Source organism: Mus caroli, unplaced genomic scaffold, assembly GCF_978045245.1.
Source record: "Mus caroli unplaced genomic scaffold, Mus_caroli_1 scaffold_1, whole genome shotgun sequence".
NCBI classification, from domain to species: domain Eukaryota; kingdom Metazoa; phylum Chordata; class Mammalia; order Rodentia; family Muridae; genus Mus; species Mus caroli.
This window is the reverse complement of record NW_028227256.1, coordinates 85548327-85690131: the sequence shown is the minus strand read 5'-3', so window position 1 is coordinate 85690131 and position 141805 is coordinate 85548327. Positions and strand designations below refer to the sequence as shown.

The following is a 141805-nucleotide window of genomic DNA, read 5'->3' as shown; positions in this document are numbered from 1 at the left end:
TTATGATAGTCATTGTGGCTTTTGGCTGTTTTGCTAAGTCTGAGAGCATTCTAGAGCATCCCAGAGCAGCCTACAACATCCAGAGCATCCCAGACCATCCAGACCATCCCACAGCATCCAGAGCATCCCAGCCAACATTTTCTCACACACTTTCCTGTCCACCTCCCCACATAGTCCATTTGTTGGAGCTTTGTCTGTATGTTCACTGGATTGCTCAGTCCTGATCACTAGCTCACTAAAACAGTTCCCCCCTCTTGGTCTCCATTTGGGTCATTCCTCTCTATCTTTAAGCTCATTAATCTTCCCTGGCATCTACTCAGACTGTCTGCTTCAAGCATTGTATTTTCTAGCTCTCACAGTCCCACTGGGTTTTTTTCTGTTTTAATTCTAATTTTAAAATCCATTTCTCATTATGTTATTGTTCTCCATGGAATATGTTTTAAAAACATTTATTTATGTATTTATAGGTGGTGTGTGTGTGTGTGTGTGTGTCCGTCCCGTGTGATTACAGTGCCAACCAGAAGAGGTTAGAAGAGGGAGTTTTATCCTCTGGAACTGTGAGTTGGGAATATAGGTGCTGAGAATCTAACTCAGGTTCTCTAGAACAAGTGCTCTTAACAACCGAACCATCTCTTCAGCCTCATAACAGCTGTTTTAAAAAGTCTTTTTCTGCTAAATACACTTGCTCCATCATTTACTTCTTTCCTGGGTATATGTGATGCTTAGTGTTCTCATTTTGACAGAATCTAGAATCACCTGGGAGTCAGGCCTCAGGGAACGTCTGTAAGGAATCATCTTAATCACATTGACGTGGGAAGACCTGCCCACTGTGGGCGGCACCACCATTCCCTAGGCTTGAGATCCTAGACTGTATATAGTAGAGAAACAAAGTTGAACACCAGCAAGCACATGTTGCTCTCTTCTAATAGTTGATGTGATCTGTTGCTTCAAGCCCTTGCCACCTTGACCTCTCCCAAACTCCATTCAAATTGGGAAACAACACAAACCCTTCCTTAAATTGCTTTGACTGGTCCTTTTACCATAGCAACCAGACTAGCAAAGAAAGCAGTCTGCTCTTGTAACTGTGTATCACCGTCTCTCTCTCTCCTTCTCAGGCTGGATACTGGCTGGGTGTAGTGAATCCTACATTGCTGAGGGTCTACATTCCGTTGGCTTCCTTTAGGAAGTGACTCAGCATTTGTGGCTGGCGTTACATTATTTTCTAATTAGGCTGATCTAGTTGAGACTTGCTTTGGCTTTGCCATGGTTCTTGCCTATGACTAAAGTATAACCTTTTGAACTGTTTCCTAGATGCCTTGCCTGATTGGTGTAGTCTTCTACCTGTCTGTTCAGAACCATGTATCCTAGGAACTACCCAACAGACTGGCTGCCATCTTTCTTCCCTCCCCAGGCAGATCTTGGGCTATTCAGCACAGTGACTGTGTGGCCCAAGTACCTGTGGGTCCACAAAGCCCTTCACTTTGACAAAGCTGGGCCATAAAGCTGCAGCTAATGATGTTAGGCTCCTGCAATTTTCCAGACCAGGACAGACATTTAGAGTTGGGGTTATGAGATATATATATATATATATATATATATATATATATATATATATATATATATAATTTTTGTCCCTTTAAGCAGCCCTGAACACAGCTAAAGAAGCCATTTTAAGGACTATTAATAAGGTAAGCGGAGGGTGGAAGAGACAGCTTAACAGTTAAGAGCACTGGCTGTTCTTCCAGGCTCAGGTCTCACTTGGCAGCCCAAAACCATCTCTCACTCCAGCCCCAGGAACTCAGGCGCCCTCTTCTGGCCTCTGCAGACACTGCACACATGTGGTCCAGACATATATGCAGGCAAAATACCCATACGCATAAACAATTTAAAATGATGGAAGAGGTGAAGAGGCAGCACGGGGCTGGCTAAATTCTCTGGAGAAAGAAACTCTGGCCAGCCAGCACTGGCTGTGGCCAGCCCTATGCATAAGATCAGTGGTTCTCAACCTGTGGATCATGACCCTTGGAAGGGTCTAGGGTCCCTTCTGTTCACTCTAAGAACAAATTAAGAGCAGATATCTACACTATGATAAAATTACAGCTGTGAAGTAGCAGCAGAAATAATCTGATGGTTGGGGTCACCACAACCTAAGGAACTGTATCAAAGGGTCTCAGCATTAGGAAGGTGGAGAACCTGGGCATTAGAATATAACCATCAGAATTAGCCCTGTGCTCAGCTTCTGTTTAGAGGCTCTGCCATGTGTCCCTCACATCATCTTCCCCTTCCCTCCCCCCACAAGTTCCCTTTCTGTCTATTCATGCCCTGCCTAATGCCATGTTTAGTGTGCCCATCCCTGCCCGCTTCCACTGGTCATCAGGGACGTGAGGTATAGCAGAGCCAGACAGAGCCCCACCCCAAGTCTCCTGGGAAACAATTTAAGGCAACAGTCCTCGTGAGGGAGGCAAAATCAGAAAGTATCATCACACATCCCACGGAACTAGGAGGGTTCTTTTAGCAGAACTTAAGCAAAGCCGGGGCCAGGGAGGTACTCTAGGATGCTGTTGGGGATGTCACCCACAGGAGGGGTGGGAGTAGATATAAGGAAAAGATTCATCTTCATGGAAGGGCCTGCCACTTTGTGCTCTCAGAGTGGGGTCCGAGGGCTTAGCTTCTTCAGCTGTCAACTGTGACCTTGTGAACTCACACAGTTTCTGCATCAAGCCAACAGACTTGCCTTCCATTCCTGAGTTGTTTGATAACAGTTTCTGGCCACTTGCTGACTGGCTGGAGTTGTACTGGTCATTATACAGGATTGTAGGCCAACTTCCACGGAGATGCTAGGATCCCTGACACAGCCCACGGAGTGAGTGCCTAACTCATGATGCAGCCCTAGACACTTTAAAATTCACAAGTCATTGGAAGAAAGCCTAAGGTATTCTAAGGACTCTCACTATGTGAAATACACTTCCTTTAAGATAGGTTAGAGTAACGATAAACAAAGAAGATTTATGGAAAAGAGACCGGGATTCTGATTCACCCTCAGAGCTTTAATGAAAGGGCTGACAAGCCCCAGAATTACAGCTTCTCAGAAGTGCACAGCCTATTCCCTTGGGTGTGTAGAAAACGTAGATCAAAGGTACTTTGGGTGATTTAAAAAATACCATCTTGCGCAGTCATGAAAGGGAGGTTGGGTCTGAAACTATTCTCTAATAATTCCTAATAAAGACTAAGCCAAGAGTCGAGTATTTTAAGTTTCTTCTTTCAGAGATGAAGGGAATTTTTCTCTTTTTCTTAGACCGTAGTTTTTTAAAGATAGGCTCAGTAAGTCTTCCCTTATACATCATAGCCCAGCAAGATGATCTCCAGTCTGCTCAAGACAGCCATTATATCATAATACGGGGACATCAGAAGGCTGCAGTTTCCAGCTATATCTCTTTAAGATTAAAGATTTTCCAATTAGGACCCCATAGTTAATGTAATGAACAAGGAAGGGAGGTGAGGGAGAATGCTTTTAAGTTTATGTTTTAAATAGTTTAGCTGAGCCTGCTGGCACATGACTGTAATCCCAGCCCTCGGGAGGCTGAGGCAGAAGGATAGCTGTGAGTTCAAGGATACCTGGCACTATAAAAATAGAAAATCAGATTTCTGTTGAATTGTCTATCAGTTAATGAGTTCTAGGTCTTTGGAAAATTGTCACATAGAACAAATTTCACTGGGGGGGGGGGGGGGGAAATCCCTAAAACCTTCTCCAAGGAGTGGCCCAGCCTAGAAGTTCGCTGGCAGTTTAATGGGTGCAGTGGGACCCTGGGCTGTTTGTGTCTGAGGTGACATGAGTTCCATGACCTTGAGAGGCTGGCTGCTGTCAGAGAGGGAGGCCTGCAATGGAGATCAGGGAACATCCCGGGAGGACAGGAGGTCAGTCTACCTCACGGACTTGAACTCTGTGTTAAAGGAGAGGGTTGCCCTGGAAGTCCTGTATGTCTTGGCCACCTCTTTGGTCACGTGAAGACTCTCTTCCTCTGGGTTCTGGTGTCTCCTGCTGCCCTCCACCTGCCTCAGTGCTGGTGAGCGGGATCCTTCCCCTCTTGAGTGGAGATAATGCAGCATGTGTTCTCAGACCCTCAGGGTACCCAGCAAAGAGAGACCTCCCAGCTCTCCTGGGCGTGAGAACGTGAGCAGAGCGCAGTCTGCCCACAAGGCCTACTGAGCTAGTTACTGATAACAAAGGCAGACAAAGACGGGCTGCGCCCAAAACTGGGACTTTGCCTGTGCCTACAGCGGAATGAAGCACATTTGGTTATTTTATATATTCTTTTCTTCTCTCGTGGGTTTGGTTTTGTTGTTTTTGTTTTGTTTTGTTTTGTTTTGTTTTTTCTAAGGCAGGATTCTGTAGACAAGGCTGGCCTCGAACTCAGAGATTGGCCTGCTTCTGCCTCCTGAGTGCTAGGATTAAAGGTGTGCACCATTACTGTCCAGTGTTTGTTTTTTTTTTTTTTCTTTTAATACATTTTGGGGCTGATAAGATGACAAGTAAAGGTACTTGACACCAGACCTGATGACCTGGGTTTGATCTCTGCAATCCATGTGCTGGAAGGAGAGACTAAACTCCTGAGAACTGCTTTCTGGTCTCCTCGTGTGCCATGTGGCATAAGCCCTCTAAGTTAATAAATACATTTAAAAATGTAAAAAAAAAAAATCCACTCATAGGAGGTCTTTTTATCCACTTGGGTATTAGGCAGGGTGGAGGTTACCTACAGTTACAGCTCTCAGAGAAGCTGAGACAGGAGGATTGCTTTAGCCCACAAGATGGAGACCAGCCTGGGTAACACAGCGATATCCTATCTGAAATAAATAAATAAAAGAATAAACAAGCAAGCAAGTAAGCAGAGAATAAAAGACACACATTTTGCTTTCACTGGGAATCCTTCGGGATGCCCCACATGTGTCTCTCCCTTTTCTGTTATCTGGACCGTAACTGTTAGAAGTCATATATTGTTCTCAGCCATCATGAGTGAAACGGGGAGTTCTGACCTCTGGCCACACTTAGATGTTAATTTTCAGGTCTAGTTCTGGTTTATGTTTCCCAAGCTTGTGAACTCCATGCTCTCCTGCTTGGCCAGGGAAGCCAGTTTGTCCTGTGCCCCCACTCCCCACCCCTGCTTGGCCAGGGAAGCCAGTTTGTCCTGCACCCCCACTCCCCACCCCTGATTGGCCAGGGAAGCCAGTTTGTCCTGCACCCCCACTCCCCACCCCTGATTGGCCAGGGAAGCCAGTTTGTCCTGCACCCCCACTCCCCACCCCTGATTGGCCAGGGAAGCCAGTTTGTCTGCTGCCCCCCTGGGCCTTCCCTTCCATACGTGCAGAATCCCTGGTGATCTGTGGTAACATTCTGAAACTACGGCCCTGTCTGAGAAATTCTGATAACCCCAGCTGTCCGCTGCGTAGCCCTGCCAGCTGAGATGCCACAGGGCCTTGGCAGAGCCTCTGTGGCAGAGTCCTTGCTTCCTTGGTAAGCACAGATGGGGCTCCTGTCTGGAGGTGCCCAGGCACCTCCACCACGGAGGAAAGCCATACTCTGTGGGTGGATGCACATTCAGGGAGAAACAGGAGGTTGTCCCTCTAATGCAGCCCATTCACCCACAGGGAGAACCAGTTAGTTGAGAGAGGAAAAAAAAAAAAGAGTCCTTTCATTCACACAGCTGCCCTGGGTACCAGTGCCATCCTGGCAGCTGGTAGATGATGCTCTTCATGGTCAGGGAGCACAGATGTGTTGCTGGCAAGATGGAGGTGCAGGTGGGCTCAGCCAGCATGAACCCCAGACACTTCAGCTGCTTCAGACTTCCATTTACAGGCTCCTTTCTGGCTGGTAAGACTGGGGAGACTGTAGGCTTTCTCCCAACATGTCCTCTCTTCCCCAGTCCTAGGCTAGAAGTTAAATTGTTGCGGATAGTAAATCTGTTTAAGGGTCTCTAAAAAAGCTGTGGGTCTCCACAGAAGACAGAGACCAATTTAACACAAAATGTATGCACCATTGGAGGGTTTCACAGACCCTTAAAAGCCACGCATGGGCCCTGGGTGGGAGAATAAATAATCTTGTTCTAGGTGTATACACTTAATTTTGATTATCTGCGGATACATGCCCACTCTGTTGATTAATAGCATGCAAATTAGATACTCTGATTTTTTTTAATTTTGCAAATTGGGGTGTTCATTCTATTTTTTGGGTACTTACAGCCAATTCCAAATTGCTGTCATTTCATAAATTACTGCCTGTACTAGCTGGAGGATTGGGAAACTAGCATTGGCTCAGGGAAACAAACTAGATAGCACGAAGGAGGTATCGCTGAAGCAGGCTCCCCTCAAATGCCAGTCTCCCACCAGGACCAAGTACCTCAGGGGTCTAGGCCCAAATGTGTTCCTTTTAGTGAAGAGTGAGTTCCATCCTTACAGGTAGACTTGTGCCTCGACTGTAGCTTGGAGAGAAGGGACCCTCAGTTGAGGAAATGCCTCCGTGATTTCCAGCTGTAAGGCATTTTCTCAATTAGTGATGGATGAGGGAGGGCCCCTTGTGGGTGGTGCCATCCCTGGGCTGGTAGTCCTGGGTTCTATAAGAGAGCAGGCTGAGCAAGCCAGGGGAAGCAAGTCAGTAAGCAGCATCCCAACATTGGACGGTTAGTGTTTGATTTTGCTTTTGACTGACTGTGCCCTGATATTTTCCCCTCGTGAAGTAAGAAAGTACTTTAATGGAGCCCACAGTTAAGAGACTTTGAATTGTAAAAGACTTCCAATTTCAAAAGAGATTGGATATTTTAAAGGGATTGAAATTTTAATATGTTTGAATTTGTAAAGCCTATGGGACATTTAAAGTTATTTAGATCTTGGGGATGAATGAGAAAGTAGTGTTTGGGGCTTAATAGTGATGTGTTTGTGTGTCAAGTTGACAATGGGTCAGTTGTACTGGCTGGGTTTATGTGTCAACTTGACACAGGCTGGAGTTATCACAGAGAAAGGCGCTTCAGTTGGGGAAACGCCTCCTCCATGAATCCAGCTGTAAGGCATTTTCTCAATTTGTGATCAAGGAGGAAGGGCCCATTGTGGGTGGTGCCATCCCTGGGCTGGTAGTCCTGGATTTTATAAGAAAGCAAGCTGAGCAAGCCAGGGGGAAGCAAGCCAGTAAGCAGCATTCCTCCATGACCTCTGCATCATATCCTGCCTCCAGTTTTTTTCCCTGTATGAGTTCCTGTCCTGACTTCCTTTGGTGATGAACAGCAATGTGGAAGTGTAAACTGAATAAACCCTTTCCTCCCCAACTTGCTTCTTGGTCATAATGTTTTATGCAGCAATAGAAACCCTAAGGCATGTGTCTATGTTTGTCTGTGTGTGTCTGTCTGTCTCTGTGTGTATCTGTCTGTGTGTCTGTCTGTCTGTGTGTCTGTGTCTGCTTCCATGTATGTGTGTCTTGTGTCTGTCTGTGTGTCTGTATCTGTGCTTCCGTGTGTGTGTGTGTGTGTGTGTGTGTGTGTGTGTATGTGTGTTGAGGCTGGTGTCAGGTCCTGCCCTCCTTCCACCCTCCGGATGGTCTTTCAGGGCTGTTTCAGCAAGCTGACTCGCTCCAGGCGCTCCCTATCTCCACATCCTTCCGAGTGAGACAGCAGGTGGGCAGCTATGTCCTCCAGCTTTTGACATGAGTTCTGGAGAGCCAAGTCTTCCTGCTTGTGTGGCAAGCACTTTGCTCAGTGGGGACTCTCTTCAAGCCAGGGGTTTCTGAGTCACAGTAACCAGTACCTGAGCATGCTGGGTATGGGAATTCAAATAGGAACGACCTGCATAGGCTCATAGCTTTGAATGCTCAGTCACCAGGGAGTGGAACTGTTTGAAAGGATTAGAAGGAGGTGTGGCTTTGTTTGAGAAAGCTGACCTGGTGTCAAAAGCTAGGTTCAGTCTCTCTCTCTCTCTCTCTCTCTCTCTCTCTCTCTCTCTCTCTCTCTCTCTGCCTACAGGTCAGGATGTAGAACTCTCAGCTACTACTCCAACACCATGTCTCTGTGCCACCATGCTCCCTACCATGGTGATAATGGACTAACCTATAAGCAAGACCACAGTTGAATGCTTTCTTTTGTAAGAGTTGCCTTGGTCATAGTGTCTCTTCACAGCAATAGAACAGTGATGAAGACACTGAGAAAGGAACATCACATGCCATGAGAGACTGGCTGTCCTCATGCGAAGTTCAGTGCCATAGCTCTGTGAGTTTGGGAAAATTGCTTAGCCTCTCTCTGTTTCCTGTTGTTGGTAATATTTGATCCCAATCCGGGAGTTTCTTCCATGCCTTTGACCAGTTAATGTCTGAATAAAAGACACATATAACCTTTATATTTATAATAAGCCTTAATCCTCACGAGAGCCAGGCAGATGTTAGGAATTGGTTCTAATGTTTTGTCTTAATTCAGCCCCAAGAATTGGGAATCTGCGTGTCTAAATGCTGAATGTCCCTGTCCCCAACTGGTTTTTGACTGATCAATAAAGAGCCAATGGTTGATTAGGATGGAAGAGGCAGGACTTCTAGGTTCCCAGGGAGGAGGAAGAAAGGGCAGCCAGAAGAAGGGGTAGGACAGACCATTCTGGGAAGGAACAGGAAGGAACAATGGCTGAAATGTAGGCACAAGAAGGAAAGCAGCCTCCAGAAGGGCTGCCCAGAAGTGACTTGGGCAGCAAAGGTAGGGGTCAGCCCAGAAAGAGACAGAGAAGGGAAGATAAAATATGGATTTAGAAGATGTTAAGCCAGGAATACCAGAGGAGAGGGTTTGCTGGCTGCAAGGATTTGGCCCAGGCATTGTGTTAGTCAAGGCATATCAAAATTAAGCTGGTATGTGTGTGGTGTGTGTGTGTGTGTGTGTGTGTCTTTCATTAGTGAGTCCAGAGGGCTCTGGTGGGTGGCTGGAAGCATGACCCCCCCCCCCCAGGAGCATAGAGAAGATTAACTAATTCGCCACTACAGGCAGTATCTACCCTGTATGTTATTAAAATCTATTTTCCATCAATAACCCCAAATTATTACTTACTCTTCACTCCAATTGGCCAACCTTCAGGACTCCTAACCCATGGCGTCTTATCCCTCTCTCTGCCACCTTCTTCTGCCCAGCTGTCTTTATTCATCAATCAGAAATAACCTGGGGCAAGGTCACATAGCATCACTTGGGTCTATCTGCAGATTATTTTGTCTCTGGGGCAATCAGACCTTAAGGGCCTGCACTTAGCATTACAATACATAGCAACAGACCAGACCTCAACAATTTCCCTTCTTGTCTATGAAACATGGGCAATAACTGTGCCTACTACATAAGACACTGCCAGGATCTACTAAGCTACTGTCTCTGAAGTGCCACCCTAATGGATGGATACCAAGTAAGCCCTAAGCAGGAATCTGAGGGTTTCATTAGTCTGGGTGCCTGTGAAGGACCCTGGGAGCAGACCGGGGTGAATATAGGAGAAAATTCAGGCATAGCCTGGCAGCCAGCCTACCTGGCACACTGTGCTTCTACATAAGAAGAAGCATGGTACAGCATGCCCTGGAAGTCAGAACACTGAATTCTGAAGCAGTGTAAGAAGCAGGTAGCTGGCCTGCCGATGAGTCTGCAGTTCCTACGTCTCCCTCGAGGTGCACCTTCCACATGGTGACCCTGGTGGTCTGAGTGTTCCCTATCCAGGTAATGTGTTAACCAATCACAGTCGACAGGCTCCCACCGTGTAAGTGGTTGCTCATGTGCAATAAAGCAGATGCTAGTCCCTGTAACTGTTTCAGAGTGATTTATCTTCTTGCTCTTTACTGGCCCATGGGCATTGCTTCTTGTTGGGGGATGTCCGAGCATAGACAGCAGGGGGACTCCTCCTGAAGCAGGTGTAGGGCCCACAGTAAGGAGTCAGATTGCTGTGATACATCCTGTAGAAAAACACACAGAGCACTTCTTCCCTGAGGCTGAAGGCCTGCTGAGCCTGCCCTGCTGTGGGAAAGCCCTTTTGCAAAGTCCCAAGTGTAGACTGCTCCACTTCGATTTCGAGACCCGTGCAGCTGCCCGTGTTGCAAGTCTACTGAGAGGCCACTGTTCCCCAAAATAGCCTGTCAGTCAGTCCTGTGTTCACACCCTGAGGTGGCTTCTCTCCTCCCCTGGGAGTTCACTGTGCTGCTGGAAGTCGCCAGCCAAGGCTATAAAGGTCCCCGTTGCTAAACCGTGGGACCGTCTCTCTCTCATGTGGGGGCAGCTGGGGTCAGTTGTGTAGTTTATATTAGAGAAAACTCCCAGAAAACAATGGTCTGGCTTTAATTAAAGCTCAGAGGGCAGTGGCTGCAAGTGGGCCAGGGATCGCGGCAGGCAGGGGATGTCACTGAAACAGGAATCACATCAGAAGCATCCCAGCCCCCACCCAGCTTCACACTCTACAGCCTGCTTTCCAGCCCGGTGTCTTAGCACTGAGTTAAAACCAAAGTTGTCCTCACACCTCAGTGCCCCTGAGAATGTGATGGAAGGTTTGCCAAAGGCAGATCCACAGCCTCCTGCCCCCCAACCCAACTCCATTGCTTTTCTTGTGTACCTTCTGTTGGGTCTAATGTTGATCCATGACCTGCACTGCTCCATTAAAAAGGGGGAAACATGGACTTGGTGGAAGTCTCTCTGTCTTCCCCAGGCTACCAGGCTGGTGCTCAAGTCTGACTCCTCCTACATCTGGGAGAAGAAAACATCATAGTTATATCTAATATTTAACTCAAAATCAGTTGTCATACGAATGTTTTGCAAAGTAAGATCAGATATTGTAAATAGTTTTCACTAGCTTTGTTGTTGTTGGTGGTGGTGGTGCTGGTTTGGTTGATTTTGACACAGATTATCTTGTTGAGGCCCTGGTTGTTCCGGAACTCAGTCTAAGCAACCCTTGAACTCTCAGATATCCCCCTGCCTCTGCCTTCCAGCGTGCTGGGATTAAACACTTGTGTCACCATTCCTAGTCTTTTATAGAATTTAAATAATGCAAAGAGAGGTACTGAATACATCTTGAAAATAATCCTATCAATAAGGACAGAGAAAAACTGCCTGTTTGAAGTACCATATGATTGCAAGGCAGAGCTCACCTCTGAGGGAGGGGAAACTATATTCCGGAATACAGTCATGCGTGACAAAACCAAGCTCCTTTCATTTGAATGTCAATTTCTGTTTTGGAAGTGGAGACCTTTTTTATGTGCAGTATTCATTCTCAACAGGCTCCTCCAAGTGCTAAGGGGACACCTCTTCAGGAGACCCTCCCTCCATCCAGCTGTGGGTTCCCTGTCAACTACATGCTCTTGATTTTCTTGGGAAACATTGAAACTCAAAGAGCAACTGCACACATATGTGGTCTTTGTTAGCATTCCTTCTAGGTTCCACCCCACAGTTACCTGGCAACAGCCAGGTATGCCTGATTCACTATAAAAGGGGCTGTGTGCCCTCTCCTCACTCTCTTCCTCTCTTCCCTCTTGGCCCCTTCTCTCTTCCTCCCCCTTCCCCATCTCTCTTCACATTTTCATGGTCGGCCTCTACTCCTCTGTCTGTCTGCCTGTCTGTCTGTCACTCTGTCTCTGCTTTTCTGTCTTTACTCCCTCCTCAACTTCCCTCCACATGCCCTAAATAAACTCTATTGCATACTATATCCGTCGTATGGCTGGTACCTCAGGGGGAAAGGATGTCTTAGCATCGGCCTGCAGAAGCACTCCTTCTACCTCAGCATACAGCACCTCTACCAAACATATCCCTGGCTCTGTCTGTCTTTCTTTTTTATAAAGCACAAGTCTTTGGTTTCCATTGTTCCTGCCCTGACTTCCCTCAGTGGTGAATTCTTACCTGGAAGTGTAAGCGAATAAACCCCTCCCTCCCCAAGTGGCCCTTGGTCATGTTGTTTCATCACAGCATCAGGAACCCTAACTAAGACAACTAAAGGGGAGAAGAAAACAAAGGGGCAGGACTCGGTTCAGCAAGAGATGCTAGAGGAGCAAGAGATGCTCCTGCAAAGCACATTTACTCTTCAGTAAATTACTCTTCAGTAGCGTGGCGACATTAGCCATCAGAACATCTCTATGTATTTTGTACAAATCTAATATTTGAAAATGATAGTGTCTCCCACGTCATAGGAACTGTACATAAATCCCCAGGTCTGGGTGAATTATTTCTAACTAGGTCAAGTTCTCCAGGTCTCTAGCACACATTCATCACCTCTTCTGCCTTCAATTTCTCAACTCATCTGTCACACAGAGGATGTGATAATTAGGGTTATATACAGGTGCCGTGCGAATGCCTCAGAGAAGGGTAATCCAATCTTCTGAAGTTTTTAATGCATAATTACATTCCTAGGCATTTGCTGGCTGCATAAGGAATCTGCCTCTATCACATGCTTTGACTCTCGTGCACAGGGGGATCCTGTTACAAGCTGCTGTGAGAGTGGACACAACACAAATCCGTTCCGTATTTATTTTTCCATCTAGGCTGGGAGTCAAACAGGAAAGGGACTAAATTCTCCAGCTCCCCTTTTCTTGTAGATGGGAAGCCGAGCAGCCACGTGCCAGGCAACCACCTGCACCCCCCTCAGCTCCCCACCCCCATCTCCCAGTTATTTGGGCCAATACTCAGAAAGGGTTTGGCTACTCAAAGACGACCTCAGTTGCTGGTGCTCCCCAGTGCACATCTGCTGTTCACACCCACGAAGGATGATCTTGCACCCTGGGTGTGAGCTGATTTTGCACTTAGGAGTGCAGAAAAACATGTGGGTGTGTGAAAACTAAAGCAAGCACTGGTTCTCCCAATGTGCGAATCTCAGCTGGGCTGAACAGATGCAATATTACAGCGGAAAGACCAGGGAACCAAGACAAGCGGATACAGAACTTTCTAGAAACAGCTTAGAAAGTTCCACTCCCCTCCCCCCCAAAAAAACCATATATCTGTTTAACAGAGTAAAAAAGTACAGCCAGGTGCACCCAGAGACCACTGGGCATGAATACCTGGCCTCCTTTTCCCCAGAGCACTTGCCTGCCGTGGCTGTTCAGTTGGCCACAAACTGACGATGTGTGTTTGGGTATTCTGGCTGCCCCACTCACAGTGTGGGTCACACCAAGTTGCTGCAAAATAAGAACAGATGGCAGTGGAGAGCAAAGAAAGGAACTTTAGCATCTTAAAGGAATATGCCCTAAGCGGAGTCTGACCAACAAAGCTGAAACTGGAGGAGGCCAACAATCCACAGACAGATGCTTAGGTACCAGCAACCCAATGGCAAGGGCTGACTGGCCCTGGAGCTCCTGAAGGGATGCCCTTCATTCAGTGTTAAACAGACAGAAAATATCTAGAACTGTCTCCATGAGGAACATTCTGCAGTAGCAGGTCTGCCAAAGCACTAGGGAAGCTGTAAACTGTCACAGTCTCCTGTGACCTCATGGGATCATCTCACCCCTGTTGGAAAGCTGGAGACTTCTCCCAATCCATTTGCCTGCTCGCTGGTTTCCAAACCAGAGCTCCGCATGGCAGAAGCTGGTCACGAGTATATATTTAGCTGCAAGGGGAGCTGAGAATCTGTGCTTTGAGGGTTCCAGATATAGCAAGAGTGTCTGCAAGATGCAATACATACAGAAGGCACAATCCAGACCATCGAGAGCTGCATGGCTCAGGGAGCCATGAAGAGTCAGCTGTGTTCCACATCTCTCCTTAAATCCAGAGTTCAAGCCTTGAAAGATGTGTGGTGCCTGCCCCCAGCCAGCCTTCCACACTGTCAAGTAAGGCATTTAGAACAACTGCCATCACTGGCACCCATTGTCAACCAATGTCAGTCCCCAGATAAAAGGCATTTCGCCACCCAAAAGAAACATTTTAGGATTAGGGTCAATTTGCCAAAATGTGTTTCAGTGACAATTACAGGGTGATGTCCAAACTCATTTTATGTGTGTAGGTAGACGTCATACTGGGTCCTCAACACCCTGAAAGGTGGCACAGATGCCTCCGCTGGAGACAAGGGGAGAGGCCAAGAAGTAGATTAAGCAGAGAGGATCACAGGTTAATTTTCACAAGGACCATTCTGTCAGAGGATGAGCTGAGGGGGACAAGACTCGAGTAACAGTCACAAGGAAGCTGAGAAGGAGCAGAAAGATAGGTAGTTGATTTTTAAAGGCTAATGTCCACTGTGATCAATGTAATAAGAGAGTCCTGTATCTTACTTCCTACTCCTTGGCTTTCCTTTAGGTCTAGTCTTTAGTTCTGTCCTCAGTCTTTCATCGTGGAGCTGAAGTTCTGATACATGGCACCCTTCTTATTTACACCTTAGTCTGATTATCTCCCCAGACACGGCATCTGACCTTATTGCCCCCACTTCCCAGGAAAGCTCTGTATGAATGCATCCCCTCTCACCCCCACAGTCTGGGGACCTTGTCACTCTTTCTGAGGTCCACAGCAGCCTGCCTAATTGAACACAGATGGAATGGATTCTCCGCCGGCCTCCCACAACCTCTGTGACTCTACTCTTCCTGAGCCTCTGAGTCTGAGGTGGGAGACTGTTCCCTGACTTAGATTGCTCATCTGGCTCACTCTCTGGGGAACTGCTATGACAAAATACTGAAGACTTCCTCCCAATTCTGGAGAGTGGAAGCTGACCAGTAAGGAGAAGAACCATTCTCTTCTTCCAGGATGAAGCCACAAGCATTGCATCCTGCAGAGATGAACACTGTGTCTTCCTTCACAGGACGAGGGCAGGGGAGCAAGTGAGAGGAATGCTATGGAGGAGCCCTCAGTAATCCCATCACTCCTTAAAGGCGATTAATACCACTACAATGGCCATTATATATCACATCTAATTTTTAAAATGTATTATTTTTAATCACGCATATATATGTGTGTCTGTGTGTGAGTATGTGCATGTGAGTACAGTGCCCATGGAGTACTAAAGATGATGTCAGCTCCCCTGGAACGGAAGTTATAGGTGGCTGTAAGCTGTGGATGTGGGTACTGAGAACTGATCTTGGGTCCTCTTTAAAAGCAAGATGTACTCCTAACCAGTGAGCCAACTCTTCAGCTCTGCACCCGAATTTTAAATACATACATACATACATACATACATACAAACATACATACGTCTGAGATGGGGTTTCATTATGTTGCCCACAGCCTCAGATCCATAGTTCTCCTGCCTCGCCTTTCAGAACACCCAAATCATGGCCATGCACGATAGCACTTGCCTTAATAACTGAACATTTGAGTGGTGCCTTCCAAACCAAAGCACATACACCCTGTCTTCACTTTGCCATTTACTTCTTTATTTTTGCATATGTGTAATGTGTATACATGTATGTGCATGTGTGTGAATCTGGGCATGTGACTGCTACAGAACGGAAGGCAAAGAACAGTCTCAGGATGTCTTTGCTCTGTGGGGAAAGGGTTTGCTGTATCAGCATGGCAACCCAAGTGAAGCCACTTAAAGTGGGCTGTTACGGCATGCACCTGTCACCCTGAACTGGGGGTCAGGAGACAGGTAAATCTGGGAGCTTGTTTGCCATTCAGTCTATGCAAAAACAGTGAGCTCCAGGGCCATTAAGAGACCTTGTTTCAAAAAAAAAAAATTAAATGAATGAATGAATGAATGAATGAGGTGAGGTATTGTATTACTAAGGATTCTCTAGAGTCACAGAACTTATGGAATATCTCTCTATATTGAGGGAATTTATTGTGACGACTTGCAGTCTACAGTCCAACTAACGCAACAATGGTCAGCTGTGAATGGAAGTCCAAGGATCTAGTAGTTGCTCAGTTCCATGATGCTAGTTGTTTCTGCTGGTCTTCAGTAGCAGTAAATCCCAACAGATCTGCTGGCAAGTAAATGCAAGCAGGCAAAGAAGAGCGAATCTTCCTTGTTCCAATGTCCTTATGTAGGTCTCCAGCAGAAGGTGTGGCCCAGATTAAAGATGTGAACCACCACGCCTGGATCTGAGACTTGCTTTATCCCAGGCTGACCTTGAACTCAGAGATCTCCTTGCCTCAGTCTCCTAGGATTAAAGGCGTGTACTACCTTGCCAGGGTCTAAGCTTTTCAGGGCCACTATACCTCTAGATCTCCATGTCAAGATCCAGGTCAGAAACTTGCGTCTTCCAGCCCCAAGATCTGGCTCACAGGTGAGCCCTCCAATCCTGGATTGTAGTTCATTCCAGATATAGTCAAGTTGACAACCAGGAATAGCCATTACAGGTATGATAGAGAGCGAGAGACTCTAGACTTGAGGACTCCACTTGCAGGCAAAGGTGAATACACCCTGGAAACACATGTGCACATCCGTGCCTAAAGTAACACTCATACATACACATACATATATATGTTTACATATACAAACATATATGCACAAACATATACACATATACACATGTGTATTATTCTTGGAGCCACACATGGAATGGAGAATTCCTGTCTCACAGGAGCTAAGGGCTGAGAAGTGGGTGCTTCATGATCTGTTGGGTGGGGGCTGCCTGTACATAGCACCAGTGACCTACGCATTTCAAGCAGCTGGAAGGACTTGGAGAATTTTCACCACAACGTACTTTCCTTGAGAGCTGGCAGTGCACACCGGCAACCCCAGCACCTGAGAGACAGAGGCAGGAGGATCAGGTGTTCCTAAGCACCCCTGGCTATATGTTGAGTTTGAGGCCAGCCTGGGGGTACGCAAGAGTCTGTCTCAAAAGAAGAAAAATGTTTGAGATAAGCACTTAACTGGATTTGACCATAATACAGTGTAAACATTTGTCAAAACTACATGATGATTTTTTTTAATTTTTAAAATTAATTAGAATTAATAATACATGTATAATAAGTAAAATTATTAAAATTGATACATTTTATCAGGCATGCCTGTGTATGTGGGCTTATCTAGAACCAACTGCCGTCACTGATCTTCACACAGTACTTTCCCAAAGATGCCCCCCAACACTACCCACTCTATTCTTGCCCTGGGTTGGAATCCTTCTCTTCAGCTCTGGGTTCTTCCTGACCTAACCTTGGATATTGGTCTGGCAGACTGCTGGCTCCTATCAGCTTGTTGGCTCCCTGGGGACAGCACACCCCTTGGGTCTAGGGCAGTGGCTAGCAAGTAGCAAAAGTTCCTCAAGTGCTCACCAGTAAAGCACCTCTTCCTTTAAAAGCATCCAGGACAGCTCTCTGCCTTGCATCTCCACCATGGCCTCTCCCCACCCCTAGTCTTAGTAGAGGTACAGGTACCTACCTTATGGGTGTCATTCTTCTGCCTGTCTCCCCGCAGCTGTTCTTCACGCTCTAGAGGCTCTCTCAATGAGCCCCTCCCCTCCTTCTGCCTTCCTTATCCACTCCACCGAGCATGCCAGCCCTCCTTGAACTTCGGCTGTTCCCTCCTGTGTAAGACCTTCCCCAAAAGAACTGATGGGACACCGTTGAACCCCATATTGGTGGTAGCCACTGTTCAACATGTATAGGCTCCACCTAACTACAGCTCACAGGATGGTATGATGCACTCTGAGAAGTCTTTGGTTACCCTCTGTGATGAAAAATACACTCAGCAATATATATATATGTGTGTGTGTATATATATATATACATATATATGAATGTATAATATATTACCTATGAATATATATTATATATTTATGTATGTATATACTGATATTTCTAAGGCAAACCAATTAAAATGGAAAAATTAAGAAAAATGACTTTAGATACTTAAAATGTCACCTCACACACCAATTAATTTCTTCAGGTCTTACCCTCTCTCCCATCAGGCAGAATATTAAATTAGAGAATCAAAAAATTTAAAACACCACCCTTCCTAGCTTGGAGCAAAAATACTAATACAAGAGATTTTTAGAACAATGTGGATAGTTAATGTGTGGGAGAGTGACTTCCTCAGAATCATTTTTTTTTAAATGAAGGGAAAATTGCCTTTTTATTTTTATTATCTTCTGGGCATTAACATTTCTGTCAAAAGTTTCTGTAGGCAAGGAACTAATGTTATAGACACTCCAGAGAATTCTTAGACCTCTATGCCTGTGAACGTTTTTGTAGATGTCTAAATGTTTATCATTGTGTTGAAAGTCTGGTGGGATAAAAACTCCATTATTTTGTGTCTGATTGGATAGTCAATGTGTCTATCCAATGTGGTGAGTGTCTAGCGTGGATGAGACCTTCCATTACTATCTCTGAATGCCTGGTTGGATGAAACCTCCATCAGTGTGCGGCTTGTCTGGTGCTGACCAGACTTCAGTCTTTGTTTGTAATGGTCGAGTAAGACCAACCATTGTGTGCTCTGTGGAGTGTGGTGCCCAGACCTTCAATCACTGTGTTTAGTGTATGGTGCAGATGAGCGCCTTCACTAGATGGTGTTATTAATGTAGCACACTTAAAATCTGTAATCATAAGCTTTGCTACATATATGGAGAGAGTGCCTTTCTTTGCCCTCCCAGGTCATATTTTAAGCATTTATAGAATTCTGAGGTGTCTCTCGCCTTCATTAAATCATCAAGGGGTCCATGGCACAAAGAGCTGATTTCCTTTCAAGCTAGTTTACAAAACATCAAAATTTGTGACAGCGTCAGGTACCTAATAAAAAGGCTTCCTTGGCGCACCTGCTCTTGGGATACGGTTTGCTGAGTTCGTTCCTGCAATGTTCTTCACCCTCTTCGAATCTGAGCCAGTTTTTGATGCATTCATTATTCAAGTTTCCACTTGCTTTTGTGCTGGTAGTACGCCCAGCACAAAGGCTGTTATCCACTCCAATAGCTACAGCCATCTCAGTTTAAAATCTATTATACATAGGAACAACACCCCTTTCGACAAACATCTTGGGGTTTAGACACAGACAGGCTTCTTCCGTTGGAGAGCTCTGTGTGTCACCCAGCCAGGAGGAAGGGAAGGGAACACCCCGGGTAACAAGGCCTTCTGGAGCCAGGCCTGGAATTCCAGCTACTTGTAAGCTGAGGCAGAGGGATGCAGCAAGTGCAAGGTCTTGTGTCCAGAGGAAATTTAAGGATCAACTGGGCAAGTTATCGTGACCCTATCTTAAAACACCAAAAGCTGAGATGTTAGCCCAACGGTAGAATGCTTGCCTGGAATAGGTGAGGGTCTAGGCCTGACTCCCAGTGATTCATTCCCTCAAAGAAGACTTCTGCGTCCCATGGGGGAGAACAGAGACAGTAGAGTGTACCGGAAACAGGACTTGGAGCATTTGGGCAAGGGGTTGGCAATGGTGAGCAAAGATCTCACTTCCAGCCTCACTGCTTGGCTGGTAAGCTCTGGTAAGAACTGATCAGGAAGGTTCTATGACAAGTTTGAATTTGAGCGTTATGGCCAGGTGATAAATTCTCAAGGGAAGAATTACAAAAGTATGACGAAGTACACACCAAGGGTGGAGGTCAAAGCAAAAACTTAGCACGGGTAAAACCCATCTTGTTTTCTTGGAAATCAAAACCTATTTTCTTTAAAGCTTTATTATTTGTAATTACGTATGTGGGTATGTCCGTGTGAAAGCAAGAGCCTGTAGAGGCAAGTTGGGTTAGAGACTCCGGAGCTGGAGTTAAAGGTAGTTGTGAGCTGTCCAGTACAGGCACTGGGAACTGAACTCTGGTCCCCTGCAAGAGCAGTACAGGCTTTTAACCACCAAGCCACCTCTCCAGCAACCCATACACACACTGCTTTTGTTTGCTGTGTGTTTTTACTTTTTTGAGACAGGGTCTTACCATGCAGACCAGGCTGGCCGTGAACTCAAGAGATTTGCCTGTTGTAATTAAAGGTGTATGCGACCAAGCCCCATACCTAATTTTTACTTCGTTAGTATTTGGTCCCAAAGGACACCTATACATTCCCAAGCTCTGAGATGCTTGTAAGTACCAATAGTATCCATGTCAACAGCAGAATTAAAACACTGCTTTTCACTGAGTGGCTTGGAAGGAGAGAGACAGCATACTGTATTGCATGGTATCCAAAAGCCACAGTGAGTCTAAATCTGCTACCTGTGAGTCATTTGGATTAGACTGTGTAACTGAAACCACATTAGGTTATGCTAGGACCTAGATCTGGCTCTTGGTGTCCTAATAATGAAGGAATGAACTGGTTAGGTCATCTGATACCTTCATTTTAGACTTCTGGCCTCCGCAACGATGAGAGGATGCTGTTTTCAGGTTCATAGCTTGTTATGGCTGCTCTGGGGTAAAAGCCTTGTTTCTGGCCTGGGGGGTGGGGAGAGCAGTGGTATGGCTTTGTGGCACAGCACTTGCCCAACCTAATTAAGGCTCCAGTAGTTTCCATGCTTATCGCTTGGAGAAAAATCCATTTTCCTATTAGCCCCGTGTAACATGTAAGTTATGGGGCCATATGGGATTATGTCTTCAAGTACAAAATAGGTGAAAATTCAGAAAATCATTCTAAAATGAGAACAGGTGTATCTGGACTCACAAATCAGGAGTTGATGTCAAGGACTGACTGGTTCTGCTGTTATGGAGCCTTTGAAAACACACACAGTAGGAACTACATGGCCAGGTTTAAATAAAACAACAAAAGAAAAGGAGGTCTGTCTCCCAACTCCTATCAAGGGCACATTTCCAGTATCCTGGCCTCCTCACACCAGTCCCTACCTTTTAAAGGTTCTACTCCCCACCCCCAACAGTGACCTGCCAAGGACCAAGCCTTTAACTCCAGGGGTTGTGGGGGACTCTCAAGATCCAAGATGGAGTAGCCAGAATGGACATAGATGTAGAAAGTGGAGGGGCTGAGCTCACAGGGCTCTGAGCTAGTTACCATGCTCAGGCTGCTGTTCAGAGACTTAGCTTCTCAATGCTGCCCACACTAGACAGAGTTCCCAGGACTGGCCTGTTTTCAGTCCAGCTGGGACTTTATCTTTAACTACAAAATAGGTGAAAACTCATCAAATCACCCTAAAATGAGAACAGGGTTATCTAGACTAAATCAGGGGTTGCTGTCCAGGACTGATTGGTCTATCCTGGGCTATCCAATTGAAGATACCCTCAAGCAGGCTCTTGATGAGCACAGCTCCTCCTACCACCTCTAGCTGGGGTTGATCCCATGGACCAGTGCCTACACTCCTTGTTCCAGTTTCCCTGACAACGGGAAGTGCACACCCACCTGGGCAAGGCCTCCATTGCTTGCTGCAATCAGCAGGCCCAGGGAATGCCAGGCCCACTAAGAAATGGCTGGGTCTGAACTCCATGATGGGGGTTGGTGGTACTAGTTCCAGGTGGTAGAGACCAGGAACAAGGAGAGACCTCTGCCTCCTTTGTTTGGGGGCCCCAGGTAACACTGACTCCCACTTGGTTGTAATGAATGAGCAATTAACAGTAAGAGAAAACAACCCCATACCAACTGCCACACTGTCAGAGTGACTGACAGGAACCTAGTCATTGACTTTATGCTGGCTTTTATTTAAAGTCTGGCTGGGCACAGACAGACAGACAGACAGACACACACACACACACACACACACACACACACACACACACGCGCGCGCTAACCAGTTGAAATGTCCAAATAAAATTTACTGCAACTTTTGTAGAATTTAATTTGTGCTACAAGTCTTGTTGCATAGGAAACTATTCAAAGCCCCTGAGGAAAATATCCACGGTTTAAGGTGAGACTGGTTTTGTTTCTTCTTTGGGGAAAAAAGGCAAGAAAGAGATGCTCTCTGGGCAAAATGAAGGTGCAGAGTAACGGGCATTACTGTGGTGACCTGGGAGTCCTGTGACTTGGTTCCTACAGCATTAATACCTACTGTTTACTTCTAAGTCTGTTGGTCTGTGAGTTCTGATTCGGAAGCTATAGACATTTCAGCTCAATGTGGAAGTTGGACACTGGTCATCAGCCTGTGCCTGCAAAGCAGAGGGAGGCTCTGGAACTGCCCTGTAAACAGACAGCCCGAGTCTTTCCCATTACCAGGGTCACTTAACTGCTGATTTTTCTACTTCCCGTTTCCTCCCCAAATGCCACAGATACTGTGTGACCCTGGAAGTCATCGTGGACCACATGACCCGCCACCTCAGTACAATCCTCTGCAAGCTCCCAACCTTCCAGAGAGCATCACTCAGGGAAAATGTTCCTCGTGCTAATATTTACACTGCTGGATAACTACGTTATCCCCTTAGGAGATGTGGGCGCACCAGGAAGGAGGTGTTTAACGTGGAGATGAAGTGCGGAGTTTGGCAATGGCAGATGGCACCTCTACACGCCAGCATGTGATGTCACCTGAAAAGTCACCAGGTGACCATGGTGGACATAAGAAGAACCAGGGGCCACCAGGTTCTGGCTGGGTGCAAGGGTGTTCCTCCCACCTATAGCAGAGGTGGATCTGCCCTCAGGGAGACAGCATTCAATGACCTAGAGTGGCAGGGACCACCTTGTTTTTCAGAATGGTTACTGCAAATAACCAAATACACAGGTGACAGGGACCCCCGCCCCGGCCCCTAACTCCAGCTGATTCCTTATTTGTTGGAAGAATCTCAAATGTACTAAGCTACCATGTGGGGACTTTGCAGCTCACTGAAGCACACAGACCAACATGTTATGTGGATGGCCACTGAGGACAGCAAGGTAGAAGGAAGGAGGGGTGGGCAGCCTCAAGGCCACGTACAACAAGTCACCAGGCCCACGGGCTCGTCTTCCCACAGGTGACAAGTGGAAAATGTCTGCCCAGAGCCAACTCCTTTCCCATTCTGCGTGTCAAAATACAAGGTATGTCTGGGACTCAGAAACACCTGTGGCCTTACAATAGCTACATACCCCTAGAACAGAATTTGAAAAGGCCTTTAAAGAACATAAAAACCTCAATAGCATTTGCCTTTACTAAGGTGAAAAAATTTTTTAAATAACCTTTACAGTCCATTAAAAAATTAGATACCACCTTTCTTACGTCCTTTCTAAGTCTTCTGTTAAAAAAAGTGATTTTAAATTTAAACGTACATTTTCAACAAATAGAAAGCAACACAATTGGCAACTGGAAGTAGAAAGCCCCTGGGACCTGCCCCTGGATAGAGGGGAGGGGAAGAGGGTCCAAAGTCCTCAGTCCCTCCTGGGCGTGGCTGGCAGGTAGGCCTCGCCCTGAGCAGCCATCCCTCCCACTGTGGAGAGATGATGGGCCAAGTCCCAGCCCTGGTGGGCGGAGTCCCAGGTCTGGTGGGCGGAGTCCCAAGCTCTGGTGGGTGGAGTCACAAGCTCTGGTGGGCGGAGTCCCAACTCCAGTGAGTAGTAGGGCAGGGATCCCACTCAGATCACAAAGTCATCATGGTCCGCAGGACTGAAGGCAGCTGCCCTCAGGATGTCCAGTGAGTTCACCAGGATCAATGTCCCTGTGAGGTGCTTCCAGCGCCTGGTGATGGGGTTCTTCATCTTGTCCAGGCCTATGTGCAACTCCTGGATGACATCTCGGTAGCTGTCCCCAATCTGATGGCTCCAGGTGAGTAAGAAGTCATAGGCAGGTTTCCACATGGCCTGGGTGATGCAGTGAACAGAAACATCAAAAACAAAACAAAACAAAAAAACAGAGAGAGAAAGGTCAGGACGGTGAGGTCCCTCAGTTAGTCACTCCTGTGACACTCACAGCAGCAGGTGGAGCCATTAGTGCGACCTGGCCTACACTGGGGAAAGGGTGGTGTCCTCCTGTATCTGAGTCATGAGATGGATCTCTCCCGCCTTACAGCACCCACTTTCACCCGTGCCATGCCGTGTCTCAGAAACTGCCCATGCATAGAGTGCACCCTCCCTCTTGGGACTTCCTGCTTCCCTGCCTCGTGAGACTGAATCAGCTTTCCAGGGTCACCTCCACAAAAAGGCAGTGTCTGGGCAGGACTCCAGCACACCCAACCTTTGTCGAAGTTAGGTAACATAGCAGGAATTCAGCCAATATAGCGGACCCCCCGGGGCTCTGTTAATATACTCATTGATACTGCAGGAGGTAATTTAAAAGTAAAATTAGCAAGGGAGGATGGTGCTCTGCCCAGACTGTGGCACAGCAGCCCTGATCCCTCTACGGCCAGGTTCTGAAGACAGGATCCGGAGAACAGGCTGATGCCTCCCACCTAGCCAGGGTATACTTTGTATTGGGCAACCTCACTTCACCTTAGCCTACCCTGCTAGAGTGCTATGAAGCAGATCGATTTATTATTGGACCCCAAGGGCCCTAGGGAACTGAGGGCAACGAAAGTAACCAAGGGGCTGGAGCCCCACTCACCTCACTGTCTACTACCCCATTCCTGTCTCGGTGAGGAGACTCATAGGCATCCATCTGTTGCTTGGAGACCTTGGCTAGCTTCTCAGCCAGTTCCCTCCATCGCTGGGCCACTTCGACAGCTGTGGTCAGGAGCACAAAGTCCTGGATGAGTCTCACCACCAGGCCCTGACAGTCCATTTTCAGCAAAGCCTGGGAAGATGAAATGCAGCATGAGGCCAGTGTAGGCTTGGCTTCAGGGGACGGTCAACCTGTAGATGATGCTCTTTGTCCTAAGAGTTCTAAGGTCCCCAGCCTGGCACCACGCGTGTGCAAGAGGATACAGATGCCTTAAGGGCTTTTGGGATTAGAACATGAAAAATGTAAGACCACAGGGTGCAGGCCACCATGGCTAATGCCCTTATAAGAGCCACCCACCTATGAACCAGGGCTGGACTGATACTCCTTCCAGAGGCAGTAGAGGGAAGGTGAGAGGCACTCCCAGTCACGGGAAGGCCTGACTCAGGCTGGCCAAGCACATCTGCTGTGCTGGTAATAGCACATACTGGCAGACACTGAGCAGCTAAGTCCAGAGCCCCTCAGAAAGAGAGAGAGAGAGAGACCAGAGGCAGAAGCAGGACTCAGTTTTTTGAGGTTTTCTCCATGATGCTGGCACATCGAGAGCTGACCTATCCCAACGACAGGGTGAAAGGGTTAAACCTTATGTCAACTACTTATGTATTTCTGAAAGTGATCATCGTTTGGATTTTGGTATCTGAAAAGAAATCATTTTTAATAAAACTAAATATGTGTTTATACTCCAGAAAAAAAAGTATGATCATGTGTATAGCCATGTGTCTCGGAGCGGATGTGTGGTGTGCCGGTGGTCAAGAGTTAGGTTTAAGTACTACAGAGCAATTGTGATAAAAACTGCATGGTACTGGTATAACGACAGACAAGTAGACCAATGGAACAGAATTGAAGACCCTGAGATCAACCCACATACCTATGGTCACTTGATCTTTGACAAGGGAGCAAAAACCATCCAGTGGAAAAAAGACAGCATTTTCAACAAATGGTGCTGGCACAACTGGCGGTTATCATGTAGAAGAATGCGAATTGATCCATTCCTATCTCCTTGTACCAAGGTCAAATCTAAGTGGATTAAGGAACTCCACATAAAACCAGAGACACTGAAACTTATAGAGGAGAAAGTAGGAAAAAGCCTCGAAGATATGGTTACAGGGGAAAAATTCCTGAATAGAACAGCAAAGGCTTGTGCTGTAAGATCGAGAATCGATAAATGGGACCTCATAAAGTTGCAAAGCTTCTGCAAGGCAAAAGACACCGTCAATAAGACAAAAAGACCACCAACAGATTGGGAAAGGATTTTTAACTATCCTAAATCAGATAGGGGACTAATATCCAATATATATAAGGAACTCAAGAAGGTGGACTCCAGAAAATCAAATAACCCCGTTAAAAAATGGGGCTCAGAACTGAACAAAGAATTCTCACCTGAGGAATACCGAATGGCAGAGAAGCACCTGAAAAAATGTTCAACATCCTTAATCATCAGGGAAATGCAACTCAAAACAACCCTGAGATTCCACCTCACACCAGTCAGAATGGCTAAGATCAAAAATTCAGGTGACAGCAGATGCTGGCGAGGATGTGGAGAAAGAGGAACACTCCTTCATTGTTGGTGGGATTGCAAGCTGGTACAACCACTCTGGAAATCAGTTTGGTGGTTCCTCAGAAAATTGGACATAATACTACCAGAGGATCCAGCAATACCTCTCCTGGGCATATATCCTGAAGATGTTCCAACCGGTAAGAAGGACACATGCTCCACTATGTTCATAGCAGCCTTATTTATAATAGCCAGAAGCTGGAAAGAACCCAGATGCCCCTCAACAGAGGAATGGATACAGAAAATGTGGTACATTTACACAATGGAGTACTACTCAGCTATTAAAAGGAATGAATTTATGAAATTCCTAGGCAAATGGATGGATCTGGAGGGCATCATCCTGAGTGAGGTAACATATTCACAAAGGAACTCACACAATATGTACTCACTGATAAGTGGATATTAGCCCCAAAACTTAGGATACCCAAGATATAAGATACAATTTGTTAAACGCATGAAACTCAAGAAGAACGAAGACCAAAGTGTGGACACTGTGCCCCTTCTTGGAATTGGGAACAAAACACCCATGGAAAGAGTTACAGAGATAAAGTTTGGAGCTGTGAAGAAAGGATGGACCATCTAAAGACTGCCATATCCAGAGATCCATCCCATAATCAGCTTCTAAACGCTGACACCATTGCATACACTAGCAAGATTTGGCTGAAAGGACCCAGATATAGCTGTCTCTTGTGAGACAATGCCGGGGCCTAGCAAACACAGAAGTGGATGCTCACAGTCAGCTATTGGATGGATCACAGGGCCCCCAATGGAGGAGCTAGAGAAAGTACCCAAGGAGCTAAAGGGAACTGCAACCCCATAGGTGGATCATTATTATGAACTAACCAGTACCCCAGAGCTCTTGACTCTAGCTGCATTTGTATCAAAAGATGGCCTAGTCGGCCATCACTGGAAAGAGAGGCCCATTGGACTTGCCAACTTTATATGCCCCAGTACAGGGGAATGCCAGGGCCAAGGGGGGTGGGTGGGTGGGTGGGGGACTGGGGGGGGGAGTGTATTGGGGACTTTTTGGATAGCATTGGAAATGTAATTGAGGAAAATACCTAATTAAAAAAAAAAAGAGTTAGGTTTAAGCTTTGTTTGATGGGCTGTGAGTTTAGGGATAGACTGGGGCAGGAAAGGTCACCTCAGCTCTATGTGTCATCCTGGGAGAGGATGCAAATGAAGAGGGCTTGACAATAAGTCACTTAATCACATCAAACAAGCTGTGGTGTCTATGCACTTGGGTGCCTGGCTCTGGAGGTGGCCTTATGTCCTAGGTGACAGAGTGCGTCAAAATCACCTGCTTCGATTCAAGTCAACTCTTGGCAGGAGCCAGTAAACCCGCTCTCTCCCCTGGGGCTCTGGGCACAGAATACAAAGGTCCTGAGAAATTTAGGCCATTGGTTAGGAGAGCACATGGCCAGGTCCAGGGTAGCTAAGGCTCCATTTCTGGGAGTAGCCGTTAGTGACTAGGCTAGTGCTTTTGACATCAGCAATGAGGGCATCTCACCTCTCCTGCACTCGACTGAACTCTTCTCACTCCACTTTTTCTGAGCCCAGCACTAGCTCTGCCTGTTACCAGCTGCTCATACCACCCAGTGTGTTTGAGTGCATCCTCCAAACAGGTGAGCTTTGGATACACGTTAAGTACTAGCAATGGGAAGTGTGCCTCAGAATTCCAGCTCTGGGGAATCCTACCGATCCCACGGCTCACTCAAGTATACAAAGGCATGCTGGAAAATACCAAAGGAAATAAAACACAATACTCATTTCAGATAGAATTTTGCTAATATGAGCGAAGGGGCAGATTGAAATTGTGGCTTGTAGGCCACATGGTTTCTGTCCCAGCATTCCACGGGGCAGAAAGATGTTGCCTGACAGCAGCTCTTCTAGTTTTATTTCTGTTGCTGTAAGAAACATCTTAAAGCAACATGGGAGGAAGGGGTTATCTGACTTACATTTTCAGGTTATAGTTCATCACTGAGGGGCAGTCAAGGCAGGGATTCATCTGGCCAGTCATATCATACTCACAGTCAAGAGCAGAGAGAAACAAATACACCCATCCTGTCTGCTTCTTGCTTTCAGTTTTATACAGTTTCAGGGCCCCATGCCTAGGGAATGGCACTGCCCACAGTGGGCTTGGTCTTCATACATCAATCATCAATCAAGACAATTCCCCATAGACATGACCACAGGACAACCTGACCTAAATAATTCTTCAATTGAAACTCTTTTTGCAAGCAATTTTAGGTTGTGATAAGGTGACTTTAAAATTCATCACAAGTTGAACTGCAGACAGCTGGGAGGTCAAGGGACACGCTGCATCTCTGTAAGATATTATGTACAGTAACAGTTGGGCACAGGCTATGTGGATGCTAACTTGTTCTACAAGCTCTTAGGAAAATAGGTAAGCTAGTACTTGGGCTCGTGTTAGTGTGTTTGCTCCTGAGATGCTCCAGTCTGGATGGAAAAGCTCTCCTGCATGATACAAGATGGACCTACGTCTTCACCCAGTTAACTATACAGCCAGCAGCTTAGTTTCTGTGACCTCCTGGTCTGCAGGATAAGGTGGGTTTTCCTTCATGATCCATCCTGAGTCTCTTTGCCACTTCTGTTCTCTTGATAGCCACCCTCCTTGGTATCCTGGGCAGCTCGATCATCTTCCCTGCTGGAGACTACTGCCTTCTTGATTTGTGCCTTACAGTCTCACCCCTTCCTTCTCAGACACATTCCTGCAAAGGGCCCACTGTAGCCCTTTTTCAATATGTCCCCATGCTGTGATTCAATGGACTACTGGAGACTTGTCCTTAGCGGTAGCTCCAGGATCAGGTTGGGGAGGGGGTGGGGGAGGGTTTAATGATATCACCATGGGTTGTTCTACTTAAATTTCTTTCCCTCTAATTTCCAGCCAACATTTTCTCCTTCCCACCGCCCCCCCTCCCCCCCCCAAAAAAAAAAACCAACAGAGACCACAGGGCCTATTCAAGATGGTGTCCTTAAAATAGAAAACATTGTTTTACACCAAAGGCATGCTGCCTGGGACTAGAGAGATAGCTTAGTTGGCGACACCATTTGCTGCTCTGTCATGAAGACCAGAGTTCAGATCTCAACACATACATCAGGTAGCTCACAAATATCTGTCACTCCAGTGCCAATGGATCTGATGTTCCCCTTTGGCCTCCAAGGGTACATGTTTATACAGACAGACAGACAGACAGACAGACACACACACACACACACACACACACACGCACGCATGCTCGCGCATGCACACACACACACACACATACTCAGAGACATATGTACATACATACATACAAAATAAAAACTAAATATGTATTTTTAAGTGTATTGGTGTATTGCCTTAAACTAAAAAGCATATTACTGGATACAACCCATCACAGTCCCTCAAGAGTTGGTTCTTTGGGAGTCCTGCCTATGACCCTTTTTGCCTCAGGCCACTTCAAACTTGTGCTGGCAAGATGATGTAACTCAGATCTACAAGGTGCACACACGCCTGCAGTCAGACTATTTTCTTCCCTCAGTGTATTCACAGAATATACACACACGAGCATGTGTTCCCACTGGCTTCCAAACACACTCAGAAAACCCTCTTCCCAAGGCCCACACAGTACAACCGAAGATGCACCAGGATTCCAACACCTAAAGACCAGAACATTTTGCAGTTTTCCCCTTCAGGAAACAACCCCAGACCCCCCAACTTCAGGCTACAGAACCAAGTCTCCTTCCCCTGCCATGGTCTGGGCAGTAACTTCAGGGATGGGGCTTCTCAGAATTTTCAAAGCATCTCCTGTCACTCTCAGCCAGCTGACTCCAAAGTGACACTGGCTATATATGTACCCAACAGTGTTCCCTGGAAAGAGCCTGTGACTTAGAATTATAACACACAGGCTTCCCAGAGGGTCTTGAACTTCAATGGTCATCAAAACCACCAGTGCCTCCCATCAAATATGCCAAGGTACCAGAGAGCAGGCAGCCCCAGAAAAGTCAACTGTGGAACACCCACCACAAATTGTAGCCATTGTCAAGGTCAATGGAGGCCTTGAGTGATTTAAGTTGATAGCTCTTGCTACACACAGGGCGTGAATTACAGAAGAGAAAGGAAGCACGGTGGGACCCGAAAGAACACAGAAGGCTCAGATGCCTCTTAGCTGAAGCCACTACTCACGCAGTCACTCCCTCCCTTTCTCTCCCTCCCTCCCTCTTCATGGATTTTCTCTGTGCCTATTCTCCATAGAGTTCAGGTCTAATGGAGGGCAGCAATGAGAAACAAATACACAGCCATCTTGACTTGAGCAAGCACTATGAAGACCCAGGAACACAAGCTTGCTCCATCAGGGGCTAGAAGGGACATTGGAATGGACATCCGAGAGAATTCATCATCAGGAGCTCCAGGCAAGGACGACACCAGCTTCTGGAGCTCCCAGAAAGAGGACAGCTGCTGCATGCAGAACACAGAGAAAAAGGCCACAGGCAGAGAGAGGTATGGGCAGCCACTGGCCCGAGGTGCAGGGGAGGAGCCTGGTGGCCATGGTGAGGAGCCTCTGGCCCCTAGTGAGACCATGTATGTACTTCCACTATGTACAGTGGATACCTCAAACCTTCAACTTCCTACTTACTCTAGCTATAGCTGCCAAAGCAGAGGTGCTGGTGATGCTAAGGCAGTTTACAAGAAGAGGGCACTGGCCTAGCTGTGACCTGCTGTCTGCAGCCAGGTCTATAGAAAACCTGACTGACCCTCCGTCATGAATCCATGAGGAAACAAGCAGGCAAACGAGGTTGGGGTTAGCCAGCAGTGAGTGTTTGACGTTTGGCCAGCTATTAAAATTTCACTGCTTGGGAGGCAATGCCCAAGATAGATGGGGAGAAGAAAACAGAGGAACCTGGATTCTTTATTATAAAACTGCCCTTTCCCCAGGGCCAAGTTCCAGCCAAGGCTGAGTTGCATCTACTACAGTTAGGAGGGCAAAGGGGCCTCAGTGGCGCACCCCTCCCACAGACCAAAGAGACCCAAATCCTCTCCAAACTTGCCATACCAAGTAAGAGCCAGACCATGGAAGTATTAAGGAAATGGGCATAGAGCCCCCATTCCTGAAGTCTGCCCACAGAGGAAGAAACTGGGTCTCTTCCAGGGAAATTTCTTCAGCTGTGGGAGGGACAATAGGTGCTGCTTACGTTCCATGGAAGCACCTATTCTGCTGGCAATGAAGGATGCTCCCAGGGAATACATGAACACATGCTACTGCCCTGGGGAGCTCCAGCCACCCAAGGCGGCCAGGGCAAGAGAGGCTCTCCACGACCTTCTGGAAATCCACTTCAGATGGCAATATAGCTGAAAGAGACCTGTTTGACCCCTGTAGGAAATCTACATGCAAAGACCATGGCTGTCCCCATTCACTTCTGGCTTCTTTCCCAGTGAAACTGCTGCCACCAAGATCCTCTGGGACCTAACTGTCAAGGGCCCCTCCTAACCACAATCCACACTGCCTTCCTGGGGATCAGGCTTGTTTGTCCCATGTTACCACGGGCCATATTCAAAGGGTCACATGCCCTGCTCTACCTCTGAGGGTCATCAGTATTGATTCAGAGAGGCTTGATGATGTCATACAAAGGGGCAAGTGGAGAAAGGACATGGAGTAGGAGAGCGGCCCAAAAAGCTGGGGACAGTGGAAGCAGGAAGGATCAAGAGGAGCTCACCAAGTGTTTGTACTGTTAATGGTGATCGTCAGAAACATACAACAGGGGTGGGCAGCCTGTGGGAAAAAACAGGGCTGTTCCACTATCTTATGCTCCAAAGCCCAGGTTGCTGCAAGACCTGGGAAGGTCTCTGACAACATCCCTAGCCAGCCTGAGGTCAGTGTGTCTCAGTCAGAATCTCTCCTTTCTAAAGCATTCCTTAGAATGCCAATTTGTTTTATACCAGCCAAGAGTCTGGCCCCCATGGACTCAAATGAGCAAGAAGACATCCCAGTAGAGACAGATGTTGTAGGCACCAGGCAACATAAGGCCAGAACTCACATTGAAGTGAGGCCAGACGTTGGGGCAAAAAGGCTTTAACTACTATGTCTGCTGGGGACCTAATGATACAAGAGATACCCTTCAAAGACCCAGGTAGAAGCCTCTGGATCATGCCCTTTTCCCATGGTGTCCGACTTTGCTTTTTATTGCTGTGATAATCATTGTGACCAAAAGGAACCCAGGGTTGAAGAAAAGATGTATGTGGCTGACACATCCTGATCTCAGTGGATCTCCAAAGAAAGCCAGGGCAGGAACTCAAGCAGGAGCAGAGTATGAACCATGGAGCTTATGGGCTCGCTGCCCAGGGCTCTCTCAGTCTGCTTTTCTATACAAGCCAGGATGAGCAGACAGGGACAGCACACCCCACGGTGGGCTGGGCCGGGCCCTCCCACATCATTCATTAAGAAAATGCTCCACAGACTTGCCCTTAAGTCAATCTGATGGGGGCAATTTCTTAATGTAGGTTCCCAGTTTACAGAGACTCTCTAGTTTGTGTCAAGTTGTCAAAAACTAACCAGTGGATTCAAGACCACAGGAAACCATAGAGGATTGGAACTGTAACAGAAGAGAGAAGAGACACCTTTCTTTGGGTCCCGTGACACTTCCAACAGCGTCCCCGTGACTCAGCCCAGTGTGACCCATGCCTGTCTACCTCAGGAAGCTCATCCGAGTTTTGGACACCTGCCCTAGCACTCACCATCACCAGCTCCTTCTGGAAGGACTTCCGGTCCTTGTTGTCAGGGTTGTTACAGTCTTCCTTGAGCTTTTCCAGAACGGAAGCCACCCGTTCCGGCTCGCTGTCCAGCTCTGCCCGGCAGAAGAAGGTGAGCGGCAGGTTGCCGTAACCCAGGGCATCAGCAAAGGCCCGCCAGCTGCTGATGTTCTCCATGAGTAAGGTCCGCACAGAGGCATAGATGTAGGTGAGGAACTTGCAGGGCCGCAGGATCTGCTCCAGCAGCACTGAGGTGCTCAGCTCGGGCCCCGAGAACAGGCTGGGCCGGGCCTTGCCGACGACCAGCACATTCTTGGTGTGCACCAGGCCCACCTTGCCCTGGTAGTAGCCAATGTACCACTCCTTAGTCCACAGCTGTCCCTTGAGCCGGATGCGCTCCTCGCTGAGCAGAGCCACGACGTCCCCCTTCTTGTACTCTAGCAGGTAGTGACTCTTGTTCTGCCGCACCACTGTCTTTAGAAGCTTGCCAAACTTGAGGCTAGACACGGGGCGGTCCTGAAACGTCGGATACTTGGTTGTAACGACAAAAGGGGACAAGATGATCTTCCCAACCTCGTTCTTCTTAAGAAACCTCCTCTGCCCGGACGGTTTAATGGCGCTTTTAGGGGGCGGCTGCGGAGTCTGGACACAAAACTGCGTGAGGATCGTGTCCTGATCATCCTTGACCTGGACCCTCAGGGTGAAGTCGGACAGCTCGTTGGGGTTCTGGGAGATGACGGAGAAGATCAGACGGCTCACCTTGCCCAGCTTCATCTGAAACCCTCTCACTACTCGGGCTTGCTCGTTGGCCTTGACCTCATAGTTAGTCATATTGGAAAACATGCACACTCTCAGATCCTGGGGCCTGGACAGAACGAACTGATGTTTGCCCCACAGCTGGAGGGCCACGGGGGCAGGACTGGGAGCCTGCCGAGTCACCTCACTCACCAGGAGGGTCTTGGGGGCACAATCATGTCCAAAAATGGTCACTACTGTCTTGAAGGATGGATGGATGTGCTTGGGACCATAGAGACCCACGGTGACCCTCTTATTGATGAAATCCCACACGGTGGAAGGGTAGAGGATGTTGGGGCCCTGGGCAACGATGGCTAGGTACATGCAGGGTTCCAGGTTGTCCAGCTGTACCTGTATGGTGTCCCCATAGCTGTAGGCGAGAGGGATGGGCACATAAGGCCCCTCCTTTGAGTCACTTCTCAGGCACTGCAGGACCACCGTGCTTTTGCTAAAGATGTCGCCCTTCACCTCGGCGGAGACCTTCATCTCCAAGATGATGAAGGTACTCACCTCTAGGTTACTCAGCTTCACCTCCACCACAGGGCTTACGCTGGTGGATCTGTCACTGTTAAGGTCCAGTGGAGGGTCCAGCAGGGCTTTCATGGAAATCTGCTGTGTCTCCCCAGGAGCTACATGGCCCTCTGGCACATGGATACTGATGTTGGTGTCAGGAAGCTGCACGGAGCCCCCAGAGCTATCCAGCTTGCACACAATATTTGTCTCCACTGCTTGGGTCTGGCCCCAACCTGGGCTTTGGCCGAGCAGATCCAAGTCATGGCAGGAACGGGCCAGCTTCCGGTGATTGAGCCAGGCGGTTCGGAAGTCTTCTCGGCTTTGAAACTGTTCCGGGGCAGGCGACTTCAAGCCTGTGAAGAAGCTGGACGTTGGGGGAGCATCCGATTTGGCTTGCAGGACGGAGAGTTCCGAAAGGCTGTAGGAACGCTTGCTTCTGAAGAAGGGGTTGTCCCGCTTGACAGGCTGCTCCACCTGGAGTCCATTGGTGGCTGGGAGCTCATCAAAGATGTTGCCGGTGCTGTTGGTGGTTGCCGAGCTGGACTCAGTGAAGGAAGATGTGCCCGTGTCAAACAGGAGCAAATCCACCGTACTCTTGGGGTTTAGCTCATCCGTACTGGGCTGTGCATTCCCATTCAGAAAGGGGTTCGTTCGGACTCCATTCCAGAAAGGGTTGTTACTATAGGGCCTGCCAGATTCTTTCTGGTCATCGGTCCAGCCACCCCCTAGCAGATCTAGCTCCTTGGCAACTTCTTCTGGGCTGTCTGGAAGATTGTCGATCATGCCACTGTCACTCAGGGTAGAATTCCGGTAGTTTAATGGCTGCACGTAGGAGGAAGGGATGTAGCCCATCTCGGTGGTGTTGTGAGCGTACCACCACTCCCCACCAGACGTGTCCAAGACGTAGAGGTGGTCGCCCTTGGAGAACTTCAGGGTGGTGAAGTTGTTTGGGCAATAGTCTTTGATGGCAATCACTTCCTTTGCGTTTCCAAAAGGCGTGGGGTTGTCTACGAGCAAGGCACTGGGGGAAGGCACTGCATAAGAACAAAGAGACAGTGTGAGGTTAGGCCCACAGGTACAGGAGATACTTCCAAGTTAGGGGGGGGTGGAAGAGGGTGGGATGGGCTAGAAACAGATGATGCGGTCACCAACCCGGTCAGGATAACAACAGAAACCAGCCAGGGTGAAGATCCACTTAGCCACTTTCCAAGTCAACCTTCTAAGTGAGGCAAAGGACTCAGAGGAATGAATGTTCCTTAGCCACCTTAGAAAGACAAACTACATGACAGTAGTGGACATGCTCACTTGTGCTGAGCAGCTCATTTTGATAATGTTTTTACCTAGTTTCTGACCAGGACTGTTACCATGATGAAAGAAAGGACAGATGTGAAATGCTAGAGAGCACACTGATGCCCTGGGCTAGGCAGGGGCCCAGTGATGCCCTGGGCTAGGCAGTGGCTCGCCGCACGTACAGATTGGGAATGACAAGAGTCCTCAGATTCCAGCCAGGATCACTGAGTCCTTGTTCTTCTTTGGTATGGAAGATGGAAAAGGAGAGGAACAAGTCCCTGACAAGCAGGATGAGCTAAGTTACAAAGTGCCACCCATCCCTCACCTTTCTTCACAAGTGATTTTTGAGTTTGTTTGGGAGTCTATCCCCACTCTGCCTCCTCAGACTTTCTTTGTGTCCTTGAATTAGCTCTGTAGACCAGGTTGGCCTCTTACTCAGAGATCCACCTGCCTCTGCCTCTCAAGTGCTAGGATTAAAGGCATGCACCACCACCACCTGGCTAGATTTTTATTTTTGGGTTTTTTAAATGATTATTTAAAGTATGGGGGTCCCCCTCCCCTACGCCTTGACAATCAGAGGTCTAGCCATGCATTTGTGTTACTACCCAATAACTACCTTTACTTAAACGATGCCCAAGAAACCATCACTTTCAAAACAACCCAGGGTAATGCATGGCTCGTCTCCAACACACCATGCCTGTGAATACCACAGACAACACCCAGAACAGACGAAATAAGTCATCTACACAGGGTATGTACTTGGAAAAATAATGTGTGCCAGGTCCAGGTGAGATGCTTTTCAGGGGACAGAGAAAATGCTTTCTGATGTTGAACAGACAGGGGAACCCCCACTCCACCCCACCCCCCGCAGAGCAAGTCCTGTGCCATGGCCCGATGTAGACATCGGGTCTCTGTAGCTGTTCTTTCCTTTTAAAAAGAAACTAAGTTGTTTGTCTACACATACATGCACATGGCAAGGGTGTGTGAAACAGAGGGTAACTTCCAGGACTAGATTCTCTTTTTCCACCGTGGGATCCAGGAACTGATATCAGGTCTTCAGGCTTAAGCAACAAGCACTCTTATCCACTAAGTCATCTTGCTGGCTCAAACAAAGTATCTCCTAAAGCCAACTGTGTATACAGAAACAGGCAAAAGGACACAATTCTCAGCTAAATCAACTTAACAGCTGCTTGATACAGGATGAAGTCCGTGGCCATTAGGGCTTCATCTGTCGAACTGGCTGCCCAGACACCATTACCTGCCAGGCTCCTTTTTCTTCGAAAGGAGACAACAAACTCAACTCTGTCTTCCCAGCCAAGCTTGGGAAGCAGGCAAGGAATCTCTTAGCTGGCAGAGGTGCATCCGGCTTATCTGGACCCTGGAACCTCCCCTCTCACTTTTAAAAGGATGCAAGAACGGAGAATGCCTGGGTGCTGCCGGCTCACCAGACCTGAGATGAGTCACCTTTTGGATCCCCTGTTCTCCTGATGGAGAAAAGGCATCTTTCTCAGCAGGCTGTGATGAGGCCCGAGGTTGCTCAGCTTGAAGATGGGATCATACATAAGTCATCTGAAACCCATTCACTCCCTGCTAATTTCACTTTTTCTTCACAGCACTTACTAAGGTAAGGGGGATTTCTCCTTTACCCTCAGAGTTCAGTGGAATAAACAAACCAAGATCAAATTGAAGAGAAGGTTAAAAAAATTCCTTAGTGTGCAAAAGAGGGAGTCAAGGGACTAGCATTCTCTGCCTTTCTAAAGGGAAGGGGGAACACGGAGGCAGAAACGTTTGGGGAAAATACTGCACGACTTTAAGGGGAAATCACATTTCTGGAAACATTGCCATACACTGCCACGCTCTCTTTCAGATGGAAGCCGAAGCCAAGGAGGTTGACAAAGTCTTTTCAAGTGTGTGAGTTTGCAATGTAAACCAGGGAAGGGAGGAGGCAGTTTGCCTGGGTCTGGAGTTCTAGCAGAAGGAATCTCTCCTTGTATCTACACCACCGCCCCACCCCACCCCGATCACCACACTGCAGACTTGATGAGATGTAGCAATCACCAGCTCACAAAAGCGCCTGGAGTTCTGGAGTCCTTGGGAAGGTAAGCAGCATTGGGTGCAGAGTCCCAGGAGGCACCCTCCTTGTACCTCAGGCAAATGTGGCCCCAGACATGGGTCACACAGCTCTGCTACTGAACATTTACCTCTCACCTTGCTGTCCTGTCCTTTTCCTGAGACTCCTCACACATCAAACCTGCCTAGAAACTTTCAAGGTTAGGCTCCAATTAGGGCATCTTCACTTCCCTCTAAAGGTTCCCATGTCTTGCTAGCATACATGTGAATGTCTGTATGCATTACGTTTGTCAGTCTCTTTGTTAAAGAGACCATATCTGAAAGGGTGGGAGTCTTCATCTCTCTGAAGGATGTAAGCTCCAAGAGATCCCGGCACACAGTAGGTGGGCAGGGAATATCCATGAGCTGACAGTCACATGTTAGGACCAGAATGTTTGAGTCATGGTGCTGGCAGACAAGCAAGTCAGAATTCTCCTGATTCTCTGCCACCAAGTCACAGCAGTGACAAACTGTATTAGTTCCCTTTTCCTATTGCTGTGACAAAATACCTGGCCAGGGCAAGGACTCCCAGAAAGGCTTAGTTTTGGCTCATGTTTGAGAGTACCATGGTTAGCAGGGTGTGAGGCAGCTGGTCCGCAATTAGGAAGCAGGGAGCAATGAATGCTGGCACTCAGCTGCCTTCCTCATTTTCTCCTTTTCTATCTAGTCCATGGGATGGAGCCGCCCACATTGAGGCTGGGTCTTCAGCCTAATTAACCTTAGTTATTAACTCAGCCTAGGAACTCCCTCACTGGCTAAATTTGTCTCTTAGATCATTTTCAATTCCGTCAAGCTGAAAATAGGAGACATCATACAGATCCTGCCCCTGAAAGGTTGGGAGGAAATAAAGAGCCCAAAGGGACAGTCCAGCTTCCTCTCTGGAGTGTGCTAATGTGAGCGGCAGCACAGGTAACAGTCAAGGGGCAGGGGAACCCGAGGGAAGCTCAGACAGTCCACGAGAAGATGTGAAATCAGCTGAAGAGGGACCTGATGACTGACAACCCTAGAGGGCCAAGTAGGGAGATGCGGCTGCACGAGGAGGGTGCGAGCCGTGGGAAAGGCAGAGGATGCATTACCCCTAAGCAAGGCCTGTCTGCTCCCATCTCTCTTAACTTCCGGCTCTGTCACTTCTCCATGAGATGTGGGGCCGGGCTCCTCTGGAATAAGCATCTTAATCTCTCACATCTGACGAAGATCAGAGACTTGGGAAGGGTAGGTGAGGCTGTGGGCCTTCCTCCTGGCTTGTCTGGGAGGAATTCTTTCTTTGGTATGGCAAGAAGGGGTAGAGACTGGAGGGCTGATCACACGGTGTTTCTGAGGCCTTCAACCTCAGCCTCAAGAGACTCTGTAGGAAACGTGGGAATAGGAAAGCGACTTGGGCAGGACTGGAGGTCCCAGAAGCGCTTCTCTCCCACACTGTGTGGCCGGTCGTGCCCTCTAGTAACAGGACACATTTTCTTCCCTGATGCACATACGAGAAATAAAAGACAAAACAAAACAAACAAACCCCACAGGTGAAAATTAAATAGCGCACGGCAGCCATTAAGACCTTGTCAGAATCCCTCCAAAGTTATATCCTGTTGTGTTCTCTTCCAGTAATTAATTCTCTTACAGCCAAGGTTTTCAAAATTAAAAAAAGAAACAAAAGTCAAAACACCAAAGCATGCTTTGTACACAGTCTGAAATACATCAATACAAATTATCGTCTTCGCTTCACCAGACTCAAGAGTAAGGATGGTTTTTACTTAAAATTCTGAGCACTCTCCCTCTAGGGCACAGGAGAATACATCTCACTCAGAGATCTGTCTCTCCCATCCCTGGGGGAATGACCATGGTGGACCGTGTCCTTCATTCCCTTTTGGAGGACATCTACGCATCATCTCCATCAATGGCCGACAACACGTGGGAACAGGAGGACACGGGGACAGAGATTTTATTCCTCCAAATCCTCATCGAATCCCATCTTAATGAGATATGGGGCGAACGGCCTAGATCGGTCGTTTTATAATACATAAAACCTCCCTGGATGTTTTGCAACTTTGGGGTCCTGAATAACACGTTTTCTATCCCCTGACATAAGTGTTTCGTAGGCAAAACATGTATGAGGGAAGACACTGTCCGCAGCAGGTGCTGTGGCAGGAGCTGCTTGCCTTTTGATGCGCACACCAGGTAAATGGAAGTGACACAGCCAGGAGGGACAGGCCAGCATGGAGTTCGAGGGATCTCCCGTGCAGACCAAGGCTCTTCAGTCCTGAGCAACTCAGACTCTCAGACGCCCTCCCTGCAGTACAGTGGCTCTGCACACTTGGTCAAGGCTGTTTGCTTTTGGATCACTGCTGTTATCTTTAAATACTCTGCTCTCTCCTCTATGTTTTGAGCAAAAACCTTCCGTGTTCCACTCACCTTTGCTAGCCCCTCTCCCGCCCTGCCCCCTAAAGCTTGAAGTAAGAACACGTTGCCCATTACCCAACTGCTAAAAAAAAAAAATAAAAAAAAAACCTCTAAAAACAAATGTTCTATTATTTATAGCAACACCCACTAACTCTGTTGCTATAACACCTTCCAGTTTGTTCTCCTTCTTTCAAAGAACACTTGCAGTGGGGCTCAATACTGCACGCCTATGCCAGGGCAGAGGAACAGGAAACCAGTGCAAAGCCTCGGGGGCCGTGGCTTCAGTCCAGGATCACTTAGTGCTGAGTTTGCCAAGGGAGAAGGAACAGAGATAAAGTTCTGAGTGTTCAGTGTGAGAAAGAAGACAAGGAGTGACTTCAGAGTGAGCCGTCAATGTTATCTGGCCCTCTTCAAGGAGGACGTGTGTGTGTGTGTGTGTGTGTGTGTGTGTGTGTGTGTGTGTGTATCAGTAATAAACTGTTGATGCTGTAGGAAGGCTAAGTACAGTAACAAGGGACCAGGATGCTACCAATACATCCCAAGGAACAAGCCAATATGTGGTGCAGCAAGGTCAAAGTAGACTTTTGGGAATCAAATGACACCTCGGGTGGGATCCAAGCGTGTAGCTGAAAGGTTTGCCCAACAGCCCAATTCTGAAAGCCGGCTAGCCAGACTGGTACACTCCATAATAAGTTCCAGGTTCAGGAGGATCCTGCCTCAAACACCAAGGCGGGTGGCATCTGTGTGACATCTGGCCTCCAAGTGAACTTGCATCCACGTGTGCCCCAACCCATGTGCATTTCTGCACACATAAGTTAGTAAGAGCATGCGTGCGCACACAACCTCCCTACACATCCAGAGATAAATGGCACTGTTTTCAGGGAGGAATGAATAGCAGGAAGGTTAGAGAGCTGACGGTAAAACTGGCTGCCTGTAAATCCATGAGCCATCAATATCCCCATATCCCCCTCAGGCAGGGGTTGGCTAGGAACTTACCTTTGACATCATTAAAGCTTGTCTCTGAGAAGCCCTCACTCAGGTCGATCAGAGTCCCCTCCGACTTGCACCGAGGGAGGCCGCTGGCGTTGGCTGCCCGGATACGCTGGGCTGCCATGGTGAGCCTCTTGGGTGAGTGAGGTACTATGGTCTCATGTCTCCTCCCCTAGTTCCAGCAGGGACAGCAGCTGCTGTCTCATAAAGTCACGCTGCACGGCAGGGTCAACTTGGCAGTGTGCTTCTTCCTGAAGGGAGAGGAGAAATAATTTCCTCTGAACAAGTGAAGCATGGCTTCGAGGGTAATCTTATGGGAGGAGGGAGTCCTGTTTCTTCCAGACCATTCCAGTGAAGAGAGACCCAATTCATTGCGCTGGCCCGGGAGCAGAAGCGGCAAGCTGCACAGACCCTGTGCCCAGTGGGCACGTAGAGATGCTCTTCCTAGGGCACAATGGGGTCTAGGAAATGTGTCCCAGCACCTGGATGGCCATTCAGTGCAGTCAAAGAGGGCAGCCTCAGACTGTGCAGTACATTGCCACTTCCAGGACTCAGGAAGAAAACAGCCTCTGTCTGTCCAGAGTGGCGGGTCCTGTTGGAGGAGTGGCCGTGGGAGGCTTGGCACAAGGAACAGAGAGCCAGTGACACCATTTGCTCTTGAAGCCTTGCCATGGTGGCTTGGGGGTGGGGGTAGGGGTGGGAGGCTGCTCCCTGCCTGTGTGTACCCCCAGTCCCCACTAGAACCGAATGGACATCATACGCACAGTCCTTGGGGGCTACCAGGTTTATGACGTGCAGCTAATTAATACATGTGAAATTGGGCACACTATCAAACTGCTATTCCTAGGCTGCTGGTGGACATAAGTATGAGTATGGTTGGTTCTTAGTAGGATGAGGTAGACCAGGCTTAAGCATTTGTGGCGGGGTCTTTCGTTGGCTTGGAGCAGACCCTAAACCAGGACTGATGACGGGCAAGAAATAGCAGCAAGAGCGGATTTCAACGGGTGAAATTTGCAGCTTCTCTACCAGAAACCAATGCATACCTTCTCAGCCTCAAACAATGGGGCGCTCAATACTCCACCTAGAACATGGCTGGAAATGGGGCCTCTGACGCAGGTGTGGCACCGTCACACAGCTCTCTATGACAAAGTAAGCTCACCAGCCCCAGGCACTACATCCCCAGCTCAAAGGACCCATGTAGAGAATGTGCAGGCTCAGCACCCACCTCCTGCTGCTGCTAACAATACAAAACCTGAATCCTATCCAGCCCATTAACTACACTTGCTGTATTTCTTAAGAAATACACACGATGGAATGATACACAATGTGAGGCAAGGTCTCAATGAACACCAATTACTACTACCAAGCATCAGGGGCCAGTCTTGGCTCCAGGGACCAGTGGGCAGAGATCCAAGAAAGGCTTCCGACTTCCCGCCCACCTTAAGATTCCAGAAGATCACAGCTTGCAAGCTCTCTATGCCAGAGACTCCATGCCATTTATGGACACTTGGAAACTCATGACAGAGGAAAGAGGTTGGAGAGTAGGAGGGGGAACGTCACTTCAGGAATGGGCTGGAGCCCATACACAGCCTGGGCTGTCAACTTTCCAGCTGCACAAGTGTCCCCTGCGACGCTAAAGGCCGGGGTGTCTAAGGAGAGGCAGTAGACTGTGCTGCCAATACAGAAGGGAAGGTGAGGGCAGGAGATGCCTACTGGCTGTGGCAGCTGGTGGCAGGCTTGTCCTGAGGACACTGGTGAAGCTCAGAGCTGCTGAGAACCCGTGAGTAAGAGGAGTGTGTTTTGGTTCTTCATCTGCTCTAGGGACACGGGTGTTTACTACCTGTGCTTGCTCTCCTCTTGTGTCTAACAAGTCCTTCCATCAGAAATGAGCTGGTCATCTCTGCCATCCCAGTCCAGGCCACAAGACTGGTTTTCCGGAGGGTTAAAGAACCCGAGTCCGAATGGCACAAAGAAGGGGCACTAATGACGAGCTTCAAGGCAACCTCCTGACTTTAGAACCCTAGGGGCAGAATCTTGCCTTGGCTCCCATGTAAACAGCCTTGGATGTGCTGGGCCACAGGACACGGAGTCAGAGTAGCCTTGCCTAAAGGCACCTGAGCCTGGGACTGGAACTGGGGTGAGCCCTGGAGTGACTCGGCAAGTGAGTGAGGACCAGGGCTGCATGGGTCACAGCTCACCTTTCCCCCGAGGACTTCTGGAAGCCACTGAAGGTGTGGTGGTTTGAATGAGACACGTCTCCCATAGGCTCCAATGTTTGGTCCCCAGTTGGTGACCCTAGTTGGGGAGTTTTGAGTGGTGCAGCTTTGCTGGAAGAAGTACATCAGGAAGGGTGGGTTGTTTTTTTTTTTTTTTTTTTTTGCGATTAAAAGGTCCACGCTGTTCATTCACTCCCTGCTTTTGTGCCTGCGGGTCAGTGTGTGAGCCCTCAGCTTCCTGCGTCTTCTACTAAGCTTGCTGCCATGCCTGCCTGCCTGCCTGCCAGCCATGGTGAACTCTTATCCCTCTGGAACCGTATGTCAAAATAAGTCCTCTCTTCCACATGTTACGTTGTGGTTGTGGTGCTTCATCATAACCACAGGAGAGTAACTACCACTCCTGGCTGGGAACATGATGTAGTTGAGAAAAACCCACTGTTTCCTTTGGGAATGGTTACTTCTGGTCTAGGGAAGCTGAATGCTGTTGGTCAGGTGCAGGCATAGAACACAGCACTGAGGCATCAGCTCTGCAGCCTCGCCTCCCTCCAAGTCTAGAACAGAAGAAGGCCATGGCACACAGAGGTACTGGGAGATTCCTGAGCGAGCAGCTTTATGGGGCAGGCTGGGGTGGATCCAGGTTCATCAAATCTGTGAGGCTGAGGCTCACCATCACCACAAAGGACTCAGAGGTCAGTGGAAAACACAAATGATCAATATAGAAAAGTAGAGCAGGGCCCTCTCATGACCATAAGCCCTGGGGTCAGATCCGGGCCTCAGGAGAGGACAGAGTTGTAAGAAGATGAATCACGGTTGTCTCTTACAGAGGGGACATAGCTAGTGCCCTGTACCAGGGGAGGGACAAAAGGGGTTCCTCCTACTGCAGTTACACAGTGACCAATAGGATATATAAAAAAATTGACACCTTCCAAGGAGACATTCGAGGAGGGACAGACAGGTTGCAACCTGATAGAGAAGCCAAGCTCTCAAGTGTGACCACCAGTACCCTGACATACCTTGTGTTTAAGCTGGCACCAATGCACTTGCTCATACACAGCTGGGTACCAGCTTGCTCACTCACACACACACACACACACACACACACACACACACACACACACACACACACACACACACACACCCTATTCCCCTCATGGAGTAAAGGACTTTTGTCTCATGGTATAAAAAAAAAAATCCCGAGAGCGATAGTTTTTTCTCCTCCAGTGGCAGCCGGTCCTTGAATTGGATCCTGGTACTGTCAATACCACACTGAGTGTAAACAGGGACACTAACTGCCCCATCCTTTGGGGACATTTTCTTGAAGGAAAGAGACCAGACAGTTCATCCCTCCAGACTGTCTGGGGGCTCCCTCCTGTCTCCTCATAATATAGTCCAGGCAGGTGGAACGTGAAGCCCCTCTACCAACTCCATCTTTTTGTGCCCTGCATACAGAAAGTATGGCAGCTACCGGCACCTGGAGTTGCCCTGTCCTCTGTATCCATCACCCACAAGACAGGTCCTTGTCCCCATCACCACCCAGGTGAAGACACTTATGTCCCCTTACTTGGGCCTCTCACTGGTCTGACCCTCCAACTGAGCTGACAAGACATGGACACCAACCCTCAGTCTCTCACTCACCTTGCAGAAGCAATTGATCCCAGGAAGCCTTGTGACAGCCTCGAGGCTGGCAAGAGGGCCAGGTGGCCCCGTAGCCAAGGAGCAGTCCCATTCCCTTAGAGGCTATGGCTCTCTGCTGCCTGGCTGGCCTCTTCTTCCACGCCCTCACAGTGGTGCTAAGGACTTCCTGATTCTTCCATCATCTGTCCTTGTAGGAGCCTTGTTTTCTCCAAGGTTAGGCCATCTTGTTCCCTCAAATCTCTAGGGACTATGTCCTGTCCCGAAGGAAGCAAGTCAGCAGCCCAGCCCAGCCTGCCGTGCCCTCGTGTGGCTTAGTTTCACCTTCATTTCCAGCATTGTGGAGCTGCACACCCCTCCTGACTACATCTGAACCTGCTGTGTCTCAGGCCTGCCTAACAGCTGCCTTTGCATTTTCCATTCAGTGCCCAAGTAAAAACCAGGATGGCTTTACCTGGGCTTCCAGGAAGCCCTGCTTCTCTGCATCCCCCCTCCCTCCTGGCTCCACCCACTTCCCCCGGGGCTCTGCAAGTTCTAGGTGACTCATAGGCACTAGCTCTCATCAGACCAACTCAGTCAACCAGTGTCCCCAGGGCTCTCATCCAAGTTCACCCCGTTCCTCACTGTTTATTGATCTTTGGGCCCTTCAAGGCTCAGAGAGATGGCCAGGCTCCCATTCACATCCACCAAACAGCCAGAGGACCCTCCCCCATCCCCTTAAGTTACACACATGTACCCCTCCACTGTCAGAGAGTAACCTCCACCTGACCCTTCCCAGCACCAGCATACCACCTTAGCTCAGCTCAATTACAGTAATTGGCTCCTTCCCACCAGGCTGCCTGCATCCTGCAGTCCACACCTCAATCAGCAGTCGTAGGCTGCCAGGCCTCTCCACCCACCCACCCTTCTTTGCTCTCAGGAGTGCTAAAAGCACCTCCAGGTCCTCCCTGCGCTGCCCACCCTGCTGTCTCTTGGGTTAGTTTCCTTACAGGTCTTGCCTTCCTCCCACCTGTCTCCACAGTCTTACAAAATTCACTTCCCACAACAGGATCCCAGCACATGCTGGTTTGGAGGTCTGGAAGGTTTCCCCCAGGAATTCACTAGACTCTATCACCTACCCAACCACCCATTCACTCATCCATCCATCCATCCATCCACCTATCCATCCATCCATTCACCCACTCATTCCCATATAGCATCTGATTGGTAGAAAGAGGAACGCCTTCACCCCACACTCTTTCTGTATTTGTCTCATCACCACTAAAGTCCTGCTCTTCCTTAGCAAGACACCCCTAGAACATGAGCTCACCCAGTCTCTGTTCCCACTGTGCTGTGTAGGCTCAAAGGCAGGGAGTTAGGAATTCCTACTATACAACCATGATGATGGGTCTGAGATATTTCATAGGCACCTTGAATGATCTTTTTTTTTTTTTTTTTCCGAGACAGGGTTTCTCTGTGTAGTCGTGACTGTTCTGGAACTCACTCTGTAGCCCAGGCTGGCCTCGAACTCAGAAATCCGCCTGCCTCTGCCTCCCGAGTGCTGGGATTAAAGGCGTGCGCCACCACGCCCGGCTTTGAATGATCTTTTATGGAACCAGGAGGTTGGTGTGACTTGATGACACCCAGCACACTGAACTTGGGAAACCCACCCTGTTGATTCTCACTGACAGACTGCCTGGGTGAGCATCTCAGAAATACCCAGACATCCAGCTGAGCGAAAGAAGATTGCCACATTTCTCCAAAAGGACGATTCCACTTCTCAGTCTCCAGCCATCCTTTCTCCAGAGTGGGCTGCCTACCCTTTAGGTCACTCTCACTGACAGGGGCAGGCAATAAATAGCTCCACTCCAATGTTCCAGATGGTGCCTGGGTATGGAAGCATCCCTCTGTGGGTCCAGAAGGCTGCTGTGGGTTTTACTCCTCTAACTACTGAGTTTTCCTTTTCTGAGTGTCAGGGCTGACTTGTTTAGAGACAAGACCCCAAGAGTTAGGAGGCTGGCAAGCACTCTACACAGACAGACCTGCTGACAGATCCTGCTGGCTGCCTCAGGCGCTCTGCGCCCTCCCTGCTGCTGCCAGCTTGTTCTCTCTGCACCTCCCAGTCACGGGATCTGCATGCGGTGGCCTTTCTGCCAACACCCTGGCTTCAGGAACAATGAAACTACCCAATCCAGGAAAGGCACCAAGATGGGGTGTGTCTTGGGGTAGTAGGGCCGTGTGTGACTTGGGCAGAAACCAGGAGTCTGAGAGGGAGAGCCAAAGTTGGCGAAGAACAGGGCATGAACGCTCCCAGAGCCTCCTCACCGATTCTGGTTGTAGTAACATGACTCACTCACCCTTTGCATGTACTTGCAGCCTGCGGAGCACTGGGTCAATCTCAACAGATTTCTTCCAGTAAACAACAATAAAAGTATGAGTTTTGACCTGCCCTGTGATTCGCACCTCCAGACTCTGTATAAAAATCTCAGTATTTGTCCTCTTTCTGGCTCCCTAAGAAACAGCTGTGCAAGAAGGAGTTTGGCTTCATTCCGAGACTAGAAGACTTCCTCAGTCTTAATACTTCAACACCAGAACTCACAAGGACGGCAAAGCCACGGGAATTTGCCTCTGAGCCTCCACTGGTCTGGTGTAAGCACTATTCCACGTGGGGACAGCATGGCTCTAAGCATGGCCGCCTAGAGAAGCAAGTGAGGAGAGCATGCTCAGATGGGGGGGTCAGCTCTGCCCACTGAGATGGGAATCCCGCCCATGGGGATGGGAGCCCCGCCCACAGCCTGGCGGATGGGCCTCCATTCCCTCCAGCCACCTGTAGATAAAGCACAGTGCTACCCTGTGGCTTCCAAAGACTCCCCTGCTGGCGCCTGTGTGGAGTGTTTCAGGAACATGTGAGACCACAGAGTAGAAGCAGCCGTGGTTTGGAGCTGCAGGAAGTCCCGTGCTCTGCCACTGAGGGAGTCAGGGACAGATGAAAGTGTGAACCATGAATGCCTAAAGACTCTGTGTCCTGCTCTAAAGATGGGATGTTCTTCTCATGTCCACTGCAACCACAGCATAAAGTCAGAGCCGACTCGGCTGAGGTTCCATATCCTGTGGGGGAAAGGTAGTAAGTAGCCTGCCCACTTTTATGAACTATCCTGCAGTGTATAGCACCTACCAGCCACTTGAAGGGGAGCCCAAGAGCCTGGGGCAGCAGGGAAGCATTGCTGCCTTGAAACAATGGAGACCAAGCAGGCTAGAATGGTCTGGGTCAGTAACAAAACACAGAAAATTGAGTTGGGAGAGCACAGGGTTGTGGTGGGGATCAAGAGAGCTTTCTGGTCACGCTGTTCAGGCCATAGTAGACAAAGCAAGCCCTGTGCCCCATGCTGCTGAAAACCTCAGAGTCTGGAGGCCAGCCAATGAGAGTGCGGCAATGCCTGTCTCCTAGGACCTCAGAGCTGCTCATCACAACCACGTCTGTGGTCTGTTCCGCTGAGCCATGTGGGAAACCAAGCCAGCGTGTGGTGTAGCTGACGGCAGACGAGGCATGAGGAAGATCTTGTGATCAGCCCAGACAGCACATACTTGTAAGCTCTGATCTCCATTCAGTGACCCTGAAGAAAGGGCACAATTATCTCTCCAGTGTGGTCACAGCAGCGAGAAACAGAGAGGTTCATTCATCTAACTTGAGTCTAGACTCCATCTGCCACGTTACTCAAGACTGCAAGCCAGCAGATGTGAGTTCCAACACCAGTCACTGATTTCCATAGTGGAAAACACAAAGCTAACAAACCATCCAACCAACCAACCAAACTACCAGCCAGCCAAACAAACAAACAAACAAACAAACAAACAAACAAACAAACAAACAAACACAGCTAGATGCGGTGACACATGCTTTTACAACCCAAGCATTGAGTCAGGATTCCAAGTTCAAGGCCAACCTGGACTACATAGTGAGACCCTGTCTTAGAACAAAGTTCAGACACCCCGCTACATATGTATAACTTACCAGTGCTCTTTAAAATGGATTAATCCACTTGGGCTAGAGGAGAGGTTCAGTTGTTAGGCGTACCTGCTGCTCTTGCAGAGGACCCAGGACTCAGTTCCCACATCTGAACTGAATGGCTGACAAGCACCTGCAATGCCAGCTTCAGCCTTTGCAGGCAACCACACACATGTGGCATTCACTTGCAGACCATACACATACATACACATACATAAATATAGAACTAAAAATAAATAAACCCACTTGACAGCTGCCTTTGCTTTAAGGATGCTTTTTTTCAAAAGTCTACCCAGGCAGGAAGGGAAACATCTTTCCCATTGATCACAGGATTCTTGCAATGGTCTTAGGTATTACTCTGGGAAGCTCAGGAACAGCCACGCTGCTCACTTTAGAAGTGAGGGAGAATCCAGGCCATACTGGAAGGGGTCTCCCTGAGGCTAAGGGGGAGGCAGCTCCGACAACCCACACAGATCCATGGCAGCCCATGACAGTCTTTGCCAAAAGCCAGGGTATAGGACAGAGCTGTGCCCATCAAATGGAGCATGAGAACAAAACCCAACATAGCCCACACTGCCCAGCGTCTGACAGCATGCGCAGAGGCACTGCACAGGCAAGGTGAGGATGGGGTGCCCAAGGGCTCTCTCTCAGCCTTAGTCATTAGTAGATAGGTGCCTGCCTCCCAGCCAGAAGGTAGGGAGCCAAGATGGAAGGGGGCAGTCTCAATGTCACCTATCAGCTTTATGAAGTAGATAAATGGAGCTAGGTCTATGTAGTATATGTCTATATTCACACTGCTAGGGAGGCAGAGGCAGGAGAATTGCCTCAAATGTAGAGGTCAGCTCGAGGTGCGCATTTAGCATAGTAAGGAATTGGGAAAATTCCTGGGATGAAAGCGCATTTCTTTCCTGGAGAGCAACTGCCCACGAGTCACTGACCAGATATCTAGAGCGATGAACTCGACCTTTGCCAAGGCTTATTTGGGGAAATGGAAGAGGACCCTCTCCCTATCCTACTGCCCCTCAGCCTGCTGGTCCTTAGGAAGTTACGGGTGGTGAAAGAGTGTCCACGGTGCCGTGGATATGGAATGTCCTAAGCACCCTGCGTGAGCTGGAGGGTGGCAGAGCTCTTTAAAGGCAACCTTAACACAGGATAGCTCCAAGAACAGAGAATGCATACAACCTAGTACAGAAATAAACTAATTCAGTAGATTTAACGGTGAATGCTTAATCTACCTCATTTCCAGAGGTGTACATTTGACAGAAAAGGACAGTGTTGACCTTTGAAGGAAGGAAGGGATTTTTTCCTTTTACAACGCTGAACTTCCCTGCTTTCTGATTCTGCATCTCTAACTGATGAAGAGAGGATTTCCTTCCGAGTCCTATTACCAGCCCCTGCGTCAAGCCTTGGCTCCCCGCAGGTCCTCCGCGGTGTGGCCACTTTCTCAGCTTAGAGGCATGTTGTCTGACAGTAAATGGCTCCCCCAACATTTCAAACTTTCCCATGACATTTGTGGAGGAAACTGACCCCAGGTGGATAGAACCTGAGGTACCCCGTCCTGGTGCTGTGGCTGGTGTGAGTCGGTAGGACATTGCTCATTCTTCCTTCCCCTTGCGATCCCACTCCTAAGATGACGGGGCTCCCTGAGAGAAGAGGGCAAACCTCGTGTGTTCAGGTCTGCAGAGGCCCTGCACCTTCAGCTCAGCTCATTCTGATAACCGATCTTACTGCATTTTGACTGATTTTCTTCCCTTCTTCCTTTTCTGCTTGGGGATGGGGTGAGGGGTGGGGTCTCCTCTGTAGCCCAGGCTGGCCCAACACACGGCAGTCCTTCTGCTTCTACTTCCCAACTGCTGGGCTCACAACCCTGTGCTTCCACACTTGGCTTTTATTTATTATTATTATTTTTTTTTTTCGAGACAGGGTTTCTTTATATAGCCCTGGGCTGTCCTGGAACTCACTTTGTAGACCAGGCTGGCCTCGAACTCAGAAATCCGCCTGCCTCTGCTGGGATTAAAGGTGTGCACCAGCACCGCCCGGTCACACTTGGCTTTTAAATAACTTTGTTAGGACAATTTTCTAAATGAGAACAAGAAAGCCTTGCCAAACGCTCTGCTGGAAGGTTCTGGAAATCCAGCCTCTCACAGCCGTGGGAGTTAATTTCCTACCCTTTGTAGACAGCTGAGGGAAAGCTCTGCTAATCTGCTAAGTAGGAGCAGGCATTCAAGTTTGAGTCCCTGTCCTTCCCCACCACCCAGAACTCAGTGTCCTGTGAGACAGCCAGCAACTGACCAACAGAACAGTGGCTCTGAGAGAGCAGTACTTGGTGACACGGTAATAACAGGTTTCTGTCTGAACAGTGACAAGATGGCTGCATGCTATGTGTCTCAGAGCACACCTTGTCACCTTGTCTTTCTTTCAGCTTTTTCTTTTTAGAAAAAGAAAAAATATTTATGTGTGTGTTTGCCTGTATGTATGTATGTATATATATTTGTATGAATGAATGAATGAATGTGCACCAAATGCATGTAGTACCCAAGGAGTCCAGAAGAGGGCACCCGATCCCAGAATTGAAATTACAGTTATTTATGAGCTGCCTGCCATATGGGTGCTGGGAACTGAACCCAGGTCCTCTGTAAGAGCCAGTGCTCTTATAAGTGTGAGATAAGAGCCTGTGTCTATCTGTCTGGCCCTGCTTCCCACCCAGAGGACTCTCACAAGGAGTCAGCTGCCAGTGTCTTTCCCACCCTGCTGTTTGAGCTTACCCACTGGCTGGCTTGAAGTCTGAATTATGCACTCCTATCAATCTTTCCCGTCTGGCTTTCCCTGGATGCACAGCATGGCTTCTCTTAATGAAAAATCTGATGAGCATTCCCATCTATTTCCTTTACTTAAAAAATTGGTTTGTGTGCTGACATTAATGTACAAAGAATTTATTTGGTTTCTCAGTGAGGACTGTCACAAAATTAATTAGCAAAGAGCTGAGTAATTACTTTTGCATGGCGTTCCCGAGCAACATGTCCCCTCCAGACTAGTTCAATGTCACCACCAAACAGTTTAATACATAGAGACATGAGGGTCTGCATGGGGGCCATTCTGTGCCAGCAGCCTGACAATGTCTGTGGTAATACCCTCTTATGGAGCTGTGACAGTATTTCCACTGGCAAAATCCTATCTTAGTTTTTTTTACACCTATTTTCTTCCTTCCATGAACTTTTGAATAATTTTATTTAAAATGTTTCCTCACCACTTAATTCCCTTAAAGAGTGACCCCACTAGATTTTCTTGATGCTACATCAATGAGCATTGACATCTTTATGCTAGTATCTTTTTGTCTAAAGGTGTGGTAGGTCTCCATTTATTAAATTTTCTGAAAAGGGACAGAGATAAACAGAACTTCGGGGAACCAGATGTCTGTTACAAAGACTGTTCTTTTAGTCCAAAATGAATCACAAACGATATGAAGCAATATGAAGTGACTATGCTCCAATAAAGTATTATTGATAAAGCATCAATGGTGGGCCACCGTTTGCTTACTTCCCCACCCCACCCCCAGAGTCAAGCTTAAGAACATGCGGTTCAGAGTCCAGTACTCACCAAACCTTAATCTTAAGCTGCATGAGTTAGGAATATATAAGTAGCCAGAAATCAAGGCTAGCCTGGGCTACACGAGACCTGTTTCACATAGCCAACTCACTTCCTGTCCAGAAAGCATCCCAGAAACATTTAAAGCTGGGCTTCAATGCAGTTGCCACCATGAGCATCTTTTTTTTCCCCCTCTTATATTTTCAGGGGAGTATTTCTGGAAGAGGGAAATCACTTACTGCTGTATCTACCCAACTTAAATTCAGCAGCCAAGAACCTTGCTTTAGAGCAGTTCTCAGCCTGTGGATCATGACCTCCACAGGGGTCACAGATCAAGAGATCCTGCATATCAGATATTTACATTATGATTCACAGCAGTGGCAAAATTACAGTTATGAAGTAGCAATAAAAATAGTTTTTATGGCTGGGGGTCATGACAACATGAGGCGTGGTATTAAGGGTCCCAGCATTAGGAAGGTGGCGAGGCACCGCTTTACAGATACTGACAAGTGGTATCGACTTGTGTAGCCCAGGGCTCGGTGCCCTGGCCTGCCAGTCTGCCTGGCGTGGCCACACTTCCCTTACTTCCTTGTCTGGCACAAACCACCCTCTTCCTGGCACCCTGACCCACCCTAGCTTCTCTCACAGCCTAGTTAATAACTGATTTAAAATATTACATTTGAGGCTGGGTATGGCAACTCATGAACGTAACCCTAGCCCTTGGGCGGGGCTGAAGCAGGATGAGTTTAACAGCGGCTGGGGTTACACAGTGAGTCCTAGTCACCCTGATATATAGTGAAGACCCTGTCTCAAAACCCAAACCAACCAAACAAAATAAACACCAATGTGTGTATATCACGTTCAACATTTCTAAACATCAATTTTAACCTGTCATTCTTTCTTTTAAACATTCTGCTCTTGGGGCTGGAGATATGACTGAAAGTGAAGACAGTCTCGTGTGGTGGTGACCCCCAACCTTGAAATTATTTTCCTTGCTACTTCATGACTGTAAATTTGGCTACTGTTATGAACTGCAGTGTAAACGCAGGGTGTCTGATATGCCGGGTATATACAGGGATATACAATCCCTGTAGGAGCTCACAACCCACACGCTCTTCCAGAGGACCTGGGATTGGGTATCGTTTGGTTCCCAGCACCCACATGACAGTTCACAAGCACCCGTGACTTAAGTTTCAAGGGATATGCTGCCCTCTCTGGCCTCCATGCACACATACAATGCACATGTTCTCAAACAGGCCCATGCATACATATTAAAACAAACCCAAAAGCTTTGAAATGCTACTCTTAGGCTAGTGAGACATCTCAGTGCACAACCGGAGACTGATCCTGGAGTTCATATGGCGAAGGTCAGGACCAACTCCTATACCTTTTATTCTGACCCCCACATGAGTAGCACATTGATGAGCGAGCGGAGGTGGGGACAGGGCTGTGCTCTTTAAAACATAAATTGGTAGAATCCCTAAAGAGAATAAATGTGACCTGTGGACTCGATCCCCATCCTGTCACAATACCCCACGCTCTCCTACTGCAGTGTAACTTATTTGACTGGCAGTTCTCTCTGGCAGGCAAGCTCCGCCCCACGGAACTGCACTTGCCTCCGTTTCTCTGATTGACCCTCCATTCAGTGTCCATTTTGAAGATGCCTCAGCCTCTCAACTGCAGTCATCCTACTTTGGGGGTTCCTTTCTAGCCCCCGTCTTTGCTTCCATCTCCTTCTTTGGGTCTGTTCTGTTCCTCAGCTTCCTCAGAGCACTTGAAGCAACCCTGCCCCTGATGACTCTGCCTCTTGGCACAGGGTTGGAAGTTGCTCAGCCACAAGAAAATAAGCTAAAAGTTAGAGCAGAGAGTGGAGGATTGGCACCGCAAAGCCCCGTGCCCTCCCTATTTTAGTGGAGAACAAGCTATAGCCTCCCAGGTTCCCCATCTGAAGATAGCACTCTACCCTCCACCTGGGGACTCCAACTCCAGAGCCTCAGCAGCCTCCTGGTACTCTGTGGTGGACTTAAAAGACTTAAAAGGCACCCGAGCCACTCCCATTAAAAGCATGGCTCACAAACCTCAATGGTGTTTCCTTGCCAAGACCAAGAGAGGCTGGAGGAGGAAATTCCTGTCGGGTGACGGTTCAGGGCAGGCAGCGGGGCTCTGGAAGTGTACCTGCCAGCCCAGAGGAAAAACCTGGGAGGTTGGTTACAACTTGCCCTCCACTAAAATCCAGAGGGCGCAGCAGGATGCCTGCTGTCAATTCTCTGCTCCCCACCCTCACCTGTACGAAGATGCAGGCAGCCTTAGGCCCATGACCCAGAGCTCTCTCCTGTTCGGTGGATGACAGAAGGGCTGAGGACAGGGTGGGCTCAGCCCCACTCTGTCTGCAGAACTCCTGGAACTTTGGGGAGCAAGCTGCTCTCACTCCTAACACAAAAACTATTTTCCCCTTATAGAATGACCTTGCCTTCTAAACCATGAAGCAACATACAGGGCACTTCTTATTTCCAACTCTCAAGACATGTCAGGACATGTGGGATCCTCCTTACCCCCTTCCTTCCAGCCCTGCTACCTCTAGGATCCAGGCTGCGCAGCCTTGACACTACCCATACATTTGGGAATCAGGCAATTCTGTGCTAGGGGCTGGCCTCAGCTTCCAGGAAGAGCTGCTACACCTTTCTTCTCCACCCTCTAGATGCTGGCCAGCGACCTCCTCCCCTCCCATCGTGGTTCAATGACTCCAATGTTGCAGGAGTAAACTCCAATGGAGCCTCAAGTGTATCCCCCAGCCCTGGCAAGTGTCTTCCATGTGACTATGACTGATACTCAACAGCAGCAGAAGCCCATGAAGCAGCCCACCTGCATCTCCCATAGCCCTGAGTTGTGCCTGAACAATACCACCATGTATGCTGAGCATGGCCTCCTGGAAGCACCAGGGGGTTGCCTGGACTCAGGGACTTAAAGGGGCTCATGGAAAATTCTGCAGCTTGAGATAGGCTTCAAGCTACTCTTGTATCCCACAGAGTACCCTAGCGAGGACCCCCAGAATACATCAAGTTTATACCTACATACTCTGGCCAAGTTCTCAAGCCATTAGCTCTATGGCTTGAGAAGCAGGGAGACCCTAGCCTGTCTCATCCAAGCCAAGGTGGACCAAGAAAAGACAGGGTGTAAAACCTAGAAATGCAGCCTTGTGTTAGGAACTCAGACCAAGGCAAGGAACCTCTGAGGATGGCCTCTGCTGTCCAGCATGTCGGGACTCATGGAGGGGCCGCGTGCTTTCCCCCACCCCCAGGTACTGTGGGCTGTTTTATAGGGCTCTGCTACCTCCCAATGGCCCCACCCCATTGTGGTTTGAACACAAAGGGTTTCTGGGTGCTTCATGAAACAGGCAGGCTGACTTTATAAAGCATTAGTCACTTTCTAAGCATGACCTCCTTTGGCCTTTCTGACACGTGGGCTATGTGCACTGAAGATAAAGACTCTCGTGTGCCCGCCTCTCCGTTGCTTGAGATGTTCAAGAACGGGCCGAGAGCTCGTTCAACAGGAGCGCAGCATGACAGTGTGAACAGTGGCTCTGGCTAAAATCTTAAATTTCAGAGAAGATGTGGAAGGGCTGGCTCCTGCACGCTCTTCTGAGGCCCAACGCAATCTTCCTTGTGGGTGACCAAGTGACAATGTCATCAGGGTGGCCCTAATCCAGTATGATGGGCAATCCTTGTTTATAAAAAGAGACAGTCGTGGACAGAGACATAGAGGAAGAGAGAAAATCCTGAGAGTCAGGAAACCTCTCTGCCCCAGTGATGCCAAGACTCCAGAGCTGGGACCTATGGGAACGCTCCCCTCCATGGCTGTCACGGAAGCAACTCCGCAGGCACTCGGGTTTGAACTTCTATTCTCTGGTAGTCACAGAACATGCTTGTGTTGGTTAAGCCACCATGTGCTAAGGCTGCAAATCCTACAGAACTTCCAGGTCCACGAAGGACTGCACGTGTAATGGTGGTCTCCTAAGAGCATACTACTGATACACAGACGGCCTAACTTACATACACACATTCTACAACGTTCACACAAGATGTCACACTTCTGAGAACTACCTTCCTTGTTTAGCAACACACGGCTGTGCCTGCTTGTGCCCTGTCCAGCCCAGGGAGCCTGCACAGTTGCTCAGGGGCTAAAACTATAATTTGGCTGCAGAACTACACTCGACTTGGTGGAACGGCCTGGGTGGCCCCGCTCTCCAGCAAGCCTCTGTCTATCTGAGCATCTCTCAGACACAATTCCTCACACAGAGGGTAAAACTTCCTTGCCCCTCGCTTTCTGGGTGAACTTTTCAAAACCACCAGCCACTGCCTGGTCCTGCTTGGCAAATTCCTGAGGGATGAGTCCGATGCTGGCAAGCATCCAGTAATTACACTTCGAGCCCCGGAGTGGGATTTAAAATATCTAAGTTACTTCAAGAGTCATAGAGAGGCACTGGAGGGGAGGCAAGTAACTTTGAAAATGGCTATGGGAAGATGCTGTCTGAACACTGTGATTCACTAGGAACTCCCCACCCAACCAGATACGGGGATGGGGGTAACAGAACCAGAGAATGAAGTCCCCAAAGCCATGCAGGCAGAGCTAAAGGATGCTTTTATGAGAAGTTCTGTTGGGCCCTGGCAACTGTAGCAGAACAGACATCAGTCAACAAAGCCATACAAAGGGACACCCACATAGTTACTGCACTACAGCATGCACAGATCCATAAAGGGGACCAATGGCCTAGGTTGGAGAGAAAGCCACATGGACAAGGAGCCTCCAAAAACGCATCTCTTACCACATTGGCTAGACATGTCCTGCAGTGGACCTTCAAGATCTTAAAACAGGTCTTCTGGTAGAAATTGAATCGTGCCACTGTTCAAGGAGACAGCAATCCTGGGAGAGACCAGCAAACATACCCCAGTCTCCTTGTAATAGGCTGACTGTCCCTGAAGCCTGTGCGGTAAGCAGACTATGTTATCACCACTCTAAAAGAGAAAGGCCAGACACTAAACACTCAGGTCAGCCCTCAGCACCAAGACCCAGACCTAGCAGGGTCCACTGTCCCGAGGCTAGCATGGTCTTCTTGTGTGATCCCTGGCTTCTCCACCTGATCCTCAATGGAATATTAAACAGGTCTATAGCGGGGACTGAGCTTGGGAGGTGGCATGGCAAGAAAAAAAAAAACCGTGGGACTCGAGGTTGGATTGAGTGTGAACACATTCATGTGAGACAGGGGTAGGAGAAGGAGGCTGGCAAGAGCAAGGTCTGTGGACCAGCAGGTCCTCCCTCATCATGCTCAGGGATATGGGCCCCTCTCACACACCATGGGCTCTCCCAGGATTTCTTTACTAGACACAAGTGCATGAGAAAACAAGGACAAAGAGAGAAGCAACAGGTGGCCCTGCTCCCACTCAGAGCACTTCAAGGAACGGCTGGTTATCCTTGCACTTCCCCACTGTGTGTGTGGAGCTTGATTAGTGACTGTCTATCACTGACCAATGTTCAACGTAAGAGGAGCCCTGGGAACCTGTCCAAGAAGGTCTGGGGCCATTCATATCTCCTGTCAGCCAGCTGTCCCCAGGGCACTCTGAGTAGCAGTCAGCACCCTGTGACACTTTCACTGCAGACGAGGGTTCACAGAACATCTTTAAAGCTGCTCTGGGTTGACACGGAAGTTGTGGTCATCTGCCCCAGGGGCCTGTGCTTTACTATAAAAGGACCTCACTGGAACTGCTGGTCCCACTCCACATCTCTCTGGCCACAGCAGGAGCTATGTCTGTCCTTCGGTCTCCAGCACACAACACAGCACCTGAGACCCATCATTAGTCACCCAGCAAACAGCACACATAGCTCTCTGGTGCTCACTCCAAATCAGGAGTGCTTCTGTGCACCACTGACTGGTGCCTGCATAGTACAGGCTCCTGCTCTGAAGATGTAAAGGCCGTGGAAGCGGAGGCTCCCTGAAGTCACAGCTGTTGGCATGGGCATCTACCAGAAACAGAGAGAAAAGCCAGACCGGCCGTGACTGCTCCCCTACTTGGTGGAAGCCACAATACAGATGGCACCAAGGAATAGAGCCACAACTGTAAGCTATTTGCCAATAGATCCATAGGTCTAAGTCCTCACTCTGTGGGCTGCACATGTAAGAGCTTACTGGGAAACAGGGTCTTGCAGATGTGGTCAAGTTTGGTTGAGCAAGCTCACAGTGGGTTAGGGTGGGCCTTCCATCCACTCATTGGTTTAGATGCAGAGAGAGAAAGGAGCGGGCCATGTGAGGATGGGGACGGCAAAGAGGGGGATGCAGCCACAAGCCCTGGGAAGCCACTTGGAGCCATCACCTGCCATCACCAAAAGCTAAGAAGAGGCAAAAGTACAGAGGCTCCCCGGAATTACTGAAGGAGAGGGGCCCTGTCAGATTTCCAGAGTAAACTTGTAGCCACCAGGTTATGAAAGAATGCACTTCTGCCATGGTTTCCACTTCCGTTAGAATCTGAGGGAACTGCTCGCTTCCAGGGCCCGGCAGACACTCGAGCCTTCTATATAAACGGGTGTGATGTTTACAGATAACCTAGACATACCCTCCAGTACCCTTTAAACATTGTTATGTTGTTAATATTCAGGGAGAAAAATGACCAGCATATAAAACTCTGTACAGTATATTTTTTTCCCCTAGATTATTTACTCTGAGGTTGGCTGGATCTACAGAACCAGGAAAAACTAGCAGGGTGTAATTTTTTTCAGAACTAGAGAGAAGACGTAGCAGCTCACACATACTAGCTCACGCACCCTACAACTGAGCTGCACCCCAACTACAACTAGCTGCTGGAGTACCACCTGCCGGGTGGGGATGGACTGGACTCTACGCCATGTGCTTCTGCATGCTGATTTGCATAAACGCCGTGGCCACCCTCTGCTAGAGACTCGTGCATCCACTTCCACAAACGAGGAAACAAAGGTGAAGAACCAGGCCACCTGGTCAAGGTCTGCCAGCCTCAGCGAGGCATGGGTGAGCCACTAAAGGACCTCGTTCCACCATTCTATACACACACAAGCAGGCCAAGCTGAGTAATACAGGTGGGGCAGGGAGCCTGGCTAGGTTGCCTGCAGAAGCGTTCCCTGTGTGGCTGAAGGGTCAGAGAACCCTGCAGAGGTACGTTCCAGGCCCCAACGCCTCAAGCAACAGGCCTTAAAGCTCTCTGAAGATTGGTATATTATAAAGGAACTGGGTTTTTTTTTTATTCAAACAAATCCAGCGTCGAAAGGTCATTTGTGAAGACTTGAGCTCTCAGCTAGGGAACACAACCTCATGCAAGTCAGCTGGCTTCCAGTCCTGGAAGATAAATTCAAGCTGGTCCCTCCAACAGTCCCTGCTCCCTTGAATGTAACTCACTGGGTTGAAGGACCTGTGGTGACCAGGACTTGGTGCCCAGTTGGTGCTGATGTGGTCATCAGCACTAACAGGACACTTGGTAGAGAGATGGGCACCTTCCTGGCTTTATCTTCTCCCCTTGGAGTCATGGCACAAAGGGATCCCTGTGAGAACTTGCCGGCTATTCAGGGGAGCCTCTGCCACCGGCTGGAACCAGCAGAGGTAGGTGATGGGCAACCTATCAGACAGGTTTTCATGGGACAATGGGCCCAGCTAGGCCTGGAGCCTTCTGGCAATCCAGGCTTGTTTTCTTACAACTCTTATGGAAAGAACAAGGGGAGAGGTTCTTGGCACTAAGGCCAGGGTGACCTAGAACCAGAGGGCACAGGGCAGTTTCTCAAAGATTCTCTGTCTACAGCTTTAAAGTGCCTAAGGAACAGGGCTATACACAGCAGGGGTGGATTGGGTCCAGCCAGTAAAGAAGCAACACTTACAAGTGGCTTGGCCTCTGCCAGGTGCTTGCTTCTCTGTCCTCCACTGCTTTATGGCCGCATGGTCCTTTCAGGCCCCTCACTGACGGCTTCTGACCCTTCTTTTGGGCCCTTGAAGGAGCTGGAAGCCTGTCAGCTCCCACAGTGACAGGGCCTCTCCCTCCCACTGGCCAGCTAGCCCAGCCATGCAGTCTTTGAGACTGACTGAAAATCTCCTTCCTTTAGGCTCACAAACATCCTCTTTCCTGCCTTTCTGGACCAAGCACCCACCTCAGGCCTCATGAGACCAGAGAAGAGTGTCAGGAACCATTCAAGGATATCTTCTCAAAGCCCCTTTCTAGGGCCCAGAGCTCTTTCTGTCTTCCCCTCCCCTCCCCTTCTCTCCCCTCCTAGCCACACAGTGGTCGGTCTCCTTCTGCTCTGTCTTGTTGACTGAGGGTTCATCTCACCCTTGCTGGGGGACTCCTCATCTTTCTTTGATCACTTCCTTCTCCAGCTTGCCTTCAAGAATTCAAAGTCCTGTGTTCATCCTGGTCCTGCCTGTCTTCCTCACTGGGTCACACAGTCGGGAAGCAAGCAGTCCTAAGATGTCCTGGGTACAGCCACTTGCACTGCAGGAGATGAGGCAGAACATCAGGCGGCTCCCCAACTGTCTGCCCTAGGCCCCCTTTTTCTCCTCTACACCATGAACAAGATTGGATGGTGGTAACACATGCTCTGGGCACAAGCGCAACACTACACTCAGCTTCCCAAGTCACCAGTCTGCCCAGCAGACTACCAGGACCAGGACAGGTGGCTACAGCCAGGATTAGCAATGGAGCCAGGAGGACTGGAGCTGACAGCTGCAGGAGCTAAAGCCTGCTTCTCCCCCACCAGAGGCGCCTCTATGGCCAGGAGCATAGACTGGACAGACAGTGGGATCCAGACAATGGAAGCTGTCAGGTGCCTAGCATGAGAGGACCCAGTCAGGCATGCCCTATGTTGGCTGTGTCAGAGACGGGCTCATCATTTTCCTTATAACACACTTGCCTTCTATTCTCCCTCTCTGTAAGAACGTGTGTATCAACCTTTGATTTTCAAACCTTAGGCAGAAGGCTAGCCTAGCCTGCTGTGGAACCCAGGGTGGCATAAAGACTCAGAATATAGGCTCCCTCTCTCAGAGGACTTCACCCAGCAAAGACAAGAACAGCCATTACTCAAGGCCCAACAGGAAAGGAACTTTTCCTTTTTCAAGTTGTGGGTAGAGTGGTGATAGGGGGCAAGGAGAAGGGGAAGTGGCTACAGGAGACAAGAATCCTTCAGGAGGGGAACCTGGGTAGCCCTAGGTGTGGCTGTAAAGATTCTTTCTACTGCCTCACATCTTGCCCTACCCACTAAGCCGAGAGGCCCAGCAGCCTGGGATGCAGTCTTTTCAAATGGACCCACAGATGGAGCAGTGAGGTGACCAGGGCAGACGCAGGTGCTGCAGCTCAGAGGATGTCCAGGAAGCCGTTTCCTCACAAAGCTTCCTGTGATTCACCCCTGGACTGCACACCTGGCCTCGGGCTGTCCTGAAACATCTGGAGCTTACTAGGTCATGGATGCTGGACACTACTGTGATGTACACACCACACTGGGGACAACAGCGAAGAATGTGTGACTGATCCACATGGGTCACAACTGGAATTCCAGAGCAAACCAAGCCTTAGGGTGTAGGGATTCCTGGTAGACTGGGGCCAGGCGTGGTGGAGGGATTGGGGTCATCGGCTGACGATCTCAGAGGACTTGGACATGAGAAGTCAGCTCTTCAATGGTAAAATGAAGCAACTCTATTCCACACCATTCACAACCGCCAGGAGGTGAAAACGACCCCATGACCCCTGAAGGATGATGAACAGACCAACAAGACAGAATTATTATACAGCCGTAGAAAGGAACGGAAAACGCTCGTGCACACCACAGTATAACTGAATCTTTAAAAGTCATGCTAAGTGGGAGACTCCACTCACTGAAAGCCGCAGGCTGTTGCAGAGCACTCTCCAATGTTCTTTGACTTAGGTTGTCCTGAAACATGTGCAAGCCATCCTAAAACTCTATAAACTTAACAGCTCACGATGGAGTGGGTCTGGACAAGCAGACCACGGAGCTGAGAAATCCTAAATCAAACAACTCGAGATGGGGGTCATCAGACAATGCATCCGAACAGAGTGCCTACGGCACCACCTTCAGGAGTGTACGTAGGACATGTTGGAGGAGGTTCCTTTGTGACTGTGCTGACCTCTACTTTTAACAAAGTCACTCTCAGGAAGTGCAGTGCCCCCTGGACTGTGATGGGTTAGTGACACGCCTAACTGAAGATTGCCAGTCCATGAATTTACCCACATGATGAACCACCATCTGAGAAGTTGCTTGTACCGAGAACTGTGTACAGTGAGAAGATGCTCTGCTCTCAGGATCAGGGCACAGATGGGCAAAAAGAAAACCTGTGTCCAGAGGCAGAGGCAAACCAGGGAGGTCTCAGCAAGCTTTCCCCAGGGTGTCACCAGCAAACAGCAGCTGGTTCCAGGTATCTGGTGTTGTCCCCGGAGCAACACACCATGAACAGGGACAGATTCCTGCAGCTTTTGTGCATGCTTTCCAGGATCCTTGAAACCCAACTCAAACTGGCTGAGCAAACCCTGACCCTAGCTGAGAGAAGGGTGGGAGTCTAGCCCTAGAACTACCTAGATACAGACATTTAAGAGGGGCAGCCTCTGGCATTTTGTCACCCACTGTGGGTTCAATGTCTTTATACTCGAAGTATATCTCACCGGGTATGGGTCCACTAAGAGCTGAGTTTCTCCTGTTTCCTAGAGGAACAAAGTAAGGCATGCAAGCTCAGCCAGAGGCAAGGTGTGAGTTCACATACAGGCTTCAGCCCAACAGTCACTTGGGAAGTGGGGGAAAGGGTCCCATAAAATAGTTGTGGTGAGTGGGGTTGGAAGGGAGAGGTCTTTCTTGGCAGGTAAGAGTACATACAGCTGCTCGTCTTTGAGCCATGGGCCCTGCTGCCCCGGTGGGGATGCCACCCCATCTACTGAGCAGTACTCTGACTTATACAGCTTGAGCCTGTAGAATCTCAGGCCCTGAAAGCCCCAGCCTGAGCACAGTTCTGCTGGACAGCTGGCCTTAGCCATTGGGTGCTCCCTGGACCACCTCCCAGTCTGCTCTGAAGGAAACCGAAGACAGAGCAGGTTCACATGGCAGGGATGGGCTGACCGTGGGGAGGTGGGTGTCATGTCCAAAAGACCCCTGGGGTACTCAGTTTGAAAACCACTCAAGTGTAATAAATACCTAAAGAACTTCCAGGGGTCAAGGCCAACTTATACAATCCCTTGAAACTCAGCACCCAGGTTGGGTCAAGGACTTTATAGTGACTTGTCTGCAGATTATCCTGCAGAGGATGCCAAACTCTCCTGGAACCAAGAGATGAAAGCCACACAGGAGGCAGGGTGCTCAGCATTCCACCAGAGCCTGTGGCTCACTAACAGCCTCTCTGCATTCTGCTACAGCCAGACAATTTCTTCTCGTGCTGGTCCACTCTAGAACCTTCTCTGGTTGTGCAACATCTGAGCTCATAAATATTTGGGGGGATCCTGGCTACTGGTGCTAAGCTCAGATGACCCAGTGTGGGGTGATCTCTCCCAGCAGCTGGTCTTGATTTCAAAATGTTCAACTTGGAGCTGCACAAGTTCCTCATCTGTAAAAGTGCAGCTTGAATGAATGTTTAGGCCAAGGCAGAGAGGCGAATCAACTGGAGCTTTGCACACCACTAAACACGGTGCAAGCTTAATCACAAACCAACGCAGAGGACTTTACCGATGCTGAGAAAAACCTACGCTATCTTTCCACATTCCCCTTGTCAAGATCAAAGAGAACATCACTTGAAACCCATCTCCTAGGGACACTGGTGGTGTCCACCTTTAATCTCAGCATTGGGGAGACCAAGGCAGGCCAATCCCTGAGTTTGAGGGTCTATAGAGGGAGTTCCAGGACTGTCAGGAAACCCTGTCTACACAGAGAAACCCTGTCTCAGAAAAACAAAACAAAAAACTCTTTTTCCCAAGTCTCCTCACAAGTCCACCCCAGCCCCTCAGCACAAAGTGTGCAATCTGCTGAGGAGTGCCCTCTGTCCGTAGCCTGACCAGGAACCACCTTCTAGTAAATCGCAGGGACCTGCTTGCTCCCCGGGCTTGCGTGAGTACCTCCACATTCTGATTTCAACCAAGCTCAACAGCATCCATCGGGATTTCACAAGGCAGGGGGTTCCAAAAGCAAGCACACTAACATATGCCCTTTCTATCAAGGACACAGGTTTGACAACGGCTTCGGGTGGTGGCTTCTGGGAGACATTCAATCCCTTTGTGAGGACTGGCTTATGGTTAGTTACGTTCCACAGGCCTTAAGGCCTTCTTCCACGGTCAGGCTGTCAGCCACTTTTATAGGCAATCCTTCAAGAATCTGGTAAAGGTGGCTGATGGCTCAGTAGTTAAGAGCTCTTCCAGAGGACTCAAGTTTAGTTTGTTTCCAGCACCATACAGCAGCTCATAACCATCTGTAACTCCTATACAAAAGGATCTGTCTGACATCTTCTTTTGGCCACCAGGGGACTGCACAGACACACATGCAGGCAAAACACACACACACACACACACACATATACACACACACAATCTAAACTATTTTTTAAAAAATCTAGTAAAGGTGTGTAGGAAACCAAAGTACTGTGAGTGAAGGTTTGCAGGAACAACAGGTGTTCTGAACCCTTTGTGAACCACACTAGGGGTTCCTGAGCCCAGTACACACTGAATGTTCTCTTTGTGTGGCCTAAGTATGGGCCGTGTCAGGGGGGAAGGAAAGGACCCAAGATGTGTTCACTGAGGGCACAGTCCAGGGCTGCTGGAGACCCTGGCAGGGCACTGGACAGGGACAAGATAGGTGGCTCATTAATGAGGCTTCGGACAAGCCACCAACCTTCACCCAGCTCCTTCCATGGGTCAGTGCAGTGTGGTCCTATGGCCTTTTCAGCACACCACACACCAGGCTCCAGGATCTGTCTCTGCCCAGGGGAAAATGAGCCTCACAGCTGTCTGCCATACACCAAAACAACAGACCACACTGCAGGAGCACAAGGTCCTTACCCATAACCCTAGCATCTTCCTCGGTGAGCTAAGAAATCCCAAGTGGCCAGGGCCGTGTCCCACAGAAAACTGCTTGCTATTCAAGGGCTGGCAGCCATCCCTGGGTCAGGTGCTCCTAGAGTGAGAAGCAGAGACCTGGTGACAGGGCAGGATGCACAGACAAGGGCGACCATGTGATTCTGTAAATCCTGAAGGGCAGCCTCAGTTCCCAAGGTCTGGCTCCCAGGCCCTGCTGTGATACGACTCTGGATCCTTCCAACTGCCTAGACCCTTCCTTGGCCATCAAGTCTGAGCACACATTTGATTCCCTTGTAGTCCACAAGACTTTGGATTCCTGTTTACTGATGGGGAAAGGAATATCCAAGGAAACTAGTCTATGCAAATATTAAATTAATCTATGTAAATCCACACTAATTTATGCAAATTCCACTGTAGCTTGAATCAAAGAAAAATTGCCTGCACTTACGAGGACAATTGTTTGTTTTGTTTTTGAGAGAGTATTACTATGTGTGCATACAGGTACCCTACCTGGCCTGAACTTGCAGAGATCCTCCTGCCTCTGTCTACCAAGGGCTGAGATTACTGGGTATGGGCCATCATATCTAACTTTGAGAAGAGCAGCTATACATTCTTTGCATAGATAACTGTAATAATTCAAGAATGAAATACAGGGCTAAATATGTAGCTCTGGTGGGAGAGTATTTGCCCAGCGTGCACAAAGCTCTGGGATCAATCATTAGTCTCTAGTTCTGCATAACTGTCATGGTACCCATGCCTGTAAACCCAGCCCTCTGGAGACGAAGTGATGAGAATCAGGAGCCCAAAGTCATCCTTGGCTACATAGCCAATCAGAGCTAACCTGGACTATCTGAGGCCTTATCTAAACAAATAAATACAACCCAGTCTCCTTACTAGAGCTCTTTCATCCAGGAATCCAAACAACCACAGGTAAACCTATCTAGCCGAGAAACAGTATCCAGGTCAGGGGGTTTTGAGAGGAATTCAGAGACTCATGGCTGCTCAACATGCTAAGAATAACTGATTATGATAACTTAGCCATGGATGAGGAATTTATATCAGTCTTCCCCCAGACTTGGGGATCATCAGGGACAGGAGGGTCAGAAAGAGCGTAAGGAACGTAGGAAGGTGTGGGGGGATGATGCGCAATGCTGTCCTCTGGCATCACTTACACTTGCGTATGTGCACACGCAAGTGGAGGCTACCTCTCCTGGTAGGGGAACATGCCTCAGGGGCTGGTCTCAAACCGGTGTGCAGAGAATGAACTGGACTCAGTAGGTTACAAAAAAGGAAGAGGCCATGAAGTTGGAAAGAGGATGTGGTAGTGGTGGCCCAAGGGGAACTGGATGGAGCAGATGCAATCAAAATACACTGCAGACACACATGACGTTCTCAGAGAATGAGAATGTCAGTTAAAGTTATGTCAGGGGTTAGACAGTGCATAGGAACCTGTAAGACCCAAGCTTAGTTCCCAACACACAGGCTGGGCAGCTCATAATCTCTTGTAGCTTCAGCTCCATGGGGGACCCAACACCCTCCTCTGTAATCCAAGGACACCTTTCTGTACTCAGGCTTGTACATATCCAAACATATGTAAAAGTGAAACAAATCTTAAAAAAAAAAGAAAACAGACAAGCATTCGCCCTGGGTGGGGTACTGGGAGTCACACAGGGCTGCAGTGGAGTACACTGGAGGATGTAGGTTATAGTCAATGCGGCACAGAGGTTCACACTGGATAGTCTGAAGGGGTCCCGGGTCTCATCCCCCACCCCGTGGCTCCCAGGTGAGCTGTGCATACCATCCTATCCATGTGCTGCTCCTAAGTGCCAGTCTGCTCCGTCTGCTCTAAACACTGAGCAGACAGGGAACTCTGGGCACAGGGCCTGGGAATGAAGTGTCTCTCAATGGACTGGAAGGGTCTCCCATGTCCAAGTATATTTCATCAAGACATTCTAAGGCCCTTAATATAAACAACACTGGAATTTTTCTTCCTCTACAGCCCAACAGCCACCCCCCAGAGCCTCAAGTATGATTAGAATGTCTTCCCTGTCCCCAGGGCACACCTGCTTGAAAAGGCTGTCACATGGGCGGCCTCTTATAAACAGTAAGTAGGCTTAGGTTCCTTTCCTGTCTCCCCCCACCCCAGTCCCCCACTCCACCCCCACTGATCTTGCCCACCTTCAGATGAAGTCCTTTACTGACTGAAGATGCACAGATTTTGTGGCTGTCTCAAGGCAGAGGTTTTGGAAGACACCAAGAACAACCTCCCGTAGCCACTGCTGGCCTCGGGCCTCCTTGATCACCTGCCAGAAACTGTGAGGTCACACCTGACCCCCAGAGAGGCCCACAGGCACCCAAGGGAGAGACTCGGCACTTGAATGTCAGATGGAGATGGTCTGAGCCGGCTGAGGGTTTCATGCTGTGGGCATTAGTTATTATGACTCTGTCTGGGAGCCACTATCTCCTGCTTTATGTCCTGATCCTAACCCACAGCTCAAGAGTGAGCCCATGACTTCGTCCCATAATGCCACACCTCCTAAGGGTCCTATCACCCCTCAGTGCTACCCCAAGTTGATAGTCAAGCCTTCAACACATGGGCCTCTAAGGGGCATTCAAGATACAAAGTACATAACACAAGCTCAAAATTTGTTAGTGACTCTCCACGATGCATAGACTGGTTTCAGCTGGCCCCCTAAAGAAAAAGTTGACAGGCAAGCCACCATACATTGATAGAACCCTCCTTTTAGACCATTTAGTTTCTTAATTGTATATTTGACATTTAAAGACATTGACCATCCCAATATTAACTTCATCTGTTCATTTCTACTCTGTGGTTCCTTTGTGGTTCTCCAAACAGGTCCGTGAAGGGATCAGGGATGTGGCACATGCCCAGTGACTCCTGTGGCCTCCCAGGTACAGACTAAGAAGTGAGTTAAGGTACCTTGGAGGGCACACAAACCCGGTGGAATTCTAGGCCTGGGCTTTTCTATTTCACACTACCCCCTGAGCTAAGCCGGAATGAGGCCCTCTCAGAGGCCTATTTTCTCATCTGTAAAATGGGCAGGGAACACAGAGAGCCCCAGGGCCTAAGAAAATTCAAAAGGAACAGTTGATCATCAAAGCCGCATAGGACTCTGAGCCACATGCTGGTGTGGACCTTAGAGGGGGATGATGCAGTGGGAGAGGACAGGACACACCGGACAGACAGAGAGCTCGGCTCTCTATGACCTCAGGCTCCCTACTTGTTCTTACCTGCTGGGCTGAGCTCTGTCTGAACTGTCTCAGGTGAGAGAGCACGACTTAGACTCCCTGGTAGACAGACTAGAGGGAGGGGGAGCACATGGCTAGGTAATAAAGGTGTCGAATTTCAAGAGGAGGGTTCCTCACCTCCCCACCCCAGACTTGAGACAAAAGCCTGATAGCCTAAAATAAATGTCCTGGAGGCTTTTGTCTCCCTTCCCTGCTGCCAGTCCTCCTCAGCAAATTCAAGGCTAGGTCAGGACAGGTCACATAACAGTTGTGGGCCCTCCAACCTTCATCATACCTGTCTTCAAACTAACTAACCCTAGATTAGGGGAGAGAAAACTTCAGACACACACACACACACACACACACACACACACACAAGCCCTAAAGAGACCGATGTCCCTTTGCAGACATAAAGACATGTGGCTTTACAGACAGAGGGCCTATTCTCTGTGTGCCTGCAGCATGCCTGTGTTTCTAACTCCATAAAACCCTTCTCTCTGCTCCTGTTTGCAGTGTTTCTACAATGTTACCTGCGGCGCTTAAGACTTTTCCCGCCTTTTAACAAACCTATCAGGCAAGCCCCCTAGACTCTATCCCAGGTACACGGACTGGTCACACTGGCCTCAAAGATGACTTGAACACTGCCCCCATCACTTTGGGCAGCAATATTCATGGTCATAGGGCAAAAGATTTTCAACTGGAACAAACGGGGGTCAGGAGCAGGCTAAGCTTTTGCACCTTATATAGCAGGTGTTCTAGGTAAACAACAGAAATGGCAGCACTTTGGGCATCGAAACGCTGGGCAGCTCTCTATCACAATGACCTCTGAGCCAATCACGCTATGAATATAAACACTGAGAACATGGGACAGTTGTTTTCCTGGGACAAAAATCACAGGAACTGACCACTATGTATCACAGCCACCAAGTGTTGGGCTTTCTGAGTGCTGTGATGACTGACGGGTAGTCCCTGAACTGCACCCAAAGATATATCATCTCGGGGTAAGCACCCTTTGCCTGCCTCAGGGCACTGGGTTCCCAGGTAGGAGACACCAAGGCCCACTGGCTCGCCTGAGATGACAGAGCCACTCCAGGGCACCTCCTATTTCCTCTCCCCTAACATCTCGCTGGCCCTGTGCGTCTGGCAGAGTGCCAGAAAAAGCAAATCACACAAATATCACCCAGGAAAGTGCTGGGGCCAAAGAGCAGTCGCACCCTTTAGTCTCCTCCAACACAGATCAGAATGGTGCCTGCTTAACCAGCCTCTACCCGCATAACCAAGACCAGTAAGGCTGAAGGGGGAGAGCAGAAGCAGCCCCCTGCCCCATTTCCTGCTGCACAACCCTCTGGAAACCACTGTGTTCATCCACAGAGAATCAAGCTACAGCCACCCATAGTAAATTCAGAGCCCTTCCCCCCCAAACCCCCAATGCCAGGCCAAAAGAATGTGTGGAATGTGGATGGCTCTCAGCTTGTTTCCACAACCCAAACACATCACCATCCACAGGGCAGGGAACTGCACTTATAAGGAAAAGGCCTGCTGCTGGCCACTTCCTGGGCATTAAACCCTCAGACCTCAGGAGCCTGAACACTGACCCCAGGGCTGACAGCTCCTGCATACTTTGTGGTATCCCAGGACACCCAGGCACTCTCCCTACCCTAGTGCACATGTGGACTCGAACACAGACAAGACAAAAAAGATCGGCAGAGACACAGAAACAAATACCAAGCAGCTTTCTTGGCTTCACAGAGGGCACTGTGGATTTAAAGAAAATGCCTGAACAACTCTTGTAGCCAGCAGTGGGCTTTATGTAAGTGCATATATGTTCCAGAATGGAAGATGACATGACCCAGCAGCTGGTCCTCAAACTGCTTTTGCAGCCTCCAGAGCAGGAGCTCTGCACTCAGAGGTAGCCAGAAAGACACAAGGTGCCGCCATATCATGTGGAAATTCCTTCCCCACTGACTTTACTGGGGACAGTGACAGTCCTACCAGCAGTGAGATGGTAAAGGTCAGAAACAAATCCAAGAACACAACACTACATACCCACTAATCCTCTGCTTCAGCCCCTCCTCCCGACACGCCTGGAATGGGTGTGTGTGTGTGTGCGCAAGTGTGTGTGTGTGTGTGTGTGATCTATAACCTCAGGGCCAATGGAACCAACTGCTCATCACTGGACTTGAGAAACTCATGTTAGAATAACAGCTCCTTTGTGCAAAGGCAGGACAGGCCACTGGCCCTGCCCCATGCTGTCACCAGAGACAGCAAGCTGCTGGGCTGGTTTGTCCATAGGACATGAATGGGAATTCTCAGAAAGTAAACAGGACCGTGGCCATCCCGGAAACACACAGGTGCCAGCCTCAGGCAACTGACCTTTGCCGGCAGGGCACACTGCACTGGAGAAGATGAAGAGAAAGAGGTGGTGGTGGTGGTGGTGGTGGTGGGGTAATAAGGGAGGTGTTGGTGATACCTGTGAAAGGACACATCACCGGAAACTTCTGAAAGTTATTTCCCCTTGCTTCTGTGAATCTCTGTGTGCTGGAAGCCCTCCTCCTCTCTAACCCTGACATACATTCACTGGTCTGTGCATCTCAGGCACCAAATGCTGCCCTACTGGGTAGAGGTTAAAGGGATCAACCTTATCAAGGGCCTGCTTACCTGCTGAGGGATGCTGGCCTCCTGATGTCAGAGGAAGAACTCCAAGACTCGACCTTCCATCCACGAGAAGAGGGATGCCCTAGGAGACAGAAAGGGCAAGCGTGAGAAGATTCTGAGAGTCGACTCTGTTGTAAGTCTTTGCAGAGGTGGGGGTAGAGATAGACAGTTAGGCAGCAGATCCGTCACTGCAGGCCTTCCAGGCCTGCGCTGCTGGAAGGACACAGCAACCCTCTCTGGGCTACCTCTGCTCCAGCCACTGGTTATTATTAGAGCAGCATCCAAACCCAGGCAGATTCCAGCCCAATGGAGCAGGTGTGACACACCTCAGGTATCTCTGTGACACAGTGAGACAGCCACAGAATGACCACCAGCAAGGGCAGAGTTCATCACCATACACCATGTAAGATATGGTGGGGCTAAAGGCTTGAGTTCCCGACGCCATCTACCAAACGTCAACTTTCAAGAACTGGGGTGGTTGTACGGCTGTGCACATTTATAGGAAAGCTGTTCTGGGCAGCGTAGAAGGAGAAGGGTCCATTCTGAGCACCTCCCTACCTCAAATGCCACTCTACACGCAACAGCTATCACACACGCAGACCCATATCCGTGCCCCATACCTTCACAAACCAGCCTCTGTGTCCCTGTCCCTGCATCTATGTCACACACACCCACAGGGCTTCACCTCTGGTTCGATGGAAATACAAATCCCAGATGTACCGAAAGGTGGAAAGCAAAGAAAGCGGTCCTACCAAAGCACCCCAGCAAAGGCCACTTGAGGAAACAAATGGCATAACAAATGTGTAAACACAGAGGCAGAGTTTGGCATCGTGGGCACCAGCAAAACATCACTCAGCTTGACGTATGTCACCCGAGAGGCTAGGACAACGTAAGGAGAAATGTTCATGAACAAGACAGACCTCAATCCCAAAGGACACCAAGGGTACTATGGTCTGTTCAGCTGTTTGGCTTGTTGGAGAAGGGCCAACTTTCTGAAGTCAAAAGACTCCGAAGTATTGGGTAAGCCCTGTCAGAGCACTTATGGGACTTTACAGTCAGAAAGCTCATGTCCAAACGGGATAAGAGACCCTGAGCACAGAAAACCAGGCTGACGCCGAGGTGTCCCACTAACCACCTGCCATCCCAGTCCTGGAGAATGGGAGGGAGAGGTGGCTGGGGGTTACTGTGCTGGGATACCCTGCACACAAGAACAGTGGGCATTGTTCATGTCTATTCCTCCTGCTCTAACTTCTGGAAACCCAAGGTCTCTGCACAATGAAAGAAAGGGTATGACTAGGGAGCCAAGCTCCATCAGCTGTCACAACATCAAAGTTAACCATACGAATGAATGTGGGGCAGACCAAGTCACTGTAAAGTCCGGTGCCTACATCTCGACATTTGCTTCAAAAAACACCAATGCCAGCAGTGGAAAGAATCTGGGTAACCCCCTCCAAACCCCAACACCAAGTGGACAATATTGATGTGTTTTCAGGAGTCTCACAGCGCCATCTTCTCCCACTGCCCAAAAAGGTGTTCGTGTCACTCTGGTCATCTCTCATGGTCCTGGAGGACATGAAATTTCAGAGCTTGACCCTAGCTGAGTGCCGAGCAAAGAAGGTTTGTGGCCGTCATCCCACCAAATTCAGGCAGTAAACTACAGAGAGACACAACTGTCCACACCCCACTCCAGAATGGCCAGCAAGTCCCTGTTTCCACGTTCTTAGACGACCTCCCCACAGGCCGCAGTATCTCAGAATGTGACTCCATCTGCAGCGAGACTCTCTCAGGAGGCAAAATGAGATTAAGGCCCTAACGCATTATGACAAGGTGATTTGCTGAAATGGAAAATGTGGAGAGGCCCTGCATTCATAGCAACAAATGGACGTGATGCTGGCAATGGCCAACGGCTTCCAGCTGCCATAGGCTGTCCCAGGCCCCACCCCTTACAGTGGGCCCCCGAGGGAGCCTACGCTGCCTCCACGCACATGCTGGACTCTAGGAAAACTAATTTCTGTTGTTTGTGCTACCCAGTGCCTTGTGGTTCCCTGTTAAAACTGTCTATCAAATAATCCACCACACCCCGTATTCTCATCTGCAAAACATGAAAAGAGGGTCACAGGGTCCTGCCTTTCTGGATACTGCTGAGGGAGAGACTTGAGACAGCTAATATTCTCACACCCACCTCGCTTGCTACGTCTCCATGAAGGGTCTTGCCTGACTCTCTGATCCAGCCAATAACTCAAGTGCTATTCACTCTCTGTCTCAGCACCCCAAGATGAGGCTCCAGCAGATGTCTATGGATCCAAACCTGCTACCTGCATACCCAGCCCTCCCATGGGCAAGTGGTAAGGTTCCACAAGAAATACAGAAGACAGAAATAGGTGAATCTTTACATCAGAGGCAAACCATGGCCTGGGGGCTGAACCCAACATGGTCATCTGCCCCTGTTAGGCCCACAAAAAGCGGATGCGTAACAGTTGGGGGATGGGATGGAATGAATCAAAAGTATCTCATGAGGTGGGCATTCTATGACATTCACATTGAAGTCTCCTTACACTGATGTCTCACTGGATAAACCAACATGTCAGCTCTGAGGCTTCCGTGCTATAACCATGGGGGCAGCTTCAGAGACCTTCTGGCCCACAAAGCTGAAAGACCTGTTTCCTGGCTTTCCAGAGATGTTTACAAGCCCCTGTTCCATGCCAGGCTACTTACGCAACAGGCACAGGGCCAGGCGGCTACAGGCTCAAGCCAGAGGCAAGTGGGCCCCCACCCACAGGTGCGGGCTGGGGGCCAGGAGTGATGCCAAGAGCAGCCAGCACGGTGAGGGCACGGGAAGAGCAAAGGCGAGGACGTGGGCACGGAGGAAAGCAAGGGCCAACCCCACACAACTTCAAAGTTAGTATCTTGAGCTGGTTCCAACCTGGAAGGGAGGAAAAAAAAACACCCCAGAGTCCTTCACTAAGGAGGGGTGCAGTCTTGATCCCTTTGGTGACATGTTGCTTCCCAAAGCCTCCAAGTGCAGGTCAGCTCCACCAGCCCCTGTGAGGTCCAGGAATGCCCTGAAATTCCAGAATTCCAGGGCCCGGCTGTGTATTTAACCCCCAGCTTCCCACGGTTTGGTAGTCTGACTTGCGTGAAACTGCTCATGAGAGTCAGTGGTAGCTCTTTTGGAAAAGAGCCTGTGGCACAGGCTTGAGATGTGAACTTGACCCCCTAGCACCACTCTTGGGGAAGACCTGCCTGTGCTACAAGTGGGTGTGGACTACCAGCTTTCATCATTTCTTGAAAAGCTATTTGTCCAGGTTTTAGCTGCCTCCTCCATCTCAGTCAGTCCCTCAGAGTCCTCAGTCTGACCCACCTCATACTCTGGCCTCTACTAGCAGAAGAGTTTTTATTTCCCTTCGGTTTCTTGCGACGAGGTCTCAGGTAGCCCAGGTTGGTCTATATGCTATACAGCCAAGGATATATCAAGGATACTCCCCGATCTCTCTGCCTTCCCCTGCGGCTGAAGACTTCCACCAGCCATGTCTGTGACTACTATCTAAAGGCTACTGAAGAAGCAAGCTACTTCCCCAGGCAGAGTGCAGCCTGTGCTCCTCTGGCAAATTTCCTGGGGAACCAGTGATGAAGGACACCCCTGGGGACTGTGGGGATGAGCAGTTCCTTTGCAGGACTCACTCACTGTGCGTGTGAGGAAACCACCTGGAAGAGGGGACTGGTGACTGTCAGTCACGTGTGTGTGTGTGTGTGTGTGTGTGTGTGTGTGTGTGTGTGTGTGTTTCAGAAGAGCCCGATGGGTCTGGTATCACATTTTCTGGACCTCCATACCCGCTATCTGTTAAAACAAGGCTCTCCATAGCAAGTGAGAAATTCCTATGTGAACATATCTTCTCCCGCCCTCTTTTCAACAAGCCCACGGACCACTTGGGAGAATAGTGGATCTTGTCTTTTAGTTCTTCGAAATAAAACAGAAGCTACGCAACACGCAACACCAAGAACACAGAAACGTCTCAGAATGCTTACAACTCCACTTCTTACATCTGAGTAAGGCTGGGGTTCCCAAACACTGGCACGTATCAGAGAACTGTTTGCCCCAGACCAACCAACCTTTATCCTCACCCTGCCCAGGTTCCTGATGCTGAAGCCTGAGAATGTATATGACTTAGAGGACCCCAGCTGACACTTTGAGAATCATTGGCATAGTGACCCTGAACTGTGCTTTTCCATCTGTCCTCTCTGCTCCAGTTACCATCCTTGGCAAGCCCCACCCCCACCCCCAAGCACACTGACTGACCCCCAGGAAAGGCTTCAATGGCTTGCAGAGGATGGAAAATGCAGAGCTGGGTCTGTGAACCAATGCAGTACAGCACCGACATCTGCAGCCTCTATAATTAGAGGATGAAATACAAAGAGAAGAATCCTTCACAAAGCAGGCCACAGGGACCGGATGTCTGTAAGCAGCGACAGAATTCGGTCCTATGCTGTACTTCCTTCCTTTTCCTTCCTTTACAGGTGACAAAACCTCCCAGGTCTAAAAGTTGGATAAAGTTAAATATCCTGCCTAAGGCAGATGAAGGCAGCTGTGGCCGGGCCTCCACGGAACATGGAAAGGGCTGCAAAGTCCGGGCAAAGGTGAGTTCGTGAAACCTTGGGTTATCCGTGAGTGTGACTGGCGACTCAAACCCCAGCCCTGCCCTGAAATACAGTGAAATCCTCCCTCCTGGATGCTGGGCCGGGTGATAAGACAACAGCACTTATGGACCATGAACTTGCTGGTTTTTACAGAGCACTGGCTCCAGCCTCCACAAGTCCTCTGTCCTCCCCTCCAGCAGCACCAAGGACCACCAGGACTCAGGCTGTCAGCTGGCCTCTTCAGAACTCCTTCCTACAGGTCAAATCTTGGCCCTGGCAACCTCTCACCTTGACAACAGTGTAAGGGGCAAAAGAGAAAGAAATGCAGCCAGAGGCTTTTCAATGAGACCCAAATTCTTTCCATGCCTGACTCATTGTGGACCAAGAGCCTTCCTTCCTTCTCCAGCTTTGCAGTGGGGTGGGGGTGGGGGAAGATGAGCTGGGGGCTGGGGTGACAGTCACAGTTAAGAAGGCCCCTGCCAGACATCTGAGCAAAGTGGGAAGGGGGTGGGGATGCTATTTTCTAAAGACTTGTGGTTGACTAATCTGATAGGTTATCTCCCAGCCATTCCTTTCAAATCCACCACACCCCCACAGGTGGAATCAGAAAGGAAAACCCCTGGGAGTTATAAGACCATGAAGAGACCTGTCTGTATCTTAAACTTTTCTCCTAAATGAAGCTTCGGTGTCTAAATCCCTCGGAGATGACGGTAGCATTACCCAGAACACAAAGCAACTCCCCCATCTCCATAAATACCTTTCATTTATTTGTTACTTAATGCACCGTGTGTATGTGCACATACATGCACGTGGAAGCCAAGACCAACCTCAGGCGTTAACCACAGGAGGGCCCTTGCTTTCTGAGATAGGGTTTCACACTGGGACCTAAGGCCACCAATGAGGCCAGGCCACCAGGTCAGGGAGCCCCAGAGACCTGCCACCTCCCAAGGACTGGGATGCGCATACCACACACCACACTCACTGTTTATATGTGGGTGCTGAGGACTGAACTGGGGTTCTTAGGCTTACTTTGTTACTATGGACTGGGAGAGACCTTTTGGATCTGAGATACAGGGCTGAGTGACCCACCCAACCTATCAGCTAGCTCCATTCCCCTGGATTCCGCAGCCTCCGGGCTTTGGTAAGGCTGAAGCAAACAGAAACACTGTTTCCAGGGATCCAGGACACACCTGCCTGAGCTATCCTCTGACTGTTCTACACATCTCTTTATTCCCGATTTTCTTCTTCACAAGCCCCATTAATTAGGCACGAAAGGTTAGCCCGCTATAACGAGGTTCCCACCCCTCACAGCTAGGGCTCATTTGGCTCCCAGGGATGTGAAGTTACAGAGGGCCATCGCTGTGTCACCTCAGGGTCCTCATCAGCTCCCTTTCCTCCTTGCCTCTGTGAACAGCAATTTGGCAAGATTAGCCAAGTGTGCTGGGAACCAGGGGGGAGGGGGACAGGTTGAACATGAAAGTTGCCTGCATGCGTTAGCATGAGACAAAAAAACAAAATCAAAACCCGGCAACCCCATCCTGGAATGACAAGGACTGTGAGCCAGCAGGGAGGACAGGCTCCTCTGAGCTGCTGCAAACTTTTCCTCTCTCTGTTCTTCTCAGTGTTGTCACAGCAATGGCTTGGAGTCACCTGTCCCCAAGCCCACGGAATGGAGAAGGGATACTCCCTGTGAGGGCTGTGCTTGGTTGTCAATTTGATGTCATCTGCAGTTAACTACAATCCCGCACACCTGTGAGGGATTTTTCGGGATTGAATTATTTGAAGTGGGGAGAACTACCTTAAATCTGGGACACACTTTCTAGTGACTAGAGATCTAGTCCTATACAGGGGACCGGGAAGAAGGAAGCGCTCTCTTTGCTTGCTCTCACTCTGGACAGCATTTCATTCCTTCACTGGCATTAGAGCCTTCGTCTTTGGGACTCCAGTGTACTTTTAAGATATGTGCTCATGCAATTAAAAAAAAAATTACTGGCTTCTTGGACTTTCCATTGGGAAACAGCCATTTTTGGACTATAACCTGTAAGCCACTATAATAAATCCCATATATACTCATTCTATCCATTCTGTTTCTCTAGAGAACCCTGAAAAATACATTTCCTTTCCTTACAACCCTCGGGGGTCAGGAAGAAAGCCTAATAGAAGTCCATACAGCAAGAGGCACCATAGCATAATGGGTATCACACCACAGTAACACACAGATTTCTTTTAGGGGGCAACCAGGTTAAGTGCACATGGTGGATGCTCCCTCCCTATGGAGGGAGGGTGCTCCCCAAAGCAGCACACCAGGCCTCAGTAAACACCCCAAAGAAACCCTAGGATTCATGCTCCCTCCCTCCAGGAACAACTCCCAGGCATGGTCTCACAGCTCCTCAAGAAGGTCCCAGCCCCGTGCAGTCTCGGTGTCCACAAGGTCATTCGTTCAGCAGTTCACCTCTTGCTGTTTTCCTCTCTCACCTCATCTTCCTGGTGCCCCAAACCCTGTTCCTGAGAGAAGTCACCATCCAAAATACCAGGCTCTGCCTCTGGGGGTGGGGGCGGGGTGGGGGTCACAGTCTGGAACAGATGGGAAATGTACAGCTGGCTCTAGGTCACTGGTTTGGCTTTTTGCCAAGACACAAACACAAGGCTGATACACACACACAAAACAGCACTCCTGGCTGGTTCTAGTCAATGCTGGAGGGTGACTCTGTATTGTTGGTACACACACACACACACACACACACACACACACACACAGACCAATTTAAAAAGCCATGCAAATATTTTGTTCCATTAATACAACACATTTACACCCCTGCTAAATCGGAGGTAAGAGAGCAAGCGTCACCTGTACTCCAACAGATGTTTTTTCGTCAATAATATACACAATCACCATGGATCACTCCCAGGTTAAAGATCACCAGAGGTGATGGGATTGGGGCTGTCAGCTAGGTCTGGATACTAATGCAGGAGCCTTGATCCTAGGCTAATCCGCAGGGAAGCGCACAGTATGGAAGGGCTAGAAAGCTGAACCCAGTCTTATGGGGTAAAGCCAAGGAGATAGCCAAGGAGACAGGGTGAGCAGGGAGGGTTAGATCTACAAATCCTTCCTCTGCCCTTTTTAGCTTCTAGCGTTTACCAATCTCCCTGCCTCCGGTACCCAAAGCACACTCGTTTAGTCTGTATCTGTCATCAGTTCCTGTGGTTGAAGCTCCCTCCGCCACCTCTTACAAAGACACATGTGTTTGCATGTCGGGCAGAAGTAGGAACCATGCATGGTAGGGCCTGGACATGGTCTGAATGCTGAAACCTTAAGTCTCCCAGACTGGAGGTGTTAAGAAAAGGTAAATTCTCTAAGAGGTGGGGCCTAGCAGAAGGTAATCGGTGGTAGGGTCGCCCCTACAAGGAATTCATCTAGCCACCCTGCTAGATGAAAAGAACAGTCTTGCCCTATCCTAGACTCTCTGGTTTTCTGTCTCTCCCAGGGATCTCAGCACCCAATGAAGCTGGCGGGAGGCTCTTGAATCTCTTCTTAATCAGTTCTTTATTAATGAAAACACCAAGAAATCCTGACACCCCAGGCTCCTCCCATCTGCAAAGGCCCTTTTGCTCTAATAGGTAACGGTCACAGACACCAGGGCCTGGGTATCTTTCGGGATGCACACTCTAGCAAACACTGCATAGTTTACTGCCCAACCCCCGCCCAGCCTCACTTGCCTCTCCTTCTTGCACAAATGCACCTCCCCCTTGTCCCTGTATCTCCAGGAAAAGTGTTCTCTGAGACAAGACCTTTGTCCTGATCTCTTGTGCACGAGGAAGCCTCTGGATTCTAGCAGGCACTATTGCAAAGATGATGGCTGGGTGTTCACAGTATGGACACAGACTTAGGTTCTCATACCCTAGGTGCAGACAAGTTGCTGATCCTAGAGGATTCTGGTTGAACAAGTACATTAGGGATGATCCCCCCAACCCACCCCCCAGAGTAGGTAGAAAGTGGAGGCCAAAGGTCATTTAAAAAGAGAGGCAGTCTGCTGTACTCACTCCCCTTTGCACCTGCCTTCTAGAAAGAAACGAGTAAAATTAAATTTTTCTTGTGAACTATCAAAAGGAGTTGTTTGACAGCATTTTTCCATTCCAGTATCATTGTGCAGGGACTCAAAAGCTGGGTGACGCCCACAACAAAGGTCGCCATGGAAACCGCTCACCTCCCTCCTGAAAATCATGACTTCAACCTCTCCATCCTCCCAAACCCACTCCAGATTGTTACCGAAGAACCTTTGTGCAAACAAACACCAGCGACTGCCTGAATGGCAGGAAATGTGGCAGCTTTTTTTCTAATTTTAACTTTGCTCCAGGAATGTGTGTGTGTGTGTGTGTGTGTGTGTGTGTGTGTGTGTGTGTGTGTTTGGGGGCCCACATTCCTTTGCAGCCACCTCCAGGGAGCCCAGAGAAAAAGCAGATCTCAGGCAGGCCTTCTCAAAGGAGGATGCACCACAAATGTCACTACTCCAGCCAGAGTGGAGTCCAGGGCCTGAGCACTCAGGTCATGGCCAGGAAAACCTGGAAAACAATCCTGCCAAGCATCCCCTGGGACAGAAGGGTTCCAAGGAGTCTCATTCTGTTTTAAAGCCTTGCATGGTGGAGTGCCCCCACCCCCACCCCCGCAGTGAAAGAACACTTTAAGAACCAGCGTTTGCCTAGTTCTAGTAAATTCGAAGACTTTGTAGGATCCAGTAAGAAAAGTGAACCGAAACCATGTAAAAAATCTGGTTGGAACAAAGGAGAATAATAAACATGAGTTTGGGGGAGGGGAGGCAGATGTACCTGCATTGAAAGTCTATCAGATACACATCACCCGGGGCAGACCAGCTCCAATATCACAAGGTGGTCAGTGTGGAGCTTGATGCAGAGGAATAGCTGGGGGGTGGGGGGAGGTGTGTGCAGAGGATCCGATTTCCACTGGCAGTGTGCATGCTGGGGCAGACAAAGCGCTTCCCTGTCACACTCTACCATCCTACAGGAGAAGCAGGGACAAGTCCCTGCTTCAAAAATCCCCACAGCGAAGGTGGGGGAAATTCACACAGGTGTACCCAAGGACAGCCTGGTGGGTCAAAAGAAACCCAGCGCTGAACAGCAAATGACCGCAGACAACAGAGGTTGGACATTTCTCCATTTCAGTGGCTCAGGAAGCAGGGTTGGTTTAGCTGAGCGAAGACACCATCTTCTGGGGTCTAAGCCTCTCTCTCAAACAAGGTCAGGGTCTCTCATCAAGGTTCAACCTGATCACCTGGTTGGAGCTAATAATGGTTTGTGGCTTCCTTGCTGTGCTGGTGCGAGACCACCCTCGTCCCACCTCAGGGGAGTTTGTGAACAAAGCCAACGAGTTATTAAGCAAACACTCACCTTTTGTTGTGTTTTGTTTTGACTTGACACAGAGATTCATGTAGCCCAGGCTGGCCTCAATCTCCCTAAATAGCTTAGGATGGCCTTGAACTTCTGCTCCTCCTGCTTTCAACTTGTGCATGCTAGGCAAGCTCTACAGACCAGCAGAGATCCAGTCTGAAACATTATCTTCAGAGGAACTAATCTTATAAGAGGCAACCAGAGACAGGAGAGACCATCAGAGTGAACTCTGTGTGGTACAAATGTAAACAAGCAGAGGATGGTCGACAACACAACAAGGTTAGGAATAGCTCTCTGCCTTACTTAAGATCCACCAGATAAAAGGACTGACTGAGCTCAATTGATGCCTCAGCGCTTGGTGCAGTTTCAGAGGACCAGGGTTCGATTCCCAGCAACTACATGGCAGCTCACAACCATCTGTAGTTCTCACTGCAGGGAATCTGATGCCCTCCTTTGGCCTCCATCAACACCAGGCACACTCATGCAGGCAAAAAAAAAAAAAAATACTCATAGGCAAATTTAAAATATTTTAGAAAAACACTACATCTGAAACAGGGGGATAGGGAGGACAGGCTGAAGTCGGTCTGTGCTAGCAGTGGCTGTGTAAGTCTGGAAGACAGCTCTCTGTGACTCTTCAATGACCACACTGCTGTCCTGCATTCTGTCTATATGTTTAGGGGTCACCTTCCTTGGTCCCTTGCATGGTAGTGACAATAGACACTGAGAGCCTCCGAAAATTCAGCTTGTTCCTGCTGGGCATTCCTCATTCCTGTTTATCTTGCTCAGAAAGAGAACCAGGCCAGCTCAAGCCCACACCACTGCCCGGAAATCCTCTTTGCCCTCCTTGCCAAACCTCAACAGCGGCCTTGGCCTCGGATTCTTCTCTGAGGCGAGGTTGCTCCTCCCAGGTGGGGTGAGTGTGCTCAAGGATCGCCCCACCTGTCTTAACTACAGGCGCCACAGCTATAAGACTCGCTTCTTTCATTGGGTCAGGGCTCCACTCCAGGACACTGAAGCATCTTCTTGTTGGGGTGTCTGTGCATCTCTGGCAACTGAAAACACCAGTTGACTGTCGGAAGCTAGGAGTCACACAAAGCTGTGTGTAAGAGTGACCAATCAAACACTCCCAAAACGAGGACAGACACCAGTCTGCAATGAGGAAGGAGCTAGGAGGGTTCACCAGGGAATGTCGTATGAACCGGATGACTTGAGCCTCTGTGAAAGGGCCCGGGGTCTGGTGAGGGGCTCAGAGGGGCATTTGTGTCTGCCCCTCACACCTCAGATACTAGCTGAGCCAACAAACAGGTGAATGTGGTCCTTGTGGTTTTTCACAAAGGAAGGCGCATCAAAGCACCTGCTAAGTCAGATGGGGTTAGTCAGCATACAGAGCGAGCCCAGGTCTTGGGAGTTAAACATTTGTGTGTGCGTTGAAGAAGGGTGTGTACAAACAGAAGAATCAGAGGAGGAACTGCTACGGGTTAGCTGGGACACTACATGTCTGTGACCACAGTGCATGGCAGCCCAGGGAGTGAAACTCCTTCAAGTCTCCACCACAATACTCAGGCCTTCTTTTTGTTTGTTTGTTTGTTTGTTTGTTTTAAAGTGCTCCACAAACCTCCAGGTTCTTCCTAGGGCGCATACCATGTAAGTGACGTGTGAGTGTGGGGGGCTGTGCTTAACAGATAAGACCTCAAATGCACACTTCAGTAAGCTCAGAGAGCTGTGTGTTGGCATGAGGAAGAAAACAGAAAATGTGATGTCGGGACTCTGGAGGAAGCCTGCAGGGGTGGGAGTGGGGTGAATATGAAGTTAGGGTACAGCCAGGACAAAACAGCATGATCCGAGGAGAACAGTGCTTAGGAAAGAAGGTGGGCCAGGGCTTGACAAATCTGGCTGTCTATCAATTTCGGTGCCTCTGAGGACCACAAGCACTGAACAGCACCCAGTGTATACCAAGAAAGTCACAGGAAGGCCTTCAGGGTGTCTACCCACTCACCAGCAACTGTAAAATCCCAGAGGCCCAAGAGAGGTGGCTAGCTACCCTGACTAGTCCTCATCCAGCAAAGATACCACCGTGAATGTGGAAGCTATAGGCTGTCTGCCGCCTGTTCTCCGAGAAGCTTTCAGATGCAGAAGTCGGAACAGACGGACCAGGATCGGAACCCAGTACCACAGCTTCCTACAGAGCCTCCCACAAGCCACAGGTCTGCTCACCCTCAATTCTTCAGCTATGTCACCACCTCAGAAGGTTACTGTGGATAGGGAACACCTGAGAGGTATCAGGAACTCTGCACAAACCAAAGTCAGTGCCTGCAGCTGTTCCCCCATCCCAGACCTGCTGGGCTAAAGGATGCAATCTTACATCATCACTAGGTCGGTTCTGGGCAGGCAAGCAAGCTCTGAGAAGTGATGGGCTGGGGGGATCCAGCATGTGTAAGCTGGGCCCAGGAAGAAAGCCCTCTTCCTAAAACTGGAAACTTAAGTACAAGGTCCTCTCCTCTCTTCCTCCCTCCCTCCCCTCCCCTCCCCCCCAGACACATATACACACACACACACACACAGACACACGGGGGAGGGTACACATAAATGCTTACTCCCAAGACCTGGGATCACTCTGTACACTGACTAAGCCCATCTGATTGAACAGGTGCCTTGATGTGACTCAGTACCTGGGCAAAGTTTAGCTGTCAACTTTGCAGGAAGAGCTAATCCCATCCCACTTTCCATCCTCCCTCCCCTAGGTCACTGGCAGGATTAGCCAGGACCTTGACAAGGTTCCCAGTACACCTGCCAATTCACTCCAAGGCCAGGTGCCCTGGGCTCTGAATTTCTGAGCAGTTTATTAATGGTCCATTGTCTTCAGCACCCTCCTCCCTCTCTCAGGTTCACTCTGCAAAGAGATAATCCCTACGCTGCTTAGAAGCTCCACCACAGCTAGCTGGGACATTTAGCTCACCTCTAAATGTCCAGGTCAGGACTGAACAAAGAGGCTGCTGATGGGAAGAGGAGGGAGGCCCAGCTGGCTGAGCATCGCTCTGCAGAGAATGGAGATACTGGACCTCCCCACTTACTGCCTCCCTCTGGTCCTTTCATCCGCTCCAGGGTCCCGTCCGGGACATCACACATCATCTCGCTGTCTTGACTGTGTAATTTCCCCATGCATTTCTGTTAGGTGATCTTGACAGTTCTGAGGACCAGCCAGGTGCTTTAAAAGCTGTTTTGCTGCTGGGAGTTGTCTTGGGATAGTCCTATGGGGTTATGTAGCACTGGCAGGATCATCACACGGGAACGCCTGCTGTCATCACACCAGACTGTCGGCAGGGTTGAGCACTGCTAGGTGGACTGTGGGCACCTGGCCAGCATCTTTCAGGCCCCTGTCCCCTCTCTGGCTCCTATCCCTTTCCACTCACAGATGCTCCTGTGCCACTGCCAGCAAGAGAGGCCCAAGACGCAGCCCCCACGTGCATTCTACAACAGGAAGCATAAATCCAGAGGCGGGAAGTCCAGGCCTTTCATTCCCACACACCCGCCCTGACATCTGGATGCTCTTGAGGTTGAGGTAGTAAAAGAGTGGTCGGTAAGCTCGCTGAAGCCTCAGTGAGAGTGGCAGGGAAAAATGTCTTAAGGTGATATCTGTGCTTATCGTGGGACCTTAATGTCTTAAGGTGATATCTGTGCTTATCGTATCAAGTGGGGCTTGACTACCACTTGCCTTCCCCAGAATCTTTATGCCAGCCTAGTCAAGTGGGTAACACTGGATAATACTGGATATAAATATAACAACAGTAACAACAACAGCAACAATAATAACAACAAATAACCCGCGTCATTGCTTAGAAGCTCCATCATAGCAGCGAAGTCAAAGCAGCAGGAACGTGAAGCAGCAAGTCCCACCACATCCCCCATCAAGAGCTGCGAGGAATAAATATATGCGTGCTTAGTACTCACCTAGCTTTCTCCACTCTTTTACAGTCTAGGGCCCAAACTAGGCTGTCTTCTCATGTCAATTAAGGCAACTGAGACATCACCCACAGACATGCCCACAAGCTAACCAGATCCAAAGGAGCCTCTCTTCCAGACCCATCAAGACTCTCTTCCCTGGTGATTCCAGACAGTGTATACCATTGACAAAACTAGTCACGACTTGTTCTATACTCAGCCGGAGACAGTCACTCCTAGTGACAGATGTGCTCACCTGACAGTGGGGGCTTTAAGTCTGCAGGGATCCTTTGCAGGGCTAAACTGGTATGCTAACCATTAGAAGACACAGCCAACCACTGACTATATCATATCAGGCCCTGGACTCTGCTTTAGGCCCCTTGGCTGTAAGAAGGCGGCTCAGGGTTCTGAGACCAGCTTCTCTGGGGTCAGACTGTGCTGAAGATGACAGGAAAGCGAGGAGGGAGAACAGACACACGCAGGCACAGCAGCTAGGATGACTCGGGTAGCAGGATCTCTCAGTTCTCATGGCTCCAGGACAAACTACCTGTGCCCCATTGCTGACTCTTGAAGCTTGGGCAAATTGCTTAGTGTCTTGGTTACTGATGCCTTGCTGGTCAGACTCTAGATTTAGAGTCCCCAGGCAATCAATGAAAGCCTGGTGGCGATGTGTTCCAAGTGTGGGAGGGAAAGGACACCATGCTCAGGGGCTCATGTGCCACTGCTGTGCACTTCAGTGGGGGCTGAAAGGCTCTGGACCTTGCAGAAGGATGACAGCAGGAGAGAGGCAGAGCCCGGAGACCCACAAGCCGCCTGGCAGCTGCCACTGAGGGTTTAAAGAAAGGAACCAATTCCATTTTCTGATAACAATGCAATCCTCAGTAACACCTGCCTTCCTAAGAGCTCTGTGTGCACACACTCACCCTTGGAGATACTCCATTCCCTCACACCCCACTGCCTCTGCAGGCTCACAGCTCACACCACCTTCTCTTGCCAGTTCCTGGGCCCCCTGAAAAAGGCAGCTGTTTGTAAGACTGGGCACAGCTGGCTCCAAGGGACAGGACCACGACTCGTGCCAGGCACACTCCACGGCACTTCTAATCGGGGTGCTTTCTTATGAGCCCCGTTGCTAATCGCCATCCCCATTACAAATTGGCCTATGTCATGAACAGGCGGGGCCTGTGGTAGTGAAACATAACCTCAGGGAGATGCAGGCCAGCTCAGGTTCCCTCCTCAGCACTAGCCAGGGGACAATCTGAGGAAGGACAGGCCCCACGCTTTTCACATGTTCTGAAACTTGCCACTAGCCTGGGCTCTGAGCAACAGCCCAGAGACACCATAAAACACAGCAAGAACTAGAACCCCACCCCACCCCACACCCACGATCACCAAATCTCTGTGGGGCTGCACCAACCCATCCCTAAGACAGAAGCTAAAAATCCCTCACAGTTCCCTGTGTTTCCACAAGGGTCCCACACAACTAGGGATGGGACCTTGAATATTCTTCATCCTATAGCTGTGTGTCCCCCAGGCTGTGGAGAAGCTGCTGAAATCTAAAGCCCCATTTGGTCTGGAAAAGCACTCGGGGATACAGTTTCTGTCTGCATTGTGGTCCCTAGACCCCAGGCTGAGAAAGGAGGGCAGGGCAACTAAAAGGCATGATGATGAGCCTGGCTGTCCAACCAAGGGCAGGAGGCATCCGTCTTCCCCAGAAATGTGGTGTGGCTTAGGTCAAGATTCTGCCTCTGTGAAGACAGCTCTGTGGCTATTCCAATCTTGAAGAGGAAGGGCGGGTTGAAACTGTTACTACCCAGAATGCACAGAGTAGGCAACCTCATGTTCTAAGTCAATGAAGAGTGTTAGAGATAGACGCTCAGAAAGAGGTATCTCCAGAACACCTGCACACCTGGATGGTCTGTGGGTGACCTTGGTGTCCACTGGTGGATGTTGTCCTTGTGCCCTGGCCAGCAAAAAAAGGCAGGCTGCAAAACTGGTGACAAAGGATGCCACTTTGAAAATAATGCCTGTGCGATTTATCTCATGGCAATAGCTATAGATTATCAATTTCTTCTCTGATTTATGTTTTCTAAGTTGTCTATAGTGAGTTTAGATTACTCAAACAAAGGCAGCATTCCCACTGGGCTCAAGTCATGGAGCACCTTAGGCAACCCGATCTCAGGTCTAAACCTCCACCTCGACATGTTTCATGTGCTGTCTGCCGCTGTACCATGCGTGTTGGCCCTAAACAATAGTTCGGGCCTGAAATTCCAGCATTTGGGAGGTTGATGCAGAAGAGTCAGGAGTTCAAGGACGCCCCCAGCTACTCGGTGAGTTGAGCTCTATGAGATCCAGTTCGTCTCAACAGAGAAATACCGAAGTCCTAATCTGCAAGTGGCCCCAGGTAGCAATGGTGGGAAAAAGCTTGTTCCCTCCCACCTTCCATGAAAAGTCGTGTCAGTACAGAGGCTGTGGGGAAGGCAGGCTAGAGGTGAGATGCTGCAAAGCCTCTGCATGCTATCCGAGAAGTCTGGGCTCACTCTGTGACACTACAAGACCCTGGGTCACCTGCAGGCCAGGAGGAGGCACCATCAGATCAATAGTCTGGCTCTTGGAAAAGGGTCAAGACTGCAATGGCATGTCTTGGGTGAAGGGTATCAAGTGTGTCTGCTGGGTGAATCCAGGAAGCAAAAGTAGAAAGAACTGGAGGCGGGGCTCAAAGGCAAGCAACGAACTCACTGGCCACTCTGTGACTCACAAAAGGTTGTAGCAGGACTTCAAGCCTCAGGAGACCATCAGCATTCATGTTAACACACGATCTCCAAGCTTCCATGAAGAAAGTTATACACTGAGGTAGAAAAACCTGTCATACTCCAAAGTCAGTCACAGCTCAAGGTTAAACACACGGAGGGAAATCCCACATAAAACACCCCAGACACTAACGAACTAGAAATCAGAAACAAGAGAACACCTTACAGCACTAGTAGACACAATACTCTCCACCCTTCAGGGGCCCCTGGGAAGAGGAGAAGGGGCCTGGGTGTAACCCCGGGCTGCATTGATCATCACCCCCATCCTGGTTAGGTTTATTGACACCTAGAGTCATCTGGCAAGGCAGAACTGAAGTTAATAACCCAGATCAGATTGGCCTATGGCCTTGTCTGGGAGATATCATCTTGATAATTGATATGGGAGGGTCCAGCCCACTATGGGCATCACAATCCCTATGAAAAAAAGGCCTGGGCTATAAAAGACAACTAGGTCTACCTTTCAAAAGAACAGAGGAAGAAAGCTATCACCAAGGTGTGAACTATAGGCACTAGCCACACAGCAAGCCTTCTTGTCAGTACTGGGGCTGCCTGATAAAGATGCCCAACACACAACCGGAAGCACAACACCAACTGTCTATGTCAAGTTCTCCATTATAGAGAAAGCATGACCGCTTTGCAAATGCCCAAGAATAACCATAAACACTGCTACCCCCAAATAACCACTCTGAGCAAAGTTCAAAAAATATTCAGAACATTCCATCAGCCATGACTACTGTGTTAGAAGAAGAAAGGTCATTCTGGAACATTCTGTTGGGCATGATTATTATCTCTCAGTTAATTTGAGAACATGTCTCTGGTAGACCACAGTTCAAAGAGGCCCCACTCTTCATTCCTTCCACCAAGGACTAGTGAAAAGAACCAGGTGTCTCAGGTCACCCGCACAGAAGGGGTGGGTTTCTACATAGGTGGCAGGAGGTACTCTGGTCCACCAAGTGGTGAGCTTCTTATTGGTGGGTGATCAGAAGAACAGCATATGGAGATGTGTGACACAGACCACTAAGGTCAAAGATGCCTCTCCAATACCTACCAGGCAGGGCCATGAGCAGATCTCCTCAACCAGGCAGCAGGCTCCGATGGATGGAGCCAAGGAGGCCGTGGGAAGAAGCAGCCAGTGTCACATCATACCGAGTACTTTGCATCAGGGATCTGGACAAGGCAGCTACAGGGCAGTATCTATGTGAATACTGAAGGGCAAGGATGGTAAAAGCCTATGGAAAAGGGGAAAGAGACGGAAAGGGCTGTGGCATGAGGGCAGACGCTAGACACAACACCATGAGAATGAGGCCGATCGAACTGCCCTAAGCTTCAGGTGTAGAGGTGTACAGGGAGCAGGGTGCAGGGTGGTAACTGCTACATACAGACTACTCCAGAGGCCAAGAGCATAGGTAGCCTGGAGATAGCCAGGAGGTGAATGATGGCAAAGCAAAGCATCAAGGTGAGGCTGGAGAACTCTCTAACACCTCCACATGCTCTCCCGCAGGGTCTCACCCAGTCAAGCCTCACCTCCTGCCTTTGGACAACACATGCTCCTCAGATCACCCACCAGGACATCTTCTGGCCTCTCTCACATGTCACCTGACACCCCAGGTTCCTGCCTCCCACTGAGCTCCTTGGACTGGTCACAGCAATGGCCTGTTCACCCTGGAATCTGGAGGGCCTGAGAGCAGCCTAAGGAAAGCAGTCTGGTCCTCGCTGCTGGCTTCTGGGCTTCTCGGCTCTAAAAGTGTGATCTACTTTCTCTGTTACATGAATGAAGTAAGAGTCCCCGCTCCCTCAACTGGGACAGAAAAATACATTTCCGGACAAAATGCTGGACTCTGGACAGGTTGTCAGAAATGTCACAGGCCATGTCTGTCACTACAATTATCCTGGCACCACAGAGACAGGTCTGGCACAAACATTTAAGACTCAAGAGGAGAGAATATACAAGCTTGGCCTCTCAAGTCAGTGAGACCATGGTTTCCAATAGCTCCTCGCTCACGCATAACGCTAGCTTAACAAAGCAATGACTCCTATTCTCTGCTAGACGGGTGATGTGCACACTGGTCGGTATCACAAGAACTTGCCATCCGTGAAAATGACTTAATTTCTGAAGTTTCTACAGAACCTTGAAATTCAAAGGAAGACAGGAGACTCCAGACAGTAGCCACAACTGAGGATAACCTCGGGAGCCAGGTGGGAGAGGTGGAAAGGAGCGGGAAGCTAAGCTCACGATGCAGGTGCCTCGGTTAGCCATGTTTGCCTGGTGTTCTCAGGATTAATGCCCTAGGTTCCCGCATCGTCATGGGGCTTCCGTTCTTTCTCAGCAAACCAGGGTCAGGACCATTTAACCCTGCGAATGTCCCCAGAGACTAAATAAATCAAAGATCCTGTTGTAGTGACTGCCTGGCAAGACTTTGCAAATAGCATCTGCCGCTTCTCTGACCCTCTTTGCTCCTATTTCAAAGGCACACTTTGCTTTGTTTCCTTAAATAAGGGGAGTAGTGACCCAACGGTCTCCATGTCAAAGCTCACACCTAACCGATTCCTGCATGTTCCTTTCCCAGCCACTTCGCCAGCTCTGTGGAATGACTGCCAGCAGTGCCAACTGAGGGCAAAAGACAACCACAAACAAATGAATGCTCTCAAAGCACCCAAGTTTTTCCCATAATGCCCAGTTTCTTGTCATCTGCTAAGTAATTGGCACTTAGCTCTGAGTGCGTCAATCACCTGTTACTCCGCCTCCTGGTGGGGCCAAATGGATGCCATTCTCCTCTCTTCCAGCCCACAGGAATCATTCCTTCTCTCCACTGTAAGAATCGAACTCATGCATAGCAAGCAGTCAATTTCCAGATGGTTTTTAAAAAGGCATTTATAGCATCATTCCTAGGTTTTGTGGCAGCATCCTCAGAACTCCACCTGGGGGTGCTGAGGACCTCTGCTTTCTTCAAAGATCAGGCTGTCTCCAAGTTTCCCAAAGAACACTCGAGACTATCTAGGTGTATGTGTGCTACAGGGACATCATTCTGGCAGTCAGTGAACTACAAGTTAACAGTAAGCTTGGGTGTAGAAAAGATGGTCTTCATAGGGGACCACCCGCCTTCCTGATCGACTTCAGAGAAGCCAGTCCACAGGCAGATTCTGCACAGCTATTCCCATCAGCAGAGGCAACTGGGCGATAAAATGTAGAACTGTAGGGAAAGTCTCTTCAACGGAGAGTAATTTTATAAAGATCTCACAACAGGACTGGAAGGAAAGTGTTCCACTTGTGTGGCATTCATGTGAGGTTGCAGGCAGGGAGCCCAACTCCTCTGCACACCAAGACTTTGAGGAAGGGACTCAAGGGCTCAGTCCCTTGCCTGGGTCACCTCCCAAGCTATGTCACCCCCTGGACTGCTCACCCCCTGGGCGGCTTGCCCTCTGGCCTTCAAATCATGCTCACACATCTAATCAAATTTCCCCAGTGTCCTCAAATAAAGTTCAAAGCTGACAGGAGCCCAGAAGGGCCATGTCCGACCAGGCACCTGCCTCTGGCATCCTCCCCTGGTGCTTTGGAAACTCTCTTACCACTGCATCCCTTTTGGTTCTTTGGATTCTGCAAGCCTGGAACCTGACTGACTACCAACTAGCCGGCAAACTCCTACCTTACCTACCCTGACCTACACATTCCTGCATGACCTAAGGCTTCTTTGGGAATCCTATCCTGCCCCAACTTCAACCTGAAAGTCCTACCTTCCTCCCCTGTGTACTTGAACACTCTCTCATGCGATGAGTAGACACCCCTGCAGAGCTGTCTCTGGGGTCTCCATACCTCCTTTACCTACTTAGTCAGGCAGTGAGTGGGTTAACATTAAACCCAATGCTTGACCTCAAACCCAATAAAGGGAGCACCTGGCACTCAGAACCAAATCACAAAGCTAATGAGCCCTGAGTGTTTCAGACCGCCAGCCAAGCCAGTCCATGACCCTCCTCAGGGTTTTACAAGGCCCCCAAAATGCTGCTTCATGTTACCAATGGGTAGATGAGTCACACGCACAGCCAATGCCAAAACCACTCTCAGGAGACAGGCCAAAAAAATATTCCACCCATAAATTGGTTTTTCTCTCTTGCCAGACTAAAGAAGTCCTGTGACACTGAACTGCAGTCTGGAGAGAGAACTGTGACCTGGAGCCGGAGTCAGCAGCCGGGATCAGGATTTCTCTCAATGAACACAGAGGAACGTTCCCAAAGTCAGGTCGGCACCTTTCCCTGTGCTAAATCACAGGGAGAGTGCAGTCTTTCTGATAGAGAGCCCGTAAGTCTCTCCTAGATGACCTGGAGAGCTCAAGACCTTGGCTCTCAAACCTGAAGACATGAAAGTCACCACCTGTCCCCTTCCTAGGTGTAGCCCCTCACCCTACCGGAGGGTTCCAAGAGAAACACAACTTCCAAGAGTAGTGCACCTTGGGGAACCAGCCCCTACGAGAGGTGGGCAAGGGAGGCTGCTTTTAGAGCAAACAGAACCTGCTCCCAGCAGCATCGCCTCGTGAGGGGCTTTACTGTACAGGATGAGCATCGCCAATAGTCAATCACTGTGAAAAGGGCTTTATAGATTTTGACTCATTCTAAGGGAAGCTTGTACTGAAAGATGCTTATGTTTATGAGATATTCCCTGAATGTAGCTTATGATCAGAGCAACTAGGAACTGTGTGGTTACACGGTTAAGTCTGCCTTTACTACCAGCCCCCTCACTCTGGAGAAAGAAGCAAGAGAATCTCCCAGGAGTTCAAGACCATTGTGGTCTATTCAGCGAATTTTAGGATAGCCAGGGCTACATACTGAGACCCCTGTCTCAATAAATATAAAATGTGCATGATGAACCTCAACACGAACCTAGCGTCAAAAGCAGGAACGCAGATCCTATTTATCAACCTGAAAACATCAACTTCAGACAAGCACCTTAAAAAAAAAATTAAGTATTTGTCCAAAACAGATCCCTGTAGCCAGAAGCACCATGCCGTAGTACCCTCAAATCTCGACACTCACATAAAAATGTGAATGGCTCCGTCGTCTGTGTGGAGACTACTGCTGTGAACTTCCTCCCCTTTAACACTCTCCTCTGTTCTAAAAGGAACATTTAGTTATTGAGTAATAATGCAAATTCAATGCAGAAACAGATTTGGGGGGGGCAGTGATAATTTTTAGAAAGGGAAAAGCATCTGTTTTGTGGACAGCTCCTGCATCTACAAAGTACTCACAGTGTAGCAACCATGCTTCCCCGAGCCCCAGCCAAGCAAGGCACAGGATCCTCTAGCAAGCTGCTTCCTCCCTTCCTAGAGTCTCTCTCTGCTTCAGGCAGAGCAGACCAACCTACGTCTGGGTCCTGCAGCACAAACTGCAGTATCTCACCTCTCTTCTTCCTCTTTCTTACCCCCCTCCTCTCCCTCTATGGGGCTCCTCCTCTTCCTCCTCCTCCCAGGACCTTGAACAAAGGGCAAGGTAAACACACTTGCTCTTTAAAGGTCAGCTGGAAGGTCCAAAGAACCAAAACCCAGTACTCTGTTCTGATGAGAAGACATCCTGACCAGGCCACACCTCCATCAGGTCACTGCCCTGACCACAAAATGCTCCATTTACTCAATATTTAAGAAGTTAAAGACACTTCTCATGATCTCCTTTGAAAATCCCAACAGCAAGAGGTCAGCCCCGAGGTCAACACTTACAGACCCAACTTCAAAAGGAAAGAACGGGGAAGCCCAGGTTCTTCTGCACTGTGACTCGAAACTGGCCCAGCAAAAGGCCACTGTAGAGGCCTCTAGGGAAAAGGAACTTCTCCAATTCTAGCTCACCAAAGTCTTCTTTCAGCTATTGTTTGCCACAATGGCCTGGTGCAAATGCAGCGTGCTAGGAGAACCCCGCTAGTGCTAGGAGAACCCCGCTAGGCTTTCATTTTCTTAATTCGCAGCCAGGATCTTCCTGGATGACTTTGGTTACACAAACTAGCCCATTTCAGATTTGACAGACCACAAAGCAGCAGCTACTTACAGACATGTAGCAATGCACGATAGAGGGAAAAGTCCAATAAAGTCAGAAAGAATCTGAAACCACAGAAAAACTCTTATGTTAAAAATCACAGTTGTTTCAAGTGGGTATCATGTGTATGTGTGTGTGTGTGTGTGCGCGTGTGTGTGCCTGTGTGTGTGTGTGTGTCCAAACAATGACAAGTCCTTTGACTCTCTCCTAATTCTGATAAAAACGTAAGCCAGACTCAGTGTGCTGGTGCACACAGGAACAACGATGGATCCTGATGTCTTATCTCCACTATGGTCTTGGAGAGGTACCAAATTCAAATGCCATTTCCTGGCCCCAACCCTTAAAAGGTGAGCTATTCAAAGGTTTCCCAGTACCTGCCAGGAATAGAACTGCTCTTTGAAAGGCTTTAGGAACAGATTTCTGAAATGAAACACAAGTTTTGTGATAGGATGTCTGGAGAAGAATGAGGCTGAGAATAAACTGTAGCAGCCAGGACCATGTGGCTGTGCTCTGTTCACCCTCTCTGTGCTACTGGGCTGCACAGAACACAGGCTGCTGTGGACTAGCACGATGCATCAGTAGTTCATAGGTGATACATGGGCACCCGTGAATTGTTTTCTGGTAGATCATCACATAGTACCCCGATTTTCCATACATGCATGGACTACATGCACACTTCTGACAAAGCTATCTGTCAGAGCCATAATCCTTGGTGAATTTCAAACACTTAAATGCATTTGAATTTTTTAGCATATTCCACAGACAACTTTGTATCCTAAAGCTATTGAACGTTCAAGCCCCTTTACAAAAAGCAATAACATAAGACTGATAAACAAAGGCAGGGTATATCTGCCTGAATTAAAAATTCAATTGTATCCAACTCTGTGATGGCTACCTGACAGCATTTGTAAGTAAGCTGATTATTATTCATAAAACAGCACTGATGCCAGGAATTACTCTGGTCATATATGCTAAGTTTTAGAGTGCCAAGATACCTTAAAAGAGAAAGGCTTGTCAGACTGAGTCACCACGGCGTTTCACTCGGCCAGTGCACCCCATTGTGCCTAGAAGATGCATAGCTTACGAGATATAAAGATCAGGGGAGGAGGTCAGCCAGTAAAGGGACTAAGTTCAATCTCCAGAACCTAATAAAAGTAAAAGCAGAGTGTGACACACACACTCATAATCACAGTACTGGGGACTCAAAGACAGACAGACAGACTGACCGACCGACCCCTGGAGCTTACTGCCGAGTTCCAGGTCAGAGAGAATGTCTCATAAAGGAATGATGGCCAAGGCTGTCCTCTGGCTTCCACATACACATGCACACACATGCACCTGTATAGAGATACACATGCACCCACACATAGGTATGTTTAACCCACACACACACACACACACACACATAGGTAGACTAACTCACCACCACCACCACCACCACCACCACCACCACCACCACCACCACCACCACACACACACACACACACACACACACACACACACAGGGGACAGGGGTAAAGGCAAAAGGACACTGGATAGACAGATAAATGGTACGGGTTAGCTCTTGACCTTGGGAGACCAGGGGAGCTCTGTTTGGGGAGACCTGATCGACCCTGGGGATAAAGGTACATCATGAGCCATGTCTTTAGAACAAAAGCCCGCCACCAGCCCTCACAAAGGCTGTGCAAGAGCTGCAGATATTAACACCTGGGAAGGTATTTGCAGGTTGTTCTTAGCCTGCTAGACCTGAAGAATGTCTCTCCCTCCTTCCCTGGACCTTCAATCCTACTGCCCATGTGATGTCAGCCCCTGAATATCTGAGAGCATCTTGGCCCTACCCTAGCTCCTGCCATCCTGTCTATCTACTTATCCTCAAGTGATGCATCTGCATCTGTTACTACTGGCAACTCTTCTCCTTTGTCTTAACAGCACAGCTCCTTCAGGACTAACCCGAAAGCCTCCAGGCCTTCATCCTAGGACTCCCAGTTCTCTTTACTGTAACACAGCACCCGATGCCACCTGCTTCTGCATCAGCACACCCTTAGCCTTCCTGCCCACCTTCACGGGTGACCCAAGGTGGCAGCTTCACAGTGAGTCTCCAGAGCCAACAAAGCAGAGAAGAGCCCAGGCCTGTCCCCTTTCTCCTGTGTTTCTTCTCTTCTCCCGCCTGTGACCTGATGTCTCCCCCAATACTATACATACTACACGGAGGAGATCCAATGCCTCTTCCCTACCAGACCTGCTAACCATAGCTGGCTGGGGCTGAAGATGTCTTGCTAAGCCTGGCTAACTCAGTTGAAGGGCATTTCTCTCCGGTGTACCTAATGCTGTTAAAGAGCGTTCCTAGGCTTTAAAATTACTGCTCATCATGGTGGAGTAAATCTAAGCACCCATTATCTGTGTGCTAAGCCCAATGATTTCAAAAAGACCCTTGACAGAGCCCTGAACCTTTTTCCTCCTTTACCTGGATGGTCCCCAGGAAGGCTGTTGGACCTCCTTACCCCTGCTTTAACATGCAAGATCACCTCATCACACACACCTGAGGACCAAATCCCTTCTACCCAGTCTTCTTCCAAACCAGAAGCAACCAAGACCCAGCAAGGAAGGACCTACCATTACCCTGTGATAAAAAGGCCACACAAGACTCCAGAAGGCAGCTGGGGAAACTGGCCTCTGCCTGTTCCTCCCCAAAACACAACACTTCCTTGAATAATCTTCCACACCAGGGAAAACATCTCACACACACACACACACACACACACACACACACACACACACACACACCAGTAACACTGAAGCCTGGTTCATGTGAGCATCACCTGGAAACTTTTGAAAGTTATAGATGAGCTGGGAGGACAGTTCAGTAGGTAAAGTGCTTACCTTGGAAAACAGGAGGACCTGAATTCAATCCCCCACCGAGCACTTCAAGAAGCTGGCAAGGTAGCACATGCTTGCAACCCCAGGACTAGGGGTTCACTGGCCAACCAGGTAACTTGGTGAATCTGAGGCCAGTGGGAGACCTTGTTTTCAAAAGCAAGGTAGAGGAGAATTGGAGAGATGGTTAAAAGCACTTGTCTCTCTTGCTGAGGACGTCTCAGCCCCCAGAAGATGGTGTCACCTGTAATGCCAGTCTCAGAGGATCAGATACCCTCTTGTGACTTCCTCGGGAGCCAGGCACTAATGTGGTGCACAGACAAACAGGCAAGCAAAATTAAACAGTGGGTAGCTCCTTAGTGTGACAGATTGATCTGACCTCCATTGGTGCCACATACACACACACACACACACACACCACATACACACCAACACACACACAGACACACACCACACAGACACACACCACACACACAGACACACACACACACACACCCCACACACAGACACACCCCACACACAGACACACACACACACAGACACAGACACAGACACACACACACACACCGCTATAGACCTAGAGCCCCAAGTAGGAATAGAAAGCACATTTTTAAAGTCCCTAGTGATTTTAAAGCAGTCTGAGTTTTGAAGCTCTCTTGCTGGTCAAATTAGGTTGCACAGTGCCCCCCCCCCCGCCCCCGAAAACCTCTGCAACATCTGCACCCAGGAAGACCCTGCCTAAGCTAGGCAATTATATCTGTCACCTCACTGAAAGGTTTGGTGGAGGGGCTCAGCACATGCAAGATGATCTGAAACTTTTTTTTTTTTTGCTGGCCCCCGCATATGGTTAAATGTGTAGGAATTTTGCCAGCCCACGCTGGGAGCTTAAAAATCAGCCTGGGTGGGAGTGTTTACACCACAGCAATTGGCAGAGGCTGCCACCCAGGCTCTTTGTGTTTCTCCCCTGGAGCAGGTTCCCAGCACACACCTGGCACCTGGCCTCCTACACCAGAGGCTGGGTAAACAGGCCCTCGGATTTCAGTCAGGTTCTGGGATCTTCATGGTGGCCAGGAAAAGACTGAAAAGAATTTGGATCTATAAAAGTCTCTGAAAGAAAGGATTTGGGGTTTGTTGTTGTTAGCTCAGAAGAGTTGCGCTAACAGGCCTCCATCCACAAAGTTCTCCCGGGACAGGCCTCCACTGAGTAGATAAGAATAATCCTGTTAGTGTGTCACTTATTTGGCTGTAAAGAGGAAGGTGGAGTCCTTATCTTACGTTTACTTAACAGCCTTCCTATAATCTTAACTCATGTGACGTCATCAGGCCAGAACACCTCACTCGGTGGTACAGGGGCAGGCTTCTGAGTCAATTCCGCTAGCCTTCTTGCAGATGCAGAACCTCAGATCTTCCAGATACATCAAGCTCTGCCCTGCAGACAGGTAGGATGAAGACACCCGCTGCAGGAGGTGCACACTGGCTGTCTTCCATGAGGCCAAAAAGGCTTCATCACCTTCAGAGTGTGAGCGAGTTTATAATAACCTAAGAAAGACGGCTTTCAGCTATTTCCATGCCTGTTTCTTAACACTCCCCAAATGCATGACTGGGAGTTATTTGCTTCTTTCATTTCAGCACTCTGTGAGGAGGAATGGGGGTGGGGAGGCTCTGGAACGCATTGGTCCAAGTTCAAATCCTGCCTCAAGCATGCATCGACCTATCGAGGTGGAAGAGCAAGCAGAAGTCAGCTTTCCTGTCAACAAGAGTATCTAGAGTGCGGACACCCTGAAGTGCATACAGGAAGATTCCAAAGATACAGAAAGTGTCATTGGAGTGATGCTGTGTGAAAAGGCTTGTCCTGGGGAGACAATATACACGTCTATTCACCCCAGAAGGGGAGCCCACGATAGACCAAAGTATGAATGCCAACACTGAAAATCCAAGCTGGTGAACCAATGAGTTTTACTGGACTTAATTACCGAAGCTAAAATGACTCAAGACAGCCGAGTCACCAGAGCCTGGGTGACAGCTCACAAGAGCCGGGAACTGGGAGCACACTGCATAGCCTGCAGGCAGTTCAACAGGTTGGAGAGTGTCCTTTCCAGGTAACTCAATTTGTTTCTGCCTCTTCCAGGCAGCTGATCTGATCTCTGAGTCCTCTTTGCAGTTTAGCTAGCCTGAGAGTGACTCTCAGCTTTTACTTCTTCCTTTGAAAGGGACCTAGTGAGTCTGGTCAGTTTCAGGGACTTCCTGAAGCTATTTTAAGTTGCTCACCTAACTGTTTAAGGAGCTTCCCCGCAGGACGCAATGGAGAAAACTGTTACATAGCAGATGTCTAGTAGTCTTACCCATCCATCAGATGGATAGCAGTGCTTCATAGCATGCTGACAACTGAAGGTGCGGAGACAACTAAAGACGTTCTTCCATATAGGATGGTCTCCTCTTCCTCCTTAAAACTCAGCCTTGGCTCCTTCATTTCTGAAGCACTGTGCAATCTCTGCCCTCTGGAGACTCACATCTCCCAGGTGCTGGCCTCCATGCCTGGGGTGTGAAGTTATGCAATGCAGATGCCCTGGGGCCTACTGAGTAGCTGGCCAAGGCCTCTTGGAAGACACTGAATGTGGATGCATCGTTCCCTGGGTGTCCTGGTTTTTGGTCAATAATTTTCCTGTCACTTCCCCAAAGAGGGGCAGCCATAGGGCTTGCGTTGTGCAAAGTTTCTCTACAGCCAGGACCTAGACGAAGCCACTAGAAGCTGTGCTGGAAATGGGGCGGCAAATGCAGCAGGCAGTGCACTGGTGGTTAACAAAGCTATCTGCTGGTTATCCCCATTCCTGGCCGTCAGATAGTAACCTTGGGTCAAAGAAATCTTGGTGCTTTATCTCTAGGGTCCTGGGAAATGTCCCAGGGACCTGATTCCAAGTCTCCGGAGAAAGATGGTAACACGATCCCACACAGGTGTCAACCCTGAAAATAACAAAGCCATAGGAAGCCACAAAGCTGTCCACTTACTGAACATGATTCCAACTGGGAGTTAAGATGCTGTGCCCAGAGCCAGGATTGCAAGTTAGGAACACAGTGGCTCTGGCCTCCTCCAAGTCATGGGCTCTCAGAGAGACACCAATGGCCTTCTCCCCCAGGAGGCGCAAGCAAACACACAAACACACACACACACACACACACACACACACACACACACACACACACACACACCATTCAGTTTCAGAGAGCAAAAGGCTCTTAATTGGCTGGGAACAGAGGAATCAAACCCAAGAGGCCTCCCAGGAATCGAATCGAGGGTGTAAACCCCATTCATCATTCATTCTCCCATCTCATTAACAGATTAAAATCAACATTAGAATAGAAAGAAAGTCTATGCAAACAGCCTGGAGGGGAATAATTCCAGCTTGCTGCTGGATTAGCAAACAGCGAAGGAGAAATACTAGGAAGACCCCTCCCACCCCCCAGCCCTTTCTACCTCTAACCAAAAAATTAGCAACACAACTTCGGTGATCAACAACCAGAGTGAAGGGTGCCTCATCAACAATGTATCCAGCCAGCTTTCTGGGCCCTTCCAAGGCCCTGTCTGAGCTCTCATCTGCAACTAGACTCAGGCCATATCAAAGTGCTGGTAGGGATAACAATTAAAAAACCGAAACTATCAAAGGGTCACCAGTAACGTGAAGACAATCGTCCAGCCCAGCTCCTGCCGGGAGACTGGGTGAGGACAAAAGGCAGCCTGTGCCTCACCTCTCCATCTGGGTCCCTATTAATTGTTCTGTAAGAACATTAAAGCCTGGTGCCAGGACCTGGGAACAACAGGAAAAAAAGGAAAGTCCACAGAGGCCTTGCTGGCATTTCTGCAGCCAGCCTCGGAGCCGGTCATTGTTCAGTCCGTAAACACATGAGACATAAAACAAATCGCTGGGAAACCAGGTTGTTCACTTCATGTGTCCTCCCAGGACCAACTGTTCTCTCTTTGAGGGTGACCTGGGCAGGCATTTACAGGACATTCTACAGCTTTGCATATACCAGGCACCAATGCCCCCTGACTTCGGGACAACCCCCTCCCCCAAGTCCAAAAGATGCTGCAGAAAGGATCCTTGAGAAGACCAGTTACTTCCAAGCCTCTCACTTTGAAGGACTTAGCCTGCACCAACAGGAGAATAGGAGTGTGCTCTGGGATCCCTAGGGCCTGCCTAGATCTTGCTTCTTGGGCAGGGTAGCGAAGCTCTAGGTAGCTTGTTTTACCTAGCTACCTAGATGACACTGTGTAACAGCTAAATGCTCCCCAGCACATTGAAATACAGCCGCTGTCCATCTAAGGATGCCAAAAACGCTCTGCAAACCACCCATTAATTTTTATGGTTGGCCTAGGAAGCAGATTGAGAATCATTACTGTCATTTTTACAAGGCTCGGTACCAAAACCACGGACTGGGCTGAGGTATCGCCCCCCCACCCCCATTCTCTCCATCTGTACCCACCATTTCATGGGAAACCCCAGTACATCAAAAGGGTACTCATAACTATCAGAAACAGCCTTTGTGGTAAGGCAGGTCAAAAATTCCAAACTTTGGGCACGAGACAATCAAGGGTTTCAAGCAAGGGTTTTCTTGAGGTTAGGCAAGAAGGCGCCAGGTATAATTCAATGATTAAATCTACAAGGCTGCGACATCCCCACCCCCACCCCCGACCCCCAACGAATGTGGGATCGGCGTAGATCTCGTGTTTATTTCCGCTCTGGACACTCATTGCTTTTATAATTAGAGCAAAAGTTATACTAACTTTATTTCTGCTGCTAAATCACAGAACATCAATCTGATGCACTAACAAGGGAAGAATAAACACGAATAAAGCCCAGCATGGTATTCCCTTTCAAATCTCATAGCTCCACGAGGCTCCACAACCTTCTGTGCACGCAGAGCGGCCAGCCAGCTCTCCGCCGCTCCTCCCGCGCGGCATCTGCAGGCGCCCCACACCCGGGAAGGGCCAGCGCCAGCCAGCCCCACAGTCCGCACCGCTAAGCCCCCCAAGCCTGCGTACTACAACGCCAGATCCCAGCTGGGAGCCTCCTGGCCCCCAAGCCCTCTAACAAGACACACTGGGCGGTGCAGGGCGGCTTCACCGTAAACAGCACTTGCAGAACAACGCTCCTCTATCCTAACCGCTCCCACCCGCACACCCCAGCGCTGTCACCTCGGGGCTGCGCGGTCACTCGATCACCAAGACAGAAACTGGAGTTTTCAATTTCATCCTCCAGGAGGGTTCTCCGAAGAAGTTGAAATGTGCATTGTCACCAAGTTTAACCCAAAGCCGCGCTCTCTTCGCTCCTTCTCAGAACCGCGCGGGTGGTGCCGCGACCCCCTCCGCCCTCCCCGCGCCCCAGGCCCTAGCGACCACGATCCGCAGCCCAGGTCGGGCCGTGACCACAGAGGGCAGGGGGCTCGGAGCTGCTCCAGGCTAGCCGCGCCCCGGAGCCCGGGATGCTGCCCGAAGCTACAGCGCGCGCGGGGATAGGGTGCGCCGTCCGACCCTACGCTCCTACCTGGCTCGCATGGCGCCCCACGGGTCCTGCGGTTCTCTTGTCCTGTGGGGCTCACCCGGCCGGGGGCGCGCGCGACTCCCGGAACCGGGGCCGCAGCGATCGAGGCAGCAGAGGTGGTGAGGTGGCCAGACGCCGCGACAGCTCAGAGCGCTCGGCCCCCGCCGGCGGGCGCAGAGGTGGTCTGGGCCGGGGCGGGGCGCAAGCGCGGGCGGGGCCGGGGCGCAAACAGCGGGCTCAAGGAGGGCGGAGCGCAAGCAGAGACCGCGGGAGGGGCGGGGCCAAAGCTGGGGGCGGAGCGAGGGAGAGGCGGGTCAAGCTCAAGCTGGGGCGTAGGGACCCGGGGCGGAATCGCACTCTTAAGGCGGAGTCTTTGTCGGAGAGGCGGGGCCTAGACGATAGTGGGGCAAAAGTGGGCGGGGTGTGCTCAAATGAGCGTGGTCAATATGAGGTTGGAGCGAGTAGGAGCTGTGCCCGGAGCTGGGGGAGGGCAGTTCTTAGTAAAGGCGGGGCCTGGCTGAAGGGGGCGGGATGTCCCGGAGGGGCGGGGCCGACTGAGCCGCTGATTTACTTAAAGAAGCGGCTTGGCTTACTGGCGCCTCCTCTGCTCCGGCGCGATTCCCGCCAACACTCCTTGTCTCCTTCCTTAACAGCGCCAGTTAAGAGAGTGGGGTTAGGGCCTCGGGATCTTTACCCCTGGACCCAGAAATGAATAAAGATGATGGAGACCTCCGGTGCTCTGTTTTGGGGACGTCTCTGGTACCCCGGGAGTGGTTAAGCAGTAAAACGAAGAAAAAACAAACAAAACTCAGCTTAGGGAACAACTACAAGGGGAGGAGAGCTGCCCGCGAGGTAGACTGCAACTGAATACATGTCAGCAGAGTTACACTTCCTCTGCCCAGATTCACACACAGAAGTAGACACTCGATGCGAGTTCAGTGAATGAACACACTGCGAGACAGCGGAGCAAAAGCCCAAGCTTGGCTGCTCTCATGAGTCATCTCTCACGGGAGCAGACAGAGGCCTGTAGGGGTTGATTGCCTCAGTGAGGTCGAACCAGCCTTTGGCCGCGGTGGTGGTGAGGCCAGGGAATGAAGGCTGCCACTTGGAACCAGTGGCAATCATGTCTTCAATGTTGCCACAGATCCAAATCCAGCAGCCCACTGAGCCCATCTTCACTATCATCGCTGGCGACAGATACCATTTATATTTTCTAAGAGACTTCAGACGTTAACACAGATTATCACATTCGGCAAGATCACATGGGAGAGGGCTTCAGAGTCGGAATACTAGCCAGTTTTCTATCTCCCGTGTTCTTTATGCTCCCCTTCCACTCCACCCTTGCACTCGGGTTGCCGGCCTTTCTCCCCCCACCCCCACCCCGCTCTAGATATAGTCCTAGTGGATTCAGGTAGACATACGGGTCAACCTAAGGCTAAGAGGGTAGAATTTTATATTCTCTTAGAACATGGAAACGAGTACAATTACTCCTTAAGTGTAGCTGTCGACCTTAAAAGAAGCAGTCTCCTGAAGGTGCAAGTGACTTACATAGTTGGAGGGGTTGGGGGTGGAGGAGACAAAAGCATCCAGACTGGAGGGTGTGTCAGGAGCCAGCCTGCTGTGCTGGGATCTCTAGGCCTCTGTGTGAGTCACTTGCCTATATGAGTATGAAAATTAAATACAGAGCATAAGCCTCAGCAGGATGCTTAGCACAAAGTAGCCATCACTAAATATTAGCTATTTGTACTGCTGCGACTCCAAATGTCTCCTGTCTAAACCATGTCAGAAAGAGGGAGAGGGAGAATATGCATGAACATGGGCTGGGGTTATAGTTAGAGTTGGTAGAGTGCTTGCCAAACATACACAAAGCCATGGGTCCCATCCTCAGCGCCAAGTAAATGGGGATGTGGTCACTCAAGCCCACACTCAAGAGATGGAGGAAGGGGGATTTAAGGAAGGTGGAGGCAGGAGGATCAAAAGTTGATGGTCATACTCCCCTACATAGTGAATTCAAGATCAGCCTGGGATGTGTGAGACCGAGCTTCAGTTCCTAGCTCCCACAACCATCTCTAACTGGAGTTCCAGGGCATCTGACACCTTCTCTTGCCCTTCACAGCACCAGGAGTACCAACGGCACACAGACATATATTCAAGCAAACATTCATTTACACAAAATGAAAATAAATCTTTAAAAAACAAAGACCTATTGGGTTAGGTGTCATATACCTTAATCCTAGTACTTGCTAAAATGAGGCAGGAGGATTATGAATTCAAAGACAGCTTAGATCTACTGCTACACTGAATCTGTCTCAAAAGAAGAACTGCTTATAAAGCATTGAAAAAGACAAGCGAGTTATAAATGATCAAAGGTATAAAAAAATGAGTCCCCCAAACACTGCAAATGGACCCGCACATGAAAGACTCCTCAGCTGCACTGAGTAAAATGCTCACAAAGGAACAAGAAGATGAGAAAGCCCTAGTGTGGCCTAGGCGATGCTTGGTGACTGGAAGCAAAGGTCAGAGTCACACCACACATCAAAGTATGGAGCTGGGCAGAAATCCAGACTGTAACATGATGCTTTGCCTGGGGGAGCAGAGGGCATGGGCTCCCCTGTCCACCCAGACATAGAATACCGTATAGTCTTCAAGCCAGCCTGCTTCCTGAGCAAGGAGTGGATGGAATTCAGGATCTTGAAGCAAAATAAGGTAGAGGAAGAGGATGCCATGAGTTGGATCTGACTTTGGAAGAACTAAACCGGGGGGTGGGCTTGGGGGGGGGTGGGGAGAACACTGTGTTTAGGTTATCTGTGAAGCATTCTCTGAGTGTTCTGGAAGGAACGAGGTCTCTAGATACGCTTCCTGACGAACCGATGCTTTGTGGTTCCACCAGTGTTTATGGCTTGCTCTTTTGTAAAGATTGCTAAGTCAGGAGAAAGGAGAAAATGAGCCACCCCAAGCAGTCACCACGTTCAAGTATTCAGCGAGCATTCCTGGTGCAAATGGGATGGCAATAACCCAGTCAGTCACTTTTGGGGTTTTCAGCAAAAGAACGGTGATCTGGTGGATTAAAGAATTCCAAGAGCTTGGCACAGAGTCACACACCTATAGTTCTGTCCATTGGAAGATAAAGGCAGGAGGATCAAGGACAGCTTCTCTTACAGATTGGGCTCTAGGTCAGCCTGGGATCCATGAGGCCTTGTCTCAAAACACACAGAAAAGCAAAAAGTATTAGAGAAAAGTGGTATAAAAGTAAACATTGATCCTACCCCTTTCTGGACATCTCATGGTAAAGGTGGATTATTTGTCTGTCTGGAGGCTTATTATAAGCTAAGACCTTGTACATGTATATGTGAATGAATTTGGTATATATGCTTATAGATCTTCACATAAACATGTACTGAAAGACAGTGTGGTGGACTGGAAAATCTGATTGTCTGGGCTCAAATGCCAGTGATGGCTGGGTGACATGAAGCAAGACCACCCTGCACATGCTTTCTCACCTTAGGATAGGTGCAATTGAGATGGATCAGCAGGTGAAAGCACTTGACATGCAAACCCTGACAGCCTGAGTTCAAACCCAGGAACACACATGGTAGAAGGAATTGCCCTCTGACCTCTGTACCCAGGCCGTGACATGAGCACAACCCTCTCTCAATAAATAAACAAACAAATAAATGTTAAAAAAAAACAACAGATCAGTGTGACGCTTGCAAGAATTAGCGAAGATAATGTGTAAATATTGTTCAATATAGTACTGGGCACACAGAACATAACTTACAGATACAACCTATTATTTATACGTACATGTTCTGACAAATGATTCTTTGGTTCACATTAAATCCAAGTGAATGAGTCTGGTTCTTAAACTCCAAATAGAGGTATCCTTTACAAAGCGATGTCCATGTTGCTTTCAGGAAGCAGGTTAGTGGGAGTGTCCAAGACAGTGTGCCTCAGCTAAGTTCTGCATAGGTTCCTCGCAGGTGTGGGCACAGTGTGCTATGAAACTGCCTTTGAGCGGATGTCTCATAGGTTGTTAAGCCTTGAGTCTGAAATGGATCCCACAGAATCACGTTTGGAATCCTTGTTTCCCAGTCTAGTGGTGCTATTTTGGGAAAGCTGTAGAACCTTTAAGAGCTGAGGCGTCGCAGGTTGAAGATTGTCATTCAGGATGGGGTTTTCCCTGTGAGAGCCTGGCCCCTGGTTCTTGCCTTCTGCTGTGCCTTCCATCTCTCATAAATCCGGTCCACCCGGAACTAAACTGCCTCCCTCACTTTCTGAACTGAAAACCGGCTGAAACTGTGAGTCAACTTTAATCTCCCCCCTATCCCCTTCACTCATTCTCCCTATTAGGAAGTATTTTGTTACACTGATACAAAAGTAACTGACTTCTGACATTGGTATCCAGGAAAGCGAGAAGTGGAGACCAGAGTCTGCAAGGAACACCTATTACGAAGCCCAGCAGTGTTCCATGCCCCACCCCTGCTCCATGCTAAGTATTCAGCAAAGCAGCTAAAACACTACCAGAAACAGCAGCTCAGACTAGAGCAAGGCCAAGTGCCTCTTACCGTGCTGAACTCTGCAGACACTCTCTAGTGAACCACAATGCTCCTGGGAAACACTTCACAGAAGGGAATAACTACTTAGGAATCAAGAGCGGCCCAGTAAAGCATCTCTCCATCTACCAGGGTGCAGGCTCAGCCATGAGATAAAAAGGATAGTATTTCTTTAGAGGGATGGAATCAATAAGGATTAAAACAGTGGTGTGGAGGGGGAAATAAGATAAATCGAGAGTTCCAAGGGAAGGAAGAGGCATTCTTTGGGGATGAAACCTAACCCCTGGTAGGTATCACCGCACACACATGCATGCACACACATGCATGCACACACATGCATGCACACACATACACACACAGGCAGGCAATGCTCACTGGACTTAGTGAGTTAGTGAAAATGCAGAAGCAGAGGGCATGGAATCACGAGGAAGATCTAGGGAGAGTTAACAGGTGAATGGAAGGTGGATATGATCATGTTTCATTGGATACATGCATGAGTACATTGTATACATTCATGTATGTATACCTCAAAGAACAAATAAAAAAACGAGTATGTAACCTCACCAAAGAAGGGCTAAAGGCATATAGTAGCTGCTACTTTTTCAGTAGAATATAAGAGTCACAGAATAATATTTGGAAAGAGAGAGAGTTATATGTACAACAGCCAACAGTTGTTATCTGTCATGTAACAGAAATTGACTCACCTGAAAAGGACTTCAGATGTGGGGCTGGAGAGATGGTACAATGGTTAAGAGCATGTATCACTCTCGCCAAGGGCTAGAGCTCAGAAGAGAGATCGCCTGCCCTCAAACCCCAGGATTTCAAGCACAGCCCCGCATCCATTCTGCAGACAAAGAACAATTAAAGACAAAGCTGCTTTCTTCTTAAAAGCTCAGGCTTTCTACTGGTAACAAATGTCTCTCTGCCTGAAAGTCACATTTAAGAGATTGTCTAATCAACAGAATCTGCAGGAAATTCCCTCTTCTTTGTCTTTGTTCTAAACTGATAATTCATCAACATGATTCTTAGACTAATATTTTGAGTAGAAAGGTTTAGAACAAACTAATGTTATAGCTTATCCTTTGTTAATTGTTGTTAAAAGAATTAGCTATGAGCCAGGTGTGCCAGTGCTCATATGTAATGCTAGTACTTGTCGGGGCTAAGGCAGGGAAACCTCAAGTCTGAGGCCAGCCTGGGCTACCCAGCAAGCCCTTGCCTTAAAAATTCAACAACAAGGGGCTGGAAAGATGGCTCAACGGTTAAGAACACTAACCAGAGGACCTGAGCTCAATTCCTAGCAACCACATGGTGGCTCACCACAATCTGTTATGGGATCCGATGCCCTCTCCTGGTATGTCAAAAGACAACAACAGTATACGCAAATATATAAAATAAATAGTATATATATATATATATATATATATATATATATATATATATATATGTGTGTGTGTGTGTGTATGTATGTATGTATGCGTGTATATATATATATATATATACATAAAGTCAACAATAAAATAGCAAGCAAATGGACTGGGAGACGTAGCTCAGTTGGTAAAGTACTTACTTGGCAGGTGCAAAACCCAGGTTCAAGTCCCAGCATCAAATAAACTAGATACCTGTAATCTCTGGCAGGGATAAATAGATAGATAGATAAATAAATAAATAAATAAATAGCTGCCGACAGCAACAAAATTAATACATTAATGATTTAAGCCAAGCATTGTGGCTCATACCTTTAATTCTGTCTCTTGGGAGGCAAAGACAGGCAGATATCTGAGTTTGAGGCCTGCTTGGTCTACAGAGTTCCAGGACATCCAAGGCTACACAGAGAAACCCTGTTTTGAAAAATACACAAAATAAATTTTGATATTTTAAAAAGCAGTTCACTTTGTCTCTTAACACCCACACTTAAATTTGTGTGAAACTTTTTCTTAATAAACTCCTACCTCAAAACGACTTTCAAAAATAAAACAATGAGAGTCAGCTGTGATTCTAAAAAAGTAATAGCCATGCCACTGAGGTCAGCTGCAGATGTGACTCCAAGGGGCACAGCTGAGTTCTCAGAAGTCAGAACTGAGGGCCACTGCCCTCACATGCCTTAGCTTTTCTTGCTTTGGAGACACATTCTACTCATATTTTAAACGTGAATCCCATTTGAAATTTAGCCTAAAATGTTACATATTTTGTTGTCACAGGATGAAAGTCTAAGACATACTGTTTGTGATAAGTTGCTGTGGCTATACATTTATATTTTAAGTCTCTCTCATTCAGTGTATGTGCTGGGGACCAAACCCAAGATCTCGACTAACATGCTAAGAAGTCCCTTTGTCACTGAGCTACACCCAGAATCCTTCTTTATGTATCCATTCTCAGAGTAAATAGCGAGACAGTAATCCATAATTTACTTTTTAACATTTCCTCATTTTCATAAAATCCCAGGTATGCAAGGAGGGACATGAATATAAATAAATAGAAGAGTAAAATAAATATAACCTCCTTTCTAAAAAAAAAAAAAGTCATTAAATGACAAAAATCATTGGACAGTCCAGAAATGTCTACTTGGGCTGCTGAAACCACCCTCTAAAGAGCAGCAAGGGCTGTTGAAGTATTTATTTGCCATCCCCTGGACCTGGCCCTGGGAGAGGATGATCCCCAGGGAGATAGGCAGATCTGCTGTGTCACTGGGGTGCTAGTATGAAGAAGAAAAGAGTCATAAGCTCATGATAGGTGACTTAAATAAAACACAAGGAGCTGTGAAGAACAAAGCGACTGCTCTGGGAATTGGGGCTGGAGCAGGTTGGAGAGAACTGAGGTCAGACACAGCAGGGAAAGGAAGGGGTGTGGTGGGCAGAGACCCTGTGGCTTGCCAAGAACTGTGCATGGTTACATAACTGAAAAGAAATCCCCGAGGTGGGAATGGATGAGGTGACGTTGAAGGAGTTCTAAGGGGACCGAACCAAGAGTCACAGGGACTCCAGGCTCAGCTCTAATCTTTGGTACTTCTCTCCCAGCCCAGAGAATATAGCTTTACTAAGAATTTAATATTACAGACTATAGGAAAGGGTGTCTAATTTAGTCAGAAAATATTGTGTGACCTGTTTGTCATTCTGGGAGATGTTTGTTCTTCAAACTCTAAAATGTTGAGTCTGTCCATCTTGGTTGCTGTACACACACACACACACACACACACACACACACACACAGAGTTGACTAGGACATCATGGAAATACTAGACTCTCAATGTACAATCCAGAAGGTCCATGCAGAATGCAGAAAGGATGCAGGCAAAATGATTGACTTTAAAGAAAACGTCTGGAAATTACTCTAAATAGTCACTACTTCCTTCCTTTATTCATTATGCATGCAATAACTGTATCTGGAGTGCTTGCTGCATGCCAAGCAGTGTGTGAGAAGCTGAGGAGAAGACAATATGCGTTCTAGCCTTTTCTACCTAAGGAGAACCTAGCTGTAGGGACTGGCAATACTCTACTGCAGAAAAAGAGGAGGATAAATCAATGGAATCAGGGCTCTAGAACTAGAAACAGAACAAGCTATGGTATGTTAGAGGAGGAGAAAAATTATGAAGAACTGAGGTGAATGAAATACAGACTACAAAAGCAACTCAAAAGACCAGTAAACATAAGAGTTGGTTAACTGAAAAGATAAAGCCAGGAGCTCTCAGGTAGACCAACTACAAGGAAAAGTGAAAAGACTCCGTGAGTCAGAAAGAAGAGATGTTAATGTAGGCTTGGAATTTTCAAAACCTACCTTAATTATGGTTCTTTAATCCCTTCTAGTCCACCACTCACCAGAGGTAGGAGGAAAGAAAGGTTAATGGGAAATGGGTTTTGTAGACCTGTTTAGAAACACTTCTTTGGGCAGATTCCAATCTTTGCTGTCAGTAGTCAAGTCCACTAGCAAAACACCAAACACAAATCAGTAGCAGCAGTCCAGTCTTCTCAGCAAACACCAAATTTGAATCATTAACAGTGGCTCATTCCAGAAGAAACCACAAGGCTCCACCAGCACAAGTCCACAGAAGTGGCAAGAAGCAGCGTTTCTCTCTATGAAGAAAGGTCATCAGTGAAGAAAGCAAGGCGAACCAGTGCAAGAGGGCTGCCAGCAAAGCCTAACAGTGACCAGCAAAAAAGCTGCAAGGTGAACCAATGCAAAGGTGTCGTCCACTGTCAGTTGAGTTATACTTATACTCTTTCCAAACATCATATGGCTCTCAAGCATTCGCATTAGCAAAATATCACATGCTCTTTTACCAGACAACTCCCAGAAAACCACCACATGTCAGTTCTCACCAAAACATCCTCTCATACGACAGCTTCCAGAAAAACATCTCGTGGCAGAACTGAGTCTCCAACAAAACCAGGAGTTTCCACTTCATGTTACAACTACCACAGAAATCCAGAGGCTCCTGGGAGAGTACTGTAAGTTACACAAGTACATAAAATTACCTAGATGAACTGATAGGCTGTTGGACTGTTACAGTTTCATTCAATGTCATGATAAATTCAGTAACCAAAAGTAACGTAGGGAAGGAAAAGGTTGATTTCTTGTTTGAGTGTCTCTCAGCAACTCTTACTGCTTATAAATGCTGGGGAGGGGAGGGGTCTAGTGAATCTAGTTAGTTTCAGGGACTTCCTAAAGCTATTGAATTTACTTCATGAGGTTTAACCAACTTCCCTGAAGAATGGAATGTTTCACCTCCCTTTTGGACATCTAAGTTTTAACAAGCTTCCTTCCAAGATGGGATATTTTATCTTAGAAGGAAATGACTACCCTATAAACTATACAGGGAATGCAAACAATTCTACAGGAAAAAAACAATCTGATTATAAAATGGGTTAGAGACCTGAAATAAACATTTTCTTCAATAGGACAGACAGACAGTCAACAGAAGTATGTAAACATGCTTAATATCACTAAACATTTGGGGAATATAAACCACAGTGTTAGGTATCAACTCACAGTTATCAGACTGGATATTATCAAAGAACAGGACAGGATTGATGGCTCAGCAGTTAAGAACACTTACTGTTCTTGCAGAGGGTCTGAGTTCACTTCCCAGTACCCACTATGAATAGCTCATGACTTGAACCTCCAGTTCCAGTTCCAAACACACACCACACACACACATAATAAAAAACCAAAATTGTAAAAAGAAGAAGAAAAGCCAGGTCTAGTGGTTTAGCCTTGTAATCCCTGCCATTCAGAAGCAAGATTGCAAACTCATGACCAGCCTGGGCTACAGAGTGAATCCAAGGCCAGCCGGGCACCTTAGGAAGACCATGCCTCAAAATAGCAAAAGTGCAAACAAATTAAAAGCAATAAAACAAATGAAAAATAAGCACTGAGGTTGTACCTAAGAGGAAGGAGCACTTAGGATGTCTGCTTAGCCTAGCGAAGACTTTGGGTTCAATCTCCATCAACACACACACACACACACACACACACACACACACACGTTGTCAAGGACACAGGAAACAAAACACTGGTTCTTTGTTGGTGGGGATGAAAATTAGTGCTACTATGGAAAGCAGTATTGAATGTTTTCTGAAAACAAAATAGAGCTAGCATGATCCAGTGATCCCACTTTTGGATATATACCCAAAAGTTTTGAGAGCATCATGTCAGAGGATGGCTGCACTCCCGTGTCACTTGCAATGCTATTCCCAGCGATGGCTATGGAACCTAAAGTCTCACTGGCAGGTGAATGAAGCAAAGGAACAGCTTATGCACAATTCAAATGCTACCAGGTCCAGCAGGGAAGGAAATTCTGTCGTTCCTGGCAATCGGGATGAAACTGGAGAACGATTATGCTAAGTGAAAAAAACCAGGCACGGAAAGACAAATACCACCTGTTCCCACTCATCTGTGGAATTTAAAACAACAGACACAGAGATTAAAATGGTTGTTATGGAGTCGCAGTGGGGGTGGGGAGATGTGGATCAGAGGATAGAAAGCCTCACCTCAGACCAGAGGGATAGGTAGGGTTGCTTTTCTTTCCCAAGCCCTGTTGCACAGTGTGACAGACATGGTTGTGCTGATGGCTAGAGTTGATTGTCACCTTGGAAGGATCCAGAATCACCTCAGAGATAAGCCTCCAGGTACACCTGTGGGGTGTTATCTTAATTAGGTAGACCCCTGGCCGAGTGTCTGTGAGATCATCCTGATTAGGTTCATCGATGAGAGAAGACCCACCCTGAAAGTGCACAGCTTTGTTTCCTGGCCTGGGGTTCTGTACTGGGAAAAGGGAAGAAAACAGACTGAACAGGAAGCAGGAAGCAGGAAGCAGGAAGCATTGACTCCTCTGATTCTTTCTTCTTCTTCTTCTTCTTCTTCTTCTTCTTCTTCTTCTTCTTCTTCTTCTTCTTCTTCTTCTTCTTCCTCTTCTTCTTCTCCCTTTTCTTTTCTTTTCTTTTCTTTTCTTTTCTTTTCTTTTCTTCTCTTCTCTTCTCTTCTCTTCTCTTCTCTTCTCTTCTCTTCTCTTCTCTTCTCTTCTCTTCTCTTCTCTTCTTTCTTTCTTTCTTTCTTTCTTTCTTTCTTTCTTTTGAGACAGGGTTTCTCTGTATAGTCCTGGCTGTCCTGGAACTCACTCTGCAGACCAGGCTGACCTCGAACTCAGAAATCCGCCTGCCTCTGCCTCCCAAGTGCTGGGATTAAAGGTGTGCGACAACATTGCCCGGCCTTCTCTGATTCTTAAGTGCCGGTTTGATGTGACTCGCTGCTCCTCAAACTCCTGCCTCCAAGATGGACTGAACCTCTGAGTGTGAGCAAATACAACCCCTTTCTCCCTTGCGTTGCTTTTGTGAGGTCTCAGGTGTGTTACAAAAGGAAAAGTAACCAAGAGATGGTAAACAGCACTGTATTACACACGTTTCTAAACCCCTAAATATAATTATTGTGTTTTATAACACAGTATAATTGCGGAGGTTGCTATCTTGGTGGGTTCTGCCAAGGTGTTCCCCTAAGGAACAGGCCTAATATAAAGAAAGTTTATGGGGAAAGGGAGGGGGTACCTGGAGAGGGGTAGAGGCAGAGAAAGAGTGGAGAAGGAAAGAAAGAGAAAGAGAGGAAGAGAGGCCTGCCCTCTAGGAACATGTGGGAACAGAGAGAGAAAGATGGTGAGAGAGAGCTGGGGTAGTGAGCAGTCCCTCTTCATATACCTGGAAGTGATACAAGCTGTTGCTAGGTAGCTGTAGAATGTAGCCTGATGGAATTGTCTGTAGACCAACACTAACTTCAGATATTTTCACGAAAGAAAAAGAAGAAGTAGAAGAGGAGGAAGAGAAAGGAGAAGGAGGAAGAAGAGGAGGAGAATTTGGGATGGACATGATAACTAGCTTGATTTAATTGCATATGTATTCATATGTCCCTTCAGCAATCTGTCTGTATGTACATATAAATATATATAATTCATAAATATGTGTAATTGTAATTTGTCAGTGTATATTAAAATGGTAATTTATCTGCAGCTGGAAGACACTCAGTTTGTGTTTTTAAATACCACCGACTGGTATGGATGTAATTTCTTTAGAAAGCTTGCTTAGTACCTTGCTTGTTTCCCCCTGCAGATTAAAAGAAATTATGTGTATGTGTGTGTTTGTGTGTGGCTATGTGCAGGTGGATGCAGTGCCTTCAGAGACCAGAAGAGGGCATCAAACTCCTTAGAGCTGGGGTTACATGTGGTTGTGAACTCTCCAACGTAGGTGCTGGGAACTGAATTTGGGTCTTCTGCAAACATCCTGAATGCTTATGACTGCTAAGCCATCACTCCAGCTCCCACTCATTGAGTTACATCTCCAGGAGAGAACTACAGAGTGTACACCCAGAGAGAGCACCAATGACAGGCCAAAGAAATGGTTCAAAGAAGTCGAGCTTGGGGGACCAAGGGATTTCCTGGAATTGCATCCAGGGGCATGGGTGACTCAAAGGCTGCTCAGCACTGAAAAGCCCTCCCCGCATGGACGGCCACGCCCAAAAGCTGCATCCCTGGAGCTCCCTGCTGAGCCTGCAGACAGCTCCACTGTAGACTTCTCCCTGCAGCCACTGTTTGCAGCTCACCTTCTCAGAGGAGCCTGGGAGCCTCACAACTCTGCAGGCTTCTGGAGTACATTTTTCTTTACTTTCCCAGGGTTAAGAGCCTCCCTCCTCCACCAGGAGAGAATGTTTCAACTCCGAGGAAATAGCTGCACAACACCATCTGTAGGTTTTTCTTCTGTTTTGCTGTTCCACCTACTGGTGGGCAGAGCTCTTCTTTCCATGTGTGCTGTTTAAGATGCTGTAAAGGGCATGCTCACAATCCCTTGCTGCCTCCCTCCTTCCCACTGTCCTCTTTCCTGCCTCTCTTGTGTGATAGGAGCTCTTTCTCTACCTTTCAGCCACATCAATCACATTTATTTTTTTGCATTGCCCATTCTGGCTGGAGTCCCCATCATGGTGAATAGTTTTGAGATTGGTGTTAAATGGACCCTTTCTTGCTAGGTTTTGGTGTTGGTTGTTTGGAGGTGTGTGTGTGAGTGTGTGTGTGTGTGTGTGTGTGTGTGTGTGCATACATTGGTGTATTTGAGACTGGCCTCCAGCTCTATGCATCCAAGGATGAATTTTTGACCCTCCTACCTCCATTTCCCAAGAGTAAGTATTATAGATGTGTGCTGCCACATGGCTCCTTCCATGGTTTTTAACACCGAAAGAGCTAATGGTGTTGTGTGTTCTTAGACTCTGGTAGTATGGGTGTCTCACCTTCAGTAGAAACCTTTTCTTCATGTTATTACTTCTATTACCCATTAAGAAAGAACTCTTATGGTTGTGTTTCTGAGAGACTGACAACACCCAACTCTAGGTGAAGGAACTCTAGCCAGCCCGAGCATGGCAAACATGGCTCTAGCAGGCCTTGTCCTTCTTCCCCATTCCCTCTGCCTTGCTAAAAAACATTGGATTACATTCCTAAAGCTAGCCACCGACGACTTTTCTCTTCATTTGGCCAATTCCTCTTCCTGAGGCTGACAACCAAGATCCAACTATCAAAGTATTGAAGTCTAGCAATCAAAAGTCTCACCTAATAAACATGTCCACTTAAAATTAAATACTCTTCCTAACACAGGGTTTCCCCTCGTACCTTTATAAGCTGCCATTTGTCTGTGGGTTGTGTCTGTCCCCTCTCTATCCACACTCCTTTGTCCTGTTCCCCTCTGGGACAAATCCTCCTCTTCCCTCTCCCTTGTTCCCTTCCCCTTCTCTCTCATCTTCTATCTCCTGCCTTTGTCTCTTATTCTCTGCCCTTTGTTTTTCTGGGGCAAATAAATCTCCCTGGTGCTGAGAACTTGGTCTTTGAAGTGTCCTGAGCCAATACTTGGCCTTACACTAGGCAAATGGGATGGGCATTCCAGAACTTGGACTCTCATTGTGCAGGAAATAGGAACACCTAACATTTCAGAGGATCTTTTTGACGCCAACAGAAAGCTCCTTCTTGGAATGGGGCCAGAACTGGGGAAATGTGCAGGTGTTTCCTCCACGACTGAAGTAATCCATTCCATCCAGTAAGGAAGTTCCCTAAACAAGAAGATAAACAGCTAAAATTAGGCTCAGGAAGTCCCTGAAATTAACCAGATTCTGGCCTCTCCCTGTCAGAGTAGGCAATAAAAGTGGCAAAGAAGACCCAGGACCAGATCTGCTGCCCAGAAGAGGTTTAGACCAACTGAGTCACTCAGAGAGGACACTCTCCATGTGCAGTGTGCTCCAGGTTCCCAGCTTTTGTGAGCTGTCACCCATGCTGGGGTAGACTTTGGCGATGCAGCTGTCTTTGAGTCATTTCTGTTCCTGTAAGTGATCCCTCAGCCACACTCCTGTAAGTAACCCCAATACAACTCATTGGTTCATCAAGTTGAATTTTGGTGGTATTGGTCTGTTCTGGGATCCTTTTTCTGGGGTTAGTAGCATCTCCCCAAGAAAGATTTTTTTTCCACACAACAGAAAACAATAAGGTCAGAGCTAGACACTTGAGTCTGAAATATTTATGTAATAACTAGCCAAAGCCAAGGTATTCCCTACAGAGTCTGGTACTTTTCAAGATGGGGTCTCATGTAGCTCCAGCTGGCCTGGAACTTGCTATGTAGATCAGGCTGGGCTGGAACTCAGAGAGATTCACCTACCTCTGTGGTCATTAACAATCAGTTCAGAGTCTCACTCTTAAGAGTGGCCTGGCTTGGATCAGTCAAGACGGGAGAAAACTATCATTTGTCCCCAGGGAATCTTGCCTTTCACTCTGTTCTATGTGTCTATCCCCACCATCTTGAATATGCTCCTTGAATACAGTCCCCTGCCTTGGTGCCTCTGGACCCAGGGTAATTACCTCACCCCCAATCCTCCATCCCACCCTGGGCCCACAGGATTGTTCTCCTACATTTCTACTCTAAAACCTGTCTCCTCTTTCCTTCACGGAAGCTATTTAAGAGTCTTCCTAGCTGCTACAGGCTGTCAGCTCTGTCTGGCTGCATCTCATGCTTGATGTGTATGCTCTATTGACTGTTTAAGCCACTGGGCACGTCTGTGAGGGGATTTCTAGTTTGGGTTAACTGAGACGGGAAGACCCATCTGAACTGTAGGTAGCTCCATCCCATGGGCTGGGGGAGGTTTAAATAAGAAGAGAAAATAATGCTGAAAGAAGCTATCTCATAGCAACACACACACACATACACACACACACACACACACACACACATGCACACATGCTGGTGGCTCTAGATCAGATTGTCTGGAGCAGATGTGGCATGGAGGAAGGACTCTCCAAACCTACTCTTTCCCTTACAGGAGGTGATTTATCACAAAGCAGATTTCTTGCTGTCAACTTTGATGGTGAGTTTCCTTTGAGGATGGCCCTTTAAATTTGTCCTGTAGCCGTTATTGGCATTAAAAGAACTAAGTCCAGACAAGGAAGGAAAATAAGGGAGAGGGGGGTTGAAGCCACTGCTCAGATAGCAAATACAACAGAAAGAGGGAACAGCCATCTTCCAAGACAAAGGGGAGCAAGGATGAATTAATAAAGTCAGGTGTGGATAATAAGTCAGACAGATAAGTCAGGCCGCCAGGGTGACAGCAAACATCAGGTGTGAGAAGTGAAGGAAGTCTAGTTGAGCCTTAGAGGCGCCTGGACTGGAGACCCAGCCCACACTGGTGCTGTCTGCACCATCTCAATGGGGAGCTTCCTGTTCATCCTTATCATCTGTACGCTAATGAGCTCTTGTTTACACATCAGGCCAGATGCAGCCTGCCATCACCCGGTCCTGCTTACAGATATCTGTTAGCTATACTTCCTCTCCCAGTTGGCCACTCCTTCATTCCAGTGACCAGATGGCTCAAATGGAAGGATGTGGAGATCCTAGGGGTGATGAGACAGTCCCAGGAAAACCAGTATACTAACTGTATACTAACTAGAGTTCTGTGTCTGAGACAAAGGACCATCTCATCATTTTGGTTCCGATACTTGGTACAAACTGGAATTTCACCTCATTCAGTGACTTTTGTCTCAGAGCACAAGGAGAACAAATCATGGCTTAGGGGTCATCTACCTCCGTATCTGCACTTTCTCCATGGCACTGTGAGACCGAAACAGGAGAAATAACACCTTGTTGGCTAAGAGTTCTGTTTGCAGTTAAGAACAAGTTCCTGTTTGTCCTAAGCTTGTGTGCCCCAATCTACACTAGATATGCTTGATTCTGTGGGGGCGATGTGTGTGTGTGTGTGTGTGTGTGTGTACATGGACAGGAAATATGTCAGAGTGTACACTTGCCCCTGATTGGATGTAGGCAGGAGGTTTTTAGGCAGGAAATGACGTCAGAATGTATGTTTGCCCCTGATTGGAGCTGATGAGAACTGTGGTGAATACAAGTTTTGTCCTATTAAGCCCCTGCAAAACTTGACTTGTGGCCATTTTCTGAGAACCCAAAGGCAGACCTGGCCAGAGTCCATCCCGGTCAATATTTAATAAAACTTCTTCAAATTTGGCTTTGAATTTTGACAGTGGTCTTTTTCTCCACCAGTGGGACTAGCAGTATCTGGCACACAGTCACAATGGAGTGCAAATGAATGATAGCCAAGCCTTTGCTTGTGGCTCAGAATTTGTAAAGTGACTTCCCAGTATTGAGACTCACTTAAATTTTTAATTTTGAGATAAGGTTTCTTTGTGTAACCCTGGCTGTCCTGGACCTATCTCTATAGACCAGGTTGGCCTGGAACTCAGAGAAATCCACCGTCCCCTGCCTCCCGAGTGTAGGAATTAAAAGTATGTACCACTACCTCATGTGTTTCAATTTACTTATCTTTCTATAGCAGTCAACTGGGATGCCAGCTTATTGGGGTACAACTCCCTCCATCACCTTCAGCGGCCCTTAGACTTTTAGGGACCTCAGCTCAGGCCAACCCCTGATTTGTAGATTGGATGCAGAGAGAGATTTTAGTACTAGCCAGAATGAGGTAGATTTGGGGCTTGAAGGAGATATTTGAATATATTTTAAGCACAAGGTTAGAGAGGAGACTCTCGGAGGGGAGAATGTGGCTATGGGCTTCTGAAGAGACCAGCAAGCAACCAATGTGGTTGCGAGCTCTCAGGCTCCCAGCTTGCTGCTGCTTTGTTTTGACTTCATCATCGGGTTTGTTTAATGTTTTGGTGGGGTTTGGAGGGACCTGTCACCCAAATGTTGCTAAGAGAGCTAATGAAACCATCTGACAGAACCGACAGAGCACCTGACAGTATCAGCAGGCCCCGACACAACAAAGTAGGCTGTTTTCACTGTAAAGTTGTGTTTGAGATTTCTAGATTGCCTTAGGAAAGAGGCAACATCCAAGGTCATACATCTCCAGGCCGTAAGCCTGGGTCACTGATTCTTTAACGTAAATGTCCTCCACGAAAGGAACAGTCACTGTATATCTGTAGCCTTCACGGCAAGTGTTAAGTGTTAGAATTGCCTCTCAGCTGGCAAGGGGCTGCCATGAGCCCAGTGGTTCTCAACCTGTGGGTCTCCATCCCTCTGGGTGTCACATGACCCCTTCCCAGGGATTGCCCGAGACCATGGGAAAACAGATATTCACATTATGATTCATACTAGTAGCAAAATTACATTTATGAAGTAGTAACAAAAATGTATTTACGGTTGGGAGTCACCACAATTGAGAAATGATATTAAAGGGTCACAGCTTTAGGAAGATTGGGGACCACTGAATTAGGCTCTAGAGTTAGGGCTACTTTCTCTTTGTATGTCCCATAATTTCTGTCTCTCTATCCTGACTCGGGCATGTCTTCACCTCCTCACACCTCCCTCATTGCCTGTCGACTGTCTGCATCCATATGTTTTGCTTGCAGTGCATTTTAGTTTTCTAAGGGTTTAGAATTCCTTCTCCTTGCTTGAACAAATTTGGATTCCTGAATGCATTAGGTAAGTTCTCTAAAGGGAAAGAGCTGAGGAAATGGATATATATTAAAAGGGGATGTTTACGTTGGCTTACAGGCTGTGGTCTGGATAGTGTAGCAACAGCTTTCTCACACTGGAGAGGCTGAGAACCCAGTAGTTCAGTCCATGAGGCTGGATGTCTCAGTCTCAATCTGCCCCTGAAGGTTGGAAGGATCCCTGGAGAGCTGCTGATCTTCAGGCTGTGCTGGAATCCTGAAGAAGTTGAGTCTAGTATTAGTGAAGAGATGCTGCAGCAGCAGGGTAGAAGAACTCACCTGTGAGTGAAGACAGGCAGGCAAAGGACAGCCTTTCCTTCTTCCCTGTGCTTTTGTGGATGGTCACCAGAAGGTGCCACACACATTCAGAGTGGGCCTTCCTGCTTCAAATAATCTAAGAAAAATCCCTCACAGGTACGCCCAGCATCATTGGTTTTAGTCGATTCCAGATGCAGTCAAGTTGACAACCTGATTAGCCATCACACTGAAACAACAAATTAAAATTGAGTCAACATTTAACAGCTCATTACTGTCTGTTAATAAATGTTTATTCAACATTTATAATTAGAGAGGTTTATTTTGTTTTGAAGTTCGGAGGATGGCCCCAGTCCTCACACAGGCCAGGGAGGCGCCCCACAGCTGAGGCCCAACCCCCACCCTCCTGTCCACTCTTGCACTGGACCTCGTGCATGGTGACGCTATATTCAGAAACACTCAACTTTCCCTAAATATTTACTAATGGAGTATTTTTATAGCCAGATATATCTTTAAACCTTTACTTCACAGACATCCTCTTGTGACGGTTTGTTTATAAAACTGCTCAGGAGAAAACAAGAGCTACTCTGACCCCACAGGACTGGAGCGATTTTAACAGCAACAGTGAAAGGTGATTTGGTTTGGGGCTTTGCTGCAAATTGATGGATTTAGTTCTGTTGTGTCTTTCGTGGTTCTGATTTTAACAACACTTCTCCGAGGATAGATACATACAGATTATCCGCAAGAGGGGCTCCAGCTAGACCAGCTCACAACAGAAGCCTGAGCCTTGAGGATACAGAGGAAGGCTTTTATTATTATTATTATTTTTTTATTTGGTTCACAGCAGGTGAGAGACGGTGGCTGCACCCAGCATGCACACATCTGACGCGGGGATACACACTCACACGGGCACAAATGCACACTTCATCAGGCAACCCCCTGGGTGCCTTTCTGGTGTTTGAGGGGTTTGTCTATTCCTGATTGTCTACCCTGGTTCCCACTGTGGTTTGAAGACCATTCAGCCTGTGCACTACAAGTGTACCTGCACCCTCTTCCTTCCACAGGGCCTTCTTCAATGTACAGATGCAGTGTTCTGATTTCAGGCACCTAACTTAGACCAGTTATCGACAACAGTCTTAAATACTGTGATCCAACATAACTGGGTATTTTTCCAGCACTTCCTTTGGCAAGAGAAAGTAGATTTGCTTGAGTGAGCTACTCATAAATCTCTTTTGGAGAGTTAGGACTTAAATTTTTGGCATACTGTTGGAGAGCAAAATAAATGCCATTTATTATTTTTTTTTATTTTAGGTAGGCCTACTACTTAAAAGCCATGAGGTTATTTTCTTAGATTATAGGCCAATTATTCTCAATTGGGTGATTTCTACATTGTTCAGAAAGCAATTTGAGGGTGGAGTGATACCCCGCAGGCAAGGTTTGCTCCTGGGCCTTGGTGAACCTCTGGGGACTGGCACACCTGTGGATGGCCTCTGGTCACGAGTGACTCCAGGGGACCAAACTCATCCCTACCTGCCTTACGTCACTTGTTTTTCAGGGAGGAGAAGTCTGTAAGGCTAGAGAAGCAGTTCTAAGCAAGACCTGGATGTGTGGTGAGCTTGGCAGAGCTAAAGAAAAGTCATGTCTTACATGAGGCGTGTATAAATAATATTCTCATGGAAGTTCATAAAACTGAATGATTTGTGCTAATGAACCAAAACTGATGGCCTTCACATCTCGCCATGGAGTATCTCGTGTCCCCATCCACCTACCCTGCCCAGTACTAGCTGCTTAATGTTATTACAATGAACACACATGCCTTATATGTAGCTAGCAAAGCTCAGCTCATCATTGGACATGTTCCCAAATGCCTAGGAAGAAAACCTGGCACTTGATATTTATTGTTGAAAGCTATGACTTAGATAATCCACATGCTCTTGGCTAAGTGCTGGTTAAAGAAGGAGAAGCACAGAACCAACACAGTCCCTGAGCACACAAAAGCCATAATTCATTAGGCTACTAATGATGAAGGATACTCCCCTACTGCATAGGACTGACCCCTGATGAATTGGCTCTCATTACTCATCCAGCCAGAGGATATGTTCAGAAGATGTCTGTGGGAGTTTGTCTAAAACCCAGGGTTCTTTGAATAGCAGTTTGCACCTTTAAAGCTCACCCAGCAATTATTCTTAAGCAGCCATCTGGTATCCACCTACCCAGTTGTCACCTTTAACAGTTATGGAGAAGTTTCATTATTCACGTTTTTGGCACACATATTCTCAATTCTAGGGACAGGTCTTTCACTATTAGAATTTTTTTCGTTGGGCCAAAAATGGAATGCACAGGGTGGAGTTTGACTTGCTGCTTTTCTTTCCAGAAAAGCCACAAAATGGATTTAGGGTCACATGTTCATAGAACGTTCAGGGTCATTACAGGGTCAATGTCCAGTGACATAGACTCCCTTTCCCTACCTCCTAGATCGGCTCATGCTTCTTCACTGAAGGTACACAGGGTCCTTGGTGGGACTTGGCATAGTGGAGGCTCTTGCTATCTGCATCTTCTGAAGAGAGGACCTTTTAGGTTCAAAGGGAGCCCTCATCCCTCTTCCACATCATCTGAGCCCTGAACTCACCAAAGACTGCATCTTCTTGCCCACTCTGTTTGAGATTAGCCTGATGCAAGCTCTCTGTAGGTAGTGAGAGAAGAGGGGCATGGTGAAAACTCCTAAATTGCTCACGTGTGCAGAACAGAAGTTGGGATTAAAAGGAAGATTCAGGGCATATGAGCCACTTTTCTGTTGCTATGATGAAACACTGTGACCAAGACAACTTACAGAAGAAAGCATTGATTTGGGCTTATGGTTCCAGAAGAATAAGAGTCCCCCATCATGATGGAAAAGCATGGCAGCAGGAACAGGAAGCGGAGAGCTCACACCCTCAACCACAAGCACAAAGTGGAGAGAGAGAAATGGAAGTGGGCGAGGTTATAAACTCTCAGAGCTTGCCTTGAGTGACACATTTCTCCAGTACTGTGGCACCACAGAAACCTCCCAGACAGTGCCAGTGATCTGGTTTGGGGTATTCAAATACCCAAGCCTATGGGAGACATTTCTCATCCAAATTACCATAAAGGGTTAACAAGGCAAGATCTGGAACAGTGAGGAGTGTGACTACAGGAGCTCATAGTTGGACACAAGACAACCAAGCTAGATGGGGAAGTGGATGGAGCAGGGCTCTGGGACAGTGAAGGGTACCTGCTGCTCACCTGAAACCCTTGAGAAACATGTGTAAGTCACTATTGTGTTTCATATATTCTTGTTTTTGATGAAACTAACTGGAATGGATCAAATCGTAAGGAGCTTCAACTGAGGTGGCACCCCAGATCACCTTTCAGACAAAAGGGCTAAATGAGGTAACCAAGAAAGACTGAAGCTAGATCTTGGTGGCTGGGGTAGAGGTAGCCCTCTGCCATGGTGAAACTATAAGCTGATCATGAGAAAAAAAGAGGGTGCAGCCTCCTTAGCAGATGGCAGGACACCTGCAAGCTGGATGATGGTAGGTCATCAAGTCAGTCAGTTGGCATGAACAGCCACAGACAATCAAGGTCAGCTCCCAACAAAACACAGGCCAGAGGCGGGCAGAATCTCACTTCAGTCACTCCTAGCTGAATGGGGAGTACGTGAACAGCTTCTGAACATCTCTTTGGTTGGGCCATGGGGCGGGAGGAAGTAGGCACAGAATATGTGGTCTGTCCATTAGCTGGTGAGCTATCACTGTACACTCTCCTGTGGTAGCTCCAGAGAACTAGGCACTCCCATAACAATGACCTCATCCTTAGCCCAGGTCCTGCCATAGACTTATAAAATCCCTGGAAGGAAGAAGGGTGGTGGCTTGGGCCTGTCCCCACACATACTCCAGAGTTTCTCTTACTTTTCCCTAATTTTTCACTGTCCCTCATTTTTTCAGTCTTCCCTAGTTCTTCTCAATAAAGTTTCTGCTTTGCTCACTCCCATGAGTCCATGTTCTTAGTCTTCATTGGCACGAGACGACAAACTCTAAGCCGCTGTTCTGAGGTGACCCTTGGTGCCTATACTGGATACACACACACACACACACACACACACACACACACACACACACACACATACATATACATAGTCAACTTGACATAAGCAAGAGTCATTTGGGAAGAGAGAGCTTCAATTGAGAAAATACCTCTATCAGATCGCCATGCAGGCAAAAAAAAAAAAAAAAAATGGGACTTTTTTTTTTTTTTTTTGATTAATGATTGGTGTAGGAGGGCCCAGCCCACTATGGGTGGTGCTACTTCCAGGCAGCTAGTCCTGGATCTTACAAGAAAACAGGCTAAGTGAGCCATGGGGAGTAAGATAGTAGGTAGCATTTCTTTATGACCTCTGCTTCAGTTTTTGCCTCCAGATTCTTTTTTTTTTTTTGGTTCCGCATTATTTATTAAGTTAGGAGTATGCATCAAGCTAACCACCATACTGTAGGCACAGGGTCATGTCCATCGCCTTATCACATTAAGAAAATAATTTCAAATTGCATTTCAAATGCAATAACACCATTCTGGAAGAAAGAAATACCCTCAAACCAAATGGTGCATACACAAGAGAGGGATTTAGAACTGGTTACCCTAAACTTCCTTGTTTCTTGACCCCTTGATGCAAGGAGTTTTCTCAGGCCCAGGAATAGAAAGTGTAGCCAGAGACCCAGGGTTTTTATGTGATACTTTATACAGAGTTTGTCTGATGTACCAAAGAAACAAACAACCCTCTGGATGGTGAGGGCAACCACAGCTGGCACCTAGTCCCCTGTAACTCAGCAGCACTGAGATGCCAGCAACACCCAGTTAGCAGCCCAGCACTGGGAGTCCTGGCACCCCAGGGAAACAACAGCAATTCACTCCAATGACAGTGACCCAAGTGGTTGGAAAACAAGGTGGTTGATGGCCCTTAACCACAGCCAGCAGCCACCATCAGGTTCCATCCAGAGTCCTGTTTCCTATCACAGAAGCACAAAAACTGCAAAGGTATTGTTGCACAAATACATGTGTTGCAGGATCCAGTATAAATGACGGGACATGCAAGTGACAAAGTTTTCTAAATGCTTTTCCCCCATAATAAAATAATCTTAATAAAAACATAATTTAAAAGAAGTATCAAAAGCAGGATGCAAAAACAGGATGTAAAATCATAGTTGTAAACTGTCAAAGCTGAAGTTGAAGACTCATTCAGATCAGTCCTGACTTATTGATGGAAACTTGAGTTCAATGATTTCCGAGTCGGGGGAGCTGCTCCCACTTCTATCACTGAGTGTCCCTGGGTGAGAGCCAGCAACCTTTCTGAAGGTAATGTGGGAGCTGCTCCACAGAGGCCAGGAGGAGGCCAAAGTAGGGTGGGGAGGGCTTGATAGGGTCTGGACAGGAACTTGGGGTGATACTGCACTTCAACAAAAAATGGATGATCTTCCAACTCCACGATCTCCATCCTCTCGCCTTCAACATCTTGGCCAACACACTTCAAGCCTTGTTCTTCCAAGCACTTTTTCAGGACTGGGTTCACCTCAAATCAGTGGCGGTGCCTTTCTTCCAAGTAGTCTGTGTCTCCAGAGAGTTTCCTTATGACTGAGTTCTTGGTCTGGAACAGGTATCTCCTCTTGCCCAGCCTCATGGTTCCACCCATTTGCCCAGGGTTATGTTCTGGCATGTCTATGACCACAGGATGACTAGTCTTGGGGTCAAACTCTGTAGAATTGGCATCTTGCCATCCCAGCACATTTCTTAAAAATTCTACCACTGCTAGCTGCATTCCTAAGCACACACCTAAAAAAAGGCTTCTTCTGTTTCCGAGTCCAAGCAATTGCTTAAAATTTTCCTTCTGTTCCCTGAACACCAAATCCTCCTGGAACCAACACTCCATGAGCACTGCAGAGCTTCTGCCATGCCTCATGGTAGCTCAAGGCTCTTTCCTGCAGAGTACTTGGCTCCAGGTCTGTGGAATCGATGTACTTGATCTCCAACTTGTGGTTAATAGCCAATGCAGAATGTTCTAGAGCTTTAATGACAGAGGCATAGGAATCTGAGAATTTGATGTATTTGCCCACAAGAGCGATAAGAGCAGGTCTCCAGCAAGCGATCATATCTGTCTGCCATCTCTTTCCATTTCATCAGCATTTTTCGTGACTCTCTCTCAATAGGAAGGTCAAGTCTCTGAAGAAAGTAGTCTACATCCCCTTGCTCTTCTAACAAGGGTACCCGGTAGATGGATGAAACATCATGAACACAGATCACTTGTTCAGGTTCCACATGGCAAAACATTGATATTTTCTCTTTCACAGATGTGTCAAGAGGATTTGAACACCTGCACACCGCTAAGTCTGGAGACAACCTGAGTCCTCTAAGTTCCTCAACACTGTTCTGGGTAGGTTTTGTCTTCTGTTCCCCTGTTGAACTTGGCTGAGGAACCAGACTGACATGTATATTACAAAAGTTTTCCCTCTTGACCTTGAACTGGAACTGGCAGAAGGCCTCAATGAAGGGCATGCTTTCAATGTCTCCCACTGTATCACCAAGCTCAATAACACACACTTGAGGTTCTATGCCATCTTTGTCTACAGGTATTAATGCCTGTCTCATCACCCACTCTTGGATTGCATCAGTGATGTGAGGGACAACCTGAACAGTCTTCCCTAAGTAATCTCTTTTGTGCTCCTTGTTAAGGACATACTGGTATATCTTCCCTGTGGTCAGATTATTGTCCTTGGTGAGACGGATATCAAGGAATTGCTCATAATTTCCCAAGTCAAGGTCAAATTCTCCACCATCATCCAGCACAAAGACTTCTCCGTGTTCATAAGGAGAGAATGTTCCTGCATCAACGTTAATATAGGGGTCAATTTTAATTGATGTTACATGTAAGCCACATGATTTAAGTATTGTGCCCACACTGCTGGCGATGACTCCTTTTCTAATTCCTGATATAACACCACCAGTAACTAGAATGTACTTCATTTTTCTTTTAACCTGAGGCCAGCTTTGGAGTCTTGTGTCAGCCACAGCAAAGCCACATGGTGAGCCTCAGGCAGCCAGTGCTCGGCCAGGCCGCATGCGCCAGCTCTTGCCTCCAGATTTTTATGACGGACTGTAAGCTGTAAGATGAAATAAACCTGTGCTTTCTCGTGTTGCTTTCAGCCATGGTCTTTATTACAGCAGTAGATAACAAGTTAGGACACTGACTGTGTCTGACACCCTAGGTCCCTGGGTCATGTATAACTGGGCTGTGAAAGAACCCATAGCACCCAAAATTCCTATATCGACCCAGGTCTACTTGTTCTATGGCCACACCAGGCAGGAGAATTTCCAAGGATGTTTTCTCTTGGCTACTCAGCCATAGAACCTCTTCTTAGTACTTCCAGACTAGCACATCTTCTGAGTGTGTTGGAAGAATAAGCCCATATCCCACCATGGAAGCTGAATCCAGGCAAGTGGGGCAGCTTCCAGTCACGTAAGCAGGGGTTCACTCTCTACTCTCACCTTCATCCTCTCTATAACAGTTCTGGGGTGCATGATGGTGCCTCCTTCACCATCAGCCTGGGTGCCGAGCTGAGATCTACTGAGGACCAGCTGGATGCAAGGGGCCAAGGATAAAGGGTGACAACAGCAGCCTGATTCATTCACTCTATCTGTGTGCTCACCAGCAATGACTCTTCAGCTCTTGCAGTGAGTCTGTGCACTGCATCTCAAACATCTTTTCTACTTAAAGCAGCAAGAGTCAACTTGGGTCGCTAGTGGCCAAGAATCTGGCTTGATTAAACACAGCACAGGGCAGGAGTGGGCATTCTGCTTTGATGCTGGATTTGGGGGTAGGGTTCTTCCCATTTTGAGATTTCCCATCACCTGGCTCTTTGCCTAAGTGACCTCAGCTATCAGCTACCCTTTCTGGAAAAAGACGTCACAGAGTGGTCCTGGCTTCCTAGAAAGTCCCATTAACTAAGTCAGTTTGTTTAATATTTATATGTATATATATATATATATATATATATATATATTTATTGTATTTGTTTATTTGTTTGGAATGTCTTAACAAGATGAGTACAGAATGAGTGGATTACACAACAGAAATTTGTTTTGTCATGATGTTTGAGACTGAGAATCTGAGGTCAGGATGTTGGTGGACCTGGTTTCTTCTTAGGCACTTGTGCGTGGCTTTCAGGTGGTTTACCACACTGGTATCTTACTGTTCCCCAGGGTCCTTCCTCTAACCTCCTCTGTAAGGTCATCGACTCTAATGGTTTTCACTTGACTCATTTGAAAGGCCCAGTCTTCAAATGCAGGCACCTCATCCTAAAGAACTCAGTTAAGAATTTTCAGGGAAAGAGTATTTCATGATGTCATGACAAATGGAGAACTGAAGCCTTCAGTCCATTTTAAATGTTGTCACTACTCAAAATGTCATGGAAGGCCTCTTCTGTGTTTGCTATCAGGCTGCAGGGCTGTGCCTGGATGGTGGAAATGTGTTGATGCAGTTGTCACCTTAATGACACTACATGTCACTATGGGGAGGCTCACCCATAGTGGGGGTTGGACACTAGCTCTCTGCCCTCCTTTGCCTCTGTTCCTAAGCTTGGTTTTCCAAAGGCTTGCTGCTAAGAATGAGCTAAGGCGGCATAGTCTTCTCCCAGGGGCTGTCTCTGGAGCTGTGAAATTTTCATTGTCAAACGTGTTACTGAAATGATAGCTGTGTGTGATGGTTAGAATGTGAAGTATTTCCCCATAGGCTTCAGGATTTGAAGACTCAGGTCCCTGTTGGTAACACTGTTTGGGGGAAGCTTAGGAAGTGTGGCCTTGTTGGAAGATATATGTCCCTGGAATCAGGTGGTGAGAGTTTAAATCCTGGACCAACTTCCATTCTGCTATCTCTGTTTTGTGCTTGTGTTTGATGATGGGAACGCCCCCCGTGCCCCCCCCCAAAACATGGTTTGTTTCTTTTTTTTAATTAGTTGTTTATTTTGTGTTTATGAATACACTATAACTGTCTTCAGACACACCAGAAGAGGGCATCAGATCCTATTACAGATGGTTGTGGACCACCATGTAGTTGCTGGGAATTGAACTCAGGACCTCTGAAAGAGCAGTGAGTGCTCTAAACTGCTGAGCCATCTCCCCAACCCCTGATCCCACTGTCATGTCTGCTATGATTGACTCTTATTCCTTGGGAACTGCAAGTCCAAATAACCTCTTGCTGCCATAAGTTGCCTTGGTTATCACAAGAGAAAGGCGACTAATATGCTGTGTATCTAGAATGTGAAATGGACTAGCCAGGCTCATGGGGCAGAAGCAAGTTGTCCACACTCCAATGGAAAAGCTGGCATCTCTGAAGCTGGTCCTTAAAGAGTTGTTTATTTTCTGTGTTACTTTTCCTGAAGATTCTCACAGATACTCCTCCTTAGTCAGACTAAGGAGAGATTCCCACTTGGTGACACAAGGAGCTTGCTGACCCCAGCAAGAGTGAGAACTCTGGCAAACCACACTGTGGAGGTCTCCTCTCCCCCATTTCTTGCTCATTACTACAGACCTCAGGAAGGAGCCTTGGAGGGTCTTGTAAGTCCTTGTGCATTTGGTGAGTCTCCAGGAGGGATGCTTCTGTGGGAAATAGCTACAGAGCAATTCTGCAGCGAATTGTAAAGAATACTTGGCAGGTCTTTTGTGCCATTGGCCTCTTGGGTCTGGGAGGGGCTTCTGATCACTTTCCTAATCACATTAGCTCAGTCCTGGAGGATTAGATCAGTCCTGGTGGATTAGCTGGAGACCTGAGGAGCTTCTTGGAGATGCATGAGACGAACAGGGCAATCTGTATTTCTTTCTCTTCTCAGTCTCACTATGACAAAAGTCCTGCAGATGAGCACATTCTCAGGAGACATGGAAAGCAAATCAGGAGTGAATTACAAAGCATTCATGATTCCTTATTCCTCTTTTTTTTTTAAAGCAGGCTGACTATACAATATGCACGTTGGAGTCTTGCTTTCTGGTATGATGATCAGAGATTATGTTTAAAAGCAAGTTTTAAATATGAGTCCCTCTGTTATTTCCAGGAATCTGCCCGCTGTGTAAATTTGGTGATGGACGATGCCTATGCCCACCCATGCCCACCCCTCCTGTGGATAGTTCTAGCAAATGGTAGCACTGCCGCCCCTTTCAGAACACTCAACATTTTTTCAGATGTGTTTGACGTGCCACGGCAATGCATAGCAATTTGAATTTCACTGTAAAACACACTGTCAAAGTGATGAGCGCTCAGTTTTCAAGCTGGGGATTGGAATCAAATGTCACAGTCCAATTATGAGGGATCTCAGAGCATCAGGGATGGCTGGAGGTGGTACATTACCATAGAAACTGGAAGCTTCTGAGCCAAGAAAGTAATCAGGATCTGATTATTCCAGAATCTCGAAAATGCAGTGTTCGTAGGAATCTAACTCTCTGTCTCCCTCCCTCTATCTATTTATCTATCTATCTATCTATCTATCTATCTATCTATCTATCTATCTATCTATCTACTCTCTATCCATTATCTATCTACCATCTATCTGTCTATCTATTATCTATCCTATATCTATCTATCTATCTATCTATCTATCTATCTATCTATCTATCTATCTATCTCTCTATCATCTCCCAATCACCTATCATCTATCTTTTTTCTACCTATTATCTATGTCAACTTACCTTCTTTTTTGTTTTATTTTGTTTTTGTTTTTTGTTTTTTTGGTTTTCTTGAGACAGGGTTTCTCTGTATAGCCCTGGCTGTCCTGGAACTTTCTCTGTAGACCAGGCTGGCCTCGAACTCAGAAACCCTCCTGCCTCTGCCTTCCAAGTGCTGGGATTAAAGGCCATGCGCCACCACTGCCCAGCGACTTATCTTCTATATAAATAAAAATGTACACATTTAAAAAGTACTGTGATAAGGTTTTCAATAAAACCTAAAACCTGGAGGCCGTTAGAGGAGAAAGTATGAATGAGAACCCCAGAAGAGAACCAATCCTCTTCATTTTAAAGAAACTCTTGGGAAAATGGGTCAAAAGGACAAGGGAGAGGGGGTGAGGAACAGGGCTCTGGAGCCGAGCAGAAGGACATCTGAGAGCTGGAACACTGTTAGTGTATTTGTAAAAATGTTTTTAATCCTGAAATTGACATGTGTAACAGTGTGAATGCAAGCTTTCACAAATCATTACGAACCAATAGTCTTGCTCAAGGCTGAGAATGAATGTTACAGGCTCCAAAGCACAAACGTGTCATTTTCTAGTCACAGATCCTGCCTCATTTCCTATATACCACCATCCTTATTGCATAGAAGTTATTTTGCTTGTTTTGACTTCTACTTATCACATATAGATAAGTATAGTGTAGAATCTTACGGGAAGTTTTTAAATCAAAGATTCTTTTCAAAACTGTTTTTTATTACTTAAGTAAAAGAAAAAGATTTCCTGTTTTATTTTATGCTATCTATGTGGGCTTGAGTGTATGAACCGTGTGTGTGTGTGTGTGTGTGTGTGTGTGTGTGTGTGTGCGTGCTGGTGTCCCTGGAGGCCAGAACAAGGTTTTGGATCCCTTAGAATCGGAGTTATAGGCAGTTTTGAGTAGTTGGTGTGGGTCCTGGGAACTAAACCCAAGTCCTTTGTAAGACTTAACAGCAAGTGCTCTTAGCCCCTTAACCATCTCCCTGGTCTTTACCACATTATTTATTGAAGGCCTGGGGAGTGTGTGCTGCAGTGGACTTGTGGAGGTCAGAGGTCAACTTGTAGAAGCCACTTCTCTCCTTCCACACTGTCCTGAGTACCAAGCTGAGGTCGCCATGCTGGGTGGCAAGGGCCTTCACCTGCTGAGCAATCTCACTGGCTCTAGAAATACTTTTGTATGTATGAAGCTCAAATAATTAAGTATTCAGTTTGGTGAATTTTGACAAACGGAAACTCATCACCCCTATGAAGATGTAAAATATCTCAATCACTCCACAATGTTCCTTCTTGCCTCCTTTATTAGCACAGCTCTGGCTTGCTTACCTGAGGAGCCTGTCTGCCAGTGTCTAACTGCATGTGGGTTAAGCTTGCAGTGTGGATGCTTGTGATACCGGAGGAGATAGAGCGGCTATGGACCGATGCCATGGTATTGTTAGCTTGTGTGTAGTTAATGGAACAGACCTATGGTAGAAACTACAGGCTGGCCACACCAGAGAGCCTAGCCTAGTTAACAGCCAGAAGGACACCCACTAGAGCAGGCCAGAGCCAGCAGCTCTTGAAAGGTTGAAGAGCAGATCCTGGTCAAGGATAATGGCCAGTAGACAGTTAAGGTCAGTACCTCCTGAAACAGAAGTTAGTGATGGACAGCCATGCCCTAAGTGGGCAAGAGGCATGTGAACATCCATGATCATCTCCCTGGTTGGGTAAGAAGAGAGTATACAGTGTAGGGCCCCTACACTGTATTATATAGTTTTCATCATTATTAGTGTGAGGCAACAAACTCAAGAGCCACTAAGTCATGTTGACTTTTGGTGACCCATATCATTCCAGTGCTGTAAGTCTCTGAGCTAAGAAAGTTCCCACCACTGTCTGTGTCCCTGCTGTCTGGAAACAGTGCTGCAGTGGCTAAGGTAACTTAGGGGAGAGGTTCTCTGGCCTACAGTTCCAGAGGGTGAGATTCCATCATGGCACCTAGGGGTAGCCCCATGAGGGAGGAACAGCAGCTGAAGCAGGAAGTAGAGCGATCACATCCTCCACCGACCACAAGAATGAAGTCGAGAGAGGAAACAGGAAGTAGTGTAAGTCCGTGTGCTCTCAAAACCCTCCCCTAGTGACTACTTCCTCCAGCAAGTCCCGCCTTCCTGAGCTTCTCCCAAACAGAGCTGATCCATAGCAAGGGAATCACGTGTTCAAGTGCCTGGGCCTAGCTATCGGGAGCATTTCTTGTTTGAACCCAGAGCCATGGGCATGCTAAGGAGAAATTCTATCACAGAGATACTTCCCTAGTCTATAGATAGCTACTCTTGCCTCTTGCGTCTGAGGTAAACATGTCTTCAGGAGTCATCTAGGTTGCTGTCTGAGTCAGACCTTTGTCTTTCCTCATAGTTAAGTGTAGCAGTCACTGGGTACAGTAGGAAACACTGCTGAGTTTGGTTTCTTCTCTTGATTTTCCTGGTAATGGATATTTGAGTCATTTTCTATTTTCCTATCTGGGTTGTTATGATTAAAGGTGCTACGAATGCTTTTCTATGTGTCCTTTGTGAACACGGTGCTTCTGCTTACTGTGGGTAGACTTTACGTAGCAGTAGATTTGTAGGAACAAAGGGGAGAGAGATGTTTAGCTTGTAAGAAAGTCCTAAAACCACTTTCCAAGGAAATAGACTGGCCTCACAATTCTGCCAGGGCTCCTTTCTCCCAACACTGCCATCTCCAGCCTTTGTAATAGGTGTGGAGTGGGGTCCTTTCAACACATCCATTGACCATGCTCTCTCTAGAGAGGCTTTTTTTTTTTTGGAATGAAGTGCAGCGCAAAGCTCTGAAAGGGGACAAAACACTTCAGGCAGCACACAGCTGCTGCAGGGGACTGGGAAGTTGTCCAGTCAGGTGGAGGAAGCAGGAAGTGTATCTGAATTTACCATGTCTTACAATGCTTGGCCAGGCGTTGCCCTGTTCCGTTGCCCTGTATTTGGAGACTGATTTTGGGAGACATAGATCATTTTGGTTATGCCTGAGGAGACCTCCCATCCAGGGGGAGCATGGCTTGGCTACTGCAGACTCTTAAACAATGTCAGAAGACTTCTCGAAGGGATAGGATTGTCCATGCTGATTTAAGTTTTTCTTCATATTTTGTTGGTGGGAACCAAACCCAGGACATGCAAAGTGCATATTCTACCACTGAGCTAGACACCAGCTCCATATAGATTTCTGAATGGAGGAGCGAGGCTGTTTGAGGTACTCAGATGTCTTCAAGAGGATAGGTGGTAACATCTCTCGCCCACAACTCAGAGATCTCTAGGGTAGAGAACAAAGGACATAGAAAATACAGACAGGGTGCCCAACCCTGGAACATAACCCATATGCTAGTTTTCTCAAGTCTAATTCAGTTCTCAAACATATTCCAGGCAAGTCAGGATGAGATGGTCACACTGTGTGCAGACACAGATGGAGGTCTGAATCTCTCAATTATCCTTAGGTGTAGTCCCATTCCAGGGAGGTATGGACCTACTACACGCTCTGATATGACAAAGGTCACTCCAAGATTGAGATTCTTTTCTTGTAGAGTTGAGCCCTAAAGGAAAAAGAAACTCATGAAAGCTTCACAGTTTTACTCGGAGCCCCAGCTGGGACAGGAGCCCTATGCATTCTGTCTGGAACTTAAGTCCCAAATCACCACAGGAAACTGGAGTCTGTACATGATCTCATCAGCTTCTCTGGGGAATTCCCAGCTGTGGCTGGGGACGAGGAGTGTGGGAGGAAGCTTGTTGTCTTGCTGATGGTGGTCACAGCCAAACAAAGAATCGGGTGAAGTACTACTGTGCTTGTAGCTTGTTTCCAGAGCGACACCACTTGCACCATTCCCCCTCCACAGGTCTGGAAAGTTAAAAGCATTACTAAGCACAGTTCTGAAAAGCAAAGGGCTTTCCTTTTTCTTATTGGTGTTTGGGGCTGGATACTTAGAAAGTGCAGAGAATCCGTTACTGTCGCCAGGCATCTCCATGAGACATGTATGGTAAGAGCAATTTAAATTCATCTCTCTCAGTGAATTTCCGGTATCCATACAACATTAAAATATGGTTCTTGAGCTGAGCCTATCATGTCCAGACCAGTTCCTGTTGCTATAGGCAGCTACTGATCTCTTTTATCTTTTTCTCCCCTTGCCCCTGATAATCACATTTTTTTAAAAACAAAATAATGTTTGTTTATTTATTTATTTTTTGTGGGTGGAAGCCAGAGGATGCCTTGTAGGAGGAGTTGGTTCTCTCTTTCCACCATGTGGATTCAGGGATAAAACTCATTCCTTAGGCTTAATGACAAATGCCCTCCCCCTGAGCCCATAATCACAGCCTTCCTCTTTAAGTATTAGACTTTGCTTACGTCTACACATCGTGAGAATATGTAGTCATTTTCGTTTCCCTGCCTTACTTTACTGAGTGTGCTGTCTGCTGTTTATCTTCATCTATGTTGGATACAGCATCTCTTTTGTAAAGGTCGAATGATACTTTATTCCACAGATATTAAGACAATCTATTGTGGGAAGCCACATGTGCCATTGCAGAGTGGCGCAGGCTACTGCTGGCCACCACTTATGCAGTAAAGTTTTTCTGCCAAAACACTGCCTGGCCCGGGCATGATAATGAGGTACTGAGAGAATAACCAATCAGATGTGAGACATGCAAATGAGGTATGTTAATGAGGTACTGTGAGATACTGAGAGAGAGTAGCCAATCAGATGAGGAACATGCAAATGAGGTATAGTGCATAACCAATCCGGGTGTGAGACACGCCTCTCCTAGGCCTATATAAGCAGCACCAGTTCTGGGCTCGGGGTCTCTTTGCCTCTACAATCAAGCTCTCCCAATAAACGTGTGCAGAAGGATCCTGTCGTTCCTGTCGTTGCAGTGTCATTCTTGCTGGTCTATTCGGACGCGCACAAGAATCTATCCCTACTATCTATTTATCATCTTTATCTATCATCTATTTTTCTATCATTTACCTATTATTTATCATCTGTCATCTATTATCAGTCTTATCTATCATGTATCTATCTACTTATCATCTATATATTACCTATTATCTATCTATCTATCTATCTATCTATCTATCTACCTATCTATTACCTATCATTTATCTTTCTTCCTCTTCTTCTTCTTCCTTTTCTTCTTCATTATCGTCATCATCCACCTTCTCCCAGCAGGATTGCTGCTGCATCCTGCTGTTCATATCTCATGCAGGTAGACATGAATGGGGTCCAGGAAGTTGTCCTTTGTTTCTCAATATGTGTTTTGAGTGACAGACAAGTGCTATTATACATGACATCTACATTACATAATGAACTCATATCAAAGACGTAGAAAGACTGACTATAGAAAGGAAATGAAATCAAGGACAGGCCCTCCTGGTCTTACTGGAAACTCCTGTTGACAGAAAGAACAGGGAGCCAGGTCCTGAGGCTAACCGAGTCAATCCCAGGAGAGACAGGCATTCCCAGGGACCTTGTGGACGAGGCCTAACTGCTGGAAAACATTCCTCAAGTTAACGACCACTTCTTTACAGAGGATTTAGGGCCTGTTAACAGGAAGTGGGTCATAAAATATATACAGCTTTTAGGACCAGGGGTTTAATGGCTCCGGGGACAACTTAAATTGTGACAGTGAACTTTCCTCCATAAAATGTCATTTTTCTTTTGTTAGTGGAGATACAGAAAATGTGGCCTCTGGAAAGGAGTTGTTCCAAAACATAGTTCATGGTGATTAATAGTGTGGCGTGAAAGAAAGAAAAAAAAAACCCATAGGGGTTGAATAATAAATATGCAAATGACTAGACATTGTCCTCCAGGGAAACAGAAATGGAAGACAGAGTGAAGCCAGGATAGAAGTATGTGTAAAGACAGGTGGGACTTTTGTGTGTCTGGGACTCTTCTGCTGCAGCCACAACTGTATACATGGCTTTCTGGGCAGTGTGGCCCTTGCAACGGGAGGACCTGGGTCATTGCTATTCCTCTGTCACCTTAGGAGCTGTCCTAAATGAGTAAGATCTAGCAGCACCCCGGCACATCCACGCTGTAGAACATATGTATTTAATAAATAAGGGCTCCCCATGTGGGATGGGAAGTCCAGCAATGGCTATCTACATGCTGGAGATATCTCAGCAGTCTCAATGCAATGCTGCAGGCCTGGAAGCTCCCTGGAGAACTGCTGATATTTAATCCTCTTTGGGAGGCTGAAGAAGCTGAAGTCGGTCATCAGGGGAGGGTGGTAGCAGCCCTGACAGATGTGTTCACTGACAAAGAAGGGCAGACAGGCAGACCCTGCTTCTTCTTTGGACCATAAATAGTCACTTATTTTTTGAGACAGGGTTTCTCTGTATAGCCCTGGCTGTCTTGGAACTCTTTGTAGATCAGGCTGGCCTTGAACTCAGGAATCCACCTGCCTTTGCCTCCTGAGTGCTGGGATTAAAGGTGTGAGCCACCCCCCCACCCCCAACCCCCACCCCCCCACCTCCACCCTCACCCCCACTCCCGGCTTGACACTTTTCTTTTCTTTTTTTTTTTTTTTTAGGTTTTTCGAGACAGGGTTTCTCTGTATAGCCCTGGCTGTCCTGGCACTCACTTTGTAGACCAGGCTGGCCTCGAACTCAGAAATCCGCCTGCCTCTGCCTCCCGAGTGCTGGGATTAAAGGCATGCGCCACCACGCCCGGCTTGACACTTTTCTTATTGCTGTGACAAAGTAGCTGAATTTATGGATGGGAGAATTGGCTCAATTGGCTCCTAGTCTTTCAGCACATCTCCCATTGCAGGGGTGGCATGGAGGCAGGAACGCAAGAAAGTGGTTACATTGTCTCTGCAGCCAAACGTGCTTAGCTCACTTTCTCCATTTTCTTTGGTCCCAGACCAAAGGATGTTACCACCCACACTTAAGATGGGAGACACTCACCTCACTTAACTCAATCTAGAAAAATCCTCTCAGACTTGCTCTGAGACTTGTTTCCATGGTGATTCTAAATCCCACCAAGTTGGCAATACAGACCTATGGTTCAAATGCCAATTAGGAGAAGGTGTTGCCAACATTTAGGGCAGGTCTCTCTGAAAAGGTCCTAGTGGACAAGGCTCTGTGTCGCCAAGGCTGATTCTAATTCTGGTCAAGTTGACAGCTGAAATGAACCAGCTCAAGGTGGAACCATTCTTCCTGAATGTCTGCTTTGTAGACACGTCTCAGGACTTCCTTAAAGATATCCCGGGACAGGAGCAGTGAACTTGCTCCAAGACTGTGTGTGGCCAGAGCATGAAGCCCTTTCACCCATTGCCCTCCTTGCCAGTCAAATCTAAGCCAGCAAAGCTCTCAAATGAACAGCAGCCTGAAGTTTCATGCTATTTGGTAAGGTTTTCACTGTTGGCAGTTTAAAAAAAGGAATATGCATATTCTAGATATGTGCACATGTATTTATGCAAAGCTCACGGACTTCAGTGTGTCAATTCAGTTATTTCTTTTCCCTTTGAAAAATTCAGATTTATGGAGCCTGCCATGTTTGTTTGTTATGGCGTTTGATTAATTAGCAATAACTTGGGGGTGGGATGGTAGTTCCCATTGTAGGATAACTTTCTGCAACTCCCCTTGGGAGTTCCACTGTGTCTGACTATGGTTGTAGCCAGCTTGGGCATGTAGGTACTGCCCAGGCAGTCCACCTGCCTCACTGACACAGTGTCCCTTATGAGACACTCAAGTTCTGGTCTTTCCTCCAATTTTTGACTGTGTGGTGCTGTCTGGCTCTTGGGGACATCCTGTCTGAAGCTGTGGATTTGTGATTTATAATAGAACAAAGCTTTATTTACATCAGTGCTTCATAATATGTCTTCTGTTCAAAGACATGAGACAGATGAATTTGACAGCATAGAAAGCAGAGATGTTAGAGATCACATTCATTGCTCCCAAGAAGGGAAACTGAGTCTGAGAGTGGGACATGGAAGGTCACAGCCAGGGCCAACGGTCAAATGGTAGCTCAATCTTCTGATGGTTGGTTCCTGCCACAAATCCCCCACCACTTGCAAGTTTGACACAGAAACTCAGCTTTGCGGCTTCTGATTGGCTGAGCATCCCTAGTCTTTTTGTGATACTATAGAAAGCATTAAAGAAAGCTTAGCCATGATTCTCATGGTGACAAAAAATTACTAACACTCTACTAATGAGGACACCACATAGGTCCCATTTTAAGGACACTACTAGTGTCCATAAAGTCAGAGCTAGGATGAAGAAACAGTTCTACCAAGGGGCCAGCAACCACCTGCATTAAGCCAGATATTCAGCCAACTATTTGTACTTCTGTATGCAGAAGTCACCCATATCAGCATCAAATTTCCTCCTGCAAAGTTGTGTGTGTGTGTGGGGGGATACTTTGAAGACTAAAGGGGATACCCTAAATTTGGTATCTTGGGGGAATTGTTTTTATCTCATTGCTATGACCAAAATGCCTGACAGAGTTGAAGGGAGGAGAGATCTGTTTTGGCTCACAGTTCAGAGGGCTCCACCTGTTGTCCTTTGCTCCCCATGTGTTTGGGCAGGACACTTCAACAGCAGAATGTGGTGGAAGAGAGCTGTCCATTTTCTGGCTGGGCAGTGGGTAGAAGAGGGGACTGGGATGTCTGACTTGTCTCCTTATATTTCCTTTTATTCCACTCAGGACCTCAGCTTGCAGCAAGGTACTACCCCTATTTAGAGTGAATTGTCCCCTCTCTAGAAAAACTCACAGGCATACCCAGAGCTATGTGCTACCGTCTACTAAGTGATTCTAAATTTAATTAGGCGACAGTGAAAATATAAACCAGTCCTGAATCCACTGCCCGGAGGGCCCTGGGGAGTGACTCGAAATCCACAGGATGGTGACACATAGTATCTTTTCTGAAGGTTGGTTCCAGAAATATTTCCTTTTTTATGGTGATTTATAAAGTCTTCCATTAAATAGAAAGGTGTTTCGCACAGTTAATGGGGAATAAGAATAAATTATTCTTAGGCTCATTGGCTATTTGTCCTGAAATATTAGTTCTGTATTTATTGCTGCTTTAAATTAATAATGGTAAGAGACAACTTTTAGCCAGTGCGTTTTATAGAAGAAATGATGTCCTAGAGACATCTTCTTAGAAGAAATGGCATGAGTTTACTTGGCTGATGGTTTTAGTTCTGTGCTAAGGGAGAGGGTGTGGTCAAATAAAAGAGCTGTGCTTGGTTTCATGGAGCTGGCTTGTACCCTGGGGATGTGTAGAAACCTGCTAGGCACCTGACGCAGGAGCCAGCATGCCCTGCGTGCTTCCTCAGAGCAACCGTGATGGTCACTGCTCATCCTGTGTTGTTGCTGTTCACACAACAAGGGTGAATGCGAATGTTTCCTTCCTTAGTGGAGAGACAGAGACGGTGACTCCCCCAACTCTGCACCCTCAGACTGGAGGTCTATGGTGCTCTCAGCTCTCTATAGAGCACTTGCCCTGTGGCCTTCCTTCCTGTCTTCCATAAACCAGGTGTCCTGCACTGGATACAGCTGTGTATACACTGGGTCCTTAGTGCACCCAGGGTGTCCACCATGAGCCCTTTTATCTGGAAGACTGGGGCTGTGCATATGTTTGAATAGTGTGATGTGGTGTGTGTGTGTGGGGGGGTGTTTGATGTGTGTGTGAAATGTGTGTGTGTGTGTGGGGGGAAGCAGGGAGAGAGAGAGGTGTTTTTACTGTTTGGTGTGATCATTTTACATCTTCCCCTGGGGACACTTTTACAATAGATTTTAGCTAAAACCCCAAGAAGCTCTTGAGGACACTTTTTGAAGTCTTAAAAACAAATGAACAAACAAAAACACGAGACAGACATGGTAATGGTCTTGTGGTTTGTATCTCCTTTTATCATAGATGTTACAGTTATATTCCTAGCACACTCTTATTCCTTTCATGAATTTTTTGTTTGCTACTTGTTTTTATTATGCAGTGGCTTTTGAGCTGGACCTGGTGATACCCCTGTAATACCAGATAGCAGTTGAATGACTGAGGCAGGCCCCTCTGACTGTGTAGTATGGTCTATGATAGCCTGGGCTACAGAGTGAGATCTTGTCTAAAGAAAAAAAGAAAAGGAAAAATAACTAGACTTTAAATGCTGTGGAAGGAAGTCAATGCCTTGTTCAAAACTGACCCTGTATGAGTATATTGGATACACACCCTGAATAATACCACTTTCGTTCCTGGAGATCAGCTCTCCCCTCTCAGTTCCTGTCCTTGAAACCAAAGTTGAGCTTGTCCCAACCCCAGGATGGTGTCTTTTGTGCTGCCGAGGCTGAGGAGGACCTGTCTGCTGACTGAGGAGTCCTGTGAGTGGAAGAGCTGTGATAGGAAGCCCCACCCTTAGGAGTAGGAATTCAATATGTTTTGGCATGAGAAGTGTGATTTCTTGGTTGAGTGGAGCGCCTCCCCCACTGTTTTGGCT

At 48.0% G+C, this 141805-nt stretch overlaps 1 protein-coding gene and 1 pseudogene across 5 annotated transcripts; both read right to left on the bottom strand.

Moving 5' to 3' along the window:
* Window positions 1-21533: 21533 nt before the first annotated feature.
* On the bottom strand, window positions 21534-102543 carry Sh3bp4 (SH3 domain binding protein 4). 5 transcript variants are annotated; one of them, XM_085839316.1, is made up of 7 exons: window positions 102342-102540; window positions 71135-71213; window positions 65210-65324; window positions 40752-40996; window positions 32643-34999; window positions 24238-24426; window positions 21534-23498 (listed from the first exon to the last, which is right to left on the bottom strand). In XM_085839316.1, exons 4-7 carry the CDS (start codon window positions 40867-40869, stop codon window positions 23274-23276), a joined length of 2889 nt encoding a protein of 962 aa, XP_085695442.1. In that variant the 5' UTR covers window positions 40870-40996; window positions 65210-65324; window positions 71135-71213; window positions 102342-102540; the 3' UTR covers window positions 21534-23273. The 5 variants fall into 5 exon arrangements, with proteins under 5 accessions (XP_085695442.1, XP_029336221.1, XP_085695436.1 ...); XM_029480361.2 differs by lacking the exon at window positions 65210-65324 and having other exon boundaries at window positions 102342-102543; XM_085839310.1 differs by lacking the exons at window positions 65210-65324; window positions 102342-102540 and adding an exon at window positions 101993-102250.
* Window positions 102544-125854: 23311 nt separating this feature from the next.
* On the bottom strand, window positions 125855-127642 carry LOC110304115 (CTP synthase 1 pseudogene; annotated as a pseudogene).
* Window positions 127643-141805: the final 14163 nt, after the last annotated feature.

Excerpts from the sequence above, each read along its gene's own strand:
- Sh3bp4 (XM_029480361.2), bottom strand. The coding sequence starts at position 40,869 with ATGGCAGCCCAGCGTATCCGGGCAGCCAACGCCAGCGGCCTCCCTCGG. Across the intron at positions 35,000-40,751 it reads AAGCTTTAATGATGTCAAAG|TGCCTTCCCCCAGTGCCTTG; the intron begins GTAAGTTCCTAG and ends GTTCTTATGCAG. Across the intron at positions 24,427-32,642 it reads TCCAGAAGGAGCTGGTGATG|GCTTTGCTGAAAATGGACTG; the intron begins GTGAGTGCTAGG and ends TCATCTTCCCAG.